The sequence below is a fragment of the Thunnus albacares genome, chromosome 6 (genome assembly GCF_914725855.1).
Source record: "Thunnus albacares chromosome 6, fThuAlb1.1, whole genome shotgun sequence".
Taxonomy (NCBI): Eukaryota; Metazoa; Chordata; class Actinopteri; order Scombriformes; family Scombridae; genus Thunnus; species Thunnus albacares.
In genome coordinates this window covers 3,085,020-3,228,219 of record NC_058111.1, presented here as the reverse complement: position 1 = coordinate 3,228,219, position 143,200 = coordinate 3,085,020, and the positions used below count along the sequence as shown (strand labels likewise).

General features: G+C 39.5%; 7 protein-coding genes, 1 long non-coding RNA gene and 1 pseudogene across 28 annotated transcripts; 4 read left to right on the top strand and 5 right to left on the bottom strand.

The window, feature by feature from the left end:
• Positions 1-6,729: 6,729 nt before the first annotated feature.
• rsf1a (remodeling and spacing factor 1a) lies at positions 6,730-38,887 on the bottom strand. Of its 7 annotated transcripts, none has more exons than XR_006403730.1 (19): positions 38,482-38,887; positions 35,129-35,220; positions 34,682-34,774; positions 34,361-34,566; positions 32,296-32,414; positions 30,784-30,891; positions 26,150-27,479; positions 25,794-26,010; positions 25,490-25,699; positions 23,149-23,253; positions 22,897-22,976; positions 22,730-22,778; positions 20,971-21,077; positions 19,235-19,299; positions 18,780-18,954; positions 17,428-17,657; positions 16,085-16,282; positions 10,168-14,135; positions 6,730-7,263 (listed from the first exon to the last, which is right to left on the bottom strand). XR_006403730.1 is itself a non-coding variant. In XM_044353340.1 (18 exons), exons 1-18 carry the CDS (start codon positions 38,633-38,635, stop codon positions 13,270-13,272), a joined length of 4,404 nt encoding a protein of 1,467 aa, XP_044209275.1. In that variant the 5' UTR covers positions 38,636-38,887; the 3' UTR covers positions 9,839-13,269. The 7 variants fall into 7 exon arrangements, 4 of the variants coding, with proteins under 4 accessions (XP_044209275.1, XP_044209276.1, XP_044209277.1 ...); XR_006403731.1 differs by having other exon boundaries at positions 12,699-14,135; XR_006403732.1 differs by lacking the exon at positions 6,730-7,263 and having other exon boundaries at positions 9,839-10,351; positions 12,699-14,135.
• A 3,244-nt stretch (positions 38,888-42,131) lies between these two features.
• Positions 42,132-57,489, top strand: LOC122983365 (pannexin-1-like). 3 transcript variants are annotated; one of them, XM_044353067.1, is made up of 8 exons: positions 42,132-42,470; positions 44,604-44,826; positions 46,089-46,204; positions 47,618-47,805; positions 50,139-50,429; positions 53,693-53,915; positions 54,021-54,288; positions 56,913-57,489. In XM_044353067.1, the coding sequence occupies exons 2-8, from the start codon at positions 44,646-44,648 to the stop codon at positions 56,999-57,001; spliced, it is 1,356 nt and encodes a 451-aa protein (XP_044209002.1). In that variant the 5' UTR covers positions 42,132-42,470; positions 44,604-44,645; the 3' UTR covers positions 57,002-57,489. The 3 variants fall into 3 exon arrangements, with proteins under 3 accessions (XP_044209002.1, XP_044209000.1, XP_044209001.1); XM_044353065.1 differs by having other exon boundaries at positions 42,133-42,470; positions 44,627-44,826; XM_044353066.1 differs by having other exon boundaries at positions 42,133-42,470; positions 44,607-44,826.
• Positions 57,490-64,389: 6,900 nt separating this feature from the next.
• On the top strand, positions 64,390-64,567 carry LOC122984773 (annotated as a pseudogene).
• A 7,101-nt stretch (positions 64,568-71,668) lies between these two features.
• Positions 71,669-80,695, top strand: LOC122983891 (transient receptor potential cation channel subfamily V member 1-like). The gene is made up of 15 exons (XM_044354069.1): positions 71,669-71,933; positions 72,348-72,502; positions 72,961-73,113; positions 73,443-73,580; positions 73,674-73,978; positions 74,215-74,391; positions 74,897-75,052; positions 76,404-76,499; positions 76,602-76,672; positions 76,778-76,943; positions 77,028-77,094; positions 77,185-77,501; positions 78,118-78,242; positions 78,758-78,867; positions 78,953-80,695. Exons 1-15 carry the CDS (start codon positions 71,794-71,796, stop codon positions 79,030-79,032), a joined length of 2,256 nt encoding a protein of 751 aa, XP_044210004.1. The 5' UTR covers positions 71,669-71,793; the 3' UTR covers positions 79,033-80,695.
• LOC122983892 (protein FAM222B-like) lies at positions 79,110-88,281 on the bottom strand. The gene is made up of 3 exons (XM_044354070.1): positions 88,151-88,281; positions 85,661-85,788; positions 79,110-85,182 (listed from the first exon to the last, which is right to left on the bottom strand). Exons 2-3 carry the CDS (start codon positions 85,740-85,742, stop codon positions 83,117-83,119), a joined length of 2,148 nt encoding a protein of 715 aa, XP_044210005.1. The 5' UTR covers positions 85,743-85,788; positions 88,151-88,281; the 3' UTR covers positions 79,110-83,116.
• Positions 88,282-92,786: 4,505 nt separating this feature from the next.
• On the top strand, positions 92,787-123,518 carry LOC122984435 (rhomboid-related protein 4-like). Of its 6 annotated transcripts, none has more exons than XM_044354895.1 (10): positions 112,364-112,596; positions 113,600-113,701; positions 114,370-114,459; positions 115,735-115,890; positions 117,361-117,670; positions 118,271-118,403; positions 120,466-120,554; positions 120,926-120,982; positions 122,666-122,821; positions 122,903-123,518. In XM_044354895.1, the coding sequence occupies exons 4-10, from the start codon at positions 115,747-115,749 to the stop codon at positions 123,037-123,039; spliced, it is 1,026 nt and encodes a 341-aa protein (XP_044210830.1). In that variant the 5' UTR covers positions 112,364-112,596; positions 113,600-113,701; positions 114,370-114,459; positions 115,735-115,746; the 3' UTR covers positions 123,040-123,518. The 6 variants fall into 6 exon arrangements, with proteins under 6 accessions (XP_044210827.1, XP_044210826.1, XP_044210830.1 ...); XM_044354893.1 differs by having other exon boundaries at positions 113,600-113,711; XM_044354892.1 differs by lacking the exons at positions 112,364-112,596; positions 114,370-114,459 and adding an exon at positions 92,787-92,827 and having other exon boundaries at positions 113,600-113,711.
• LOC122984434 (flotillin-2) lies at positions 92,792-111,748 on the bottom strand. 3 transcript variants are annotated; one of them, XM_044354888.1, is made up of 12 exons: positions 111,553-111,745; positions 106,845-106,926; positions 105,419-105,495; positions 105,192-105,282; positions 104,906-105,029; positions 104,327-104,445; positions 101,834-101,947; positions 101,618-101,737; positions 100,094-100,308; positions 98,133-98,316; positions 96,545-96,694; positions 92,792-95,314 (listed from the first exon to the last, which is right to left on the bottom strand). In XM_044354888.1, the coding sequence occupies exons 4-12, from the start codon at positions 105,264-105,266 to the stop codon at positions 95,276-95,278; spliced, it is 1,140 nt and encodes a 379-aa protein (XP_044210823.1). In that variant the 5' UTR covers positions 105,267-105,282; positions 105,419-105,495; positions 106,845-106,926; positions 111,553-111,745; the 3' UTR covers positions 92,792-95,275. The 3 variants fall into 3 exon arrangements, with proteins under 3 accessions (XP_044210823.1, XP_044210821.1, XP_044210822.1); XM_044354886.1 differs by lacking the exon at positions 105,419-105,495 and having other exon boundaries at positions 111,553-111,748; XM_044354887.1 differs by lacking the exons at positions 105,419-105,495; positions 111,553-111,745 and adding an exon at positions 109,464-109,719.
• A 4,153-nt stretch (positions 123,519-127,671) lies between the features above and the next one.
• On the bottom strand, positions 127,672-128,984 carry LOC122984456. Its single transcript, XR_006403900.1, has 2 exons — positions 128,815-128,984; positions 127,672-128,304 (listed from the first exon to the last, which is right to left on the bottom strand). It is a non-coding gene; the product is annotated as an uncharacterized LOC122984456 (long non-coding RNA).
• Positions 128,985-131,151: 2,167 nt separating this feature from the next.
• Positions 131,152-139,863, bottom strand: LOC122984455 (protein NLRC3-like). Of its 6 annotated transcripts, XM_044354914.1 has the most exons (8): positions 139,808-139,863; positions 138,013-138,108; positions 137,399-137,503; positions 136,785-136,889; positions 136,171-136,275; positions 134,905-135,083; positions 132,973-134,806; positions 131,152-131,356 (listed from the first exon to the last, which is right to left on the bottom strand). In XM_044354914.1, the coding sequence occupies exons 2-8, from the start codon at positions 138,075-138,077 to the stop codon at positions 131,167-131,169; spliced, it is 2,583 nt and encodes an 860-aa protein (XP_044210849.1). In that variant the 5' UTR covers positions 138,078-138,108; positions 139,808-139,863; the 3' UTR covers positions 131,152-131,166. The 6 variants fall into 6 exon arrangements, with proteins under 6 accessions (XP_044210849.1, XP_044210848.1, XP_044210851.1 ...); XM_044354913.1 differs by lacking the exon at positions 139,808-139,863 and having other exon boundaries at positions 138,013-138,511; XM_044354916.1 differs by lacking the exons at positions 136,171-136,275; positions 139,808-139,863 and having other exon boundaries at positions 138,013-138,511.
• Positions 139,864-143,200: the final 3,337 nt, after the last annotated feature.

The following is a 143,200-nucleotide window of genomic DNA, read 5'->3' as shown; positions in this document are numbered from 1 at the left end:
AATGAATCCACTGCAGCAGAGTTAGTTTTCACTTACTAATGTAAATGTACCATGAGTCATCACTGCTGTTGGTCACAGTTTGATTGTAGAGTGTGATATTAATGGAGGGTTTATCTTCTTACCCACACTGGAGACTGTAGTGTCTGTGATCATGGTAGGGGTTGTTGTTGGATCAATACACAGAGTGTTATTGGCTGAAAACACCCACTGTGATATGTTTGTCCCATCAGGTAAGGTGCAGTTGATGAATATGAAGCCTACGGACAAACAAACAGATCAACTGTGACTAATGTACAGTGTAATCATCAATTATCAAGTTTATTTCTAGTTAAGTTCTGTCTCACCACACGTAGATATCTTCTCTTCTTTCGAGACATTACTGACGTGATTCCTGACGGAGCAGACCAGTAGTCCTGAGACGTCTTGTTTCAGAGTGATGTTGTTGGTCTCGTTATTTCCAGAGACGAGCTGAGCGTCTGTCAGTGTGTGTCCATCCAGAGTCCAGCTGTACTGAGGACTGTCCCCTCCCTCAGAGGAGCAGGACACCCTCATCTCTCCCTGGGACAGACACTCAGAGTCCAGCAGGACAGAGGACACAGGAGCTGAGAGAAACAATGTGGCCATAAACATATTCAGTGTTTACAATGTAAATTCATATACAGAAGTATAGAATAAAATGCTTCAGTACATGTAATGCTATAGTTACAGTATGTGTCAGTGGCACATTGAGTATTTCATGTGAAATGTTTGTTTACAAATGTAGAAATAGTATTTGTATAGTAGTATGTGTATTTGTGTGTATTTACCTGGTTTCATTTTCCAAAATCATTTGTATTTTGAATTTTGAATCTATAATTCAAATTACGTAGCTGTTGGTTTATTGTGAATAATAGAAATGAAATTATAAGATTAATAATAGCAAAAGTAGTTATTTACCTTGAATAGACAACTGAAGAGTCCGCGGTTCTGATGCATGTCCATTTGAATCAAAGATTTCAAGGGTATATTCAGCACCATCAGTCCTGTTCACGTTATTTATCCTAAATGTTCCATTACTGGGAGTAAAGACAGATCTGTCCTTCATCAGATTAGACACAATATTATCCTTTCTCCCATCAAGTATTTTTAAGATTTTGTTTTTTTTCCATTGGTATCTAAATATTTCTGAGGCGTTGTCCATCAGCTGGAGCACCACAGTTCCTCCCAGAGCTCCATAACACTGAGTTCCATTCTGTCTGCCATCACAGTGGGTTTCAATTCCTGGAAATATAGAAAAATACAGTGAAGAAAATGTTATCACAGTTGAGGTCATTGCATTTCTACTAAATTAACAACTGTGACGATGTTTTATGCAGGTGCAAATATTCATGTTTTAAAACAGAAACAACTCTGTCTCTCTCAGAGCACAGTTAGCATTACATGTCAATGTGTCACTGTAGTACATTTAGGCATTTGGTTTAATCTAGCTTTACTAATTAACCTCACCTGGTCATTACAAAGTCATGCTGTGTTTTCCTCCACCCCTACACATCTTTATATCTGAAGTTTTCCAAAGATACCAAATCATATGTTGGAAGTTCAACTCACAGTAATTTCTATGGTGTTTCCAATAAAATAATGTTAGTATAAGAATCATAAGTGTATTTGTTTTTTTACGTCAGAAAAAAAACGTAAAGAACGGGAGAAAAATTAAATATCTGAAGAGAAGAAGTCCTTACATCCTTAAAGTATAATGTAATACATTCATCTGTAGTGGATACTAACCAATATTTTCTGTACATGCACACTGATGTGGAATTTAATCTCTGAATGTTCTTTTACTCTATGAAACAACTTTTTATTCATTTTGATCTTTTGAGCTGCATAACACGTCACTGAAGAACTACTCACTATACTTGATCCTACTTGATAAAAAGTCACAGTTGCACAACATGTTACTCACATAACAATAAATTCAATATTAAAATGTCAAATAGTGAAACCGCTCACCATGAGAGACGCCGAGCAGCATCACCAACAGTCCAACCACAGCTTCCATGTCTCCTCACTGTTCAGCCTCTGTTGACCCAGTCAGCAGCTTTCAGACAAACTTCTCTACTTTATTGAATAGAAAACATGAACATCCTACACTGAACAGCCTGAAATACAGTCCTGTATGTGATCGGCTTCAGAGGAGAACATGCGGAAACTTTGACCAAGCAGAGTGTTGTTTCTTATTTTTATAGACGGAGAGAGAAAAAGGAAGTGGTTCTAGGTGTCACTCATATGTGTGATGGACTCAGTGGTTTGACCTGTTATGTTTTCAATGTAAAACAGCTCACAGAACTGATATATTGTGTATAATTCTCATCTCTAAATCAATTATAACAAGTCAAATTTGAACCCACTGACAGGTCATTATTACAACAGCAAGTTGAGCTCATGAAAAATCAGCAAACTGTATTTTAAATTCAGGTGAAGACAATGAAGTCTCCAGTCAAGAAAAAGGCATAGTGCAAATATATGTAAAGTGCAAGACATATATTGTATCTGAATGATAGAGAATAATATTCAATTCAACTTAAAAGCTTCATAAGAAAATTAAGGATCCTCTCTCTCTCTCTCTCCTCTGATCTATTTTTGCTGGTCTTAGCAGAGTCTTATGAATACAGACCTATCCATAAATAATGGTGATGCCTCTGTAAACCAGCAGAGGGAAACCTCACACCCACTTATACTAATGATGAGACTGGAGGATTTATTCGGTTCTCAGCAGGCATTAAAGGTACAATCTGTAATAAAAATGTCAACAAAAGGGCAGCTCACCTACATTTCAAACACAAAACTTGTTATATTTTAAATTCTGATCAGACAGAAACAAACAAAAATATTAAAGCAGCTTTGGTCGGGACCTCGCACTCTGGCCCGTCAGGATCAGATCATTTTGCTTTTTAAAAATGAGGGATATTTCTTACAAGTTTGGTGTGCTTTTATTTTGAAAGTTTGATTGACAGGATGAGAATTTTCTGCAGGGTGAGACATGTCTGTCTTGCTCACACCTGCGTCATCAAAATTATGCAAGCTTTGGGTCCATTCACTTGAATTTCAATTAGTAAATTGAAAAGTCTTGATGAGTTTGTGTGTAAAATAAATTAATTTCCTCATTTTCATCAAGTCTATTTCTAGAAAAGGAAAGACTTTTAACCCACATGACCTGGTCAAAGTTTGATTGACATGTGTACTGTCAGGTGTGTAGAGACAATAAGTAACTGCAGCTGGACAGAAAAATACTCATATATTTGAATGGAGAGTGTGAGCGAACCCACACCTATTTGAACATTTACTGCTTCCACATAGTTTTAGATACAAACTTCTTTTGAACTTTAAATGAGTCACGAGACTTTGACCTACAAATCTTGAATTTACATGTGTTTTCTATCTTTTATTGTTTTTGAGATATTAGAGTGTGAGTTTTAAAGTCTTTTCTTGCTCCTCCTGTGATTTTATAATGAGTGTGTATTGCAGAATGTTTCACAGCACTGAGGGAGTGACATCACCAGGAGCAGTTGGAGAGGAGGATTTTAGAGTACGCTTCTTGTGAAATCTCCTCATAAATCCCATAACTTTGGCCAAACCTTACATTAAAAATTATATTTTTTAGTAGGAAATTTCATTTAGAATCCATTGATACAGGTTTGAAAGTGGTCAGACTTATAGTTTAGATGTCAGAAGCCTCTGTTTGACACAAAGTTCATGCTCATAGATTGCCTCCCCATTGGTTTACATTGTAAGGGTGATGTGGCACTGCAACTTTCAGGGCTTATCAAATCTAAACCGTTCGAGTTATTACAAAGTTTTAAAAAGTTTCAAACTTTTTTTCAGCATAGTGTCATAAGTCATGTATTATAAACTATTATAAGTTTGAAGCCGATACCATTAACGCCCTCAGAGGAGATGGCGTTTGTTCGGGGTTTTGGTTTGATCTCTCTACGACATTCCTACGGGCCGTGGCTGCCATTTTAGTTACCTCGGTGGCGCTATAGAGCTTATTTTGGCACTTTAGGGGTTAATTTTTACATTTTATCAAATTTTTCACCAGACCGGATGTGTGTGCCAAATTTGGTGAGTTTCTGAGCATGTTTAGAGGGTCAAATTTAGGGTTTAAGTGGCATAATAATAAAGAAAGAAAGAAACAAACAAACACACGAAAAACAATTGTTTTACAGTAGTCTCGCTCCCTAATAAATACAATTAAAACAGTTAATAAAAGTTAATGAATACATTTGTACATAAACTTTTAACAGTGCGCAACAAATAACAATAAATAAGAATCCAATAAATATAATTAGCATAATAAATACAATAAATACAGTAAATATAGTTAATAATATATAATAAATACATTTGTACATAAATTTTAACACTGCATAATAAATAACAATAAATAAGAATCCCATAGGTATAATCAGTATAATAAATACAATAAATGGTATAGTGAAGGATGTGCAGGAAATTAATAACTATATTACATTTTTATATTACATTTGCAAACAAATTATATTTCCCTGCTTGCACGTTGAATATGGCTGATGGACTTGCCTTAAACCTTTATTTCAACCTCTATCTTTCCTTTTTTTTAGCTCCTCATCAAATGGCTGCCATGCAGCGTCATCAATCTCCAGAACTTCTCCACTTTCAAGAAGTACTTCAAGGATGTCCCTGCTCGTGTCCATCTCTGTCACACCAATGATAAACACGAGTCTGTTGAGATAAAGTAAATGTACCTTGTCACTTAACCAGTGATGGAAGATGTATTCAGTAAGTAAAAGTTACCAACACAGCAATGTAAAAATACTCCATTACCAGTAAAAGTCCTGCATGAAAAAATCCTACTACAGTAAAAGTACATAAGTATTATGAGCTTGATGTAGTTAAAGTATTGCAGTAAAAGTACATAAGTATTATGAGCTTGATGTAGTTAAAGTATTGCAGTAAAAGTAGTGGTTTGGTTCCTCTGACTGATATATTATTATATATGACATCATTAGATTATTAACAGTGAAGCATCAGTGTTAGAGCAGCATGTTACTGTTGTAGCTGCTGGAGGTGGAGCTAGTTTACACTACTTTATATACAGTTAGCTAGTTTAGTCCACTGGTTCCCAACCTAGGGGTCGGGCCCCTCCAAAGGGTCAGCAGATAAATCTGAGGGGTGGTGAGATGATTAATGGGAGAGGAAAGAAGAAAAAACAAAGTTCTGATACACAAATCTGTTTTCAGTTTTTGGACTTTTTCTCTAATCTTTGATTTTTGCTGAAATATTGGATCATTTGAACATTTATTGAAATGAAAGCATGTGAGAAGTTTAGAGGGAAAAATCACTATTTGGTGGAGCTGTTAACAACTCATAGACATGTGAAATGTGACCCCGACTACACACTGCTTTTTGTAAGACGTCAAAAGCCAAAAAGAGACAGAAGCAGCTGAAACACCTGAACCCACAGAAGAACTGTGACAACTTCTCCGAGATGCAGGAACCACTGACCTGCTAAGTACCAGAAAAACTGTGTGCAGGTGAATTAGGTTTCATTTAGGTTTCTTCTGTTTACTAACCTTTGTATGAAGTTTAATGAATAAATAAAAATAAATAATAAATAAAAACTAGAACAACTGCCTGCTGAGATTTTGCTTCACTTAACGCGACAGAAACAGACTGAGAGTGTAAAAAACATGGTGCATCTCCTTGAGAGTGTCTGGGATTCAGTGTGGACTGATACATTTAATAAAATGGAAGCATATCTCTTCCTTGAGAAAATACTTTCTATGTGAATCAGCCACAGCCTCTCTCTTTCCAGCCCACCAGCACTGTCACATCCTTACAAGTCAAATTGTTACACTTTTTCTAAACGTAATAATATAAATCTGTAATTTTCCTTTGTATACTTCAAAATTGTAAAAAAACAAACAAAAAAAAAAAAAAACAAACAAAGAGAGGAAAGAACATTATGGCATCTACTGTATTCTAAGGTTGTGTTTAAAAATGAAAAAACGGGAACAATAATGTACCTCAATCTTAGCGTAGTTGGTGGTTTCCATAATCAGTGGTGCAGGAGCTTGTCGGTGAATCGGCTGCTGCATCAGTGTGAAATAATTTATCAGTTTATGTAAATGTAGCTCTGGTTGACAATTTATTGATTTATTTAGCAGTGAAACAGGAAACACCACTTCATTTAGTTAATTACATTTAATTTCAGTTGTTTTGTTAAATTTGTTATATTACATGTTATTGTGTTTGTTATAATTATACTGTATGTGTAATATTTTTTTTAAAAGAAATTGTCATTGTTTACTTCATTCCTTTATTTCTTCATGTATTTATTTATGTTTTTATTTGCTTAAATGTTTTTTTGTGTTTTGAGCACTTTACTACTTTTTAATACTTATGTACTGCAATACTTTAACTACATCAAGCTCATAATACTTATGTACTTTTACTGTGGTAGGATTTTTCATGCAGGACTTTTACTTGTAATGTAGTATTTTTACATTGCTTTACTTTGACTGAAGTAAAGATCTGAGTACTTCTTCCAGCCCTGTTTCATAACGGTTACATTAGATTTCATTTGTGACATGTTTTCATCACACCTGCAGGATAATCATCCTCCTCCTCCTCCTCCTCCTCTGCTCTCCATCAGGACTGGAATCAATTTTCAATCAAGCAGGAATAAAAAAAGAAGGCACAGACACAGTGTGTTTTTTGAGGAGATGCCTGGGATGTTGGTTTTAATAACTTAGAAAACATTTATGTTACAGCGATACTACAGTAACAGTACAACAGAGAAATGGAAGGAGCCTGTCTGAATCCAGATTAGTTGGGCTGAACATTTGAAAACCAGCAGGATCTGCTGCAGCGGCTGCTTTCAAACAGCCGACACAGACGCTCATCAGCTTCAGTGGAATGATTTTGGGCTGGTGGCATAAACACACATTAAACTCACTGTCCCAAATGCTGTCTGATGATTTTCCATCACGATAAGAGGGGGGGAAAAAAAGTCTTGGGTAAAAAACTGATTATAAAAAATTGAAGTGAAATCCTCCAAGATTGTTAAAACGCTGCCCTCGCAGTTCTGCATGAAGGGGATTTTCCACACACATGCTGCTTCACATCTACACACATCTCCACTGGAAATGCATTAGAAGGTAAAACAGGTGATGAAACACAGTCCAAAACAGCATTTTATCTCATCTGATTGGTGGCTTTTCACAACATCTGCAGGAAAAGTACCTGGAAAAAAAAAACAGGAAACTCCATCAAACCCCACATTTATCTGACTGCCAGAGAGCACCAGTACCAGACAGTACCAAAAACCAGTAATCACAATTATTGATTCAACCATTTCTTCTTATTTGGGTGCTTTTTTTTTTTTTTTTTTGGCAAACTGAGCGCTTCTTCAACACAAATCCTGAAACCAAAGAAAAAGTAGTGATTTTTCAAAAAAGCAGAAAAAAAATCATTTTCTGAGTTTGTTCGTCAATATAAACTCTAAGAGTTTGATTTCAAAATGGAATAAAAGCAGAAAAAAAATAAACTTTTATATTCTGTGAGAAGAGACAGAAACTAACATCAGTCTGACCCCTGAGAGACTTTATATTACAGCTCCCTTTATTTTAAACTCATTTCCTGCAGTAGTTTGCTGGTGCGTAACGCTTCATTTTCCATAGAGGTGCAATCTGGTACAAATAAGAAAAACACAAGTGTTATACTGTCATTATATTTTGGTTCATACGTAGTCGTTAATTTGCAAAAATTCTTAATAAATTAGACACTTGACGATTCTTTAACTGACATAAAACACTCAGTTTTCAGTGTAGTTTTGTGTGTTTTTAAGAAACAAGCTAATATGCAGATGACACACAAAACTACACATTGAAAACTCAACTATAAACCGACTTTTTTTCCCCCTGTTTTTTCTAATAATTTGTACCAAACTGCACCGTCCTCTCTGTAAAATGTTCTAAAAATGAACTACCTGCAAATTACTGCACAAATTTCCAGGAAATTAGTATAAAATTAAAGGTCCTGTGAAATTAAGTGTTACCACCACTTCTTAAAGGTTTTGAATTACTGCTTTTGTTCAGGAGTTTGTGGGTTTTTTTGACACATCTCAAGATCAAGAAGAAAACTGTTTTTGGAATATTAGATGGTCGCGTTGTGTTTTATGTATTTCTTGCACCTGGAACGCTTCAGTTTGGTTTCTGTTTGTAACTTGAGGGGGAAGGTCATTTAAAATATACTTTTTTATGTTTTTGGGAGACGTCAGCTGAGAGCATTTGTTGCTAGTTAAAATATACAGTATGTGTCCTCTTATGCTAAAATGATTTAAAAACAGAGATTCAAACACTTTCGTCTCTTTCTCGACACATCAAATGTGAATCCAAAGAAATTCTGGAAAAATCTCCTGAATCATCAGATCAGGATCGGAGCTGCAGACAGATCAAGAGTTTGGATATCATCGCTTTCAGCTTCAAAAGAAACTTTTTTTTTACTGACAGAAAGAAATAAAAGAAAAGAGCTGCAGGGGAATCAGAGCAAACATCTGTTGTTGTCAGATAGACGTATCCATGCTAACACCAGGGGCCCGTATCACAAAGCCGGATTAGCGGGTGATCCAGATATCTTTGGGGTTTCTGGTGTCACAAAGCCGGCTCACTTTTAACCAGGTAAGATCACCACGGTAACCTACGCTGCACGGCTACTTCTAACTTCAGACCGTCAGATCAGTCGTCATCCTACGGGATCCCGAAATGGACAAAAAAGGGGCTGCGATCACAAACGAAGAGACGTATTTATAGATCAGTAGAATCGATTTTGCTGTTTCCGTGTTCACAAACACTAAATACATAATGAATGATGGTTATAGCTGCATTTTAACTGTGAGTTTTCTTCTTAAAGTTTCTTCTGTTCCCTACAGCGTAGACAGCTTCAACGCTCTTATCCCGTCGATAACATGAGGCCGCTTCCTGATCAAAACTCTGGAAATAAAAAGTAAACCAACTGTTGTCGTTTACCAGAAAAGAAACACACTGTTAATTTAGCTCCCAGCTGATGAGCAGCTTTGTGATACCAGTGATGTTAACCCAAAGAGAACCGGACTGAACTGTCCCATCAACAGCTCTGTTTACCTGAACAGCAGGATAAAACTCATTTAAAGCCTAAACAGTGATCTGACTGTAACAAGTTAAAGGATCAATCTGGTGATTTTATATATTTTCCTTCTTGTCAGCAAATCTCATGTTTGGATCCAAAACCAACAATGAACCTATCTACTAACAAGTATTGTGTGTGTATCTACAGCCTGATATATCTTATTAAAAACACATCAGTGAGTCACATCGCTGCACTGGGTGACATGTTCCTTCATCATGAAGAGTTTTATCACGTTAGTTAGTTTAGAAACGGCTCCAAAGACTAATAACAGCATCATGTTTTCAGTCTTCAGAGAGTAGTTCTGTGTAATGCAGACGCTACTGAGCATGTGCGGGAATGCCGCTCCTACATTGTGCCTTGTAAATAACTTCAGTACAAAGTCAAGAGGTTGTGATATGTAGCACAACAAGCTAGTGAAGCTGTAAAAGGAGCTTTGATCCCGCACATGCTCAGTTGCGTCTGCATTACACAGAACTACTCTCCAGAGATTGAAAACATGATGCTGTTATTAGTCTTTGGAGCCGTTTCTAAACAAACTAACGTGATAAAACTCTTCATGATGAAGGAACATGTCACCCAGTGCAGCGGTGTGACTCACTGACGTGTTTTTAATAAGATATATCAGGCTCTGATACAAACACAATACTTGTTAGTAGATCAGTTCATTGTTGGTTTGGATCCAAACATGAGATTTGTTGACAAGAAGGAAAATATATAAAATCACCAGATTGATCCTTTACAGGAATTCTTCTATTCTGCTTTGGGCCGCACAGTAAACCTTAAAATACACTTTTTACCCGATAAAACCGTTTCAGACAAGCATAAATCCCGATGGACATTTAGAAGCTGAGATGACAAAGTTAGCGGTCACTTTGTTTGATCGGTGACACAATACAGAGCTCTGTTCCTGCTTAAAAACAGTTGGGGGGGGGGGGGGGTCCCCCTTCAGGGATATATATATATATACGAAATGTTAAAAACCTTTTTAAAGCTGTAGGACACAAGGCTGAAAGTGAGCAGTAACAGGGGGGTGACGTTGTACTCGTGAACGGGCTCCACGCTGGTCTTATTTCACACAAATCCAACGGCCGCAGAATCTCCAAACAAAACAAGCGAACCGCTGATCGATCCACACATCACTCACAGCAGCATCTCTCCTCCTCTCCTTCATATAGAAAATATAACACTATATTTTACAAGAGGACTAAGAACAGAACATCTATTATCTTACAAGGAACAGCGTACAGGCAAAGTATGTACAGCAAACATGTCCCCCGCCGACACAAGGCCAGTAACAAACCATCTGAAACCGAACACTTTGGCTGCCGGATCCAAAATGGTCCAGAGTGCCTCTTTCAGCTCTCAGCATCATCAAGGATGTGGATCATTCCTCTCTTACTTACTTAGATTTAATGTTTAGATTCATTTGTGTGGCTGGATAACAGCGATCATGAGATTGACATTATTTAACTGCCTGATTTTTGGTGACATTTGCAGCCTGAAGAATCTATTTTTTTTGCACATCTGCCAGGTGTTTAGTGAGTCTTCATGTAAATACATAAAAACCGGATCAATAATAAAGTGAACTGCAGGGTGTCTGTGCTTTGTTGCTCATTACAGGATGTTAAAAGTCACATGAATATATATTTACTTGTTTATTTTCATGATTGATTAATCTGCTGGTTTATTCTCTCCAATAATCTATTAATGATTTAATCTAAAAAAAAAAAAAATGTCAGAAAACGATGAAAAATTCCTGACATAATTTCCTAAAGTTTATGTCATCAGATTTCTTTTTGTCCAACCAACACATCGAAATCTAAAAAATATTCAATTTATTGTCACATTAGACAAAGAAAATCTGTAATCAAGTCATTTTTACCTTTAAAAGAACGACAGAAACGATGGATGATGATCAGAATAATTGTTTTCTACCTGCTGACTAATCTTTTCAGCTCTAATATTCACCATAAACATGGTAAATTATTGACTTTGCATGTTAATAACTTTACATCATCTGCTTATTTGGGTCATGATGATCATTTATGATAAACATGTTGCTTAAAGGGTCGATTGAAAACCAAACAGACAGTATTTGGTTTTATTTTTCCAGGTTTTGAGATTTCTGCCACCAACACAACACAGTAAATCTGTTATTTAGCTTGTGGTGCTAAAAACACTGAAACTGGCCTTTAAAACCTCAACAGACCTTAAAGTTTACAGGATAATATTTACTTCATTCTGCTCAAAACTGGCAACGCTGGGCCTCATGCAAGCACATATTCTCCTGAATCTCTCTTCTCTTCTTCTTCCTCTCTTAAAGTCTCAAACTCGTCATAAATCTGCGGTTTCGGCCTGATGAACGTCACCCGTTCATGAGGAGCTGAGCATTGCTGACGTCATCATCAGCATCATCGACGCCCCCTAAAACATCCGTCTAAGCCGACCTGATCCACTCCGTTTGTGGACGAGATTCATTCACAAAAAGACTCCCGTTTAGTCCAGCTTCATGCCCACTGCTACCACTATTATTATTATTAGTCATATTTCTATTGTTGTTATTGTTGTTGCTGTGCTTCTCTGTGTCTCTCTCTCAACCCAACAGATGTTGTCCACCTAGAGTCCTGGTTCTGCTCGAGGTTTTTTTCCGTTAAAGGTGAGTTTTTCTTGCCGCCGTCGCCGAGCGCTGCTAATGGAGGAATGTTGTGTCTCTGTAAATTTAAAGAGTTCGGTCTTGACCTGCTCTATGTGGAAAGTGCCCTGAGATAACTTCTGTTGTGATTATATTAACAAAACTGACATTTATCAGCGTCAGTCGTCGTATTAGAGGAGCTGAAACTATTAGAAAACAAGAATCCAAGTGACAGAAATAAAGAAGTAAGATGCTAAAAAAAAAACGTCTTTCTAAAGTAAAGCGCTCCGTGACTGATACGAGAGGCGTCATGTGACAATCAGAGAGATGTTAGCCTACAGTAGGTGATGTTACACTGTCAGAGAGCTGCAGCTGTTTACTACCACTGACAGAAACATCAGCACATCTGGCAGCCGTGATGATGATGAACAGAATATTCATTTAAGTTTGTTGTAGTTGCATATTTCATTCTAGTTGATTTCAGTATCATATTTAAACTTTAAATTCATGTGAAGAAAGTCAGACTGTCTGTTCGCGACTTGTTCATTGACGAATGCCACAAATCTTCTTCAAATCGCTCCTACGTGCCTCTTAAGAAGGAATCTGTTGAGAGCTTCTTGCATGAGGCCCAGTGTGTCATGTGGATTACTCAGAGTAACAAAAACATAGTTTCTGGAAAGACGTTGCTGTTGAATTTATTTTTTCAGTACAGCACAACAACAACAACAATGAAACAACCCTAAACTACACTTCCATTCACTTAATCGTGTTGGGAGGCAAAGATCTCTAAACCTGGACCAATAAAACCAGAAGTACCTGCATGCATGGCCAGATAAACCAGTAACAAGTTTTTTGTTGTGAGGATTAAAATCGGGTTCACCTGATCCAAAGTGTTCGGTTTGACACTGGCGCTCTCCTTGGTGGCGGGTTATTTAAGTGTTATGAGAATGACCAAGTGCTTTAGGATGAGGTACACTACAAACAGACTGCTGTGTCCAATCAGATCAGGCCCGAGCGGACCCCACCGGAAAGAAGACGTCCGTAACTCAGGGGAGTTTAGGGGGAAATGGTCACGATAACCTCCGGCTGTGTGAGCGCGTCCGCTGAAACGTGAAGTGCAGCCGGTCCTGGCGTGAGGAGGCTTTTGGTCCGGCTGGTTGGCTGATAGTTCTGCCAGGGGGGGGGGGGGTGGTGGTGGTGATGATGATGATGATGATGATGATGATGAGTGTAAATGGGTGAGTTTCTGTTGTGACGTACAGTATGTGATGGTGGAGAGAGAGAGCACTCGACCACGATACAACAGCGAGGAGGAAGAGAGCAAGACAAGAGAGTAAGAAGGTGGAGGGAGGGGAGATATCCAGCTTCAGAGGTGGTTTGTGGGTGAAAAGCCTGACAGTTAAAAGAAAAAACTGAAACAAAGAAGTGAGCATTATTCACACAAACAGCCATCATGACTGCGGACTGTTCTGGACAGAGTTTAGTGAGTCTTTCTGGCCCTCTTCCTCCTCCTCCTCCTCCTCCTCCTCCTCCTCTTCTTCCTCCTCCTCCTCTGGATGTAAGGGGCCGTTGTGCCTGTCCTGCCTGCCTGATCCTGCATTGTCCCTGGGCACAGCGGGACTTCCAGCCCCAGGCTTCGCCAGGCCTCTGGAGGTCCGATGTCCGTTTGACGGAGAAGGGCTACGGCCCCTCCCCTTGACCTGAGCGTCGCCGCCGTCTTTGTTGTCGGCCCCGGCAACGCGACAACTCCTCTCTACCACTGAAGACTTTTTGGTCGTCATCTTCTGCCCTCCCTCCTCCTCCTCCTCCTCTTCCTCCTCCTCCTCCTCCTCCTCGTCATCGTCGTCGTCTTCCTCATCGGAGTCGATGCGGTTGAGTCTTTTGCGGACTGGACGATCCTCTTCTGATGACGACTCCGATTCCTCGGACTCTTCTTCTTCGTCCTCCTCGTCCGTCGAAGGCCTCCGTTTCTTCAGCATCTGAGCCAGCCGTTTGCGGCGCTGCTCTGACAGTATCTCTCTCCTCTTCCCCCTGCCCATCTTCTCCAGGTCTTCCTCTTCTCTGTCTGTCCTCTTTAATCTCCTCCTCTTTTCTTTGTCCTCCTTCTCCAAGAGTTTCCTTTTAAGCCGCCTCCCTCTCTCTCTGTCGTCCTCCTCGTCGTCCTCGCCTTCGTATCGCCTCCGCTTCGCTCTCGTCCTGCTCCTGCGGAAGTCTTCCTCCTCCTCTCTTCTCCTCCTGTTTACTCTCCTTCTCCGGCCGTCTTCCTCTTCGTCTTCGTAATCGTCCTCCTCCTCCGAGTCTCTGGAAGACGGCGACACTGAAAGGAGAGAGAAAGAGGAAGGCATTATTGAGTCAAATCAAACCTTTGCTGGGTTAAACGTTGGCAGTGAAGGAGACGTGTTCTTCCCTCCATGAAGTAAAACTGCTGGAAGTCAGTAAAGCTGCTCAGATGTTTCCTTCATCACTGCAAGTATCGTCACTCAAAAAATGTGATTAAGGTGCATTTTTTGTCCGCAACTAATGCTGCTGCTAACAATTATTTTCATTATCAACTTTTATTTTCTCAATTAATCAGTTCGGTTGTTTCCTAAAGTCCAAGGTGACGTCTTCAAATGAGTTTGTTAAACCAACAGTATTCAATTTACGATCACATAAAACTCAAGCCCTGTTTACATCTGGTCTTAACATCCGTCTCCACATGCGTCCTGAGTGACCACTAGTGATCAGATCTCACTTCCCTGCTCTATATGCAGATAAACACGGACATCATTTCCCTTTTCAAAGACCAAATTCGTTCGTTATTAACCGACAGGAGGAGCGGACTCAACTTGTTTGATAACAGGATAAATATTCAGGATGTATATATAAATACTAATATAATAATAATATAAACAGAGAGAGATTCTGCATCTCTCCATTCAGAGAAGCTGTTTGCATTTACCCACAAGACACAGCAGCATAACTTCATTGATTATTTAAATCTCCGACACGCCGTCAGGATCTGATGTTAATAAATGTTCTGTGTTCTTCTACACATCCAGTAGATCAGCTGTTAGACACAAACAGTCCAGGTTCATACAGTGAAACTGTTTGGAGTAAAGCAGCATCGTCCTGATAAATCCTGAACTCATTTTGTTTAGCAGCAAAACTAAAAACTGTTGTTATCAACTTAACAGGACAGAGGAAACTATCCAGCAACGTTTAGCCTGAAATATTTTTTTAGACAGACAAGTGAAAAATTAATGTTTTAATTTCTATTCTAACTGTTGATTTGGAGCGGGAAACCGGTTAGAGGAACGAGAAAAACGGGAAAAAACAGGAGGAGGATTACGTTTTAAATTCACATGAAAAACTAAATAATTTATTTATCTTGTTATCAGACAAGTTGAGCAGTTTTGGACGGAGGATCCTGTGTCTAGTCTGCTGGAAGATAGAGGACGCCAGCTGAGTAGGCGTTCTTCAATGTGGTCCAGACCACTTCTGAATGTGGTCTGAGTGATCGGATCTCAATCTGTCCTTGATGCGTCTTGGGTGTGTTTACATTATATGTATTTAGAGCTGCTGTCCACTTGTGATCGGATGTTAATACCAGGTGTAAACAGGGTCTAAGAAAAGCAGCAAATCCTCACAAATGACAGACTGAAACTGAGGAATGTTTGATTGATGACTTATACGATTAATTGATTATTAAAACAGCTGCTTTTGATGATTTCTCTGTCGATCGACTAACTGATTAATGGTTGCAGCTCCAGTGAAAACACTTCCTGACCAAAGACATCAATATGAACACGAAGCAAAAGGAATCTGATAAATCACATCGTTACAGATCACATTTCCAATATCAGTCCAATTAATTAATCATTAGAGCCCTTCCCCTGATCAACTGACAGATTTATGTTTTCTTGCAGTACTGTGGAAACGTCTCTTTTCAGCCAATTCACATCATAATGTTTCAGATAAAAACATTTGTTATTAGTCTTTGGATCCGTTTCTAAACAAACTAACGTGACTAAACTCTTGATGAAGAAGGAACAAGTCACCCGATGCAGCGGTGTGACTCACTGACGTGTTTTTAATAAGATATATCAGGCTTTGATAAACACACAATACTTGTTAGTAGATCAGTTCATTGTTGGTTTGGATCCAAACATGAGATTTAGAAATATAGGAAAAATACAGAAAATAGCCAAACTGATCCTTTAAACGAGCAGCTTGTGGTTTGACCTTCGTTAACAGTGATTTGACAGGAAACGAGGCGTAACTGACCATCGCTGTAGTCACTGGAGAGATGCTCCTTGCGTGGTCTGCCGCGGGGTTTGACCTTGTCTCTTTTGGTCGAGGCTCGTGAGTTGTCTGACGAATCGGACGTCTCGCGGTAGTTGACCTGCTGGCGTTGGCCCCGCCTCAGGCCCCCCCTCTTTTTGTCAGTGTTGCTGTCGGTCATGTCGCTGAACTGATCCGAGTCTGCAGAGAAGAGGAGGAGGAGGACAGAGAGGAGAGAGAGAGAGAGACGGTGACCAAAGACAAAAAACACAAAGACGGACTGCATGTCTGAAGGGTTTCAGGATCTGTTTGTGGTGGAAAGAAAAGAAAAAGTGCAAAACATCTGATTCCAGCTCCACTAATGTGAGGATTTGTTCTTTTCTCAGTTTTATATCATTGTAAATTGACTATATTTGGGTTTTGGACAGTTAGTCGGACAAAACGAGCGATCTGAAGACATCATCTTGGGCTCTGGAGACTTCAAATGGACCTTTTTATAGACTAATGTAATAACCCCCCAAAAATAATCATCCACTTGATATCTAATCTTTTTTTTTTAAACTACAGCGTTTCCACTTTATAGCCGTTTTACAAGCCAATATTAATATTTCAGCCAGATATTCATCCTCCTGCTGCAGAGGAACATTTGAAAAATGATAAAAAGTAAAGCAGAGAAACATCCATAAGAACATTATATTTTAATATTCTTTTCATTGCTCAACATACTGTTTCCCAGAATTTGGTTATTTTGGGGCTTTTCCAGAATACATGACCAACATTTACAGATCCAGAGTTTAGTCTTCAGTCTGATGAAGAATCTGATTAATTCTTGCATGTCTGAGAATTAATGGTTTGGTGATACTGACTTCCTTTTATCATTTTCCCCTTTATATGTGCTGTTGAATGTCTACTGTTCATTAATAATCTGTGATAGAATGTCATCGTACTACCTTGATATACTGTATAATTATTACAATGACACCATGATTGATTATGATTCATATTAATGATTGATTATTGTAGTCGCTCTTCTGTGTTTCGGCTCCAGTTGGTCCGAAACGCCGCCGCCAGACTGTAAACTGATACAGGACGGAGGTCACACATCACACCAGCGTTGGCCGTGTTCACCATGTTTTTATTCATACTGGACAGGTTTAAATCCATTTTAACACCTTTATGTCTGAATTTTGTAGCTTTTTATCATTTTGTGTTTTCAACGTTGGAGCTGATTCTCTTGTATTGTTCTTTATCTTCTATCAGATTCAGAACAACAACAAAAAAGGAATTCACTCGTGCAAATTAACATGTTGGATTACTGACAATCCATGAAACCGCCGTGCACTCACCCATCTCTTCATCACTGTCGTCCTCCTCTTCCTCAGAGGAGCGTCTCCGCCGTCTTCTCAGCCGTTTTCTGCCCCGGCGTTGGGTCCTGCCTGGGGGGCGTTTCGGTACCCCTCTCGACGCCCGTCGGGGGCGGGCCCCGCTGTCCAAACTGCCCACGTCGCTGCCCACGTCTTCTTCTTCCTCCTCTTCATCATCTGGCCCTGACGCACCGAAATCCTCGTCCTCTGAGCTGGAAGAGGAAGACGAGGAGAATGAATGAGCCGGATGGAAGCAGATATATCTTATAGAGCTTTAACATTCAACTGGTTTGACTGGGTTCAGACTCTGGTGTGATGACAAACGGACCAATCAGAGGACTGTGAGACTTTAACTGCTCAGTTAAGCACTTAACTACTTAATTAAATCTGCTGATCAACGACCGTCATGAAGAGATCTGATGTGAGTGTATCTGCTATATCAAAGTGAAAACAGAGACACGAGTTAATAAAGGTGAGTTAAACGAGTGAAGCCCAGCGATCACAGTTACAAATGACATCATAGTACAAAACGCCTCTTTTCTGTCCTGTTTATCAACATTAACGATCAGCTGCTGTCTCTTCACACTATTTATTGTCATAATTAGGGAGGCACGATATTGGATTTTTTGCAGATATCCGATATGCCGATATTTCCAACTCATTGTAGCCAATTGCTGATGCCAATATATGCACATATTTTTTCCAGCTGGCTGAGGAGACTATTATGCATGCAAGCATAGATTGTACTAAGTATGATCAAGAAAGACAATATATGAAGGAAGAACTTAGGAAGACTGGAGTTCAGGAGCTCAGCATTAAAACTTTAATGAACCTGCTAAGTGGGAGCAGTAGAGTTTTCATTGAGTTTATTAGACAGATAGGATTAATGTGTAGGATTTAATCTCTGGTCCACACTGTGGAGCAGAAGGTGGCGGTAATGCACCTAATACGCTGGTTGCCAACCAACATTATAAGCCAAAAAGATTTTTTTCCCCAAACAGAGTGGTACATCCTGGCAGCCGAACTCAGCAGCTCCTCGTCAGACTGTGTCACCCTGACGGTCCCGGTGTTTCCTCCGCAGGTTCCACTCCACTCAGCTGCCCGTCAGACCTGCTGCTTCTTCCCACTTTAATCTGAATAACAAACTGGGGCTCGGTGCTCCGGTTGGATCCACGTGGAGAGCCGGGGCTAACGTTAGCTGAGAGGCTAGCGGAGCCTCTGCTAGATTACAGCTCTTGGGTCATTTGTAAAAAAACATTTTTTCCTTGAATGTAGTGAACTGCAGGTGTGAAAGAGACGACAGAGGATTCAGAAAGTCTCTGTATATTTGTCACCTGTTGCTGATCATGAACTCGTCTTCGCTCTCCGCCGCCGTGCTGTCGCTCTCCAGGTCGTTCAGTCTCCGCTTCTTCCTGTTTCTGGCGGAACGAGCCTGACCTCTGACCGGCCGCTGGCTCTCCTTCCCGTCCTCTGACAGGATGGAGGTGATGTCTTTGCCCCGCCCTGCTCCTACATCACAATAACACAAGTTACAACCGTCAGAGAGTCAACTCTTCTTCTGCTCGCGTTACGTTTAATGTTTTAATGTTGAGTTTGAGGCTCAACTGAGAGACATTTATCAACACAAATACTGAACTGCAAACCTGCTCTGATTATCTGGTGTCTAAAGACAGACATAAATACTATTTAAACAATACAAAACAGATCAAAAATAATAATTTTTTAACGCTGCAGATCGTTATAAAGTTCATCACAACAGCAGACAAACAGCTTCACATCCTCCACTCACCAGCACAGAGGTCCCCGATGTCTTCCTCTATAGCCTCATCAATGGCATCATCAAAGTCATCAAACCTGCAACACACACACACACACACACACACACACACACACACACACACACACAAAACACCAGTTAACAGTCTCTTTCTGGGAGTTTGTCATATTTTCGTTGTGAGAAATTTGCCTGCAGACGCTAGAAAAATCACACTTGAAATTCTGATGTTGTCGGCGCTGTGAGATATAGAGGTATTAACGGGTCCGCTCTGTTCAGAGGAACCGGTCTAATGGGGTCGGGGGGTCTCTGTCAGTAGGTCCGGTAACCACGGCTACGCAGTATCAGCCCTGATCATGTGGTACGTCACGATCACCGCGGGAGAAAACGGCGTGTTTGAGGTGAGAGAAGAACGTAAACTGAAGAGAAACACGTGAAGGACGAGTTAAAGGAAAAAGAGAACGAGCCGGTAAAACCAACACAAAACCGGTAAATCAGCTGATTGACGAGGGAACTGAAGCCGAACTATCATCACTCAGTCAGCTGCAGAAGGTTTTATTGTCAGTAAACATCTTTCCAAAAAGACTTTAACTGTCCAATTATCCAACTATGATTTGAATAATGAATATTTGAAGCTTGATGATCTTGTTTTAGTGACTAAACCTAAACTTAAAGTCACTACTGGCTGCTAATGGTATGATTGTTCCAACTATTGCACAGACTATTCAGTTTAATTGATAAATGTTTTCTTTATTGCCTTGAGACAGTGTCAAACTTTCTTTCTATTAACTTCCTTTATATAAAATAAAATGAGAAACCAAAATAGCCGCTATCCTGGTGCCTCTCACCATCAGCGCACCTGTAATGATTGTTATGACCTTTAAATAAATCAGTGCTCAGCCGGCGTCGACCATGTTCCCCGTGCTGTTTGGGAGGAGAACCACATCAATTCAAACACCTGGTTCCTACACTTGTTGTGAACTAACTGATAGTCCATCAGGGCTGTCTGAGGGTCTGTTCATGTCCTGATTGGGTCTATTACGCTCGACTCTACTCGGCTATAAAATTAACTCATGCACATCGGGTTCGGGCAGGTTTTCCACAAGGCTGTTTCAGATCAGGTCTAACATTTTGGACCCATGAAGACCTTCACGCTATTCCACTGATCCAGTCAGTGACAGCAACACAAAATATAGAAAAGTACAGCAAAGATACAGGGAAGAAAAGGCAGACTGGTGGCTGATATATACACATTAATTTACACGATAGAAGTTCTGATATGTTCCAAAAAAAAGAATTATCTTTACAAATGTTCAGTTGCGTTTCACTAAACTAACGTGACTCCTGGTTTCCCTCCCAGTGAGGATGTGATTATAGATCTATAGCTGCGTCTCACACAACAGACGGAGAAAAATAACACAAATAGACAATTTAAATCCTGAAAAAACCTGAAGGAACAAGAAGAACTGCTGTAAATGTTTAAATAAAATATTTAGTTTGTGAAAGCAGGAGACTCTGCAGCTTCATGTTGTTCCTGAAAGAGCCGAGACGTACTTGAACCAGAAAAGAAGAAGAAGAAGAAGAAAAGAAGCTTTTTGGCTAATGAAGAAAAAAATAAACAAAGTTAGATTCTACAGACATAATATTGTTATTTTATAAATAAACACATAGCTGCTGTTTCCATGAGTAGTTTAATTTCTCTAAATATTATTAATATCCCATTAAAGCTGTTTCTAACAGATCTCACCCACCTGTAGCTGATGTGCTTCCTGGTTCTGGTCGATCTCCTCCCAAGATTTTTACTCTTTTTGGAATCTTTCTTCTTCGCCGACTTCTCCTCTTCCTCCTCATCTCCCTCCTAAAAACAGTCCAGACAATTATCTTTAAATGTTTAACAACATAAATACAGACTGATATTTTCTTTACATCAAACAGTCAATTTGATTTAAGTCTGTTTCACTAGATGATGAACTTTATGTTGCGTTCCATCTGAAATATAAATTTCAGCCGTTGCAGTTTGATAATTACAAATGTGAGTGAAAACTCCTGAGTTTTGAGTACAAACCTCTTTAATAAAAGGTGAAATTAACAGTGAGGGAAAGAGACACATTCATCATCTGAACAGGTCACACACTGATAAATCTTATTCCTCCGTTGTTGTTCCAAAAAACTATTAAAAACACGTCAGTGACATCATGAAGACTTCATGTTTTCAGTCTCTGGCGTCACTGAGCATGTGCAGAACAGAGGAATAAGATATAATCAGGCTTCAAATACTAAATCAATACTTGTTAGTAGATCAGGGTCCGTTTCACAAAGCAGGTTTAGACCCTGAAATGAGGGAAACTCTGAGTTTTCTGTTTCAAAAAAGGGAGGTAACTCAAACCAGAGAAAGAGGGGTAACTCTAGCCTGATTCAGAGAGAGAGGGGTAACTTAAGCTCTCCGTCAGTTACCGTAGCAACAGACTCTATGAACCTAACCAGGTTTTTTCTCAATGAACCTCGAGTTTCTCTCCGTCTCCGCCTTCTTTCAGAGCCAAACACTCCTCATTCACTCAGTCAGCAGCCTCGTTCTGCCGTCTGTCATTTAGAAAAATCATTTAAAAAAAAAAAAGGCATGTCCTTTTGATAACGATCCCGTGGATGAAGGTGCAGCATTACTGCGCAGAGAATTAAATATTCGTCGGGAGACGGTTATCAGACCGCGCGTAGATGTTCTAGCATTTCCAGACAATTATCTTTCTGAGCTTAGGACCAGCTGCTCTGCTCCGTTAGAGGTGACGGTGCTGCTGGATGAGTAGAAATCTGTGTTAGTTTAGATAGGCTTCATTATTTAACAGAACATGATGTAGATGAGAAGACATTTATGTGTGTGAAACCAGCATTATGTTGGGTCAAACAGCCACTTCATATTTACTTTACAATGTAAAACAAGATCTGTTTTTATGTTTCATCCTAAACTGCTGTCAAGTGCACTTCTACCTCTGCAGGATTGCACCTAAATGAAATACATTAATAGGCGACCCCTGTAATATTATTGTGATTGCAAAGGACTACATTTAAGCTTACGCATTGACCCGAGCAGCAGTGATGTTCTCCCACATCGTCTCCCTCTCTCTTTTACAGCTGCAGTGGTGTCTCACTTCTTTCTGAAAACATGTTCAAACTCGCCGTATGAGCGCGTTAAGATTTCTAGTGCTAGCGGGGTGAAAAACGCAGCCATCCTCTTCCCCGTTGCCATGGTGACTCGTCGAATCGAAGGGCTCCATTGATGCTGGCTTTTTATAGTTGTGGTGCACGTGCTTAACTACTCCGAGTTGATTAAAGTGACTCAAATCAGCTGTTCTGGAACCGGTTTCCTATCTCAGAGTAGATCAGCTCAGAGTTTGTTGAACCTGCTTTGTGAAACGGACTCCAGTTCATTGTTGGTTCGGATCCAAACATGAGATTTGTTGACAATAAGAGAAGTTTAGCCGGAATGATCCTTTAAGCTCTTTGTTATTTACTCACAGGAATGATGTTCTCCACACTGATTCCCACGTACACCAGCCGCTCCCTCCTGAGCAGACGGGGAGAGACGAGGGTCAAAATTCACATCATTCTGAGTTAAAGAGTGTGTGTGTGTGTGTGTGTGTGTGTGTGTGTGTGTGTGTGTGTGTGTGTGCGTGTGTGTGTACCTCCTCTCTGCTCGCTCTTTCTTCTTCAGAGCGCTGTCCAGATTCTGCAGCTGCTCCTCCAGTTTCTCACACAGCAGCTTCTGAAGGGAGGAAAAAAACCAAAAGCACCACAAGTCAAACATTTCAAACTTTCAAAAAAGTTTTACCACCAAAACATAAAAAGGTTTATAGTTTGATAAAAAAAAAAAAAGAATCAAATGTGCTTTATGTGTCAGTCTTTTCCTCTCCGTCACACACACACATACAGCTTACATGTTGGCAGGGAGGACAGAACCACTCTCCATCTGGGATCAACATGAGCGGCGGCCGCAGACAGGCGGTGTGGTATCCACTGTCGCAAGAGTCACACAGCAGGATCTGAAGACACACAAACACAGTAAACAGCCATCATTTCACCGACAACCAAGCACTCAAATGGCTTCAATCTTTCATTTCACTTCTATCTTTGGTATAAATGTGGACCTGTGCACACACGTGGTTAATCAATTAACTAATTGACAGAGATGAGAGCTAGCGGAGCGTTAGCCGGAGAGGGAAGTACAGTCAGCTAGCCTCCCAGCTAGCCCCCCGGCTCTCCGTGTGGATCCAATCAGAGCACTGGTTTGTTATTCAGGTTAAAGTGGGAAGACGCACTGGGACCATCAGGGAGAATCAGTCTGCAGGCGATGGAGGAAGAGGCAACGAATCAGCAGAAACGTTCATTTTAAAGCCATCATGGGCCGATACCGATGACGTGCTGATATTATCGTGCTTCCCTAAAGGTTTGTGATTGCCAGTATGTGATGGGGAAAAACTAAGATGTAATGATGAAACAATTATTACTTATTGTCCTAATTTGTGTGACATCAGGACACATAAAGCAGCTTATCATTATCTTATCAACTCATTTTAGTGCAGAATCTGTTTGCCAAAGTGATACATGCGAAGAAAAGTCATGCAAAACCTTTTGAAAATGATCTTATCAAGTCCATAAACAAAAGCATGTGGACACCTGAAAATTACACCCATATGTGATTGTTGAACATTTAATTCCTAAACGGCTGATTCATCTGCTGCTGTAACTTCTCTTCTGGTTTCAGGTTTTTCCAGCAGATGTTGGACGCTGGCTGCGGGGGGATTTGCTCCCTTTAGTGAGGTCCAAACACTGATGTTGGGTGATAAGACCTGACTCACAGCTGGTGTTGGACTGGGGGGTTGAGGTCAGGGCAAGACAAGTTCTTCCACACCAAACTGAGAAAACCATTTCTTTCTGGAGCCGTGCATGCTGGTGTTGCTGTGTTGAAACCAGTGAAGGATCCTCCCCAAACTGTTGCCGGTAATGTGCTCAACAGTTATATTCTTTGCATGATTTATCTTCTGACTCTTTCTGCAGCCCCTCAGTTCAGCCTCTGTCTGAAACTCTGTCTGTCTTTTTAAGGCCCCGCCTCCTGATGAGCCCACTCGGTTCTGATTGGTCAGCTTCAGGAAGCTTCCCCTCAGGAGACGTCAGCAAACAGCAGTGGCAGGATTTCACTTTTTTTTCTAATTCCTTACTTGAAATGGAAACTTCTTAAATACATCCGAACATGTTGGAGCCCAAATCACAGTCATGCATGAACAATCTGATGTGATCACAAGGAGGAAGTACAGGTAACTATGCAAATGTAGCGTCCAGAGCAGGCTGAAGCCCTGGTTTTTGACTTACAGGCAGCATGTTTACATAAGTTCATCTCAAGTCTTGGAACTTTAACCATGTTTAACATCAGAGCAGGATATAAAAAACAGAAAATCACAAAAAGCAGAGTATGTCTCCTTTAAGATTTCTCTTCAGTGGAGCCCTGGCAGACACAGTTAGCGCAGCGATCATCAGCAGCACACCAGCACACCCCCAAGCAATCCATCACCTTCGTCAGAGCTGGGGAGAAGGCTCAACATCAGCCAAGTTCCTCCGGAGGGCTTCTCACCGCTGCACGGGACTGAAAGCTCCAAGTCGACCTGGGAGGGCAGCTCAAGTTCCCAGAATACATCTCAGCCATGACATGGTGTTAACATCAGAGTCAACGAAGCAAGTGGTTCTGGTAGAGCTTACTGTCCCCTGGGAAGACCGGATTGAGGACGCTAATGAGTGCAAGACGGCCAAATACGCTGAGCTGGTGTCGGAGTGCAGGAGCAAAGGCTGGAAAGCCCGCGGCGAACCAGTTGAGGTGGGGTGACGGGGTTTCGCTGGCCAGTCGTTACACCGAACCCTTAAACTCCTCGGAGTAAAAGGCCAGCTGTGCAAAAGAGCCATCAAGAACATCATAGAGGCCTCAAGATGGCTGTGGATCCGGAGGAGGGATCCTTGGAATAGTGGGCCACTTGGACACAAGTCGGGGGCTGATCACCCCTGACTGGGTCGCCCGGGCGAGGACGTCTAATGATCTAAGACCCGAAACACCCTGTGACCTCGGGTTCATCACTGATGATGTATCCAAGTAGCACCAAGAGGTGTACTCTAGAACTCTAAAGCGCCCAAATCATAACCAACAGCCCTCCCAAAAAAATATACAAAAGTATGTGGACACAGGTATCCAAATTTGTATGTTTATAATAAAGCAGTCACACAGTGTCTCACCAGTTCGGGGTGGTTGGGCAGGCCGCAGTGACTGCAGGCATCCTCATTGGGAATCTCCTCCGATTTACATGATTCTTCGGAGTCGCTCCCTCCTTCGCTCTCCTCCTCTCCTCGCTCCCTCCCTCTGTGCTCCACCTCCCCTCCCTCGTTCAGTTTGCGTCTCTTCGAACGAATGTTGGACCATCGGGGGCGTCGATGCCTCCGTTTACCCTGAAAACACGACAGAGAAATAAGCAAACACAGAGGAAATAGCAAAAAAATATCATGTGTTCATTCTCACAGGACATGTGTGGAAACATGTTACCCTTCGTTTCCTGAGTTGCCCGACAGGTTCTGCTTTTCTGTCTTTTTTTGTAGCTAAGCTCTGCTCCTCTTCGTCCTCTTCCTCTTCGTCCTCCTCCCCCTCTCCTTCTTCTTCTCCTCCCCTCGTCCTGGTGGGCAGCGCCTGCTTTCTTTGCGGTTTCTTTCTCTGGCTCTCGGCCACCTTCGAGCTCGGCCTGCAGGTTGGCAAAGCAGATGATCTTCAAGAAAAAAGGTATAGATGGCACTGAATTTATTATCCGTCCACTGGAAGCGGCTGTACCTGAGATATCACAAAGACAAACGCGCATAGTCTGATCTCTAATCCCCCCGGTTTCATGAATTTTATTACCCACATACCTGCAAATCCTCGCAGATCTCCTCAGCGACCTCCCTTCCTCCTGCACCTGCTCCCTCGCTTTCTCCTCCTCTTTCCCTCCTTTTCCCCTCAGCTTGTTCCTTCGATGGGGAGGGATCTTGATCTTCAACCTGATTCCTTCTTTCTGGAGCTCAGAGGAGGCTTCCTCCAGGGGACCCTGCCTCTCCTCTGACTCAAGCCCAGAGTCCTTCAGCCTAACCTGGGCTACCAGCCCACCGTTGATCCCCTCTCTATGGTGGTCCTCTTGATCCTGCTGGACTTCTTTTAGAGGTGGGACAGTGCTCGCTGGCTCTGCCTCCACCTTTCCTAAAGTGCTTTTATTCTTTTCATGCTCGTCCTTACTTCCTTCTTCTGCCGCAGGGCACCCGGACACGCCTCCTCTCCCCTCCTCCTTCCTGTCCTGGTCTTCATCCTTTCGTTGAGGACTGCTGAGCCCAGTTTTTGTCCCCTTGTCTGACTGCTCCGTGGTCATTTTTTTAACCTGGTCCTCTGTCGTCTGTCTCTTGGGTTCCTCTGCGGACTGAGTCAGTGAGGACACGGTAACGGACGCCGCTGCTGTCTCCCCTTCAACGGGTCCCTTCCTCACCAGCACCGACTGCCGGCTCACCTCCCGCTCTTCCTCCACAGCTCTGGAGCCGTGGTGCTCTAAACTTGGCCCGTTTTGCTCCTGTTGCTCAGCGTTGGGCATTCTGTGACGCTCGGACGGGCTGCGGATGACCCCTACGTGACCTACGACGCCGACTTGACCTATGACCCCTATGACTCCGTTCTGTCCCTCTTTGTGCGGCAGGAGGAGAGACGACCTCCCGTTGGTCAGCTCCTGCCTCAATGTAGTGACTGCTAGTTGCTGCTGCTGTTGTTGTGAGGATGTCGGGCCACCGGGCGGCGCTAACGAGTGAGGCAGCATCCCCTCTCTCCCCTGACTGTCTTTAGTCTGGATCACTGAAGGGTTACACACAATAATACTGCTGCTGTTACTGTTGTTAAGGTGGTTGCTGTGGTAGCTCTCAGCCAGCTTCAGCTCCCTCTTCTTCAGCGGTATCTTGGCCTGCTGGTTGCTCCTGACGACCGCCCGCTCTGCCTCCTCTTCCTTGTTAGTCTCCTGTTTTGGCACAGCAGCGCCCGGCGCCATGACGACAGACACAGCGTTTTTGGGGGCGTCGGCGTCCCTGGATTCTGATTTGATGACGGTGGTGATGGTGCTCACGCGGTTATCGAAGACAGGCGGCGGTCTGTGGTCCGTCTTCTCTTCTTTCACCTCAGCATCAGTGTTTTCCTGCTTGATAGTCTGTGGCTGCTCCTGTTTTACCGCTGTGAAACAAAAAAAAAGACAAAGATCACACTGCTGGAAACAGCAAACATGAAACAGACAGAGCTCTGGGAACAGTGTCAAAATGAGAATGTTGGGTTTAAAGGTCATTTTATATTCTTCTTGTATCTAGTGGTAGACCGGATACTCCCACCAGTTTCCCCATCCCTCTTTTTCAGTGACAGAAATAAAATGATTGATCTGTGTTTCAGAGACGAGGAAGTTAACTTCCCATCCATACAGGAAGCGAGGTTACATCACATCATCTTTGTTAACATCTGCTGCTTGTGATCAGCTTGTGTCGACAGACATTTGAGCAAATATCTGATTTATGAGACAACGTACGGCGTGAAGGACAAACGTCAGCTGATTATTAAATCATTTCTCCCACAAAAACAACATGGGGATCAGCTGCTTGCGTTACTGTTACAACAGTCATGTGACTGCTCACAGTGTGTTTATGACTATATGGTAGAACAGAAGCTGTCAAAACATGTCAGGTTAGTTACACTATTACACTGCACAGTCCAGTTTCTCATTGCATGAGCTTCTTATTGTGTAACAAGCTAATTAATCCAACATATTATATATAAAATGTCACATTACATAGTTGGGTGAAAAGATGTGTTTTAAGTTAAAAACAGACTTCTGGTTTAGGGATCATTTGTAAAGAATTAAAGTAATGTTAATAACTTATTAACCTGCATCATTGTAGTGCTACGTTAGCATCAGAGCTCCTGAAAGTTTTCACCATAGAAACAGCAACATACTTGTGAGCTAGTTAATGTTGAATGTAATTTGACTCCAAAGTCTTTTTAGGCTGCATTCACACTAAATCAGGCGGTGCGGCGGAAACGCCAGTCATCCTGGACTGCGGCCGGAAAGTTGAGCCAGAGTCAACTTTTGGAGAAACGCAACCCGACGTCACTGCAGCTGAAGGCTGCGGTGGCCAATCACAGCCAGCGGGAGATCAGACTGACAAGAGTTGTAGATTCATTTTAAAAAAGACCAGAGAGAAAAAGAGAGCGAGAGAGCAGCTGTGGTCGAGCGAGCTAGAGAGTGAATGAAGGGAGGGAGCCCTGGTAGCGAGAAAGCCGGTGAATCAGATCAATAAAACATTATTTTCTGATTGTTTCACAGCGGTTACATTCTAGAGCACAAATAAACACGCCCACGCCCCCCCCCCCCCACCCTCCGCCCCACACACACCTCCGCTCCACCCTGCAGCTGAACACTGAACCGCCTGATTTGGTGTGAATGCAGCCTAAATCTCATATGTGTGCTGGATGTGGTTGTGTCAGGTCACATGACCTTAGGGCTGGCCAATATATGGATATTATATCGATATCGTGATATGAAATTAGATACCGTGTTAGATTTTGGATATGTAATGTATCATAAGCGTCGTCTTTTACTGGTTTTAATGGCTGCATTACAGTAAAATGATTTTACCAGACTGCTCTTCTATAATTTATCCACTTAGTCATTATATCCACATTACTGTTGATTATTCATCAAAAATCTCATTGTGTAAATATTTGGTGAAACCACCATTAGTCATTGTTACAAAAATTATGATTACACTGTGTATGAGTGTTACTATTTTATCTAGATCATGATAACTTGTTCCTGTTTTTTTACTGCACCTCTACAACATCAGCAGACTCATCAGCTGAGGTTAAAGGAAGTTCAGTATGATATTTGTAAAGAGGAAGATGTAGAAATTAAAATGGGTTGGAGACAGAGTGAGACATGTCATCTGGGGGTCAGTTGGGCAGGAGAACTGAAAACAGACACGACGTTATCTATGAGTCTGTATTTTGATAGATTAAGAGAAGAACTGTGAAACCCTGTTATAAGCTCCACTGGGAGCCTTTTTCTTTGTGTGTTGCATTGTGAAACACTCCTTCTTGTACAAAAAAATTAATTCTGTTGAATTTTGATACTTCTGCTCCGGTCTCTATTGTTTAATGGTCAGTAAGGGTCAATTCTGTCGTATTTGGTTAAAAATATCATGATTTGATTTTGTCCATATTGCCCAGCCCTACATGACCTCCTCAAATATGCGGACATGTGTTCTCAACTTTGGGAAAAGTACGGCAGGCTGTGTGAACCAATCAGGACCGAGACTTTGGGGTTTGTATTTACTTTAGTCAGAAACAGCGATCGGACGTTAAGAGACAAACTCTGAAACGGTACAAACACCAAAGGTCATTCTGGCGTCCTGGTGGTTTAAGACGCTGCTACATCTGTAGCTTCAGTTTGGCTGAGGAACATGGTTGTATGTCATCACTCGTTTCTTGTTCGCTCTCTATTGTACACTTAACTCAACACTTTACACGCATCAGAGATGATAAGGTCTGTCCATCAGATTCAATCATCTATTCATGTTTTTTAATTTACAGACTTTAAACACACAGTATGTAATTTCAGCCGCTAGGGGTCTCAGTCAAAACAATAACAAAAGACAGAGTGTGATGACGGTGTGAAGTAGCAAGGGATCATATGAGTTGTTTTCTTCATTGTTAAATAACCAGCTTCACCAGGATAGGATTACTCCAGTGTTCATCAGTCGGGATGTTTTTACTCGCAGAGGTCTCCTCCTCTCCAGAACAAACGTACACACAGATTAAAAGCGTTAAAATACTAATTAAAGCTGTTTCACCTAAAAAAAAATCTAAATTTCTCAGACGATGTTCGGTGACCACCGGACTTCCTGGAGGGGCTGTTAGCCGAGCTGCTGCTAACGTTTGCCCAGTTTATTTCTCTGATAACTTAAGATCCAGACGTCCAATGACTAAAATCCTTCTCCCGGCCAAAAGATATAGTTAAAAACCACCTAAATTTATCATGAAAATGTGTCTTAAAACTGAATAAAAGTCCATTTATAACAGTTTGTGTGGAACAACCACAACGCCGATGTATTATCTTGTATGTGTGTAAGTTACTCTTTGGTAGACGCCATTGTAGCGGACAAACACAGCGCCGCCGTATGCATCTGGTGCGTGTTTACTCTTTGGTAGAGGAGGTATGACGCCATCGACAGGCGACCAAATGAAACGGTCCGTTACTTTGATTAAATTACAGATTTCTCTGAGTTTGAAAACTGTTGGAAACATTTGGGATAAGGTAAGTACACAACTCAACAACATATATAACACAGGTCTAGTTGTTTTTACACATTTTAATGTGGAATAATTACATATTATAGCTTTAAATTTACAGACTTAATTTAAAAATGTTGTTAGTCTCAGATTAAAGTTGCCTTTCTGATGAAACTAAACCTAAAAGTGTCATAAATCTCACCTTGTCTGAGGGGTTTCTCTTCCTTCACAGGGTCGACCTTCTTGCCATCAGTGTGTTCCTCGGAGGTCTTGGAGGGTTCAGGGTTGGTGTTTCCAGTGACCTCGTCCCCTAAATCACACACACACACACACACACACACACACACTGTTGTGGTGAAAATGTTTCTGGAATAAAGGTTCATCCCACAAATTAAATCCAGTCCTCATTAACAATCTTGGGCTGTTTTTTCACCCATTATTGACACGACAAGTCAGAAACTGTGGTGTGATATTGGACTTTTGAATTTTTCAACTTCAGTTTATTAGATTATTTTTAATTAATGTTTTAATGCTTTAAAAAAACAAAACAGTATTGCACCTCTTTTTGATCAGCTCCTTTCTTTCTCTGAGCACAGTTCAGTTCTGTGGTTTGATTAACTTTAGATTATTTATGTTATACATTAATATGTTGCTTTTACATGCATATAAGTAATCAGGTTATTCAGAGAAACCAGATTACATGCACTGTAGTAACCTGGTTACTGTAAATCTGCGTCGACATGCAGCACATCAGTAACCAGATTTCTCTCCGACCACCAACATTATTTTGGAACGTAGACTGTATAAAAATAATGGACGTAGCCATGGTGACGTCAACCGTTTGTTTATGGATTCCTGCTTTGAAGCCTCAAGTTTGGCATTTTGACCGTCACCATCTTGGATTTTTTGGAGACAGCAGTGACCATATATGGACGAGAGCTGCTAGCTTGGTTAGGGCGGTGCATTTACAGCCTATGGTGCTAATGCTAATGCTAATTTTCACTAGTGAAAAGCAGGCTTAAAACCATTAAAACAAAATATACTTACTGGAAAAAGAACTAAACATCTGACTCCTTAGAGGGTCTATTAGTTCAACCCAAACAAGACTTTTTTTAGGTGACCAGAATGTTGTAAGTGCAAATGTGTCTGAATTGAACTAATCAAACGTTCAGTGGTGGAAACTGATTTAGTTAGACTTCTACAGGCTGCTTTCAGTTTCAGCTTTAGTCAGACTTTGGATGCATTGGTGTAAAATACGAGGACACATCCTGCTATTGAGCGCTTCCTGTCTGCAGTCTGTTGTTCTGCACATGTAGATGTAAAAAGCTGATCAGAAACCTGGTTACCTGTAAACGTGGCAGAGTAATCTGTGTTCTCCAGGAGAAATCTACCTGAGAGAACCAGGTTTCTCTGATCCTCTACCCTGATTATGGAAGCCAGGTTTCTGGTTTACATGACAGTTAAGGAATCAGCTTTCTGGAGAAATTGATCACTTAAATGTAAACCTACTGATAGTTTGGTCACTTTTTGCCCTTTTGGAACTTATTCTGTCACTTCTGTTAACAGCTTTTAGTTGCATCTACAGACATAAAAATCTTTTTGGGTTTAAATATTTTCTCTCTTTTAAAATTTAATTTTAAATCATCACCGACATGTCCATCCATAATATAAACCCTACGCTTCAAAGTAATATCTACTCATTCACCCGACATACCTGCATCTCTCCCTGTGGGGCTGGCACTCCTGGATCCAGCCTGGTTCTGGTCCCGGTTCTGGTTTGGCTCAACCTGGGCTTTCAGCAGCTCCAGAGCCTCAGCCAGGTCGTTACGAGTCCTGAGGAGACAGTCGGGATCAAGATGAAACCAGCTCAACAACAACAACAACAGGAGGAGGAGGCAGAGGTGGGGGGGGGGGGGGGGGGGCGGGTTTGTGAACAGACTCAGTGAATTGATAAAACACTGAAGCCTTTTTATCCAGAGAGGAAAAACTATTCAGGAGAAGTGAGGAGACTTTCAGCTTCCTCCAAGCCAGATTATAAAAAGCTCATATTTTTTACTAGCAGAGAAAACAGTAACAAGAGACATGATTGCAGCCTGAGACACTGGTGCCGCTCTCTGATACACCAGTAGCGTTTTTCCATTGTTTTTTGGAGGGTAGTCACGCTGAGCCATGCTGGGAGCAGTGGAGTTGAACTGGCACGCTGCCAGTGTTTTTCCACTGCACAGTACAGCAAGGTAAAGGAAGCTGTTTACCTGTCGGAGGTGAGCTGTTTGCCTGTCGTCTACAGCTCTTCATCAAACTTTTTTCACTGGAAAGAAATAGATCCAAATATCTCCAGATCTTGTTGTATCGACCTGTTTTTAACAGTATTGTAGAAAAGCTCTGCTAATTCAGTTATTTTGTCATTTAAAAGCGTTTAAAGTCCCAGTGAAATGGAAGTTAAAGTGTCTTTAGCTTCTGTCCTGTGACGTATTTCCCAGTGAAAAAGAATATTTGATTTTACAAGAGGGATTTAAATCATTTATGTATTTATTGGGACCATGTAGAGTGTTAAATGTTACCATTTGATGTACCAGAGTTTAGCTTATAGCTCATTTTCATCTGCAGTCCCTTCAGCAGGTCACCATTAAAACATATAACAGCACAATTTTTTTTGTGTGTGTGTGTGTGTTTTATACTTTACACTTTGTATTTTATTGTGCTATTGACCCTCCATGAGTTGTGTCCTTCATAAAATTTGAATTGAATTGAATTGACACAGGACACATAATACAAAATACAAAGCTACACATAACAGCACATCACACACACCCACAATGTCAACTAGAAATTAATAATCTAAGCTTGTGAAATTAAAAGCAAGATTATGAGCGTTTATGAGATGAAATGTAGATTCAGAGGTTACAGAGCCGAGCAGCTTTCAGCAGATGTTTTAATGTGGTTGAACTGCAGCGCTTCGTATCATCAGGTAGGACGTTCCACTGAGTCGTGGCTTTCACAGAGAAAGCTGACTGTCTGGTCCAATCTATAGAGGATATTCTGGAGGATCTGATAGAACTTACAAAAATCCTTTTCATTGGATCGGGCTGTTAAAAAGTGGGCAGGACTTACAGAGTTGAGTCACCTGTTGTTAGATCCGGAGGACGAGGGAGTGAGTTAAATGAGTTAAATCTCAGCCACATTGTTTTGGAAATGAAAACACACATCTCTTCCTGTCTTTCTCTCCATTGTTGCTCTGTTAGATAACACGACCCACAAAACGGTGAAATGTGGTTTTATACACGACCGGTGTGGCTGCTACTCGTTAACTTTGTTAACGCCCGAGTGCAGGATGAGTCATCAGACATTTGAAACCGTTTTTTACAGGAAGAGAAAATACTCTGATACTGATTTTATTTGACAAATATTTGGCATATAACAAGAGATAAATGAATAATTAACTACAAGGACTTTTCATTTCATGGGGCTTTTAATATGAAGCACCAAAAGCAGGGAATGTTGGGTTTTCATCAGCAGTAACTAAACGCGGCTCGGATGCAGCTGAAAGCGATCAGCAAACAGTAAAATAAAGCAGATATCCGCGAGACAGGAACGCAGGAGAGAAACTAAACTTCAAACCACAAAACTTCAGTTAGAAGCTACAAAAGAACAGAGAGCTGAACACAGAGACTTTTAAAAACAGCTCCGGTCTCCAAGACAAACAGGCGTTTCATCACGAGTTGGCTAAACGGACCGATCCGGGCTAAAAGAATAACCCTACAGGTGACCAGGAGACCTACCTGACGATGCAGTTCCAGGTGGATCCGTCCAGATCGTCCTGCTCCTCGGTGTACAGCCTGATGTTCTGCTCCTGGTCCAGCTGCAGCCAGTACATCAGACCCTGCCGGTCCCGACCTACGGGCTGCAGACGCATCTTCTCTGGGTCCTCCTCGTTAATCGCCATCTTGAACTTCAGGTTGTCGTCGAACTGACACTCGCAGAGATACTGAAAGATAAACAAAATGATAACAAAGATAATAACAAAGAGATGCTTTGACTGCAGATGTTTCAGCCTTCTGGATGCATTAAAAACATGAAGTAAAAAGCAGGAAGTGTCGTACTTTGAGGATGCTTGACTTGCACTCCATGGACATCTCCTGGTAGCCCTTCTGCTCCAGCTCCCATGCCCAGGTGTTGTTCAACTCCTGGCAAACCTACAGGAAACAATGATTAAAGTTACTGCATGCCTATTTGCACACACATTCTTTCAACATTTCTTCATCTGTTGAACACATAAGGCCCTAAAGTTAGTGGGAAATCCTTAAGTCGTCACTCCTCTTAAAGCTCAAACAAACCTTTGTTATCATCCTAAATGACAAACAGGGGGCTGTAACTGCATCCCATCCCCAGTAACTAACACTTTGCCCAAACTGAACAGTTCATTTTAGCTGTCTGGTCTCTGTAGAAGCAGCGAGTGAGCTCTGCCTCCATAGAAAGCTGGATTTAATGATGGCTGAACCCCTTCAGGTGTGAACGTGAACACATACATACATACATAGAGCCCTCACCTTGGCCAGGTATTTTTCCCAGCGGTCAGTTGAAACAGACCTCCCCAGTTTTCTGAGCAGCTTCACATGGAGCTCCACCAGAGGTTTAGGAACTAGAAAACAAACACAGGATGGTTAGAAACACGACTGTTCATCTGCATCCACACCTGCTGCACATTTCAGAGGTATTTTCGGGGATTTCTACTGAGAACTAAACTCAACAAGGCATTGGCATTTGATATTAATCAACACTTGCAACACTTACAATGGAAGTAATGGAGGACAAAATGTATTTAAAAGTTTATCTGAAGCTAATATGAAGCTTCAGCGTCCAAACAAGTCAAATCAAGTAGATATCTTTCAACGTTACAGTCTTTTTAGTGCCAAAGTTCCTCTTGTGGACACACTGTTGATTTTGGCCTCCATCATTTCCACTGAAAGCACATTTGAAGGATCTTTTAATATCCAGTATGAACAGGAGGAATGATTACAGCGAGGAAAAACCTCTTCCACTGTTCATATGGACACCTGACTGCTGGTTTAAGAGACTTGAAGAACCATGACACCACAACTAGTTTGGGAGCCAGTTGTGGTCGAATATGCAACTTGTCTGCAGACACAATGAGAATTTCAGTGAAGTAGGAGACATCTTGTGTTCAGCATTTCAGCTTTTGAAAGGAAAATATTTGCATATTTATATATTGACATGGATGGAGTGGATATAATTTTAAGAAATTTGATCTTAGATAACTGAACTTCTTGTGAAGAGAAGGAATGTGGTAAACAAATGGATGACAGCAAAGTATTTTTAGATGTCTTAAAATATGTTGAAGAGGATCTTACATTATCAGGAAATTGTTTCCCTGATTTTTCCAGTAAAATGTTGCTCAACAGATAAGAAGTTCCTTCTTTTTTACAAATCTACAGTGTAAATATTTGTGTAAATGTAAACACAGTCATATAATAATAGCAGAAAGACTGTTTTCAACACAACAGCAGGGCTTCAGTGTGTGGTCTGATGTGCAGTGGTGGAATGTAACAAAAGGACATTTACTCAAGTACCTCATACTTCTACTCCACAACATTTATTAGAATGATTAGAGAACTTTGTTTTTTCTTCTTTCCTCTCCCATTATTCATCTCACGATCCCTCAGATTTATCTGCTGACCCTTTGGAGGGGCCCCACCCCTAGGTTGGCAACCACTGGACTAAACTAGCTAACTGTATATAAAGTAGTGTAAACTAGCTCCACCTCCAGCAGCTACAACAGTAACATGCTGCTCTAACACTGATGCTTCACTATTAGTAATGTACTTTATTAAACATATTTAATATATCAGTCACTGTGGCGGATTTTCCACAAAACAAGTACTTTTACTTTTAATACTTCTGTACTTTAACTTAAGTAGGATTTTAATTGCAGGACTTTTACTTGTATTGGAGTATTTTTACATTGTGATATTTCTAATTTTATTGAAGTAAAAGATTTGAATACTTCTTCCACCACTGCTGATGTGAGACATTTATGAAGTCCTTGAATTCACAAGGAATTCCAGTTTTCTCTGCTGGCATGTGTAAACTGATTTTTTTCTATGTTTTCACATTATCAACATCTCAAGTAGGAAAGAGCAGTTAATTATGGCTGACTCTGAAATGTCACATACACATTATAGCTGATGTACGGCTTAAATATTCTCTTTAATATCTAACTTTATTCTACTGTATGTGGTGTAGCTGGAAGCCGACGTAAGCAACAGACCTGAAGTTAGCTTCAGATTCTGGGTTAATGGAAAAGTTAGGGGGAGAGTAGAGGGAAACAAATAATGATATTCAATGGCTGATTCTGTTTTTCCACCACTAACACTTCTGAAAAAGGGTAATTTCACTATATTTTCTTCATCCAGACCATATTACACCAGGTATAGATCAATAACCTCTACATTTAAGACTTGTCAAATCTGTACTAGATTCACCAGGAGACTCATTTGATTATTATTAAGATTTAGTCTAGGTGTTGTGTTTTTTAACCTGGATGTGGGGGGAAAGCAGTGAATCGCCCTTTTTTTCTGTTTTCATAAGAAAAATAAAGGATTCACGAAACTGTGTTAAAACAGCGTTAAGACTTTTGCTACGATGCTTGACACTGTTTTCACAAGTGTAAGTGGTGCAAAAACGGAGAATCAGCCGCTAAATGTTATTATTTTTCCCCTTTCCTGCTCCCTTAACCATGAATCCCAAGCTAACTTCAGCGTCGTGGGACTAACGGTAATTGAAAACAATCGCTAACAAGCAAGAAGAAAGAAGGACGCTGCTAACACGACACCTACGAGTCTGAAACACGTCTCCCTGATAAATCGATAAGTGTTCAATAATATAACTGTAGGACTCCGTATTTTACTTTGACTAAAAGTTGATGGAATCCCAGATGCTAGCTTCACTAGCTAACCAGCAGCTAGTAGACCCCTACTGCGCATGTGCAGATTTGACAGCCACTCCAACGGCCAAAAATTAACATCCACTGTTTTCAGCGAACATCTCTCGCTTAGCTGTAACAGCTGCCTAAAATACAGGCGAAAGGAAAGAAAATGTCATTATCTTGAGCACACGGTGGATACATAAACACAGGGGCACGCTGGAGACACTCTAGTCCGGCTGCCTGTGAGGCAAGGCCGGTGAAAAATTACACCTGACAACCGTCCGGAGCTAACTGGTTGCCTGTGTGTGTGGTCACTCGGCAGTGCTGCATCATGGCTCCCTCACCAAGTTTAACTGATCAATACCAGCCGTGACAACATTATCGATGACCTGTCACTTGATTAACTGAAAAAACAAACCACAAGCTCGAGGCGCCGTGCCAAATTATGCAGCCCCCGTTTCCCGTAACTTTAGCACACACACACACACACATCCACACGGGGGTGAAGTGTGCGCTGTTTGGAGTTAGCTTCATGTTAGCAGCCTCTGTTTCTCTCTCACTGACTGTTTTCACACAAAACTTGGGCAAAACAAAATGGTTGTTCTTCAAAGAGAGACTGACTCTAATTTTCAGATTTTTTTTTTTTTTTTTTTTTGCCACAACCGGAAAACAACACATAAACTGACGGAGTAAACTCCTAATGTGATGCTGCTCAGCCGGGCCACACACACACACTCTTCATCATCCTCCTCCTCCTCCTCATCACGATGATGAAGAAGATGATGAAGATGGTGGTGGAGGTAGCAGTGCCCCCCTTCCCTTCTCCTCTGGTTTCGAGTGTCGCAGCTTTCCACCACTTCTTCTCCCCTGAAAAGCAGCGCTCCCCCCCCCCCTCCTTCTCCTCCTCCTCCTCCCTCTCTCTCTCTCCCTGCCCACCGCCCTCCCCGCTTCTCTCACCTGCCGTTTTGTCCCGCAGATACCTCTCCATCTGCGGGAAAGTCATCTCGGGTAGGTCCAGCGCCGCTCCGTACCGCTCCAGGAACGAGCAGACCACCGCGAAGCTCGGGCACAGCGCCGGGCCGGAGCTCCTCACCACCGCCGGAGCAGCCATCTTTCCAGGCGGAGAGAAACAGGAGGGGAGGGCCCGCCGCTGCGAGGATGCGACTGTGTGCGGGTGAAATGAATGGAGGCAGTGAAGCGGCCGCCGGCGTCAAGTTACAGCGAAGGAGAGCGACAACCTTCCGCTTACACATCTCAAAATAAATCCGCTGGGGAGTAAACATGAGCAGAAAATACACATGTGTGATCCTGGTGCTGTCCAGGATGAATTGCATTTAGTATTTTATTGCTCTTTGTACAGTGACTTGAGGAATTATTTGTTTGAGAAGATCCAACTGATTTGTTTTGGTAAATAATAATAATAATAATAATAATAATAATAATAATAATGATAATGCATGTGCTGCACTTTTCATTCATAGTGAAACTCAGAGGGCTACAGTATTAATAACATAGAACACACAACATCAAGTCAAGTCAAATTTTATCTGTATAGTCAAACATCACAAATCACAAATGTGTTTCAAGGGGCTTTACTGTGCTGTCTGTACTGAGATACAACATCCTCTGTCCTCAGACCCTCGATTCTAATAAGGAAAAACTCCCTAAAACAAAAAAAAACTTGAAAAAATGAAAGAAACCTCAGGAGGAGCAACAGAGGAGGGATCCCTCTCCCAGGTTGGACAGATAAGCAATAGATGTGTGTAGAGAATAGAACACAAATTACAGCATGGAACAGGATAACTAAATTATAATGGATTTATGATATATATATATATATATGAACACTGTGATGAAGAGGACGAGGAGCAGCTTCAAGGTGCCACCAGAACAGAATAAGACCTGAGCCACGCGACCTCCATCACCATGGAGACCTGGCAGGAGGACAGACTGCACATGCAAACAGAGGAGAAGAGACAAGAAAAGACATTATTCACACAGGAGAGAGAGAGAAGGATAAAGGTGTCATTCAGAGAGAGAGAGACATTGGTGAAGAGATGTCTGACGAGTTTGACTTTGAGAAGAACAACTTTATATTTCAGGACTAAGAAGATTAAAAAGATTTTTTTTTTTGAAAGAGTCTAGACTCTGTGCTGCCCTTAGACGGTGAGGAAGGCTGTTCCACCAGCGTGGTGCAGCAGAGCAGAAGGCTCGATCCCCCCGTGGTGCGGAGCTTAGTACTGGGTGGCCTGGAGGAGCGAGCTGCTGGCAGATCTGAGGGTGTGGGTGGAGTTGTCTGAAGCTGATATGTTGAGTTTTGGCTTTTTAATATGGAGATTTTTGTCTTGGCGACACTGCATCCATCATAACAGGACAGCTCTGCCATGTAAACTGAATGTTCTTAAATGTACATCATGATCTATCATGCGGCCGTCCTGGTTATTATTGTTCAGTGTCTTGTAAGCCCATACGGGCTGGGAGCCAGAAAGGTTCAGAACACTTAAATAGTAATTCAATCAATCAAAATCTCACAATATTGTTTTGTGTGATAAGCTGTAGAGCTGCATCAATTAGTCAATTAAGATAAAACTTTATAGTCTCACAAGTAAAAATCCTGCATGAAAAGAGTCTGTTGATGTTGTGGGAAAGGCAGTCACGAGTTGTTTTCACTCTTGGTTTTTATTAAATCAGCACTCATGTTGTTAATCCTTCAGAAAATCCTGCAGGGAGCCAGCAGGAGCAGCACTGAGGTGATGGAAGAACTATTTAGATCCTTTATTACAGTAAAACTACCAATACAGCAATGTTAATTGCTAACATTACAAGTAAAAGTCCTGCATGAAACATCCTGCAACAGTAAAAGTACATAAGTATTATGAGCTTGATGTAGTTAAAGTATTGCAGTAAAAGTAGTGGTTTGGTCCCTCTGACTGATATATTATTATATATGACATCATTAGATTATTAATAGTGAAGCATCAGTGTTAGAGCAGCATGTTACTGTTGTAGCTGCTGGAGGTGGAGCTAGTTTACACTACTTTATATACAGTTAGCTTGTGGCTAGATTACAAATTTGCATGTTACAGCAGTGCAGAAAACAGGCTAACCGATAAGAAATATAAACAACAACAAAATAAATGGAATTCAGCCAGTGGTCTCCAACCTTTTTGGCTTTTTACGTCTTGCAAAAAGCAGTGAAAAACCAGTAAAGGATCTGAATATTTCTTCCATCACTGTTGGTTGCAGCCTTGATAATCAAAGAGATGTTTATGTTTTGTTTGTGTGTCTATACACATTTTATTGAGAGATGAAACTCTTGACTTCCGGTCTCATAGCGGATGTTTGACAGCAGCTTGACGCAGCTGAGAGAAGTTGGGAGGACCAGAGCGAGAAATGCCCAGAATTCATCGCGATAGAATAACATCAACAGTTCAAAATGGTTTTGGTTTTCATTCCACAAATGTTCCCAGAATACACCGAGAAACGTCGTAACACAACTGCGCATCATTTTCCCTCAAAAACATAAGAGATGTGTGAACGACGGAACTGACGCTACAAACGCTTCATTAACTTAATATTTTATGATTTGTTGGCAAAGATTAATTGTCTGTTATCTGTACAGTTCGTATTTTAAATATTTGAAGTATAAATCAGTCTGCTGCCGCTGCCCGCTGCGCATGTTGTCACGCTGCTCAGGACGGGATGCTGCCTTCAGGGATTGTTGGAAATATCTCAATCACAGGAAGAATCCCCCTCTCGAGACTAACTTTTCAGACCAGCTGTATATCCATCATAAACAAATACAAACTACGGGTCACATCGCGATTTTGACTTCACTGATAAAAGCTCTAACACAGATAGAATTACTATTTTATGTTAACAGTTACATGAATCATGGGCACAAAGTTGTGGATTTTTGGGGTGTGTTTTATGAAGTAGCTATTTGTGGGGGAAGTACTGAGATCCGTTAGTAAATACGCCAATACAGCAGTTTCACTCACTACCTCCTAATGTTTTCTCTATGCATTATAACATATATAAGATTATATATAAGATACAAGTCGAGGAGGGATAATTTCAGGTCTCATTCTGAAAGTAACGCTCAGTTTCACACTGACTCAACCAGACGATTGTCTCTTATCTTCATCTTCACAAACATCATTACGTCACATGACACAGATACAGGAGTCCGAATTCATGGAACTATTGTTCTCGTTGGGTTAGAGCATCTTTAAAGTCCTTTGGAGCAGATTTTTAAAAGGCTTTAGTTTTGGTTTTGCAATCTTGTTTTTTTTAACTGTGGGACTTTCTTTTATATGTTTTTATATTATATAATATTCATTTGATGTTTTTGTTTGTGTGGATTTAACTTGTGCACATGAATAAACTCAAACTCAAAGAAATTTGCATCCAAAGAGAAAGAAAAATGACATAGTGTAAACAAACAAACAAATAAATGCATTTGAAAAATAAAAAACAAATGTAGAAATGTTCGAATAAAAAAATGAATAAATGTAGAAATACCCTAAAGTAAAAGTTGATGTATGGAAATGTGGAAATACAATTGAAAATGTATCTATTTTCCATCTATTCGTGTATTTAACCACTTATTTCTGAATTAATTCATTAATACTTATGTCTTTTTTTTCGTCCTCTATACAAAATTACAAACTCACGAGCTGTATTTGAAGGCAGCAGCGTCAGAGCTGGAAAATCCCAGCTGACGATATGCACGTGAAGGCATCTGTGTTTTAAGGAGGACGGAAGGAGTTTTGTGTCGAACAGGAAGAAGCTTCAATCCGAAAGTTGAGTTTACTGTTTCATCTGTTGATCGTCTGGCTCCGCATTGATCTCCAGTCTGGGAAAACACCTGAAACTCACCTTTGATGCAAACAACGTCGTTTCACCGCAGTCATGTCAGCTGAGTAGAGAAAATATAACTAACGGTGAGTTCAGGCTCATTATCCCGGTTCACAATGAATGAAGATCACAACTAACGGCGGCTTCTGTCACACATAGATGCTGAATTCTGGATGAAAGCTAATTTAAAAGTTACTTGGAAAAGGTGATTGGAAAACTTAACAAGACCTCATAAAACTGGACAAACATGCAGCTCTGCTGAACAAAGGAGTTTTTGAAACTGTGTGAAAGACAGTCACGAGTTGTTTTCAGTCTTGGTTTTAATGAAATTAGCGTGCATGTTTTCAAACCTGCAGAAAATCCTGCAGAGAGCCAGCAGGAGCAGCACTGAGGAGCTGGAAGAACTATTTAGATCCTTTATTACAGTAAAAGTACCAACACAGCAATGTACAAATACTACATTACAAGTAAAAGTCCTGCATGAAACATCCTACTGCAGTAAAAGTACATAAGTATTATGAGCTTGATGTAGTTAAAGTATTGCAGTAAAAGTACATAAGTATTATGAGCTTGATGTAGTTAAAGTATTGCAGTAAAAGTAGTGGTTTGGTCCCTCTGACTGATATATTATTATATATGACATCATTAGATTATTAATAGTGAAGCATCAGTGTTAGAGCAGCATGTTACTGTTGTAGCTGCTGGAGGTGGAGCTAGTTTACACTACTTTATATACAGTTAGCTAGTTTAGTCCAGTGGTTCCCAACCTATGGGGTTGAGGCCCCTCCAAAGGGTCAGCAGATAAATCTGAGGGGTCGTGAGATGATTAATGGGAGAGGAAAGAAGCTTTTAAGTGTAATGTAAGTCAGTACATTTACTCAAGTACTGTACTTAAGTACAGTTTAGAGGTACTTGTACTTTACTTGAGTATTTCCATGTGATGCTACTTTCTACATTTCAGAGGGAAATATTGTACTTTCTACTCCACTACATTTATTTGACAGCTTTAGTTACTTTTCAGATAAAGATTTGACACAATGGATAATATAACAAGCTTTTAAAATACAACACATTGTTAAAGATGAAACCAGTGGTTTCCAACCTTTTTGTCTTTTGACGTCTTACAAAAAGCAGTGTGTAGTCGGGGTCACATTTCACATGTCTATGAGTTGTTAACAGCTCCACCAAATAGTGATTTTTCCCTCTAAACTTCTCACATGCTTTCATTTCAATAAATGTTCAAATGATCCAATATTTCAGCAAAAATCAAAGATTAGAGGAAAAAGTCCAAAAACTGAAAACAGATTTGTGTATCAGAACTTTGTTTTTTCTTCTTTCCTCTCCCATTAATCATCTCACCACCCCTCGGATTTATCTGCTGACCCTTTGGAGGGGCCCCGACCCCTAGGTTGGGAACCACTGGACTAAACCAGTACTTTGAATTGTAAATAATGGACAATCAACTCCAGGAAATCAAGGCCAGTTGTCAGAGTGTACGGAGGCAGCAAATTTGGATAAACAGCTTTTTCTGTGAGAGCAGCAAATCTTTTTGAAAACTCTTTTAAAATCTTAAAATACCTTTAAAATCTACTCAGATATGTGTTCATAAATAATCTTTTTTATTGTATGACTCTAACTGGTTTGTAGTGTTTTATTGGCTGATTGTATTGTTTGTTTAACGTCGTTTGGACAAAGAGTTGAGAAACATTTCTCCCTCTTATTTAGATTGTGTCTTTGCCTTGTGTCAATTTTAACTAAGCTAACCTCGGCACGTTTACATTGACATTGTTAAAATGTCAAAGTTGATTAATGTGTTCTGTCCCTTTTTATAAAGAAACAAATAAACAAATCAAAAGGTGAGAAGTTGCAACACCTGAACAGGAAGGACAGTCTGTACTTTAGCAGATTTAGTTGAATATCAAGCAAAAGAAATATAAAGAAGGAATAAAATAGCAGCATCAAAGGTCACGAGGATCATGTTGTGACAATATACATGTGACGCTCTGTGATAATTCATAATAGAAATGGTGAATAAGGAAGTGGTGTAAATGGTGAACAAACGCAGGACAAACAAAACAAATAACTTTATCTGTCTGCTGAACTTTACCTTTGTCTTTAGTAACCAACCAGATGCACAGAGACGGTGTGGAGGAACATGTGAATATTGTACCCAGAGGATGAAACATGATGACAAAAGTGCGTCCTGATGTTTGTGTCAGCAGGTGTTATTTATGCGCTGCAGGTAACAGCAGAGCGGCGAGATGGCCATCGCCCACGTGGCCACGGAGTACGTGTTCAGCGATTTCCTGCTGAAGGAGCCGAACCAGGCTCGATACCGCAGCGTCCGGACCGAGCTGGCTGTGGACAAGATGGTGACCTGCGTGGCGGTGGGCCTCCCCCTCCTCCTCATCTCTCTGGCCTTCGCCCAGGAGGTTTCAGTCGGTGAGTGGAGATAACGGGAGCCGCAGCTGGTGACAAGGTCGAAATGATTGTTTCAACACTGTAGTTAAGGTCCAGACGAGAGCGGCGATCCCAGAAAGAAGGCGGAAGAAGAACAGCTGGATGTTCTGTTGAAAGCCTGACTTTTGATTCAGGTTTATTTTCAGCTCATAGTTGTAGTCAGGATAGCTGCACACATTCCTAATTAAACCTGTTGTTAATTTAAAGGATAACAACGTCTGAAAACAACAGTCAGGATCTCAAACGAACATTGAAACATGTTTTTCTTGCTGTTATCGTTCTTACTGACCATTAGAAGATCCAAAATGCATTTAAAAGTCTCTGTGAAGCTTATATTCAGCTTCAGCAGTCTGAGTTAGTCACATCAAGTGGATATCTGACACATTTACAGTCTTTTTAGCATCAGATTCCCTCTTTGTGTTTCCTCAGACAGTGTTTCCCTGTTGAGCTGCAGGTGGAAGTATAGTAACAAAAAGAGGGACTTTGACACTAAAAAGACTGTAACGTTGAAAGATATCTAAACTCAGCACAAAAAGTAAGGAAATATGTGTTTGGTAGAGTATTTCTTTGTTGTAACAATGCTTCTTGGCAATAAATCTTAAACTGTTGGAAAGCCTGTTTATTTCCCAAATCAGAGAAGATTTGGCAAATTTTTCATGGGCGTAACCCGCATACTCAGTTCTGCTGCTCATCCCACAAATACACGTTCCTTACAAATGTGGCACCATTTAAAAAGGAAATAAACAGGCTTTCCAACAGTATAAGATTTATTGCCAAGAAGCATTGTTACAACAAAGAAATAATCTATCAAACACTAAATTCCTTACTTTTGTGCTGAGTTTACTTGATTTGACTCATTTGGACGCTGAAGCTTCATATTAGCTTCAGATAAACTTTTGAATATATTTTTGCACAGAAGGAGGACTGTGGATTTTGTTCCACATCACTTCCATTGTAAGGTCATTATGAAGGGATCTTCTAATGGTCAGTATGAACAGGAGGAATGATTACAGCAAGAAAAAACAGCTTTAATGTTCATTTGGGCTCCTGACTGTTGTTTTAAATTGTGAACTCGTCCTTTAATGATCTTTGCAGAGATAAAACTTGTTAGTCATTGCAGCACTTTCTGATCACTGTAGTATTTAATGTTAGTGATCAGAAAGTAACGTTCTCTCTTCAGTGAATCCTCTCTGTCATCACTCTCTTTTATAACATCCTGTTTTCTGTCTCTACGTGTCTCTCAGGTACTCAGATCAGCTGTTTCGCTCCCACTAATTTCTCCTGGAGGCAGGCGGCGTATGTTGACTCCTACTGCTGGGCAGCTGTACACACACAACCTCTACCTATGTGGCTGCACAAGGTATACACACACACACACACACGTTGAAGCTATTTAAATGTGTAATTGTCAGTCATCAGCCTGGTGATTAAAAGTTGCAACACACCTTGTATCGGAGCAGCAGTAAGGCATGTTTGGATCAGTCTGCTGCTGGTGCAGGCAGTAATCTACTGAGTCACGACATGTGTTAATAATAATACGGGTATAAATGAAAGTGAGGATCCAAGATCTTACAACAAATTTACAACAATGTGCTCAACAAGTTTGACCAGAAGTTGAAGATACTGGGAACTAATCTTAGGAAGTAAACTTGGGACTTAAAAGTCCCTGTTTGTGTTTCCACCACATCTGAGTTCCATCCAGTTAAGATGTATAAACAGGTTTGATTTTCCAACACCAGTATGTTTTATCTTCCAGATCCTTCAGTGTTGACTTATAACTCTCACAGTTTCATTGCTTCTGTTTCAGGAGGAAACGCCAACATGCTTAACAGCGTTTTTACTCGCCTCCGTCCTGACTCAGAGAACCAACATCTGTAGTATATAGTGAAAGATCAGCTCATTATGGTTTTGATTTCTACACATGTAGACAGATGAGGAGGAACCAGATCAAGCTTTGACATCTGTAGATAGATTTTACTTTATATGTATTGAATCAAGCAAATTACTGATTCAAAAATGCAAACATACATGTTCTGTTTTTGTTTATCAGACACACACACACAAGAGCTACACTGCTTCATCTATGTGCAGTTACGCCGCCGCCGCCCTGCACCGTTAGCAGACGTTTCCCACGATATGACAGTTGAGTCGGGAAAGAACAACAGAGGAGAGATTCCTCAGACAGGAAACAGATGTTGTTTGACTGCAGACACTCAGCTTTCAGATTCATCATGCGTCAGCTCGACATCGATAATAATAATATCTTTATTCATATAGCGACTTTACACAGTGCTTCACATAGAATCACATAAAAACACACAGCAATAAAAGTGCTAAACAAACAAACAAACATAAAAAACTTTGTCTCATGATAACCAGACAATCAGAGATCTCAACAGTCTCTTAAAAAAGGCCTGAAAATAAATAAAAACCTATAAAACAGAATAAAACTAGCATCAAATAAAATCAGGGAAGGTTTTGTATTAAAACTATGTGATGAGCTTAGAATAAAAAGAAGCTGCTGAGTCAGAAATATAAAATGATAAAAAGGCTAATTCAGGCTTCTTTAGTTGATCAAAGCATGTTTGAGGGAAACTAACAACCTCCCTGCAGATATAAACTGTGTTCATACTGTAGGTCGTCACCTAAAGCCAGAACAGGAAATCTGGTGCTTTTGTGGTCATTTCATTGTATTTGCATCACGTATTTATCAACCGCTGTATGAGTAGAAATGTTATTGCCACTAACAGAACTCGTCATATCTCTTGTGCAGTTCTTCCCCTACATCCTGTTGCTGGTGGCGGTGCTGATGTACACGCCGACGTTGTTCTGGAGGTTTTCCGCGGCGCCGCTGCTGCAGTCTGACCTCAGTTTCATCATGGAGGAGCTGGACAGGTGTTACAACCGTGCCGTCACTCTGGCCAAACGCATGGCCACCGCGGGACTGCTTCCTCCAGACGGGTACGGCTTTTTACTTTCACTTCCTGTCTCTTTACAATTTGTTGTTCACTGGAAACATTTGGGTTTAAGATCAAAAGATGAGACAAGAGTTGAGAATGTCAGCTTTTTATTTCCTGGTATTTACATTTAGATGTGTTAAACAACTCAGGATATATCACCGTTTGTATTACACCACAGCATTTTTAGGTGAGTAAAGGAAATAACATTTAATATCTGGTGGCATAACCCTTGCTTGCAGACATCACCAAACTGTTGCATTCTTCATTTGTGATGCTATTCCAGGCTTTTACCGCAGCTTCTTTCAGTTCTTGTTTGTTTCGGGGGGGGGGGGGGGTTCTACCTTCAGTCTCCTCTTCAGGAGGTGAAATGCATGCTCTATTGGGTTACGGTCAGGTGATTGACTCGTGTGCTTTGGGTCATTGTCCTGCTGCATGATAAAAATTCCTCCTGATTAGTTTGGATGCATTTCTCTGTACAACGGCAGACAAAATGTTTCTGAATTCATTCTGCTGCTACCATCATCAGTTACATCATCAATAAATATGAATGAGTCTGGTCCAGAAGCCATGACATTACCTCCACCGTGCTTCACAGATGAGCTTGTATGCTTTCGGATCATAAGCGGTTCCTTTCTTTCTCCATCACTTTGGTAGAGATTAATCTTGGTCTCATCAGTCCGTAAGATTATGTCCCAGAACTTTTTGCGGCTCGTCTTTGTACTTTGCAAGTTTCAATCCGGCCTTCTGATTCTGATTCTGTGGTTTGCATCTCGTGGTACGGCCTCTATAGCCTCTATGGCCTCTATGGATCGTGATACCTTCACCCCTGCACCGTGGAGGTCGTCGGTGATGTGACTTACTGATGTTTTTGGGGTTTTTCTGTTTTTGAACAATCAACCTTAAAGGAAACACCTGTCAGTCACATGTTCCAATAGTTTTGCTCACTTGAAAAAAATGGGTGGGTTCAAACAAAGGGTGGTATGTCCTGAGGAAATAAAAAGCTGACATTCTGAACTCTTGTCTCATCTTTTGATCTTAAACCCAAATGTCTTCAGTGAACAACAAAAACAAGGGAATTTGCCTCGCTGTTCCAATACTGTCGGAGGGGATTGTAAATGTCTTTCATCCTGAGTCATAAAGTAGTTTAGACGGCAGCGATCAAAGACGCAATCAAACACTGAATCTTCAGTCGTGAAAATCATTAATTTTAAGTGATGTTGACTTTCTGCCCCTAATAGCAACACTGCTTACCACAACACTTTGATTTATGACTTGTGTCACATGTAAATCTCACTGCTGCATTTTAGCATTTAAAACTACAGTTAAGGTAACTACGGTTACAGTTGAAGACAAGGTGATAAAGTTGTTAATGATTTATTAAGACGGGAACTTCTGAAGAGGATTAAATATTTACTTGCATGTTTTGAAAGAGACGTAAACCTGCTAAACACTTATTAGACTAATGCTAAAAGCTGCCACTAACGATCATTTTCATCATCAAATAATCTGCTGATTATTTTCAGAGCGGTGAAGTCTTCAACAGTCCAAAACCTAAAGATTTTAAATTTACTCTCATATATGACAAAGAAAAGCAGCAAATCCTCATAGATAGATGATATGTTGCCTTTTTTTTTAATTGAAAAATGACAGAATCAATCAGAATTATCAAAAATAATTGCTTATAAACGAGTTATATTATCTACTCGCACATGTAACGGGGGACTATATTAGCCTCACAGTTTATATGGCTGATAATAGCGACAGCCTACAGTCTCTGCGTTGTGTTGTGATGATGATGATGATGATGATGATGATGATGGTGGACTCAAACGAAGACACCCAGACAGCTTCGATGTCGATTCAATGATGTCTGTTTATTGCTTACAAGCCCGGTCTCAGTAAAACCATTTAACATAAATAAAATCATAATCAAAGGAAACTTACAATACTAATAAATGATTTCTGTGACAAAGCTTAATAACCGTTAAATAACAAATTACAGAACCAACAGTCGAACCTTGACCAGGATCAAAAACTCACTATATTAAAGATTATTGATACAGATGAATCAGTTCACATAGATAATCACTCTGAATGTCAATATAATTATAATTAGTAATAAAGTCTATCTCAGGTCAGCTATACATTATTATTTACAGTGCAACACAAATATGTACACCTTACAACTATTAAATAAAGGTAAAATTACTGACAAAATTATATTCTATATTAAAAGATTTTGCTATTAGACATAGTGACCATATGTTACACACAGGAAGAACCAACACATTACTTCTTCTTCTGCTGAATAATGTTTGCCGTTCGTTCTCTCAGCTCTCCTGGCAGCGACCCTACCGAGGGATGTTTCAACTACCCGCTCGTGGAGAAGTTTCTGATGACCAAGCGTTGCTCGCGGGTGCTGCTGTTTTACTACCTGCTGTGTCGCGGTCTGACTCTCATCACCTTGCTGTGCGCCTGCATCTACCTGGGATACTACCTCCGCCTGGCCTCTGTAACCGACGAGTTCGGCTGTACGCTGCGTGTCGGCCTGCTGGCCTCTGACCCCAGCATCCCTGACAAGGTGCAGTGTAAGCTCATCGCCGTGGGAGTCTTCTCTCTGCTCAGGTATTTGTCTGTTTGGTTAAGAGAGATAAGATAACGTTATTGTCACTGTACAAGTACAATTAAATGTCATTTGGAGTAAGCCTATAGATGCCTAATTAAGAATAAAAACTAAAAAATATAGACATTATACATTATGAGATACAAAAAATATAAGCTAGTAGTGCATCAGTTTGCATAGAACAGATTATATTTAAGGGAGGTGCTGAAATAAATAAAGGAACAGTCACAGTGGTCGATAAATAATTCCATTATTGCGTTTTAGGAGAAATAAGATGAATTAAAGCTGCAAGCAGCGTTGGTCAGGACCTCGCACTCTGGCCCGTCAGGATCAGATAATTTTGCTTTTTAAAAATGAGGGATATTTCTTACAAGTATAGTGTGTTTTTATTTTGAAAGTTTGATTGACATGTGTACTGTCAGGTGTGTAGAGACAATAAGTAACTGCAGCTGGACACAGAAAAATACTCATATATTTGAATGGAGAGTGTGAGCGAACCCAAATCTTTTTGAACATTTACTGCTTCCACATAGTTTTAGATACAGACTTCATTTGAACTTTAAATGAGTCACGAGACTTTGACCTACAAATCTTGAATTTACATGTTTTTTCTATCTTTTACTGTTTTTGAGATATTAGAGTGTCAGTTTTAAAGTCTTTTCTTGCTCCTCCTGTGATTTTATAATGAGTGTGTATTGTGGAATGTTTTACAGCACTGAGGGAGTGACATCACCAGGAGCAGTTGGAGAGGAGGATTTTAGAGAACGCTTTTTATGAAATGTCCTCATAAATCCCATTACTTTGGCCAAATCTTACATAAAATCATATTTTAGTAGGAAATTCCGTGGCAAATCCATTGATACAGATTTGAAAGTGGTCAGACTTATAGTTTAGACGTCAGAAGCCTCAGTTTGACACAAAGTTCATGCCTCCCCATTGTTTTACATTGTAAGGGTGATGTGGCACTGCAACTTTCAGGACTTCAGGGTTAATTTTTACATTTTATCACCAGACTTGATGTGCGTGCCAAATTTGGTGAGTTTTTAAGCATGTTTAAGGGATCAAATTTAGGTCTGAAGTGGCGTAATAATAAAGAAACAAACAAACAAACACACGAAAAACAATAGGGTCTTCACCCTTAGGCAAGGACTACTGTTTTACAGTCGTACATGAAGAGGGAGAATAGGAGGGGGCTCAGCACACAGCCCTGTGGTGCTCCAGTGTTCAGTGTTACGGGAGGTTAGAAATGCTTGTGCACTGTTTGTTTGTAGTCTGCCGGTAAGAAAGTCCAGAACCCAATTGCACAGTTGGGTGTTTAGGCCAAAACTGTGACTGACATACCTGTCCAGCTGCTCCAGGTGAGGCCAGTGAGACTGTGTCCTCAGGTGACCTGTTTGCCCTGTAAGCAAACAGCTGGTGGTCCAAGGAGGAGGGGATGTTGTTTTTTATGTGTGAAGTTTCTAGTTAGAATCTTAGTTTTTTGGTACGCTCATCAGACGATGCAGATTAGATGGGGAAATTCTGTATCTGCTCCATATTCCATGTGAATAATGGGAGTTCGACAAGGCAGTATTGTCTCCTTTCCTTTTTTAACATCTATATGGATGATCTGTCACTGCAGTTGAAAAGATGTGGAACAGGATGTATAGTTGACATTAACCTCCTCATGTATGCAGATGATTTGGTGATTTACCGTCCATGTTGTTGAGGGTATGTTCACAGTATGGTATAGATTTTGACATCAAATATAATGCAACTAAGAGTAATATTATGATAGTCAGAAGTAGAGAAGACAGAAAATTAGTATTTCCTGATTTCTTCCTGTCTGGCATTGCCCTTAATGAATGTAATGACGTTAAATATTTGGGCCATTATATAACCAATGATTTATCAGATGACAGGGACATTTACAGGCATGTTGGCTTTTAAATTTTAGTATGTGTTCAGTGACTGTGAAGATCTCTCTTTTTAAAACCTTTTTATACCTCACTATATACGGCCCACTTGTGGTGTTGCTACAGAAAAGGCAGCATGCAGAGACTCACAGTGGCTTATAATGACAGTATGAAGCTGCTGCTTAAAGCTTCAAGATGAGTCCCGTCAGGTTCTTATCTAGACTGTGGAACCATTTGCATTTTAGCCTAAATGCAAATGCCTGATTATTGTAGAATGCCTCTTGTTATTTTTGTAGTTGTGTTTTTTTTTAGATTGTTTATTAATTTATTCTTTTTGTTTGTTTGGTTTTGTTTTATACTTTACACTTTGTATTTTATTGTGCTATGGACACTCCATGAGTTGTGTCCTTAATTAATCCTTAAAAAAAAAATTGAAGTTGCTTGAAACACTTCATAATTATGGGGGTCAGGGCCACTGGGAAATAGTCATTCAGGGACCTGATCACTGTCTGCTCTGGCTCAGGGATGATTGTAGCAGACTTGATGGGACAGTGGTCTGTTCCAGAGAGACGTTAAACAGGCTGCTGAGCACATGATGGAGCCTCCTGCAGTGTCAGCTGAGTGATGGGTTGGTTGTCGTCTCTGTCGTACCGTGTGAAGAAGTGGTTCAGGTCATCAGTGAGAGATGAGTTTACCTTTTGTAGGAGAGCTCTGGGCCGCTGCGTCTTTGCACCACCATATGTGTTTACTTAATAGACTTTATAGCCTGAGCTTTGTTTTATGAGGGGGTCACATGAAAAGCATCAGATATGGGTTGGCAGGGTGTGTCCACCAACAACTACAGAGTGGACACAATAACATGTAGTAATAATAATAATAATAATAATAATAACACTTTTCTACTGTATTGTAGTCCAAAATATTAGCTCTGCAATCAAATTTGCCTCTGTGAAGCTAATTTTGTGTTAAGACTGTCAGAAAGTGTTGATTTGAGTAGAGCTGCAAAGATTATTATTAATTAAGGCCAGAGGGCCAAAATGTCATCAAATAAAGGAGAAATGCATGCGGAGCCAGAGTGTGTGACTCTTTTTTCCCGCTTGCGATGACGTCTGTTACCACCACACCAAACGCCACGATTGGTCCAAATCACAAGCGTCTGTTGATTTGGACATTTCATGTGGAAAAGTTGCAGTAATTTACCAAAATTGCAAGTTCTTGCAAACATTACAGAGGTCTCTTGAGGTAATTTGCGTTAATTATTGCAATTGCAAGATTGCAGTTTCCTGGAGAGACTGAATAAACCAGTTATACTGTAACAGGAAATGCTTCTTTTCTCCTTGTCAAACTGTAGTCGGTTTGTTTGTTTCCAGCCTCGTCAACTTGGTGCTGTTCGTTGCACTGATCCCGGCGGTGATCTACGCCAGCCTCCGTCCCCTCTTCTGCTATGGATACGCCCGCTTCCTGGAAACCTACCAATCACTGCCCACCGTGAGTGTCCTGCCCTCCCCCGACGGCCACTGGGACGATCTCTCTCTGTATCTGCTCTTCCTGGAGGAGAACATCAGCGAACTCAAGTCCTACAAATACATCAAGGTGTTTTAAGCAGCACATATCTCTGATCAGACAAACCAAAACAGTAACAACACAATAACAATGTAAACATGAATATATGTTTTTTATTATGTTTTCCGACTGCAGGTGCTGGAGTTGCTGAAGAGAAGAGGTGAATGCTCTGGAGAAAACTTTGACGCCTTGGGTCTGTTGCAGACTCTGTGTCTGGTGAAGATGGACAGTGTGGATGGGGTCAAACCTGGAGGCGTTGCAGGGAAACGGGATCAAGTTAAAACTAATGCAGCCGACTCTTCCGGCAGCCCAGCAGCAGCCAACGCTGGAGCAGCTGCAAACTGCTGCAACAGTCCGAGCTCGGCCACTGATAACTGCAGCAGGATGGAAACTGAGATGAAAGGTCAGGACGGAGAAGTAGTTTTCATTTATCGCATTTTACGAAGGGTTAAACATTCCTCGTGTTTAGCAAAGTTCTGTCTGATATTATGTTTGATATGAAAACTGCACAGCTGTAGAATTATACAATAAAAAAGCAATTTAAGTTTCTCATAGAATGAGGTGAGATGTTGGTTTATTTATCATGTAATTCAAACTATTATCGTACATGTTTTTGCTTTGGAATAAAACTAATTTCCTATGATTTTTGCTTATATTATAATATTAATTTTATCAGTACAGCCCAGCTATAACCCACCTTTCATCAGAAATAGTGCAGAGTTTTTACTGTCCTATTTAAAGGGGGACATATCATCTGTTTTGTGGGGGTTTTTTTCCCAAATGTTCCAAAACTTGAGGGGAACGTATGTAAAAATGCTGCCTGCAAGTCAAAACTCAAGGCTCCAACCATAGACTGTATATAAAGATGGACGTCATGACAGCTCCCCAAAAGTGAAGCCAAAACATCTCAATCGCCCCCTGGTGGCGGGCTGCAGCATAGGTCATAAGTCCCACCCCCTCCATGTTGGTTTCTGGTTTCAAAGATGGTTTCTGTCATTTCAGGTAGTTTTTATCCTGCTGATGTTTGTCCAAGTACTCATTTTTCTGATAAGTTTGTTTTTAATTAGTTATTTGATTATATATAGAAAGGGGGTCTGACGTCATGATTGACAACTGTGACAACCGCTCTCAAACCTATCAGGCTGAGGGGGCGTGTTCAGCGGGCCGTTATCCTGCCGCCTGACTCTACTGCGCAGACTCTGGCTCCAAATGAGGTCACAAAAGCAAGATGGCTGCTCCTGGAAAGGAGATATTTTGGCTTCACTTTTGCATAGCGGTAGGAAGTGGAGACACGTCGTCCATATTTATATACAGTCTGTGGCTTCAAACTGCTATGAACACTTCATTTGCCTACTCCTCATGATGATGTCAGATGTGGTTGATGTCAGATGATGTGGTTGCTAGGTGGTTGCTAAGGTGTTTCCAGGTGTTGTCCACTCTCGAATTTCAGATCAGATTCATCCAACATGTACGGATGGATTTGAGAAGTTGACATTTGGAGTAAAGAAGGAGAAATAGAAGTGAAATCCTGCTACTATAGTTTGTTTACGTAGCCTCCGGAGGCGGAGGAAGCTTCCTGAAGCTGACCAATCAGAACAGAGTGGGCTCATCAGGAGGCGGGGCCTTAAAGAGACAGGACGGCCTGTTTCAGACAGAGGCTGAACTGAGGGTCTGCATAAAGGACCAGTAGAAGATAAATAAGGAGTTTTTAACTGTAAATCATGCAAAGATATTCCAGTAGAGCCCCAGAATATAAATATAGAGCTGGAAATGGGCAGAATATGTTCCCTTTAAGTTTAAAAGTAAAGTTAGGCCTTGTTGTCAGCAAAAGAGCAAGAGAAAAAAGAGAAATAAAATGTCACTTTCTTTCACCTCGTTTCAAGGAACTGTGGGACGAAGGATGAGAACTTACAGGAAACAGAGAGTCAGAGGTGGAGAAACAGGTGTAGGCCAACAAAACTACAGAGGTGACAATTACCTCTACCCATCAAACCTGTTTCCTGAGCGTGCAGAAGAATGTTTGGCAGCACATCGTATAATTTAAAAATTCAGTTTTACGACAGTGGCTGTGTCTGAAATCACTCTCTTGTTCACTCATTAGTGAAAGTGAAACTGAGATTTCAGACACTCATTAATCATCATTTCATTTTGCGTCATTGCTGTCGGCTGTAGAGACGCACAACAGTCGTCTTTACATCTACAAAATGCGACTCATTGCATTGTGGGATTGTTAGCGGACAGTTGCGTACATGACAACAAGCTGTGTATCGTAGATACATTTACCATCAGAATTCAGACCCTCAAATAAAATAGTGGACAGTAAATATGGTAAATATAGAAATATGTTTCTGGTCCAGTGAATCTCATTATTAGAGTCACAATATTAGGAAGCATCTGATTTGTCTGTTATTAAAGCAACAGTTTTGGGAAATATGTTTACTTGATTTCTTGGTGAGAGTTAGATAAGAAGATTGAGATAAAAACAACAATTCTCCACTTTATTTAGAGTTTTTGTACGGATTAAACAGACGAGATAGTAAGCTTTAGAGGTGCTGGTAGGTGGATTTTGTTAGGTCTCTTTTTTGTTTTTGTTAATAGTCTGGCCGCAGAGTTTTGAATAAGCTGTAGTCTTTCAATTGACCGTTTGGGAAGACCCGTAAAAAGCACATCGCAATAGTCTAATCTACTTGAAATAAAAGCATGCTATGCTAAGCTAACCAGCCTCTGACTCCAGCTTCAGACTTGAGAGAGGTTCCGATCTTCTCATCAAGATTCAAGAAACTTTATTATCTGTCACATACTGACAGAAATTCCTCTTTGACACAGTTCAATCAAAGACAAAGGTAGACAAACGAAACAGCAACAGTAAAACAGTGAAAACATCACAGTAAAATAAGTTAAGAATGATAACACAAGTACTATTAAAAGACAAGTTTAGGTATGAGTATATCTGTTTAAAACTTGTCTTAATCACCACGTACACAATAATAATTCCCACAACATGCAAAATGATTTATTTATTTTCAGAGCTGGCTCCCTTGCTGCCGGGAAACAGCGATGTGACGGGCAGAAACAAAAACAGCGAGTGCGGGACTATCCGGCAGCGAGCGATGTGATTGGTTGCCGGCACTGCGATGGAGACGGAGGACTCCACCTCACCAGACCTGGACGAAGGAGGTCTCATCTCACGGCGCATAAAGACACGCCACGACCCTTTCCTGTCCTGACGGAGTTCATCTTACAGACATCGTGGGAGCTCAGATGTTTTGCTGCCGGTTGAGACTTTTGTTTGTTTTTTCTGACACATCGCTGACTGGAAAGAGGAGGAAGTGAGCGTCAGGTGATGTAAGACTAGACACTGGAAGTACTGGGAGATTAAAACTCATGCTGGAACCAAAACAAAGGACATTTTAAAAGGTTTAAACGCTGCATTTACCAGAATGTTTTGCTCTGTGAATTATGGGGTGTGATGACGTCAGACTGACTGTACATATAGATGTTTATTCAGCCGCCAGTGATGTGATAAGTAATTTGTTTGTTTTTTGACTCATAACCTACAATCACTGAGCATTTTATTAGGAACATCAACGTAATCTGATGCAATCCAATACAACAGCTCTGCCATGAATTCTACTTTTACAATTTCCAGTTTTTATTGACATTGTCAGAAAGATGATAATTCTACTTTATGATTATAATTGAGGTGCTGGTGTGGTGGAATGCATTATATTATATATATATATATAATATATATTTCTACCCACTATGACGTCAATAATAAACATAAAGTAAATAAAGTAGAATTATCACATTTCTTACAATGTCAACAAAATGTTAAAACGTGTATATTTAAAATTAGAATTCATGGCAGAGCTGTTGTATTAGATTGAACAGGTGTTCCTAATAAAGTGCTCAGTGAGTGTGTGTATTTAATTATAATAGACAGAGAGTGTCTACTTGTTTCTTGTCACACTCTGTCGCTGCAATAGTAGTAGAAGAAGAAGAGCTCGTCACCTGAACTGGTGGGATATTTCATGTGGTTCTTTGACAAAACAGTCGCTGTAGTTTCAAATCTGAAAAAGGTACGTTAAAAGAAAAAACACTCTCATTAGTTCGACCCTGAAACTGACATGTGACTGTTTCAACTTTACGTTCAAGTTCAAGTATGAAATTGTCAAAAAAATGCAGAGACAGAGTCGTGGTTTTCATCAAAAAAACAAGTTGTGATGTATTTATTTGCACTGACATTGTCAGAGAATGTGTGTTTTTTTTCTTCTATGAGCCTGTTAATCACATTTCAGTGTTGATTGAATAGAGCTGCAACACTAAATTGATTATTAAAACGTTAGAATTACAACTATTTTCATAATCTAATAACAGTTTGTCATTTTTCACACGTAAAAGCTGAAATATTCTCCGGTTTCAGCTTCTCAAATGTGAGGATTTGCTGCTTTTCTTTGTTATATGTGACAGTAAATTTAAAAATCTTCAGGTTTTGGACTTTTTAGTCAGACGAAACTTGTAAACTGGAGCCGATTTATTGATGATGTAAATAATAAGTGGTTGCAGCTGTAGTTGACAGTGTCATGGTTGTAAAAGAGGATTACCACTCAACAAAGAATTCTTCATTGTTTTGCTGTTTTTATGTGACGAGGAAGCTTAAAACGAGCCTGTGCTCTTAGACGTCACAGCACAAGTTTAGTTGTTTAACTTTCTGGCTCGTTTCACATGTTTTTCAGTTTCTGATTTTTTTTTTTTTTTTTCAACAAAAATCGTATGCTGTGCTCATCAAATGCATTATTTCTCCAAAGTATAGGTCATTTTTTTAAAGGAAACTGCATATTACAGGTAATAATAACTTTAAATAATGTCCAGTTTTTGGGGGGGTTACATACATTTATTCCAATGTTTGGATGTCTAAACTTGCCGTGATTGTTCGGGAATCTCAGGGATAAAAACATCTCACTACTTCATAGTCAGTGTTTACTTAATAATATCCTGTATTCTGTACATTTTCCACTGTCTGCATGTTTAAGTGCAGCTTTTTTAAAAATATTGTCATGAAATTACTGCAGTATGATCTCATCCTTACATAACTGTACATTGTGGGAGCTTTTTTTTTTTTTGCAATGTTTTTCCATGATACCTTGATACTATCGGGGTCCCATTTCTGTGCAATGGGACACTTTATAAATGTAAAGACTTGGAAAGAAACTGATGCTCCTTGTGTTGTGATTTTAGGAAACTTGATGTGACGTTTTGGCTTCTTATGTTTATATTAAATTTCTGTGTTCAAGTGACATTTTGATATAAACTGCAGTTGGAGATATGAAGATGGCTGTTAATTATTACACTGAAGGCTTGTTTGCAGTCTTAAAAATAAATATATACATCAGTGCTGGAAAGTAACTAAGTACATTTACTCAAGTACTGTACTTAAGTCCAGTTTTGAGGTATTTGTACTTAACTTGAGTATTTCCATGTGATGCTACTTTATTCTTCCACTCCACTACATTTCAGAGGGAAATATTGTACTTTCTACTCCACTACATTTATTTGACAGCTTTAGTTACTTTTCAGATGAAGATTTGACACAATGGATAATATAACAAGCTTTTAAAATACAACACATTGTTAAAGATGAAACCAGTGGTTTCCAACCTTTTTGGCTTTTGACGTCTTACAAAAAGCAGTGTGTAGTCGGGGTCACATTTCACATGTCTATGAGTTGTTAACAGCTCCACCAAATAGTGATTTTTCCCTCTAAACTTCTCACATGCTTTCATTTCAATAAATGTTCAAATGATCCAATATTTCAGCAAAAATCAAAGATTAGAGAAAAAGTCCAAAAACTGAAAACAGATTTGTGTATCAGAACTTTGTTTTTTCTTCTTTCCTCTCCCATTAATCATCTCACCACCCCTCAGATTTATCTGCTGACCCTTTGGAGGGGCCCGACCCCTAGGTTGGGAACCACTGGACTAAACTAGCTAACTGTATATAAAGTAGTGTAAACTAGCTCCACCTCCAGCAGCTACAACAGTAACATGCTGCTCTAACACTGATGCTTCACTATTAATAATCTAATGATGTCATATATAATAATATATCAGTCAGAGGAACCAAACCACTACTTTTACTGCAATACTTTAACTACATCAAGCTCATAATACTTATGTACTTTTACTGCAATACTTTAACTACATCAAGCTCATAATACTTATGTACTTTATAGTAGGATTTTTCATGCAGGACTTTTACTTTTAATGGAGTATTTTTTACATTGTTGTATTGCTACTTTTACTGCAGTAAAGGATCTGAATACTTCTTCCACCACTGCTATCAGTGAGAAAAAATATGCAAAACAGAAAATTAAACACACATGTATTGAGTGTTTCTAGCTTCTTTCTGACATCTGATTTCAAAACTGTAGTTCAGCGAAGTTGAACTAACAGGTTCAAACAAAGATATGTTTGGGATCCACTGAGAATAAATCAGTGTTCTCTTAATTTTCTCACAGCACATTACTTGTTCTATTCATTTAATAGCAGCATACATGTCACCACTTTGCAGTCTCTTGCTCTAAAAACAAGGGATATAGACACTGTAGAACAGTCAGACCATGAAAACAAAGAGTGTATGAAGAGTAATACCTGAAGAATGTGCTGAAATAATTGCTTAACTGAACACTGAACATATGTATAACTAGTAACCAGTTCATGTAACAGAGTTTCTTTATAGGATTTTCTTCCCTTTTAGAAAAATATTAACTTAATTTAACAAAAGTGTAAAACAAAGTTCAACACAAGGATGCAGTTCTTGTTAAAAGGGGCGTAATGTGAATGATACAGCAGTCCAATAAAAGTGTGTCAATAAAGGTCGTCCTACAAGGATGCAATTCCTGTAACAAGGACACAATGATAATATGAATGATACAGCAGTCAAATATGCATCAATAAAAGTTGTCCCGCCTTGTTTGCAGTTTGTGTTTGTTGGACACGTCTGTTCACATCATCCGCCCTGTTCTATTGTCAGCTTTGTAATAGCTGCGGATCTGTCAGATACAATATCTTCCATCTGTCTTTAATGGAGTCTCAGCCCCACTTCTGTGTGTCAAACTTGCATATTTAATCCATTTCGTCACCCCGCAGTCTGTCCGTTCGAGTGAACCATTGATGACTGTTTGGCTTTAACCAGACAGATTAATGTCACGGAGAGCAGAAGGTCTTTCTTGTCCACATGTTTCATATTAAACTGTATCACTGATTCATAATCAACTCAACAAAGACAAATAAATCAGTGTGTTTCGACACAGAAACAGCAAAATGACATTCCCACAGAGCGTGATATATTGTTTCTTCAGTAAAACTTGTAGTTCTTGGACAGTTCTTATTCCACGTCAACTTGTGATTATACATAATGGACCAAACCAGGATATTAAGATAAGCCAATTGAAATGTTTTAGTCTGTTCCAGCCCTTTGAACTGAACTGTTGTCCGAGTCATCTGTGTTCTGTGAACTATGTTTCACATAACTTCTCTATTAGCTTCTGATACAAAACCCCATGTTTATTGACATTATCTTTGTTTTGACGCTCCAAATTCTTCTTAGACTGTTTAATAATGTGCTGAAAATACTTTGGGAATAATTATTGTCTGACTATAACTATTGTCCCATGAAGTTATAAACAAACTGTTTCCAAGGTCTGTCATATGATATGTTCATAGGTGATATGAAGGCCAACGTTGGAGCCAATAATGACCACAGTGACAGAGTTATAGGAGCCATGGTTGCAGTGTATCTGACTCACTGATTGGTGACACTGTGATTCAATTTGCAGAACATGACAGACCTGCGACCAATCAGAAGATCTTCAATTAGGAGCAATTAATGCACCTTGTTACTGGGTGACATTTAAAGACCAACAGCAGCTTTCAGTGAGTTGATTTATCCTGTTTTACTGTGAAAACACCTCTAATGTCACGAAAACCAAACTTTGTGGTGATCTATTAATTGATAGCTCGGTGTCGGTGTCCCGCTGCCTCCTGGGGGATGATTCAAAACCTTTAAAACTTCTCCTCCTTTCATCCTGCAAACGTTTGCAAAGGAAAAGATTTGATAAACACAGTTTTCATGTCGGCCTGCTGACCCGAAGATGATCCTGCTGTGAGACTTAAATCCTTTGGTTTGTTTGAAGAAGGCTTGACTCACAGCACACAAGCTGTCGTTCATACAGTTTATTTCATTCAGGGGAAGTTAACCCTTCGGAGTTCAGTGCAGTTTGTGCAGCAACTCGTCACTTTGAGATTTATTGACAGAAACCTATTGATTAAAGATACAATCAATAAAATAGGACTTTTTTTAGAGGAATGTTAAGGAGAGCTATAGTAATTCTGTAATATGATATCCTACTATAGGCTTACTATTAATAATAAGTCTGTATTAATGCTTAGAGTATTATTAGTATTACTGGTTTAGGGACTAAACTACCTGACAGGTGTTGAGTTACTGTAAACTGGATAGTTAACTGACTGTATGTACAGTGAACACTTCATAGAGAAAAGCCTGTCTGATGTTCTGTGTCCTTTAGTTTGCAAATCCCTGTGTTTAAATGAGGATATATTGAAAGTGTTTCTTACTGTAATATAGTAAACTGTAGGGTGCAGTTCGCTGTATTGTCCACTAGAGGGAGCTGGAGCTCCGTTAGTTAATATATCATTAAAAACATTATTTTCTCCTTCAGAGATGATAATAATGTGACTTGCAGTTTATTTTCCCTTTTATAATTCATGTGAGATTGTGTTTATTTAAAATATAAGCATAAAATAAATTCCATCTGTCTTTCTGGCAATAATATGATTGATCTGTCATTCCTATTAGACTGGACTGTGGACGTGACCCAGCAGAGACTCAAACTGTCAGTTTTTTTGTTGTTTTTTTAAAAAACTAAATTTTCTCTATTAAGTTGAAACTGACAGAAGTATATGGTATTCATCATTCTTTATTTAACATTGAATATAACTGAAACTTTGCTTTTGATTTACAACTTAATATATTATTTAATACAATAAAACAAATGAAAATGGCCAGAAATATTGGTCCCATTAACTTAATACCTTGTAGCACAGCCTTTAGAGGTAATAACTGCAGTCAAGCTCTTTCTGTAACTCTGAATAAGGTTTCTACTCTTCTGGGCTGGTAGTTTGGTCTCTTCAAACTGCTCCAGTTCTCTCAGGTTTGATGAGCACTGTCTCTCAACTGCAAGTTTCAGCTCTTTCCACAGATGCTCAATGGGATTCAGATCAGGACTCATAGCAGGACACTTCAGAATGGTCCAATGTTTTCTTCTCATCCAGAGCCACTTTTTACATTTGATGATTTTACTGCAAAATAAAAGTGTATTTGTTTCAGATAATATTTACTATATATACCTCAGGTTGTTGTGTACCCATGAAAATTAAAACAAGTTATCTCATTATTATGGTTTTAGAACAATGACCAAAGAGCTTGATGTTCCTGTGACCACTGTTGCCAATATTATTAACAAGTTTAAGGCCCATGGAGCTGCAGCCAACATCTCTGGACGTGGTTGCAAGAGGAAAACTGGCCATTGAACAGAGGGATTGTTTGAATGGTTGAGGAAGAACCAAGTAAAACTTCAATACAGATCCAAGCTGACCTTCAAGTTCAAGGTACAATAGTTTCAAGTTGCACTATCCGTCGCTGTCTGAACAAAAATGGGCTCCATGGTAGAAGACCCAGGAGAACCCCACTTCTAAGAGGGAGACATAAAAAAGCCAGACTGGACTGGACTTTGCCAAAATGCATGTTGACTAGCCACAGTCCTTCTGGGAGAATGTGGTTTGGACAGATGAAACTAAACTAGAGCCTTTTGGTAAATCACACCAACCTTATGTTTACAGAGGAAACAATGAAGCCTTCAAAGAAAAGAACACCAAGCTATTGTGAAACAAGGAGGAGGATCAGTGATGTTTTGGATTTGCTTCGCTGCCTCAGGCACTGGGTGCCAAGCATGGTCAACATAAAGGGTACAAGACCATCTCGTCTCGTGACCTTTACGTTGACCATGCTTGGCTATTATCTTTTTTCTAATGTCTTCAGACTCTTTAGTTGTCCTTCTGTTTTCCCCGTTTAATGTGATGCACACAGTGGCACAAAACAGCAGAGTGAGTGTTTATAAGATTGAAAACACTTGCGATACTAATTAAAACACAATAACCTGCTTAAAGTATCACTACAAATCAATGATTTCTTCTAAATGGCACCAATAATTTTGTCCAGACATATTTTAGAACGTCTTTGTAGAATAAACATGAATTCAGTTATTTTTACAACTTTTTTTTGTTCCACTGCAAACCAAACATAGACATGCATTGATAATAAAATATCTTTTTTTAATTTCAACACTGTTCAGGGCGAATGGTGCATTATTTTAATAAAATGTAAGGGTATCAATAATGTTAGCCACATCTGTATCTACAGCATCACTTCTCTGCCTTTTAGCTAAGATCAAATGTAGTATCTGTTCTTGTCAGTGTAATATCTGATACGTTCCCTCTCCAGGAACCATATATTAAATAGATTTGTGGAGCAGGGGCTTGCTCCATCCACCCCTCATATAGACCAGGTATCACAGTACCTCCAGGAGCGGTGCACCGTCCTCTGTCTGCTAGATATAAAACATCTGAACCTGGTAGATAAAGTTATACAATAAGTGTGTTTCCTACATTCAGTTTCAAGTTAAGGAGTTATTTCAACTTATTATTCAGGTATTAGTACACTCCACTGATAACTTAAACTCTTAAGTTTAAATTCATGTGCAATTAACACTTTGAATTTTTACTTAGTAATTTCTACATATTGATCGTTGGAAGGAAAACACCTGATAACTGCTCTAATGTTTATATTATAGAGCTACAGCAGTGTCTGGCCGTCACAGAATGAGACACAAATAGACAATTTAAATTTGTTAATTACTGAAAGAACAGAACCGACTGTCAAGGGAGTAGCAGGGGACGGACCCAAATGCAGAGGCCGGAATGCAGATTTGACAAAAACCTCCTTTAATCTTGCAATGGTCAAGAACAGGACAAAGCAAACAGAACTGGCAGACAAGACAAAACAAATGATCCAACAAAGACTGAACAAAAAAACAGGACTTAAGTAGTAACTGAACTAACGAGAAGATGAGGTGCAGGTGGGGAGATGGGTGGAGAACTCAGGAGAAGAGAGTGAACAGACAGGGAGCCGATTGGCTGGGGAAACACTGGGAGTAGGGCAGGGCTGATGAGGGTGATGCAGGGCAGGTGAGGGGAGGAGCACACGAACACAGGAGGAGGAAACACAGGGAAATCAGGAAACCAAAAAACACAGTACTCTAAGCTACCGAAAACCCAAAAGAACACAAAAAGTCCAAAAACCAAACAAAGTCCAGGCAGGATGTGACACCAACATGAAGGAGCATTGAAAACAGTTTAAATATAATATTACTTATTTAGTTTGTGATAGTCTGACGTCCTCTCAAGCTCAGGATGATTTTATAGGAGATGCAGCTGTGTGACGTCATATTTTCCTGAAGGGGCTGAAATGTAAAGAGAAGCCTTTTGACTTCTGAAGAGAAATAATAAAGTTATAAGACTGTTATTCATCATTCAGTCATTTTTATTTTATAAATAAATATGAGAAGCTGCTGTTGGTGACGTCATTCCTGTTCCACAGGTGGTTTTCCTGATCTGCTGTATTACAACAATAACCTGACTTTACTGTGCCATCTGATCAGCTGACCAATCAGTCAAAGGGATGTTGCCGTCCAGTAAAAAACCTCCGCAGAGGATAAACCTGTGGTTCCTCACTCTGAGCTCCTTCAGGAGCCTCCTCACCAAGTCCACAGGACCAGCGCCGGGCTTTGGAGCCAGTTTGACATAGATGTGGATGTGGAGAAGTACAGTGAACGCAGCACATTTTCCTTTTACAATCTGCTTGTCTCACTCAGCAGTTACTTGTTACTACTGTTTATTTAATATTCACATACAACCTCCTGCTCTAAAAATAAGGGTTATAGACACTGTAGAAAGGTTAGACCATGAAAACAAATATCATCTGTTACTTAATAATTTCTACATAGTGATAGCTGACTTCTTTATGAGTTAGTGATGTAAACAAAACAAAAGAGCCATCATCCAGGTAACATTTTAGAGTGTTTCGTGTCACATTATGCATCATATGTTGGACTTTAACAGCTGGACGAAGAGGGATATTTTAATACAGGAGAGACAGATGAAAGTTAATGTTATTCATATAAAGGTTCTCCCCATATCAGAACCATAGGAACCAACCTGAAAATCAGAGAAGTTGAACTTTCAGAAATGTGGGTATTGTATCAGAAATTACGTATAAGAGCTAAGTTAAAATGTCTGGAGAATAGACTCCTGTAGAATATTATCACATTGTGACCCGGAAAAGTCAAGGACGACGCAGGACACCAAAAAGTAGATTGTTTGGCTTTTTACTAACATATTGTATGGATCACAGACAGAGCAAGAATCACATGCCATCACATCCTGTAAATAGACTTCCTGTCAGGACTTCCTGCCTGTCAGGTAACCCATACCTGGAGCCTAGAGCTCCCTCTAGATAACACCAGAAGTCTCAGGATACTATATCCCTCCCTTCTCAGGCCTGCAGACAACACTCACTGCAAGAGAAAATAAGACAACTTAATCAACATTGTACATAAGATACATTTTACTTAAAGTTGAACTCACTTCAATTTAACTCTTGAATTGTAACTTACATTTTGGGTTAAAATGCAAGACACCTAAATTTGTATCTAACTACTTAGAATAATTTTTAGCAACTAAATTTAATCAACAGTGGTATTCTCTGCAGAGCTGATAAATATTCTTTTTCTTTTCACTGTTTAATTAAGGCCCATAATAATCAGGAGGGCGCCTCTCTCTAATAGAGCGCCTTAAGAGTGGTGTTAACTGTTCCTGCAATACATGTGGGGACTCACTCCCCAGCATAGGTGGGTCACTCTCAGAGTCTTCCACATGGGTTGGAGAGTCAGGGGCTCGGACCACAGGGGACTGCACTTGTTCTGGCATCACAGGAGATGGGATGCTCACAGCCTGAGGTGTACTGGGATCTATATCAGGAACACCACTTAGCTCTCGCTTCCTGATTTTGTCAATATGTCTCCTCACGACCTGTCCATTTCTGATGAGGACTGTACATTACAGGGGACCTGTGCAGCTCTCAATCGTTCCAGGAATCCATTTGGGACCATATCCATAATTTTTTTTGTAAATACTGGATTCCCAGGTGAGAAACCTCTGAGCTTGGTGTGTGTGTCATGATTAACTTTTTGTTTCCACTGTTTCTTTTCCAACTTAGACTTCATGTCTGGGAGTAACAGATCAAAGACAGACCTGGGCCTCCGTGACATCAGCATTTCAGCCGGGGACAAGCCTGTAGCACCAGGAGTCTCAGGATACTACAATTTTAATTGGCTTGTTTTGCATAATAAACTCCTGGTCTGGTCCATGTTGTACCATCATAAATTAATTGATTACATTTTGTTCAACTACATGTTTTTTCTGAAGAAACAATTTGTCATTTTTTTGTGAGAATGCTATTTTGTGGTTTCTGTTTAGAAAGCACTTTTACCGTGACCCCTCCCCCCCTCCACTCTCTCTCCCTCCTCCACTCCCCTGTTTTGTTTGCCCTCTTTGCTGATGCTCTGTTTTCTGTCTGCAGGGGCTGCACCTGAAGGCAGCATATATATCAGTAATATGGGACACACCTGGGCTCAGTGTTCCTCATGCGTAAGCCCCAAAAGCAGCCAGTCCAGTGAGATCATCAACAAGCAGGTACCTATTTTGCATGACTTTAGGTCACAACAGAAGTATTTAAGGGATATTCAGAAATATTTAATAGAGCTGAAATTGTAATAACTTGACAGTAGAGCAGCAATGAATTAGATTTTTCTGTTTTTTCATCCTCAGTGATCGTAACAGTTGTATTTTTAATCATCAAATGAAATCAAACATTGAATATATAGCTTGTGCAGTTGTCCTAAAGTCAGTATAACATTATTACTTCAATTAAGAAATGTGTTTTTCATATATTTTTTTAAACCACTCAAAAAACACTCTGTAGATTTGACTAATCCGTTTGACTACAAATCATGTTGAGTGCAGCTAAAATTTAATTTATTTAAGTTATTCCCTAACAGCTTCCAGTAATGAATAAATTATGAAGTAATGGATCGTGCAGCTCTTTTGTTGAATTGAGTTGAATGCTGCACAGTGTAGCCACACCTTTAACAGATGTATACAGTAAGCACCTTCCCTCATACAAGTTGTGTACAGATGCCACAATGTTTTTATAATCACATGTCCACAACACAACTGCACTATTGAAAATCCGATTTACTCTTAGTTGTATCAAATAGATGGTTGAAGCCTTCCTGATCGAGTCTCATCAGTAACCAAATGTTTTTCTCTGTGTGTCTTTAACTGCGCTCAAATTAACTTTAAACATCAACATCTGCTCTTTCTGAGCAGTAGAAGAAAGCACAATAATTAACACATTGTATACTCAAGCCTAAACAAAATCCAACCTAAAAATTTAACATAAATGCTTTGAATAATAAATTGTGTCTGATTTGTTTTTTCCACAAGTTCAATTACCTAGTTAAAAATTACAAAGTACATCCACACCTTCCCTCTCATTGAAAAATCCAAGATGTTTCCGCATCACACGCTGTATATTGAACCACAATTGGCTCCAGATTAGTTGTGATGTCACATATCTTGCTTGACTTAAAGTATTTCACATTAGACTCTCTAACTTAAATAGATGTGAGAAGCTTATTTATAAAAGCCAACGATCTTGTTGTCATCTCGCTATTTCTCAGTAGTGGTAAATAAAGAATATCAAGTTGTAAATTAGTTGCCAAGTGATATTTTTTTATTATTGGTTCCCAAATCATTAACTTAATTGATATGACTGTAATCAGAATCAGTTATTAAAATTACTAAATTAACCTTTCAGTGATACATTTCATACATTCAGATGATACTGAGATACACTATTTGAATCAAAACCTACATATAAGTGTTGTTTAATGTCATCATCACTTTTAAAAGTGAGAACATGTGATTAAACAAGTAATATAGTACTTCATTAAATTATGGCCATTAAATTAAATGTAATGGCCATTAGGACAAATTAGGACAAATTCGTTCCATGATAAATACCATTTCACTATGTTAAGGAATAAAGTAATAAGGGAACTAAGGAGAGCTAAGGGAGATTTTTTCATGACTATAATTGGTGAGGCTAGGGGTAACACCAAAATAATTTGGAATCAGTTAAAAAAGCTTACAGGACAACATCATGAAGCAGGAAAACCAATTGAACCTGGATGGAAACCTCACAAAGGACACAGCTGAAGTAGCAGTGGCTCTTAATCACTGCTTTGTTGATTCTGTGGCTTCTCTGCCGAGCATATTAATGTGTATCTAACTAACACAATGGAGCCAGCCTTTGGCATCGGGAATGTCCCTGAATCAGAGGTTATGAGAATTATCAGATGTCTCAAACCATCAAGAGCAAATGATGTATTTGTAATGGACACAACAATGCTTAAAGATCTCAGCTCACTACTAGCTAATCCCATCGCCAAAATCACTAACCTCTCAATATCCCAGGGAAAGTTTCCAGGTACCTGGAAGTTAAATCTGGGGATCTCCATTCTACCTGCCCATCAGCATCCCATCTATGATGTCTAAGGTTGCAGAGAAATGGGTGGCTGAGCAAATCATACACCACCTGAATAACAGCTCTTTTCTCCTACACCCCATGTGTCTTCAGAGCCAATCACTCAACTGAGACAGTCAATTGTTTCTTCTTAGAAAAAATCAAATGACTGTTGGATAAAGGTGGTGCTGTCGGTGCTGTGTGTCTTGATCTCAGGAAAGCATTTGATACTGTGAATCCCACAGTTCTTCTATCTAAGTTGTCTACCTTTAATTTTTCTGTTGATGCCCTTAAATGTGTAGAATCATATCTCTTCAACCAATCTCAATCTGTTTGAATACGCAACCATAAATCAGATGCCTTTCGCTTGTCCACTGGTGTCCCACAAGGATCCATACTAGGCCCGCTCTTATTTCATTTATATATTAATAACGTGTGTCCTGAGGTTGTATGCTGACGATGCCATATTGTATGTACATGGTAGCATGAAGACACAAATTGCTGCCAAACTCACAAACTCCATGGTTAATGTTACAACATCGCTCAATCAGTGTTGTGTTTGCAACCAAATGTGTCTAAAACTGTCGGCATGTTCTTCACCAAGACTAATGACTTTCTGTGGAACCAGATGTTTTTGAGAAACGTTAAGGGGGTAAAAAGAACTTAATACTTTGAAATTCTGATTTACTCCCAACCTCAACTAAACAGATCAAATTAAATCTAGCCAATTTCCGATTCATAAGACACTACATGTCCACTGAAGCAGCCAAGAAGCAGCCAAGAAGCAGCTAAATGATTTTTTCTCACATGACTCACTGTTTTGATGAGCTGGTCACAGGAGAACCACACTACATTGAAACAGTCTTTGTATGATAAATAATTAGGAAATATAACCTTCTAAGCTGGGAAAACCTGATTAAGCATGTAAATGTATGTTTTATCTACAAAATAATACATGTTATGAACCCCCACAACCCCCTACTCGGAGGTTTTGTTATAGCATAAGAACAAACTCGTATCGGATCACAAGAGGAGTCACAAGAAGGAACTGTATTATTCCACAAGAGCCTTTAGTCAGTCTGCCTTTTCTGTTAGAGCCCCACAAGAGTGAACTCAACACATATATTAGTCATTTAGTTCTCATTTAAAACAGTTACTCATTGGACGTCGAATCTGTCAGCACTAAAAACCACTTCCTTTCTGCTGCTGCCTCCTTGTTAATGTCAGTCTATGAACTTTTCTCATGTTTCTCAAACTACTGTATTTGCATGTGTTGTCCGTTGTGGTTTGTGTTTCTTATGTAGCTCTAAGTTGTTGTTTCATATATACTGTAGGAGTTGCCTGCTTCATGTTTGATATGCTTCTGTACTCCGTGCTTGATTCAAATTATATTTGTTTAATGCTGCTTAATGTTGTCCTGTTGCATGCTTCGTGTACTGTTTTTGTAGGCTACTGCCTTCTTGCTTCAACCAATATTTGTTTAATGCTGCTTGATATCCTATTGTTTGCTTCATCTGCTTCTTTGGCTACTGCCTGCTTGCTTCAATATTGTCACGTCATTTTAGCTGTATTTACATCGACATTTTCTAATGTAACATGTCAATTTTATCAATGTTTTATCATGAGGTGCTGCCTGTACCATATTTCAGCAATTGTGTTTTATCTTTACCTTTTTTTTGTTTAGTTCTTGTACTTTTAGGGAGCCTATTGTAACATTTGACCAGGGACAACAGATGAAAACCAGCCTTTTGGCTAATTCTGGCATATTTACAGCAATGTTTATTAATATTCACTGTCCCTGCCAAATAAATACATTGTATTTATATAATCAGACAGTAAAATAACCTAATCTTGTGTATTTTTGGGTTAGGGTTAGGGTTCTGATTGTATGTTCTTCAGTTGGAAACCTGCTGCTAGGCAAACAACAAGCTTACTCTTGCTCTCTGTGGAGAGGGAGGAGCATAACCAAGGTAACAAACACCGTTTCTGCTTCAGTGCTGCCTTTAACCTTTGCAATACTACACCTGCGCAGCTGTAGCTCATCATAGCTGATGAGCTTCTAGAGGAAGTAAACAGTTTGTTGTCATACACGATCAAGACTCTGTTATTAACAACAAAGAAGATGGAAGCTGGACAGCCGTCGGACACAGTGGATGCAAACACAGGCCATGAAGAAGAGGGAAATGGTCTGGATTGGCTCCTTAAAAAAGACAGCTCAGAGATAACTCCTGCACCTATGGACACCAATGATTCATTATCTAGGTAACTGGTTATATGGGGGAAGAACTGGTGTTTGATTTAGTCCTCACATGTTATGTATGTGGCTTTTAATCATTAAATGACTTATTGCTGGAGATGTCAGCATAGAAATCAGTGGTGTGCCTCTGCTTCTAAGAGGAATTTGCATTATAGCCTTCAGGGATTGCTAAGTGTCAGGTAACATGTTGGTGGATTTCAGGTAAACAAGTGTCAGCTTGCTGAAAGCTGTTTGTTCACAGGTTAGTCTGTTTTCCCAAAAGACTCATATACAAATATTATGTTAACAAAGTCTTCTTTGCATATGATATTTATATAGTTTACTGGTCATCTGACACAAAGTGTTGAAATACTGTTGCAGTGAATTATTACATAACTACATAATCCATTTCATGACTTGTATAATTTTCTACCTTTCAGAAAATACAGCACCAGCGTTGGCAGCATTTACAGTAAAGCATTCACCAGGGAAAGAATATTTGAAGCAGCATCTCATGGAAACACAACTCAACTCAATAGCCTGCTTGACTACCTGCGGGTTAATGATAAGCAACTTACAAGCCCAGAATTCACAGGCAAGTAGGAACCAGTTTTATTTGTCTTATCTTACTTGTGACTGACAAGATCAAGCTGATAGGACCATGTTAGTTTGAAACAGTAGAGCCACATGTCCTCAGAAAATAGTTTCTTTTAATGAAATGCATTTTGGTCAAACAAAACAAGACTGTTTCCTGGTTGCTGTTTGCTAAGAAAAGGTGTAACTGGGGGCAAGTAGAAGAGAAAATGTCTAAATCAATAGATAAAGCAAAGTAAAAAATAGTGAATCTGAAGAAGTAAATCATGTTATTTGGTCCATAACATTCTTAAATACAATTTATATAATAATTGGTGTGAGATTTGAAGCTTTCCATAGTAAATGTTTGGGTTATTGTAGTAAATATTCATTAAGTTAATAGGAATTATTTGAAACACCATTTAATGATGTAAGAAATGTGATTTGAAAGAAAAATTTGTAATGTATCATAACTTTCAGATGAAATAAATGGGAAAACGGCACTCCTGAAAGCTTTGCTGAACCTCAAAGACGGCAAAAATGACACCATTGAAGTTTTCCTCGACATAGCAGAGAAAACTGGAGATTTAGAAAATTTAATCAACGCATCTTACAAAGATCCGATCTACCACGGTAGGTAAAATTAACTTGTCATGTGTATATATGTGCGTCTGAAGCCGGGGGTCTAAGGCGGTGTTTTTCAATCCTGGTCCTGGTGCCCCTCGGCCCTCCATGTTTTAGATGTTTCCCTCTTCCAACACACCTGATTTAAATGATCAGCTCATCATCAAGCTCTGCAGAAGCCTGATAACGACCAATTTATTTGAATCAGGTGTGTTGGAGCAGGGAAACATCTAAAACATGGATGGAAAAACACTGGTCTAAGGAAAGAGGATGTCAAATACTGTACAGATCATGAAGCCCTAACAGCCTGTTTCCTGTACCAACAAAATACATCACAGGTCAGACAGCCTTGCACGTCGCCATTGAGAGAAGGAGCTTTGGTCACGTGAAACTGCTGGTCCAGAAAGGAGCAGATGTGCAGGCCAAAGCCAACGGGAAGTTCTTCCAGCGTAAAGCAGGACTGGGGTTTTATTTTGGTGGGTTGAAAATAACCAGGAGCTACATTTTCTATCCCGGTTGTTTATGATCAAATCGTATCATTAAAACTCGCCGTCATGTGTTTTCAACAGGAGAGCTTCCTCTGTCGTTGGCTGCCTGCACCAACCAGCCAGATATTGTGTCTTTCCTCATGGAGAACCCTTACAGAAATGCCGACTTGACTGACAAAGACTCCCAAGGAAACACAGTCTTGCACACTTTGGTGGTCATAGCAGACAACACCACAGAAAACACAGATATGATTGTGAAGACGTATGATGACATACTAATCCACCACAACAAACTCGAGAAAAAAAGAAAAGTTCAGTTGGAAGCTATTGAAAATAATGACGGGTTTACTCCTCTGAAGTTAGCAGCCAAGCTAGGCAAGATTGGGGTAGGTGTACTTTTCTTTTTAAGGTCTTTGTGTTGATGTTCAGATACAGATTGACAGTAACAGCCCTATTAAGCATGAATGCACTGCCCTGCAACATTAACATAACATAAAATTTATGACAGTGTCCACCCATGTAGATTAACTCTACCTGCTCATGGAAATATGTGTGCAAGGCATATGATGTCATAAAATATCATAAAAGATGATTATGTCATTTCTGATCTCTCATCGGCCAGCTGTTCAGGCACATTTTGCATCGGGAATTCACGGATGAGGAGACGAGGCCGCTGTCCAGAAAGCTCACAGAGTGGTTCTACGGACCCGTTCACTCCTCGCTGTATGACACGAGCTCCATCGACACCAACGAAGACAACTCTGTGTTGGAGATAATCGTCTTTGGGAGTGAAATTCCGGTTAGCGATATCTATTTTATCTTATTTTGAACTGTTTAGTACGTGAAGGGAATCTTTAAACAGTGACAGGAGGGGTCATAGTTAACATAATCAAGTGCAATACGCAAAATCATAATACATCAAAATGGAATTATGCACTATATGTATGGTATTTGACACAATAATAACAAAAAGAGTCAGTGATTGCATTGCACTGAATCCCAGATCCTACTTCCTCCTATCAGACGATATGTCACAAGATTATGTCACAGTCAATGATAATGGAGGAGTTATGTGAAGCACAGAGTTAATGTGGCGTGAATGGGACGCTAAACATACAGTATAAACTGGCATAGTGGCATCACAAAAGCAAATAAAAACCTTTCAATAAACTGGCAGCAGTTTACATAGACTCTTAGGTGTGTTTCAGCAAACAAGCCTTCATCATTGTCACGAGCACAGTTACAACGGAGGAATGTGAAGTGTTTTTTTAATGTGGAATTTGACATGTGACCCTTTGCTTCAGAATCGCCCTGAGATGCTCCAGATCGAGCCTCTTCGCAGTCTTCTCAAGGATAAGTGGGACAAATTCGCCTCTAAATTATTCTTGATGAATTTCTTGGTTTACCTGACGTACCTGATCATCTTCACCACCGTGGCCTTCTACAGAAAGGAAGGCAAGGTAAGACACTGAACAAACCATCCCAATTTATAACAGTACAAACTCTGTCTTAACAACTTAAAAGGGAAACTGATGTATTTTTCAACCTGGACCCTATTTTCCCATCTTTCTTTCTAAGTGACTGATGGGGACGACAATTTCTGAAACTGGTCCAGTATTGAGCTGGACAGCCGGCAGCTGTGAAACAGGCTGTAATTTAACCCTCTGGGGCAATAGCGCTCATCAGTGTACGTCCACTAAAAGTGTTTTTGCCACCGACAGGCTCACATTGTTATTATCAGTGTCTGACACATTATGGAAAGAATCAAACAGAGAAATAAAACCTTTTTCTTTACCTTTTGCTTGATCCAGCCTGTTGTGTCTAAACAAGTCTAACTCAAGGAGAAGTCTCGTTCTGAAATCAGCTAAATATTCAGCCATGACTCTGAAAATCTTTTAGATAACACTAAGCTACATGTTCTGTACTCCAACACAACAAACTCCTCCCAGCACTCCCCTCTCCAGCTCTGTCTTGGCTGAATATTTAGTTGATTTCGACAACAACTCAACTGTCACGAGATTTACCACCACCACCACAACAGGGCCCTGAGTCACTAGCTAGACTCTTCTCCTCTGTAGTTCCCCGGTGGTGGAACGAGTTACCAAACTCTGTTCAATCTGCAGAGTCCCTCTCAATCTTTAAGAAAAGACTAAAGACCAAGCTCTCTCACGAACACCTCTGCACTTGATGAACTGTAGGGACAGAAAAAAACAAAAAAACAAAACATACTTCTATGCACTCTGTGTACTCTAATCATTGCCTTGTTGTGCTGCCTGTTGGCATTTATGTCCTATTGGGCCCAAACTTAAGCTTTATGGCACTTACTGGTGTTGTTGTCTCCTGACTAGATCCCTGCTTGTGTTGCATCAGTCTCATATGTACCTCGCTTTGGATAAAAGCATCTGCTAAATGAAAGAAGTAAATGAAATGTGATGTAAATGATTTCAGAGCGAGACTTTATCAGACACAATATAAAACAGACCGGATCAAGCGAAATGTAAAGAAAATTGTTTCCATGATAATAATTCCATGTTGTCAGACATTTATAATAACAATCTGAGCCTGTCAGTCGCAAAAACACTTTTAGTGGACGTACGTTGATGGGCGCTATTGCCCCAGAGACTTATGTCACAGACCGTTTCACAGCTGCCAGCTGAAACTCTCTCACTCAATACTGGACCAGTTTCAAAAATTGTTATCCCTATCAGTCACTTAGAGACAAAAAGATGGATAAATAGCATCCAGGTTAAAAAATACCAAAGTTTCCCTTTAATCAGCTTAAACAAATACTGTTGATCTATTGACCTCCAGCCACCGTTTCCCATTGAAAATGTCCCACTCGACTACCTGCGTTGCATCGGTGAGCTCATCAGTGTCCTCGGAGCGGTGTGGTTTTTCTATAAAGCGGTGAGAAAAGTGGAATCGGGTCCATTAATTCACACACAAAAAGATCTAAATTAATTTCAGACAAATTTCACATTTCCACACGTCTGACTTCTAAATCCTCAGATAACTATTTTCAAAAGGAACCCGCCGACCTTCAAGGCTCTGTACATCGACGGATACTGTGACATTCTTTTGTAAGTGTATCAAAAAAATGAAATAATTTTACGCCCAGATGTTTCGTGAAGGATACCTTTTTAATATTATCTTTCTTAACGCTCGCGCTTTGTTTGCTTTTACAGTTTCCTGCAAGCAATTCTTCTTCTGATCTGCATTGTTTTGTACTGTTGTGGACTGAGAGAATACGTCGGACTTCTTGTGCTCTCGCTGGCTCTCGCTTGGATCAACGTTCTTTACTACTCGAGAGGCTCTAAACAAATGGGGATGTACAATGTCATGATGCAAAGAGTAAGATTTAAGTTACTTTTAGTTACTTTCAGTCTCACTATAATAGGGGTTGCCTGGTTACATTAAGTCTTTTTCTCATTTTAGATGATCCTGGGTGACATCTTGCACTTTTTGTGCTTCTATAGCGTCTTCCTCTTTGGATTCTCTGCTGGTAAGACAAAAAGGTTAAGCATATACAGAATAAAGGCTTAAGATGTTCTGCAGGATTAAGACTTCTGACTTAAATCTTCTTCTTTTTCAGCTGTCGTCACCCTTATCGATGATAAGGTGGCCAATGGCACACGGGCACATGGAAGGACATATAGTGTTGAGACATTTAAATGCAAAAGGCCAACTTACAACGATATCCGTTTTACAACACTGGAGTTGTTCAAGTTCACTATTGGAATGGGAGATCTGGAGTTTACTGACCATGTCCAGTACAAAGAAGTTTTCTACATCCTTCTCATCTCGTACATAGTTCTTACTTACATCCTGTTGCTCAACATGCTCATAGCTCTGATGGGCAACACGGTCGAAAGAATCTCCAAAGAAAGTGAAAACATCTGGAATCTGCAGGTAGGAAGCTGTTATAGTCTGTTCACTTGCTTTCAGAACCCAAAACCTAAAGTTCACAAGATTAGACTGAGCCCACAAATCCAGGATGGAGTAGATCCAACACAGGAAACAGTTCATGTTTAATATGATGAATGATTTCTTTTAGAATAATAACATTAAGATGTTTTCAACTTGGCTTCATTTCAAACAGAAATATTGTACTTGATATAATTACTGAATACTTTATCGGTTAAGATTTTACATGCAGTTAATATATGATGCAGTGTTGTTGATTACACTGTGCAGCAGTAATGCATTGATCATAACCCAATAATGCAATAAAATATTAACCCTCCTGTTGTCCTCGGGTCAAATTTGACCCGTTTTCAAATGTTTTTATATCAGAAAATATATCAGATTTCTTTCATCTAATTGCCTGAAAATCACATTGATGGTTCCATACCAAAAGTAATGATCACTACTTTCATAGAATTTTGGGTGTTTTATTAAAATTTATAGCGCCTGTGCACTTTTGTCCTCCCCGAGTCAAAATTGACCCGGGAGGACAAAAGTTACATGGTCGACGGGAAAGACAACAGGAGGGTTAAACCATTCGCAATGTGTCACACATGCTCAGAGGGCTCAGACCATCCTGGACCTGGAGAGGACTCTGCCGAAGAGTCTGATGAGTAAACTGTACCCTGCAGCGTCCAAGACGGTGTGTCTCAGAAACGAGCCGGATGAGTGCAGAACGTTTTTCAGGTAAACCATCATTGTTTAATTTGTTTAATTAGTTGCGGTGTAACTGTGGGTCCTGTTGACACCCAGCAATCACAAGCACAATACTGGTTCTTTAATTTGGGTGAAATGACCCTTAACAAAGAAACGTTTTCTCACCGCTAACGGTGTGTAACCATGCAGGTGGGTTTTGGTTTTTACAGTATGAGATGTGGTGCTTTGTGTACTGCCTGGTTGAGATAATCCACAGATAATTCACTGTGAGTTATTTCACATGAGGACCATTTATCTGGTAGAAAGTTGCTCCAGTGAAACAGTAAGTGGAATATCCAGGGTGGAGATGTTCTGGAAAAAACACACTGCAGTATTTAAATAAATAAAGCAACCCTGTATTGTTGAAGAGAATATGATGAATACCATTAGAGGTAATTGGAGAAAATGTGTTTTTGTATTTGGGTGAACTGACCCTTTAGTCCTTTAACATAATATCAGATTATGAGGATATAGTCATGTCAAGCATGAGTCTTCTTCAACTTCAGGGTGGGGGAAACCAACTGGAAACAATGGCGGTCGGACGTCGGCGTAACTCGGGAGGAAGATCCTGGGAATCGCATGATGATGATGTCACAGTCCCACGACCAGATTGACGGTAGGCCGGCAGACCGTACGTACGTACGACTCATCGTTGCTAAGATGTCACTAATAATATTAATTTACATTTATTCTACTTTCAGGGAACATGTGGAGCTTAAATCCGCTATTTAAGAGGATTCGTGGAAGAAGACGCCAACCGCAGCAGTCCGGCGCTCCTTAACTTCACCAGAACATCACATGGACATTTATTGAGAGCACCAGTAACCTCTCCCTCTAAACATGTCAAGGGTTGTTTTGACTTTTGATACAAATTTTTTTATATTCTACTTTCCATTTCTTAAAGGTACTGTATATACAGGATGTTTACCATAAACTGGGGATGATTTCAGCAATTAATCAAACTGTCTGTAAACAAGTCACACCTGTAGATTGTCTTCTTATCTGAATGATCACACATTACACACTTAAAATCATCTGGTACGTCTGTATGTACATCATAAAAGACCAGTCACACACCAAAAGCTTTGTGTTTGCAAACTTTATTTTGGTTAGGGGGGGAATGTTTGTGCAAGACATTTTATTCCTGAAGGTTAGGCAAAACTGGAATATCACATTTTTCACAAAGTAGAGAAAGTAAGGCCCCCTCCACCACCGTTCATGATAGATCTTCGATAATCAAAGACAATCATATTTATTAAGAGTAAAAATAAATCTAGAGAGAGCTGGTACATACCTGTGCCCCAATAAATATTGCCATCTGAGTCAACTAACATGAGCTACAATGTGCTTAAGTAGTTAAGATTTCTTACAGTGCATATTGACATGTACTGTTGGGTGAAAAGACGTAGGATCTCTACATGATGATATTGTGAAATGGAACCACAAAAAACATACAAAGATCTGAATTTTGCCTGGAGAAAAAACAATTGGGGTGTACTGTGCAGTACAGGAACCACTCCTCGCTCTAGATTATTTTATGCTCTGTTCACATCTTTACACTTTTACTTCACAAGATTTTTCTTTTAACAGTCCAAATGAGGGCAGCAGCTCTCCTTTATGTCACCAGGTTGTTGCTTATTACTGTTATAAACATTAAGTTCCCAAATACAAGCTTGCCAAGGCTTTTGGCTGGGGGTGGTTACAGAGAGGGACGCTTGGTCACTTTGGTCAGTGAGTCAGCAGCAAACAGTTCACACATCCCGACAGTGTCTAGGAATCGTGGCACACTTCAGGACTTCAGTCCATGACACAGTATCAGTAGTTACACTAAGTAGCTTGGTCCCCCATCAGAGATTAACTTCGTGCACCTTTTTGTCTGCGTGCACAGTCCGTGTGCAAGTACCCAAGCTTAACATACACACACGCAAGCATCCATTCACACATTTTTTCTCCATACTACGCCCAGTGGAGGCACTTCATATGAAACTGTAGAACCTGAACCTATGTCAGGCTGTAACGAGGCAGTTCAAAAGAATTTAACAGGACAGGTCTGTGAGATTGTTTAGTGTTTTCTCTCAGTGACTGTTGATTTTTTATAGTTAAAGAAACCCAAACAGGCCTGGGAGTTGTCAGTCTTTAGGCCACAGTGTGTCAGACTCCTGGAAATCACTCTTAGCCACTTAGAATACCAGTCAGTTATTATATATTTAGAATATAGAATAATTCCCAAATATGGCCGGCGATACAGACAAACAGCCAAATTTACCAGCGTTTTAAGTGGTGGCAAATTTAGCCCTGTGCCTATCCCATAAATTTGAACTTATTTCCACTGATACAGCCCATACATCATTACTATTCATACACACGCACACACCAATCATACTAGTGTGTGTTAAGATTAAATTCAATAGCAGCTTCAAGGGGCAGGCACATCAAAAATGAGAGCCAGGAAAAAAAAAATAAAATAAACTGCCATCAAGTATGAAGACCAAAATCCAAAAAAAGCTACGGCTTGCATCTCGGCTGTCTTTCTCTGAAGATGATATCATCATCATCATCATCATCATCATCATGCCGTTCTTTCTCCCTTTTGACCTGTACTGTGTTCTGAGAATGATTCAGAGAGAGGAAAAAAAAAAAAAAAAATGCTCGGCGTTGTGAAAGACATCGGATTTAAAGCGATGGATGCAAACCTCTTTTATTTTCGACGCTGAGTGAAGACGAATCAGTTCACACCGTTTGTGTCAATATGTGTCACCTATGGCACCTAATGTGAAAAAACACCTATGGCTTCAGGATGCAGTGGTCCAAAAAAAATAAATTAAGAAACTATAAATCAGAATATTTATTAATAACAACTAAAAACACAGTCCAAATACTTTAAAAATAACTGCTACAGCCCTGTTCTACATACCTACTAACTCTGCTAAATACTATTCATATTTTACTCATAAAATCATCTTAAATCCTTGATAGATAGGCAACATTTGAGACAGTAGGATGGTGATTTATCAACAGGTAGGAGAAGCGTTATTACCTTAATATTTCCATTTAAGGCAATATCATCCATTCCCACTGCCTATACATACGATCACAATGATCTGACAGTTTTAACAGATTTCCAATGGAACCAAAGCTCAGGGGGAACTTTTTTTTTGTTTTTGTTTTTTCTTCTTCTCTTTCTCACAATGAAGCCATACTTAAGTTTGGATCCTGGCAAAGAAAGGTCAGTTATGGTAAGTATTAAGTAGAGGATAACTACTGTGACATTTAAGGCTTATTCCAGAAGGCTTGAGGATAGCGGAGCAATAATATGCCCAGACAACATCAACCCGAAAAAAAAAAAAAAGGACTTAAGAGGAGGAGGAGGAGGAGGAGGAGGAGATGGGGGGTTCAGAGCTTCATGCTAGACACATCTAGCAAAAAACATAACCTGCGTTAAAATGTTCTTACTTTTTCCTTATAGGTAGCAGAAATACAACACAGGGTAAGGCCAGTGATTAGTAGATGAACAGCCCACCACAAGCCACACAGATTATGTCGACACCACATCAGTTCACTTTTGCGTTACAGTAGTAAAGTGGTGAGGAAATGCATTAGAGGGGAAATTCAGCGTTTTCCCAGCTTGCATTATCTGAAGTACTTGCATGCTTGCAAGTGATCAATTTGCTTTTTCACATACATACATTATTTTAATAAACAATGGGATGCCATTCTGTTTCACATTAGCTATAGACAAATAGGGGCTAACTGAGTCCTCTGCTCCTTTGCCAAATGTTAAGCGTAACATTTAAAAAAAAAAAAGTAAATTTCTACAGTTTAGGTAGGACCATCTACAGAATTACGACAAAAAAAATATGTAATAAAAAGAAAGACTACTTCTTCAAAAAGCAATTCTTGAAATATTACACACGAGAGAGGGCACTTTAGACTTTTCCAAACTTAAGAGAAACTACTCGCAACTTAAGAACATGAATCTCAGAAATGGAGAATGTTACTGTTTTTTGTTTTTTTGTTTTTTGCTAGTGCTGGCTTTGTCTTGTATTTACAGTAACTAAAAAATTCTGCTCAACAGTGATGATAGGTAGCCATTCTTTGCACACTGATCACCTCATGGAACAAAAATGCAATAACTACCCGGACCACCCGCTCACGGGGTTTTTGCAGTTCAGAAGCCATGTTGTATTCCTGATAGATGAGACGCGCCTTTCGTTTAGGCCCGTTAACGAGTTTTACACCTCAACTATGGGGGGGGGGGGGAGGGAGGGAGCTCCTGGGACCAAAAAAAAAAAAACAAACAAAAAAAAAACCTTATCAACAGTCTTGTTAATTGCATATACATGTAACCTTCTCATTTCAAAATGAATCACAAACCTGTTAAAAGGATAAATAATTGCAAATATAAACATTACACAAGGACATCCTTAAATCTTGCCTTTGGGCAGTTGTAAGGCCACAAATGCTGAAAAAAAGTTGTTCCATGTCAACCTGGGAATAGCACTGTGACAATCTTATGGCAAGAATATTCTCAGCTGCAACTGAATATTTTTAGAACACTGTATATACATGAACAAAGAGCAGCACATCCATGCCAGTGATGAAAAAAAGAGGAATTTCTACTCAACAGTGGAACAACAATCTCAAAAACCCTTCATCTGCAACAAAAGGTACGACATGGCTTAAGACCTGAGGAATACTTTGAAACATCACAACCTGGTGGGTCTACAAATCAAGCTCTGAAGCAATAAAATGTAATTGATCACTTGCAAGATCTTAAAGAATAAACCATTAGAAGCTGAAAGTAGCTGTTGAGGAAAAAAAAAAAAAAAACTCAAAAAACACACCAAGTGGGATAAGCTCACGCTTTATCGGTAGCCTGGGTGATGAGTGTGGACACCTCCGCTATTACTGGGCTCCTGAACTTGGCCCATGGCTGACCTGTGCATCTTCTCCATCACATCCATGTTCTGCTCCTGAAAGCTGGGCATCTGGAAGTCACCTCCTAGGAAATCCACATTCTGCAACAACTTCGACTGGCCGGTAAGACCCTCTTTCCCCGGTCTGTACTTTGCCCCTGGGATGCGGTCTGTGGAGGCAGCAGCCTGCCCTCCCTGGAAGGCCACTGGGATGTCCTGAGGGCCAGATCCATTGTTACCTGCTGTGGATGGGATGCTGCCCCACGGTGGCTGCATGTAGTGGCCATTAATGTAAGGCATAGAACCTACTGGGCAGTTAACAGGGGATGATGGTCGTGGCTTTTCTGCTGGGTGTTTTAGAGGGAAGGACTGTGCAGTGTTGGGTAGCTTGTGGGAATAGTTGAGGTTTCGAGAGGGGAAAGCACACTCAGTCGGAGGCTCCATCCTTGGGTTCTTGCAGGGATGGGCCCCCTCGGGTGGCTGCTGCATGTGAGCCAGTTGATGTTGGGCCCAGGAGCGCTGCTGCTGCTGCAGCTGCTGTATCTGTTGTAAATGCTGCTGCTGCTGTAACTGATGCTGCTGCTGCTGTTGTTGTTTCTGCTGATGTAAATGGTGCTGAAGCTGCTGCTGCTGCTGCTGCTGTTGTTGCTGCTGCTGCTGCTGCTGCTGCTGCTGCTGCAGTTGTACCTTCTCTTGGTCTGTATGAAAGGCAGGCATACTGTTAGTAGCAGCTATATTGGGCTGTGTATGGAGAGCAGCACTGGGAGTCTGAGCTGTAGCTTTGTCCGGGGGTCCCACAATAAGGCAGCTGGGCACAGCGCCCAGAGCCAGGTGGTGAGATGATACTCTTGAGCTGGCGTTGATCAGCAGGTTGCGGCTTATGGGGCTGGGGTTTGCGATCTGGCCCTCACAGACTGAGGTGGAGCCCATGCCAGCCCGTGCCTGGCACAACTGGTTGATTTGGTGCACGATGCTGCTCAGGTCGCCAGGCCGGTTCTGATGCAGGCTGGCTGCCATGGACAGTGGGATGGTGGAGGTAGATACAGTTACATTTGGTGGGGCATCTGCGTCAGGGAGCTTCCGGGGCCCGTATGCCCCCGGCGGGGGCTGCTGGAGGCTGTTAGGCATGGTCGGAGGTCCTGCACCCACAGCCTGGGGAGGGGGCTGTGAGCCAACTAGACCCTGGGCATGCTGCAGGCTCGGAAGCTGAGCTCCATCAGACATGTGGCGCAGATCCTGAGTCACACCTTGTTGTGTAAGTAAAGCTTGCGGAGGAGCCGTCTGATGCTTTAATGTCTGCAGGTGAGAAAGATGCTGCTGTGGTATGACTGATGGACAAGACTGGCTCTGCTGTTGCTGTAGTGCCTGGGTGTGAGGCAGACTCTGCTGCCTCTGTATGCCTTGTGGGTGAGCCAATCTTTGCTGCTGTGAAGTCTGAACCTGGGACAAACTCTGCTGCCGCTGCAGAGCTTGTGAATGAGCCATGTTCCTTTGCTGTAAAGCCTGTGGGTTCGGCAAAGTTTGAGGCTGCTGTAAAGTCATTGGATGAGTCATGCTTTGCTGCTGTTGCTGTAGCGCCTGCGGGTGAACCATGCCTTGCTTCTGGGCAGCCTGGGCCACAGGCTGCGACGGGCCCTGTAGGTGAGGAGCAGGCTGAGGAAGGTTTAAAGTGCTTTGAGTGGCGTATGGTCCACTGTGAGGGTTCATGACGGCCTTATGAAGCTGTCGGGCGCGGCTGCCGTCTGATTCTTTGATGACGCCTTTAGCAGGCGCACGGAGGACAGCCAGCAGGCCGCCACTGGCGCTGACCTGAGAGGGGTAGGGACTGTGGCGCTGGCTGGACGACGATGTGTCAAGCCCGTTTACTGTGCGGCGAATGTGCTTCCTTTGAGGTACTTTGACACTGTTGGGGAAGATCTGGATGGTCAGAGGGTTGTTGGCAACTTTCTTAGCATAGGCATCCAACTCTGCTGGGGTTGGATAGCTGACAGATCTCATCTTCTGTGTAGTTTCCCCTGCAATGTGTAAAAAGTTAGACGACCAGAAACGGCTAGCAAAGCACACTGACCAACACTATATACTGAAATGCATCACTATGACAATAAGCAATGTGTGAATAAAATGTGCTGCTGCTTCATCGTAGCTTTATCTGCTACTGCAGCTAGCACAGCGCTTTATGGATAACAAAAACATGCTTTGCCTCTTAAGAGTGTTTTGCATCAAATGCTTAATTATGTGTTTAACTGTTCAACTCCTACATTAAAGCCAGGATCATGTACACTGTTCAACTAGAATTGAAGCTATCTTGCAGGTAGAGTTTATTTGTTCATCACAATTTAAGCTTTTAGGGGTCAGTGATGACATAATCTTGCACAATCTTTGTCATGTAAAGGATGTAAAAGTAATATCAGGTCCATAACGCTGACCAATGATGAAGTTACTACTTTCAAAAGAGGAAATAAAAACCACAACACGGTGAAAGAAAGCACATACATTTCTGAAGTCCAGTGTTCATCTGCGTGCGGGAGAGAAGTCGGATGGTAGGGTCACCTGATGCTGGCAGACAGGCCAGCATGTCACTATTCCACTAATGCAGCATGGGACACCTTCTCCTCACCATACTGGGGGAGAAACAGAGCAGGCGCAAGTCAGCCACTGATAGACACTTACGTTGGTGTGAAATGACTTTGCTATCTCCTATTTTCACATCCAGTACAATGTGACCTTTTGCAAATGGCAGCTTGTAATAAACTGAGATCATGGCTCTGTAAAAGCTCACTGCGTACACCCTGCAGCTCGCAAAAAAAAAAAAGCCAAGATGGAGATGTGAAAAAGCCTTTTTTCCTCGCCTTGAACAAAACAGCACATAGAACACAGCATGAAGGCAGACTGCAGCCAAACGGCTATCTTCTTAAAACTCACATGAGGCTGAGCCAAAAGCACACAGTTAAAAAAAAAAAAAAAAGAAGCACAATTTCCTCTGCTGAACATGGTTTAGTAGGTCATGTTATGAAAAAGTTAGACCCAAAACGAAGCGCTGGTCCCTGAATCCAAATACATTTTTATTGTAGATTAAATTGAAAAGCTGGAGATCTTATTCAAGGTTTATTTAATACTCGATCTTACCGATACGCTGGTTTGTAAAGATTGCACCACAATGACGAGTCAGTTTTTAGTATTTCAACAAACATCAACACATTGCTGATAAATCTTCAAAATGATGTGTAAGTAACTAAAAACAACCTCATATCTCTGGTCAGATTGACTACGCTGCATTATTTTTTTTTAAGGCCAAAAACAAAAAAAAAGCAGGTTCACATTTTTTTCAGGTCTGTCCTTAAACCGTACTCACATTCCCAAATGCACATTAAAAACAGTTTTAGATCGCTGTAATCCTTCCTCCAGTTCACAGTGGCCATTATAAAATCCTTCCTAATGTGCTTACAATGAAAGAGATGGGGAACCAAATCCCCAGTAGGGCTGCGACTAGCAATAATTTGTCATTAACAAGTAAATCTGACAATTATTTTCACTAATTACATAATTAATAAATAGTGTTATGCGTCTGTTAGAGTCTCTTTAAGCTCAAGGTGACATCTTCAAGTGAAATACAAAAGATAAAAAGATATTTAATTTACCATCACAAAAGGAAAAAAAAGAAGAAGCAAATCATCACAATAAAGAAGATGAAATGAGGGAATATTTAGTATTTTTTGCTTGAAAAATGAAAATCCATTAACAGGAAACATTTTGTGACAAATGGCTCATCAGGTAATTGATAAATTGATGTCTTTGGGTATTTACTGTACATGTTTACAGCTCAAATATATTGCAATAACACAAAAGAGGTGGTGTTTACAAGGAGAACATAAGAAACAGACATCCATGTCTTCATTACCAATACCCAGTGCCACTCCTAGGCCTGCACCAATCCCCATTTCCCAGATCGGAATTGATACTGATCTCATTAAGTGGACTGGGTATCTGCCATGATGTGACAGATTTACATGAAATACAGTTTCTTCATCAAATGTCAGTAAGATTCATTCAGTCATGCAGGGCTGCAGAGCCACTGTAATCCCTGGCCTCGTGTTACCTTACATGAAATGTTTTTCATGACTTACTGAGGTTAAGTACACTCTGGTCAGACAACTACAAATATAAAAAAAGGCGTCATCCTATGATTTAGTCACACAATTTTTTGCAGATTCATCATCAACTTGCAGACAGTTCAATGATTCATCACTAGTTCATCACCACTGTTGAAATACTGGAAGATGACTCGTTAATAGTGGTGCAGTCTTCCAAATCTCTTAACCACTGTTGGGTTTGTTGGTGATATGACTTACATTACAATGAATTTAGATATGAGACCAGTGCTTTGGGTGTTGATGTGGCTCTGCCTTTTCATCCTCTGCACTCCACAGGAGGACGCAGTGGAGTGAGTGTTGTCAGGAACAGGAAAGGAAAAATGGATCCTCATTAATGCAGACTGAATAATGTGACCTTTTCTACAGACATAGGTCACACTTACCGTGTAAAGCTACGGCATCGTCCCCAGCTAGTTTAAACCTTTGCAAGGCGTTTGAACGTGTCGAATGACGTATTTAATACAACCATCATCGTGGGCTACGTGAAGTTTGAGGCAGCCCGTCTGCAGCTAGTAACGTTAGCCATCTGTGTAGCTACCCAGCCGGCTGTAGTTTCAAACAGCTAGCTGACGTTAGCACCGATATAATAATGTTGCTGGACTATTTCAGCTGACAAACACAAACTGAGCTGACTGCAGGGCCTCGATACTTCCCCTATATCGAAATTAAAACTGAAAATTACAACGTTCAATAGGAAACCACGAGTCGAGCACCACAATAAATAAGGAGCTTCTTTGTGCTTATTGTGACCAGGCCAGCTGTTAGGCAAACTTTAGCTTTTCATTGACAAAAACCCGCCGAGGCGACCTGTATTAAAGAGGAAAATACTTACTCCTCGCGAATCTATGAGTAGGGTAACTTCATTTTGTGGAGATATACCGTTGATATTGTTTTTAATGATGAAGAGACCATCCCCAGTGTGTTGCTTCTCCGGGCGACGGCAGCAACATTTGTCGAGCATGCGCAAAGAGAAAGGACCCCTGTTCTGCATTTAGACATCACCGGCAAACGCCTGACCAATAATCCATAATCCCCCCAGATGAGACGTTTATTACTTCAACTCCAGGGCGGTGGCCTGGGTACAGTGGTGGGAAGTAACCTAGTACATTTACTCAAGTACTGTACTTAAGTACAATTTAGACATTTCAGAGGGAAATATTGTACTTTCTACTCCACTACATTTATTTGACAGCTTTAGTTACTTTCAGATGAAGATTTGACACAATGGATAATATAACAAGCTTTTAAAATACAACACATTGTTAAAGATGAAACCAGTGGTTTCCAACCTTTTTTGGCTTTTGACGTCTTACAAAAAGCAGTGTGTAGTCGGGGTCACATTTCACATGTCTATGAGTTGTTAACAGCTCCACCAAATAGTGATTTTTCCCTCTAAACTTCTCACATGCTTTCATTTCAATAAATGTTCAATTGATCCAATATTTCAGCAAAAATCAAAGATTAGAGAAAAAGTCCAAAAACTGAAAACAGATTTGTGTATCAGAACTTTGTTTTTTCTTCTTTCCTCTCCCATTAATCATCTCACCACCCCTCAGATTTATCTGCTGACCCTTTGGAGGGGCCCGACCCCTAGGTTGGGAACCACTGGACTAAACTAGCTAACTGTATATAAAGTAGTGTAAACTAGCTCCACCTCCAGCAGCTACAACAGTAACATGCTGCTCTAACACTGATGCTTCACTATTAATAATCTAATGATGTCATATATAATAATATATCAGTCAGAGGGACCAAACCACTACTTTTACTGCAATACTTTAACTACATCAAGCTCATAATACTTATGTACTTTTACTGCAATACTTTAACTACATCAAGCTCATAATACTTATGTACTTTAACTGTAGTAGGATTTTTCATTCAGGACTTTTACTTGTAATGGAGTATTTTTACATTGTTGTATTGGTACTTTTTCTGCAGTAAAGGATCTGAATACTTCTTCCACCACTGCCTGGGTATCAAAAGTAAACGTGTTATATCATTTAATCATTATTAATCATTATTGATGCATTAAAGGACAGGCTCACAATTTTTCCAGTGTGTGTTAAACCAGCAGTCAGGTGTCCATGGTAACAGTGAAAGAGGTTTTCCTCGCTGTAATCATTCCTCCTGTTCATACTGGATATTAAAAGATCCTTCAAATGTGCTTTCAATGGAAGTGATGGAGGCCAAAAATCCACAGTGTGTCCACACAGTCATTTAAAAGTCTGTGTGAAGCTTCTATTCAGCTTCAGCAGTCTGAGTTAGTCATATTAAGTGGATATCTGACACATTTACAGTCTTTTTAGCAGCAAATTCCCTCTTTGTGTTTCCTCGGACAGTGTTTCCCTGTTGAGCTGCAGGTGGAAGTATAGTAACAAAGAGAGGAACTTTGACACTAAAAAGACTAACGTTGAAAGATATCTACTTGATTTGACTCATTTGGACGCTGAAGCTTCATATTAGCTTCAGATAAACTTTTAAATACATTTTGCACAGAAGGAGGACTGTGGATTTTGTCCTCCATCACATCCATTGTAAGGTCATTATGAAGGGATCTTCTAACGGTCAGTGTGAACAGGAGGAATGATTACAGCAAGAAAAACAGGTTTCAATGTTCATTTGGGCTCCTGACTGTTGTTTTAAGACACAATTGAAAAATTCTGAATCCGTCCTTTAATATGGAGGTGGAGCTAATTTTAGGTGTTTTTCGATGATTTAATCTATAGTAGATCAGATATTATAAACTGATCTCAGCCTGTGTTTTTCCGTTTAAAATTATAACCTCAAACCTTGCAAGTAATTACACTTGTGAAATAAATGTAGTAGAGTTTAAGCAAAAACTAATAGCTGAGTAAATATACTGAGTAATGTACACCAGAAAAACAAAAAACTGAAAAGTGAATGCTGTTTATTTACATGCATTTATCTAAACCCTGCAAAAAACACATTGTAATCAAATTAATCTCCCTGCCTTCCATCAGTGTAAAAAAATGATAAAATGGCTTAAATAAAATAAATAAAGCTTGCAAAGTGATTATAATTGAAATAAAGCTTTAGACTAAATATATTGTTCTGTCTCGGGAACACCGTTGCTTTGATTAATGCTCTATTGTAGCATCTTTTTATTGAACTAATAAATAATAAAAATGTAATGAACCTGTTCATCAAAATGTGATGAAGAGGAGCTGGCTTCAGCTTCTTCAGTCCAGCAGCTGGATAGTTAAGAGAACAGTGTTTACGGAGGTTTTAGTGAGCAAATTAAAGTGACGCTGTAAAAGTGTCAAGTGTCTGTTTATTCTGATAAAGCACTGAAATGAAGAACAGAATATTTATTTAAAGAATACTTGTTTTAATTTGTCATTAAACCCCATGCCTTTAATTAGTTTTATTTTGTTTTAATTATTGTTATTTTAGTTTTGTTTTTGGACACATGTCATGCATTTTTTGGATCAATTAAAGGTCACCACGCAGGGTTTCATTATGATTATGCTGTTTCAGGAAATAGATGGCTAAATTGTACTTCCATACACTTTACAACTTACACACACACACACACACACACAAGGCTTCTATATACACAATGCAGTAAATCATTTGAGAAGTTTCTGATACCTGGTTAAAACTCCTTTAATAGAAAATTCTAATCATGACATAAACAAAACAAGAACCGCGGTGCTGTTACACACTAATTTATATCTTAAATACTTTATCATCACTAGTTTGTAATCGTACATCATTCTACCTTAAAGCATTTTTACCTTTTGAACCAAGATTAAATAGGCTGAGTGAGTGAAATGAGTAAAGTTTTGTCTGTAAAATAATTTTAAAAAAAAAGGATAATTAATAGGAAATGCAAAAAATCAATAAATAAATTATGGCATTTTGATTTATTAGAATGACAATGAACTAAGAGTGAACTGATTATTCTGAGTACAGATGGACGGCATGCAGCAACAAGAGCATACAGGAAGTCATGGCCATGTGAGACACAGTGAACAGTGTGTTGGATTATAACAAAAACCGTTTTACAAAAAAAAACATATTAAAAAAGACAATTTTATACAACGGACACATGTGAAGTTCAAAATATTTGCTTGCTAAAAAAACAAATCAGTATGATCACAGTATTATCAAGTCACTACGTATCAGCAAAGAATGATAAAAAGCATGACAACAATAACAGTCGTCTGTAACTTGAACTGGATTAAGACAGGTGGGACGTTCGTACATATGAAGCAGCACAGAGACAGCTGTTGTATTTTTGGTTGAAATTTGGTCGGAGACGTTGCCATGGAAACAGACGTCTCACAACAAGATCAAACTAAAAATACTTGCTGCAGATGTGCTGCAGTAACGGATTAAAATATAAAATAAATATAAATAATTTCTACCTTCATTAAATCACCTGCTGTCACCAGACTGGTCGGTTATAACTCGATATTCTGCTTTTCATGAAGGAGACGTCGGGTTAGCGGCTCATCAAAGGATCTTTTCCAACTTTCTTTTCAGCAAAAGTAGCATCTCATGTTTTATCCTTGACATTAATTACTAAACTATGTGATTGTGTACAAGGTGAGATATTATTGCTGAAATATTGTCATATAAACGGTTTCACCAAATCAGTTTCTTTTTATTTCTTAATTATCATTATTATAGTAACTAACTGATGAAAAAAACTACTCCATCTGTCTTGTTTTCATGTGGTGACGCTCTGAACCGTCCGGACGTTTCCTCAAGAAAAGCTTCCTGTTTGTTGAGCTGTTTTTATGCTTAACTGTGATTGGCTCAGCTGTTTCAGAGCTATGAGAGCAGCGATGTGATTTGCTGACAGAGTATTTAATAATCATCGTACCTGCTGATCTATATTCACCTTCAAAATTAAAATAATATTTAAATAGTATAATAAGACGTCTCCTCCTTCACGGTGAAGTCCATTCTCAGTGTTTGAGTGCCAGTGTTGTAGTCAAGTCACTAAGTCTCGAGTCCAAGTCACCAAAGACGAGTCCGAGTCATAAGGTTCAGTCTGAGTCAAGTGGCAACCTCTGAGGCTGTAAAATGAAGCCAATGCGGAAGTGCCAAAAACTGCAGTTCCTTGAATGGCCACTTGAGGCTCCAAAAGCGAGTCAATCCCCATAGACCCCCATGTTAAAATGCCCAACTTTACAGCAGAAATAAACATGTTTACAGCCTGGTACAAAAAATGGTTTTGGTCTCTGTAGCTAATTTCCTCTTTCATGACAACTGTACGGGGGGTGAATTTTTTTTATAACTCACCCGTTTAAATTTTATTAAGCCGTAAAGTTCTGCATAATGAAGGACATGGCTGCTTTGAGTGACAGGTCCGCCAGCCGCTAGATGGCTTGTTTCAGCCATTCGGCCCGCCTCTTTGCCCATTTTTGATTGGCTGGGAGTTAGGAAGCGTCACGCACTGCCAAGATGGCGACGGCCGGAGCGGCTCACTTTGAGCTTCAAAACCGCTCTTCAGAAACCAACGGGTGACGTCACGGTAACTACGTCCATATTTTTATACAGTCTATGGTCTGAGTCGAGTTCCAAGATGGTTGAAGACACAGCTGCCATATTGATATTAATGGTGCATCAATTTTCTTTTTTCAATTTTTTAAAAGTCTGACGTACCGATTCCGATTTTTGGCGATTCTGGTTTTCTTTTTAAGAGTTTTTGGGGGGTTTTTTGGACTTAAAAGGTATTACAAATTGCAAACTTTGTGTCTTCTTCACTCACGCTAAAGAACTTCCGTACCAACGACATGTGTGACTGTCTGTGCATGATGTGAACCATAGTGCAGCTATGTGCAGAAAATTTGACGGCAAAAAAAAATCGGATATAGTCCGAGTCCGATTGCAGTCAACGCTCAAGTCCGAGTCGAGTCACGACAACACTGTTGTGTACTGGAGGCTTCAAGTTTCCACATCACACTTGAATATTGAATATTGGACCAGGATGAGCTCAGAGAAACTTTCCTCCTTCAGCAGATAAATGTGATAAAACTGCCGTCCAGTATCAAACATACATCATTCTGCACAGAGAAGCTCAAACATTCAACTGTAAGAACAAGAAAAAAAACTTAACATATTTTTGAATGGAGGGGGACTTTAGACCCCAAAACCACAAACTGTGATCATTTACAAACTAATATCACTGACAAAACAGACTTTTTGATAAGTTAAAGAACTAAAAACATCTATATTTGATTTCACAGTTATTAAAACAAATCAATGCAGACATGCAAACATTGAACAGAGAAGAGGTTTGGTTTGTTGACTGATGAATGATGGCTTTGCATTTACAGATGTCTGTAGTATTAAATTAAATCTATTCCTTCCTGCTCTTCAATTCTATTTGGCGTCACTGTTTGGCCTTTAAATGTTCAGAATCTATTCACATTAAGCTTTTTCCACAATATAAACATATTTCACACAACTCCAAGCCTGTCGTTTTTACAATTTGCCCAAAAAAAAAAAATTTTTCATCTTTTTTTTAACACCAACCTAAAGTCAGAACTACAAACGTTTTATATGAAGACCCACACTATTAATTAAATGACCACACTACAAGCTAACTATATCACAAGAATTTGCTTCTTGTATTCCTGCCAGCACATAAATAATCATATCTATCATGCCTGATACCAACAGTTTATGAAGAATAAAACTTTGTACACAGGAACAAACAAAACCTGCAGAAAACTCTGCAGATCGGAAACAATTTAAAAAGGTGGAGATCCGTACAGAGAAAGAGAGAAAGGGGGCTTCTTTTAAGATTGTGAGCACCTGTGTTGCATTGTAAAAAAATAAATCACTGACACATAAAATAACCTGAATAACATCTGATAGTTAAAAATTACAACATGTACAATACACAAAAAAACTCTACAATTAACGAGAAAAGATTCAGATTATCTCGGGAATGCAGATGTCAATAAATAAAGAGAAAGAAAGAAAGAAAGAAAGAAAGAAAGAAAGAGGTATATAAATAAACAAGAAGGCCTGCAGCCAGTAAACAGCAGGGCCTTGATGTATAATTACTAAAGAAAAAAGGTGTTAACATCATAATATAAATGTAACCTGGATGAGAGTCAGCAGGTAGGTCCGCTGTCAGCTGACTCTTGAATGACAAATGATACAAACGGGCCGATATATACGATTTAAATACAAAAAATAAATAATTAAAAACACAATCAGTGTTTCCCCCGTAATAGTACAGGCCTGGAGGGCCGCCGGGCCGACGAGAACCCCTACCAGGCCAAAAATAACGCCAACAAATATCCATTCATTCGGAAAATCAATGATCAATAACCTCTGTGTTGTTGCCGTGGAAACTCTTGATGTGATGCGAGTGACACTGCTATCAGAGTACCTTTAAATGACAGCAGAGAGAGAGAGTGTGTACGGGATGCAGGTTAGCTAACGTCAGCACTGCGCCGCTTAAAAAGAGAAAAAGCTTTAATAACGCAGGTGACGGACAAACAAATATATCAACGTTTTTGAGAAGCTTATTTAGTCATCCTCTCCTTGTAACCACTTTGTTTTAAGTCTTGATAAACCAAGGAAACAAAAATTTGAATGCAAATCTAAATTGCAGACCGCCTGCTGCGCGACTACGCCAGCCAATGTGTCTCGTCCCTTTAGGCGTTTTTTTTGGTTTCGTACCACCAGGCCTGAAAAACTATTCTAGGGGGAAACACTGACAAACGAGGGAAAAACAACACAAAATGTTCCCATGTTAAAACTAAATTTAAAAAAAAGAAAACAAACGAGCAGCAGTGCATGCAGATATTCTGGTCCTGTATAAAGTAAGGCACCAGAGGTTTCCAAAATTCACTTGGTAGACAGTGTGTTACGTATAAAACAACAAAAAACTCTTCAAGTGTATTAAAGGCAGTCTATGAGAGTGCATACAACAGATACTGGAGTCATGTGGAGTCGTCGCTTTTCAGGCTTCAGTACTGGTCATCTTCTGCAGCAATGGCATCTGTCGAAAAAGGGACAAATTATTCAACCTGAGACTCCAACGCTCTGAAACAAACCACCAACTAAGCTGGAGTGTTTTCATGACCTACACGACCTCACCCTAACCCAACCGGCTGGTTTGAACTACGTCTGGAGTCACAGTGGAGACAAAAACTTAAAAACTCACCATCCTAGACCTGGCTGATGAAACGATAGCGATACGTACCAGCGACAAGTTTCACTCGATAGTTTCACTTCAATGCAAACCGCCATGAAAGCACTAGGACTGTAGTCTGCTGGTCGACTGGTTGATTAGTTGGTCGATATGCTCTCGTCCGACTAAATTCTCATTGGTCGAATAATCTCCGTGTTATTTTCATAAGGAGAAAAGTGCTACATCAACAGCTTTCCAGGATTAATCCATTATTTCCTGCGGCGGGAGGGACAGACTAACAAATTACCTGTGAAAACAACGGCGGTGTATTCAAAACACCCCCGTTGTTTTCACAACTTTGAACTCGCCCAACCTGATGGAGACTGCTGGGTCTAACTGTACTCAACGTTTACTGATTCTGTGTTTCTCCTGTAATAATATCAACGAACCCCCGCCAGGCCAAAAGATATTTTTTTAATGCCAAAAATAACGTAACATATCGATAGCGTAACTAGCGCAGTGCTTAGTATGTTTGCGTAGCGAGCGGGAAAGAGCAGCAGAGAAGTGACGGTGGATGCGAGCGGAGCAGAGGAAAAGGTTAGTAGTAAGTTGTCAGTCTGGCAGTAAATGTACAGCACAGACTACAGTGTGTCACTTAATAAATGCTAAAAAGTCACGTCTGTTGTTTCCCCAAATGCTGGAAAGTGAAGGAGGTTAGCTCCAAAGTTAGCAACAATAGGTTAGCCTAACCTGTAGATGCTAAACGGAGAAACGTGAGTTCACTGTGGACTCGCGACTCATCGATTAGTTGAAGATTATGTACGATTTCAGTCGACCAAGATTTTCTTCAGTTGACTACAGCCCTAGAAAGCACATAACGAACACGCAAAGTTTGGCTGCATGAACAAACCTGAAGCATGCTCCGTCCCCGGCTCATAGCCAGTATGAGCCAGGATATGATATGATTGGCTGTTTAGCCAATTGGGTTGGGAACCACTGATATAATCAGATGTGATCAATAACCCAATCACATGCATTTAATAGCTTAGCAGTCCTACATTAACACTGTTACAAATCTGTACATTAAAGCATGTTTACCTTTGACAAATCCACTCCAGTGAGAGCGTTGACAGACACAGGAAGTTCAGCCAGAAGGCGGTTGACCTCGCCCGTCACGCGGCTGCCCTCCCCGCTGAGGATGACGATCTCATTGGTCTTAGCTAACGGCGCCGCCACCTTGGAAGCAATCTGCAAAAGATAACGGTTAAGTGTTACTTTGAGCAGGATGTATAAAATCTCCTATAAAAAAACAGTTATCACTGATCATGTGAAACGTTACACAACTTGTGAATCATTAAGATGAAGCAGATGTGACCACGGTTTCATAAAAATACTTGTGACCATCTTGTGACCATCTTGTGTTTAGGAATTTGAGGTTGAGAGCTAAATATGGCAACCATTTCAAATATAGCTACATTATGTGTGAAATGCAGCCATGCTAGTATCTTAAAGCTGCTTGTGTGGTGGGATGCTGAGGGATTATATCTCAATGGTTTGTTTAAGTATAAATCCAGAGGTGCTGCTAGACATATTTAACCTTCTGACACAGCTGAGTTAGCTGCTTCCAGTCTTTATGCTAAGCTATGCTAAGCTATGCTAACTGTGTCCAGCAGTAGCTTCATATCTTCTCGACTAACTCTTGGCAAGAATGAGAATAAACCTTCTCAGTATATTGAGTATTGATGCACTGAGGCAGCACAGTGTTTCTACATCTATAATTACTGGTTAGTAAATGTTTAAATTCCTTTTTTTTTATATTTTAGAACAAGATTTATACATATGATATTGTTCATTCCTACAACATTTATATGTTTTTAGTGTGAAATATTAATAGTAAAGAAAAAAAAGGAAGGACATTAACTCTTCTAACTCTTCAGGGCTGAAACCATCAATATTGTTTAATTGTGATCCACATATTCACATATTTAATCCAGTTATGCCGCCATTTCAAATGTTCCTGTTCTTTCCATTTCCAATATACTGTACTTTCCAGTTCCTTGTTATCTGTTTCATTGCTGCAATTCTAAGTATCCTGTATAGATATCTGTTTTCTATTTCTAATGTAAGTTCAGGTGGTGATATACCTAAAATAATATATTTTGGTTCAGGTGCCTGTTTAATTTGGAGAATTTTCATGATAGATGTTATGATACGTTGCAAGAGTGTTTTTAGTAATGCAGCCATCCACCTTCTCCAACAGTCTGTTTTAATGGATATTGTGAATTTTGATTGTACTTTTGCTGCAATAAAAAAATCTTGTGTATATTTTCCATGAGTCCTCCCTCAAATATCTAGAATTTGTTGTTTTATGTATTGCTGGTATTGTATTCTTGGTGTCCATATTATAGTTTTTTGATCATAAATCTTGTTAAAGGATGCTGCTCTTGGTTTCCTTCTCGTTTGTGAAAATGGTTGATATAGTTTCTAAGTTGTAAACGTTTCAATTCATGTACTGACTGAACGTAACCTTGAACTGATTAATGCTTGTTGTAAAAAGCATAATGAATGAACAGGCCAGTGAACTCTGAATAAAAGTTGAGCAAAACTAGAGAAAAGCTGGATGTGCATTATGAAATATTTCATCTATTGGGGCGTTTTTATACTGCAGGACAAATATATGCGTTACCTTCGGGAGGGCCTCGAGGACCAGGGCGGTCTTGGCTGCATCTCCGTACTGCTGGTAGGCTTCAGCCTTCAGCCTCATCTTCTCGGCCTCCGCCTTGCCCACGGCTTCGATGGAGCAAGCCTCCGCCTCACCGATCTTCTTGATCTTCTCGGCCTCAGCCTGAGCTATCAGCACCGTCTTTAGCCTGATGAGGGGAAAGCACACGTGTTAAATGATATATAATTCATCCATATGACATATTTATAACATATCTCACTATAAACCATATGATTTTAAGCTCTAAATGAGTTTTAATCATACAATATCTCCATGTTATGTTTAACAAATGTGTAATGTACTTTCTGATGGCATTACTTAATACATCAAACAATAAACTGTGGCACTGTGACGACGCTGCTGTTGTTAGTAAGGATGCAGGCTGGAGAGATGTAATCGTCCACCATGCTAGCACGTCCTTTAGCAAGACAATAAATCTCTGCCAGATGAGCAGTGATAGAGCTGCTCTGTAGCAACTCCTGACCTCTGACCTCCTTATAAAACAGTGCTGATAAAAATAGAGAATAATCACAAAAGTGGGAGGTGAATGACAGCGATTTACTGCTCTGAAGCTTGTAACACACACAAGTTCTTCTTCACTCCAGAGGATCTTGTGGGTAAGGGTGCGTCGGATCATAAACTGTGACCGTGAAAGGACCAATAAAGTGAGTACAAGTGATCGACAGTATTCTTTCACAGTTTATGATCTGAATTTTTTTTTAAACTGCAGGAACTGACTTTCACATCTCACTCTGCAGCTGTCAAGGAGCTGGGTGAGTGGAGCAGGTGGACCCAGATGCAGAGATGGTAGATATATATGCAGATATATTTTATGAAAAAGCAAAAAAATTCACAAGAACAAACCAGAACGCAGGAGACACAGGTGCACTAACCAGGAACATCGAACAAAAGCAGGACAACTCAACACTATAAATACACAGGGAGTGATTGCAAATGAAACACAGGTGAGACACATGAAATAATCAAAACACAGGAAGTAAAGTGACCAGACACAAGGAGGAAATATTTTCAAAATAAAACAGGAACTAAAGTAAACAAACACAAAAAACACAGGAGGAACACACAGAAAACCAAAACCAGGAAACAAATGCAACACAAATGAAAAGAATCCCTCAAAAAGTCAAACTAAAAACAGAATAAGTCCCGGTAGGACGTGACACCAGCTCATGATAGGTAATATTTACTAAATCTGCCCCAAATGACCTTTAAGGTTGCGACTTATCAATACAGCAGGGTATTTACAAAGACTACTAAATGCTTTTGATGACTTTAAATAAAGTCCTGCTGAATAAGACCTGATACTGTTGTTATTCTGACAGCAACGATAGAAACCAAGAGAAAGTGTGATCTGCTGCTGAACTTGATATTTTCAGCTCGACAAAAAGATCAGAGAATGAATCAGTTATGAAAACTCAACGCGGGAGATTTTCAGTAAAGTTATTTGATAAAATTAATTGGTGGATAAGCGATGATAAATCAGGTGCAGCGGCTACTTGTAATACATTTTGCAAACACATTTACCGATGAAAACCTTGACTGTTCAGCGCCTGAAAAGAGCCACAAATCCTTAAGAAATATCTACCGATATGTTTTGGAACTGAAACTCCCAGTCAGCTGGTATTTCAACACCCAGTTTCTCTTTCCACATTTAACTCACATTCTTTACTGCTCATAAACGGAGGCCGTAAACTCACAATGCATGTTAGCGCTGTGCAAACAACACGGCGGTAATATCACTACTGACGTCACAGATCTCCTTTTCTGTCAACGACAGGCTGAGGACAGAGGAGAGTCTGGACACTTGTGTTATCAGCGACCTTACAGTTTCTACTGGTTGATGATATTAGTTGAAAAGGTTCATAAAAATGACTGAATGTCCCTTTAGCTCATCGGTTCTTACTCACTTTTGTCCCTCAGCCAGCTGCTCCATTTTGTAGGCCTCTGCCTCAGCGGGCCTCTTCACAGTGGCAATGAGCTCCTTTTCTGTCCGGCTGATCTCCTTCTCCTCTATGGTGATCTCCTTCTTCCTCTGCACCACTTGGATCTCGATCTCCTCCAGGCGGATCTTCTGCAGCTCCTTGGCCGCCTGCAGCTCGTACGCCAGCTGGGCCTCTGCTTTCTGAAAACATCAGCACATAGACTCACATTTGACCCCCTAAACATGCTCAAAAACACACCAAGTTTGGCACGCACATCAGGTCTGGTGAAATATTTGATAAAATGTAAAAATTAACCCCTAAAGTGCCAAAATGTGCTCGAGAGCGCCACCTATGTAACTAAAATGGCCGCCACAGCCCGTAGGAATGTCGTAGAGAGATCAAACCAAAACTCAATTATTCGTCTCATCAAGACCTACAAATCATATGCTGACACCCCTGACCTAAATCCAACAGGAAGTCCGCAATTAGCCTTTCAAAATAAGACTTTGCCCCAATTTTGGCCCCCGAACAAACACTATCTCCTCCGAGGGCGTTAATGGTGTCGGCTTCAAACTTTAATACATGACTTATGACACTGTGCTGAAAAAAAGTTGTTAAAAACTTTGTAATAACTCGAACGGTTTGGATTTAATAAGTCCTGAAAGTTGCAGTGCCACATCACAGCTTACAATGTAAACCAATGGGGAGGCATGAACTTTGTGTCAAACAGAGGCTTCTGACATCTAAACTATAAGTCTGACCACTTTCAAACCTGTATCAATGGATTCGCCACGAAATTTCCCACTAAAATATGAGTTTTAATGTAAGATTTGGCCAAACTCATGGGATTTATGAGGAGATTTCACCAGAAGCGTTCTCTAAAATCCTCCTCTCCAACTGCTCCTGGTGATGTCACTCCCTCAGTGCTGTGAAACATTCCGCAATACACACTCATTATAAAATCACAGGAGGAGCAAGAAAAGACTTTAAAACTCACACTCTAATATCTCAAAAACAATAAAAGATAGAAAAAACATGTAAATTCAAGATTTGTAGGTCAAAGTCTCGTGACTCATTTAAAGTTCAAATGAAGTTTGTATCTAAAACTATGTGGAAGCAGTAAATGTTCAAAAAGGTGTGGGTTCGCTCACACTCTCCATTCAAATATATGAGTATTTTTCTGTGTCCAGCTGCAGTTACTTATTGTCTCTACACACCTGACAGTACACATTTCAATCAAACTTTCAAAATAAAAACACACCACACTTATAAGAAATATCCCTCATTTTTAAAAAGCAAAATGATCTGATCCCGACGGGCCAGAGTGCGAGGTCCCGACCAACACTGCTTGCAGCTTTAATTTTATAAATGTTTCCCCAGCGTTCACATATTAGATATGTTTTGTGTCTGGACAATGTTTGGTTGCACATCACGAGTTTGTAATGACTTTAAGTTAGCAGCCAAACATATCTACATCTCACTGATCAAACTGAAACCTCAGGTGCACACCTTAGTGTTGACTTCCTGATTGAAAGAAGCTTTCTGCAGCTCCAGTTCTCGTTTGGAGTCGGCCATCTTGGTGTCAGCCTGGAATTTGACGTCCATCATCTCCTTCTTACATTCTGCTTCCTAGGAGACGACAAAGGAGCAAAACAGTGTTCAGTTGGTTGCTGCGCACAACAGAATCCACACCTCAGAGCCTCCCGCCTGTTAGAGCCTTCTTACCCGTATCCCAGCATCCCTCTCTGCCTCAGCCACACCGATGTCAGCATCCCTCTGGACAGCTGCAGTCTGGGTCTTCCCGAGGGAGCTCAGGTAATCCAGTTTATCGTAGACGTCCTGTGAGAACAGACAAACAGGTCAACTATAAGCTACAGAGCTCATCTTCCTGTAAAATCACAGGAAACTGATGTGCAACTGACAAGAGTTTTGTTTTTTTTAAATATAGAAATACATTTATGGTGTTTGTCAACATAAAGTGAGGCTGTAACAGATCAGTACCTGAGACTAAATTTGTTCCATTTGCCAAAATCCTCTCAATAGTATTTGGTCAAAATACAAACAATTCTCATAAAAAGGCAAGACTGAAGAGAATTTAAGTGATCATTTCCATGAGCACTGCAAATAGCCACCACAGAGAGAAGATGTTAATCTGTTTTTAAATGTATTCTTAATTGTTTTTTATTACTAAAAAAGGAAGAAGAAAAGTCTTTGGGGAAATATCAGAAATGCTCCTTTTTATCTCACCCAGGTGATATCAGAGTGTCGGTGTCACACCGTAGAGAATGAGAGACTAAGTAAGTAGGATACTGAAGAGTAAGAACCACACCAGCATCTAACAGGGGCAGAGTTACGTTTGCAGGTATGTTTACATGCTGTTTAATGTGCTGCAGCTGAGCAGCTAATTAGCTGACGTTAGCGGAGCAGTTTTCCCCGGTGAATGTTTGTTCGGTGTGGCTCGTTCAACAAGCTAATCTGCAGGACAAGACGTGTGTTCATGTCTGTAAGTGAGATAAGAAGGAGACTTTAGCAGGAAAGTTAACGAGGGTTGTTGTTCAGAGTCTGTGGTTTTTGTGTTGTGTAGCCGGATGCAATCAGGCTCAGTGTGACCGTCTGCTCGGATGTTACTGCCTCACTGGCTGTATTCAAATACGGTTTCCATCAAACTAACACAAAGCTATGGGGTGCCATCATGAAAGCAAAAAATATAAAAATATAAAATTCTCCCTTTTGGTTTCTGATGTTTTCACCAAGGAGAATTCACCACAAGTGATTAACAGAGCAGATATGTTTGCTGTAGCAGACAAATAAGTGCAGTTTAATTTCACATCACACCTTGTATCTGTCTGTGGAAACAGCTTATTGATTCCCGTCCCTGCACTTTAGAGTTGCTGGCACAAGATAAGGCCTCTTTAACTGGAAGTGTTGACAGCGCTGTCTGATTAGTAGCAAATAATAATTACACCAACAACAGACAAACTGTTACAAGTGTTTTGATGATTTGAATCTGACTGGAAAACATGAAAAAAAAAAACATTAAGACAACCCAGAAACGCCACGATGCCGTAATGATCCAACTGGTTCTAACGCATCACAGAAACCATCTCGACCTGGACTAATTGATGTGATGGAAATGGACTGTGGGTTTGCAGCAAAGCATTATGGTCAGCCGCTGTGTCTGCACAGCACTTCAATTAGAACTAATGAACAACAGGAACATGATATGAGAGTCTCCAGCCGGTCAGACACACGAAACCCAGCAGAGATTTCTTCTCTAATACACAACAGCCTGAACTATGTTACATTATATATATATATATATATATATATATGGTATATATAGTTATATTAAAACACAAAACTATGTGCCCCAGTAGCCTTCAGCTTAACACACATACCACATAACATCTATGGTTCAAGTCCAGCCATGGATCTGTGTTTCCTGCACTTTGAACTATCAAATAACCAAAAATAAACCTTAAAAATAATAATAATACAAAACTACATACATAAAAACTAGAAGTTGGCTGTTGACTGATGTTTGACCACTACAGTACTGCTTAATGTTTAAATACACACTGTATTTTTATTACAACATTAGAGACATACAAAGACCTGAACTTCTCATCAGTTCCAGTAGGGATAAATTGATAAATTTTCCCTCCAGAGGTGGAAAGCTGAAATTTCCTATAGTCCCAACTGAAGTGCTGAAGATTTTAGGCAAGTGATAATTATGTGAAGCGGTAGAATTATGAATAATAAATGACACCTGTCTGCAGCTCCTGCGTTTCTAAACCACACAGGTAAAGAACACAACTTGAAGGCTCTTTGCGGCCTGAATGCCACATACTCGACTTTTAAAATGTCCACAGAAATTGCTTAAACCACTCGTATAGCTTAATCCAATTCTATTCTCTCCATTCGTATAATCATTTTAGTCCAAACAGTCTTATCTTAACCAAATTATGGCTAAATACACTGTTTCCATCTCTGTTTTCACACATGCTCAACAAGCACGTGTGCTGGTTTCTTCTTGGATCGAGGCTGCAGGTCACTTTCAGTACATGATGTTTTTCTCTTTGTACTGGAGAGAATTTTCTTATTTTGACGTTTATTTCCTCAAGGAAATACATCAACATTTTCTTTGGGTACTCTTACTAGCCACTGTCAGAGCAGCAGGTTTTGTTGCCGTAGCTTCTCACAGCAACTTAAACTCACCTTAATGGTAAAGCTGAGAATCTCGATGCCCATCCTGCCCACATCTGGAGCTGCGACCTCCCTTACCAGTTTAGCAAACTGGTCCCTGTCCTGATAGATCTGCTCTACAGTCAAGGTACCTGCAGAAGAGAGACTTTTATGTCAGACCGAGCGCAGCGAACCCGCAATCCTTTAACTGGAGCGACAAATGTCAAAGAGAGTCATTATGTTTAATGTGAAAACAATATGCTTCCATGACTGAAATGCAGTGGAGGCAAAACAGTAAAGAAATCAAACTGAAATAAAAATATGTCACAAACCAGTCTAGAGCCGAAACGATTAGTCATTCATTTGATTTTTCTGTCGTTTGTTGATCGACAATCTTAAGTAATTTTCAAGAAAAAAATGTCAAAGATTTCCAAGTTTCAGCTCCTCCAATGATTTTATATCATTGTAAACTGATGGTCGGACAAAACAAGGAATCTTAGAGGCCAAATGAAGCCAAAACAAGTACTTTATTTACACTGTCAGAAAACCACAAGCAATTCAGGTGTGTAAATCTGAACAAACACAGCGTTAAAATGATATTAATGTCCGTACCTAGAATGGAGCGCAGATGTCCCTCCAAGGTCTGAAGAACCACAGCTTTGATTTCCATCACTGATTTCCCCAGAAACTGCTCACAAGCTATTGCCAGCAAGTCGTGCTCCGTCATGACTTTGACCTGAAGAAGACACAGTGACGGACCAAACTCTAAACATCATAGCAATAATGTGACACAAGCAATCAACCACAATAAACCAGAGTCTGAACTTGGCAAGATTTTTTCAAAACGTGGCAAATTCCAAGCCGAGGCCACAGAGAAGACATTAAGATGTGGTTTTACCTGAGCCACACCTGTGACAGTGATGGCAACCCCCTCTGCTGTCTCCACATCCTCACATCTGGGCTGCAGAGTCATGATCTCCAGGGTTATCCTACAGCGAGACGAAAGCACATTTACAAGGCGGTGAAGAGAGAGATATATATATGGAGTAAAGGAGCAAGCTGTGGGTGAAAGCAAGGTGCTGCACTTGTTTGAGAGAGAAGTTCAATCCCTGCCTGCTTCCTCACCTCCACACACCTGGCCAATCACTGTGTGAAGTGGGTTTGCTTCTTAGATTGTGTAGATAGGTGATGCCTTTCCAATTCTGACATCAGAAAAAAAAAATCTATGGTTCAAGATCCTTAAATACAAATATTTTCTGGTTTCTTTACTCTTCAATGACAGTAAACTGAATATCTTTGGGTTGTGGACTGTTGGTTGGGACAAAACAACATTTGAGGACGTCACCTTGGGAAACAAGTGACATTTTTCACCATTTACTGACATTTTATGGCCCAAACAACTAATCCATTAGTCAAGAAAATGATTGACAGATTAATCGATAATGAAAATAATCGTTGATGAATAATCGGCACGTGTTAAAGTTCAGTCAGACTGAACTGGAAATAAATGGGGGGCTTTAAAGCAGAGTCCACACACACAGCTGTCTGCTGTTAACCTTCCATTTTGCTGGCAATTAAGTATTAACACATAAATCAAATTACTGGACATTACAACCGTGCGTTACAGTGCTGTGGAATTTGAAAACGCTGTGATAAAGTGTTTGATCTGCTTTGTTCTTACACCCTCTTTTGTTGCAGCATTTCCCACAAACACAAGCAGAAATCAACCAGCTGACGACAACTACCGCCATGTGTATCTATGTGTGTGTTAAGGTTATTCCCTGGTTGCCACAGTAGGTGGCAGCATATTGGACAGCAGCATATGGAGACGCATATGTAGAAGAAGAGGCAATTACTCTTCAGGTGTGCTGCTTACCGGGAGAAGCACACAGTTTTTTGACCGCCGTTTAGAGGCTAATCTTTAAGCCTTTTTTAAAAATTTGTTATTGGTGTAAGTGTGTGTATAGCAAAGGCTGTACTGGTAAACGGTAATAAATACATCTTAAGCACAAATCCACAGATGTTTGATTTACTACATGGAGCCGCCGCATGACGACGTGTCAATTACATATCTCGGTAACAGCCCCTCACTGTGGCTTAGGTTTTTTTTTTTGTTTTGTCGAAATCAAGTCACTACATACCGCTAAAACTTTACCTGAGAAATGCACTTTGTGTTGTGATGCTACATTAAGAGGACAGTGCATATTTATCAAACACACTACACAGCATGTGTCTATAGTAGGCAGAGAAGGAAAAAGACAATTGAAACTGCATCAGAAACATCTTTACAACACTGAGTGTGTCACTAGGCAGAATCTGGTAGAACAGCTTTCATCCTCTTGCTTACTTGCTGACTGTCTCTTTAAAAACCTTGGTCATTTTATCCGAATGAGTGTGAAACAAAGGGCTTTTAATGGTATAATCCACTTAGTTGTGATGAGTAGCACTTGCTGGCACAAAAGCATTTCGAGGAGCTAGTGAAAGGTCAACTCCATTTCATGATAACATAAATGGACTTTGCTGCTTATACAACACTCACACTTATACTCACCTTTTGGTGTCTGAAATGAGCCACCAAGCCCAGGCCCAGCCTCCCACGACGTAGGTCTTATCATCAGAGCCACAACAAGCACCTGAGGGAACAAAACGCTTCCAATAAGACAAGACTTCATAATGTCATAATGATGCATTCCCAGAGAAAAACCTACATAATCCAATAACATATCAAACTGTAAGGCGGCAAACCAAAACTTAGAAATGATGAATGTAAACTTCGACCTCATTTGAACAGTCTTCTGCTTTATTCAACATGTATTTAATTTGTTTCAAAGCCCAGTTTTTGTCCAAACCATTGGAAAAAAACTGAGAACTGGGTTGGGTGGTTCACATCCTGCGGATCATTTAATTAAAACATACTTATGAGTATTATATTCAATTTCTGCCAAGACTGTTCCGCTAGACGCAACTTAATTCGACACACTGCACCTTTAAATAAATAAATGTGCTGTCCCTTGTTGGTTGAGGCTGAATTACCAACCAGGCAAAGTGTGCAACCGTCTACAGACCCCCAGGGATCCCAGAGGCCCAGGTTTACTCCATATCATTTGGGTTTACATCATTTCTTTATTGCAAATTTGTTAGAAATTTGCACCACTGTTTTTTCGTCTAACCAACAATCAAAAACCCAAAGATGTTGAGTTTATTATCATGGAAAAACAGGGGGAAATGAGCAAATATTGACATTTGAGCAGCTGTGAGTTTTTGGCATTTTTGAGTTAAAGAATTATTTAAATTAATTTCTGTACTGCCATGCATAACGGGGGTCAATAGGATCCCCAACAAAAACCTTTTTCCCCAGGGGGTAGGAGGTTAAACCAACCATGACAGTAGTTTATTGTAAATGTCTTACATCAAATTCTTCTCTTTTCTTTATCAGAACTGAGAGTCTAAACATAGAAGGTGTCTTACAGGTGTCGTACAGATTTTAAAACCTTTTGAGGTAAACTTTGTCATTACTGATTTGGGGCTATATAAATAAAAATTACATGACTTGCAAAGAGACAATATTTCCTAACTGCACCAAAGAAGTCATAAATTTAGTACCTTACCACATATAGCCTATTTGACTCTATTTCCTGGGGTCTATAAAGCAAGGACTCTCTGTCAGTCTGTATGTATGTATGTCCTTCACATATCTCAAGAACCATTTATCTGATCTACTTCACATTTGCTGGCTGTATTGCTGGGGACCCAAGGACGTGCTGCTAAATAAACAAGCGATCAGCGAGCCGCTCAGCTCTGCAGCAGCAGCGGGGCGGGGCTCCAAGGCTCTGTGATTGCATGTCATGAGCACAGACGGAGATCAGAGCTGTACAGCAAGTCAGAGAAAAGTATTTTCAAATGGCATGCTTGGACACCTTCAATATGAATAAACTTTGAATAAACAAGCGAACAGCGAGCTGCACGGCTCTGTGTCTGAGTGTGGAGTTTCTCTGCGTCTCTCTGAATCTGGAAATGAATTTGGACCAGTGTGAGTGGATACTTTGTACTCAGGATAAAGTTTGATGATTTGGAAATTGCATAGGGCCTAACTGGAAATGGCTAAATGACATGTGTAATAGTCAAATCACCAAAAAAACTACTGAAAATGATGAATGTGAGTGTTCGTTAAACCCTCAAGTCCCTGCATGAAATGTTTTCCCCCAAAAAATATTTATGCTTCTGATTTTTTTGTACTCCATGATATTAAAACCATAAGCATGAGCACAGCCGGCAATCAGAGCTGTACAGCGAGACAGAGAAAAGTTTTTTCTCATGGCGTGCTCTAAAAAAGAGAAAAGTAGACAGCGAAAACACAGCTTTTAATCACTCCTCATATATGTCTCATATGTCATATAGGCACATATACCCATTCAAATGACCCAAACTGAAGCCACAGAGAAGATATGATCTAAGAGCCCAATATGATCAATCCACATTATTTTCAAAAGCTCTCTGTTATGTATTTTATTTGTTATGCATTATTATTGTGATTAAGTGCAGCCCTCATTATACCTGAAATGAGAAAAGATTCACTATGACAGCACTTAACATCTGTTTGTAACAGAATGGTAGTTTCTTTAATGTTGGTATATATATACTGATTCACACCTCACATCACCAGTGTTAATTTCTCTATGAAGCAGCAATCGGCCCGTTCTGAACGGAAACCGCATTAGTTATAACAAAGAGTTGATGGGAGGATGAGACAACCCGCCCCCTTTAAAGATCACTGTCCTGGGCCTGAACACAGCTGTCCTATTACAGTTATTATTACAGTAGCTATTCACACAAGCTGTTCGGGGTTTTGTTTTTAATTACAACTGACGTTAAAACCGCAGCTGCGCGTCTTTACTGATTTATAAGCAGCTCAGCAGAGCATCCACATAAACACCAGATACCGTATTTACCAGTTAAAACGCAGTCTATCTGTGATTACATACACTTATTAACAGTAAATAAAAGCTTTAACGTCTCACCGTCTAAAAACCAGTGAGAAAGATAAACCTCAGATATATACAGTGTGTTAGTCTGTTTGCCAGTTAGCGCCTGACAGCAGCTAGCAGCAGCTACCGTTAGCTCCTATAATGACAGCTAGCTGGCTCCGTTAGCCGGTAGTCGGTTCACCTACCGGACACCACCAACGCTTCGTTCGGCCCCACAGTTAAACAGTTCCCCATGTTGACTCGAGATGGAGAGAAACCAGCAAACAACGGGATCCTTTACGGAGTTTGGATGATGTGAATTAAGGATGTTCACGTCCTGCACGACGTCACCAACAACACACATACAGCCCCACCTGACGTCTTCTTCTTCTTTGGTTTTATTACTTGTATGAGCTGTAACTCCCCCTAGTTCAGAGTTGGATTTTTTGTTTGTTTTTTTACTCTTCTTCTGCAACCCCTCAAATGAATATTTTTTTATATTTTGTATAGGATGATTTTGTGGAAGAAATTGTGACTGTTTTATAACAGTTTCCGTTACTTCCTGTTGATACATTTAATGTATTGCAGTTCAACACTGCGGCCACTAGAGAGAAGTGATTCTTAAAATTCTCAGGTCAACCTCCACCAACAACAGTTTATGTTCTTAAGCACCTGAGCATTCACCTAAAATAAAGGAGGAAATCGTTATAATAATTAATTAGCAAGTAATTTTGAAATCATGAATGGAGTGTTCAAGCTCGAATGGATTCAGTCCTTTGTTATTTATTGTGTCAATTTATTGTGGTTCTCTATTCCTCCCCAATATTCTATAATTAGGATGTGTTGAAATTCTTAAACTGTGACTTTAAGTTATCTAGAAACATTCGCTCTACTTTTTTTTTCATTTAATTTTCATAAATATTTTATTATCTGCAACAAAGATTCTACTGTGTGAATCAACATTTGTTATTCAATTCAATTCAAAGGGCTTTATTGGCAAGAAGGTTTAAAGAACAAGGTTGCCAAAGCATCAAAATACAATTTGTCCTAATATTTGGACAGTACACGATAACAGTAATATGAACATTATAATATGTGTGTGTGTGTGTGTGTGTGTGTGTGTGTGTGTGTGTGTGTGTGTGTGTGTGTGTGTGTGTGTGTGGGTGGGTGTGCCCTGTCTTCTTCTCCTAAGAGTATTTTTAATTTTGAGAGGTCATTAAACTCTTTGAAATCTGAAATTACAGAGCTGAACTTGTTAAAGGAAATGTTATTTCATTGAATATTTTACATTCTAGTTTTGTTTTTGTTTTGTTTTCAATTTGAATGCCGAATGAATCTGGCTCCAACAAAGATATAAGATTAATAAAATAAAGGACAAAAGATTTGTTTACATGTTACATGTTGCCCTCCAGTGGTCACAGTGAAGAACTGCAACATATTTAATTTGTCATGCAAGCGTCCATGCGGACATAACATACTTCAGTTTCCAGTGAATTATTTTAAAATAAAAGGACGGAACAGAAGCAATTAAAAGTTAATTAGAAATCATGAATAAGTAATTATAATTGCTTGCTAGAGTGTAACAGTTAGAAACGTCAACACCCGATTCTGAAGTGGGAATAATAAAGACATTTATAGTCATTATCTGTGTTAATGTACAAACAAGCATTGAACTAATATTATTAACATGGACAATGTATACTCAGCAAATTAAAAATGAATATCATACTTATGATTATATCTTAAGTCTCTATTTTTAGTTATTCTATTTTTTTTATATTTGATTAAGTCTATTTAGTTATTGTATATAATTTATTCTTTAATGGTATTTGTTTCTTTTACCTCCCTCATTGTTTTTGCATTTTGATTCATGTCAGGCAGCTGCTTTAATCTTCCTTTGGGATTAATAAGTATCTGCTTACCTACAAAAAGCCTGTAACCTTTCTACTTAGAAAGGCTTTTTCATCTGAATTCTTATTACTATTTTCTTTACGCTGTGTGTTCTATGTTATTAATACTGTAGCACTTTGAGTTTCAATATGAATGAAAAGTGCAAAGTACAAGTTAAATGTCTTATTATTATTATTATTATTATTATTATTATTATTATTAGATAATCATGATTTTTTACTGCCCTTCAGCAGTCACAGTCAGGAACTGCAATATATTAAATTAATAAAACTCATGTCAAACAAGAAATTATGTTAAAATAACATAACTTCCAGTGGACACTTTCAAAATACAGCAATCAAACCGCAGCAATCAAAAACTGAAATGACTGAGTGGTGAACTAACTGTCATCCATGAGAAACTGACGAGGGGCCGCGTCAACGTTTAAGGCAAATGTCAAATGATGAAAGCAGCTACATATCATGTTAAAGTTACGGTTAATGGTCTGTAGAGTCTCACTGGAAGGCAGGATCAGTGCTGGTGCCCTCCAGCAGCCACAGGGAGGAACTGCAACACATTAAATCAGTCAAACCTTCGCTAATATGGATAGCATATTTTCATTTCTGGTGAATCCTTTCAAAATACAGGGGCAAAACTGAAGACATCACAAGCGGCAACCTCTGGGGCTGTAAAATGAAGCCAATGCGGAAGTGCCAAAAACTGCAGTTCCTTGAATGGCCACTTTAGGCTCCAAAAGCGAGTCAATCCCCATAGACCCCCATGTTAAAATACCAACTTTACAGCAGAAATAAACATGTTTACAGCCTGGTACAAAAAATGGTTTTGGTCTCTGTAGCTAATCTCCTCTTTCATGACAACTGTACGGGGGGTGAATTTCTTTATAACTCACCCATTTAAATTTTATTAAGCCGTAAAGTTATGCATAATGAAGGACATGGCTGCTTTGAGTGACAGGTCCGCCAGCCGCTAGGTGGCTTGTTTCAGCCATTCGGCCCCGCCTCTTTGCCCATTTTTGATTGGCTGGGAGTTAGGCAGCGTCACACACTACCAAGATGGCGACGGCTGGAGCGGCTCACTCTGAGCTTCAAAACCACTCCTCAGAAACCAACGGGTGACGTCACGGTAACTACGTCCATATTTTTATACAGTCTATGAGACATCAGCAATAAATTAAATTTTATAATGGCACGATTACTTTAAGTGTTTCGGCGGGCCGAATGGCTGAAATGCGCGGTGTCCACTACAGCGGACAGATATTTGGAAGCCGTTTTGAACCATTTACGTTGTAGCACCATGTCCCAACTACCAGCTGTTGAACCCCCAAAGTGTTGTCTACAATTCCATCTGAATATCACTTTTGACTGTCTGTGATTTTGAGATATTGAGTCATAAATTCAAAATGGCGGAAAAATGGAGAGAAAGAAATAGGTAAACAACTAAATAAGATGTTAGAAATACTTTTTATCAAGTTTTTAATAATATTTTTTGTACATTTTTTCTGTGACTGAAAATACATCTGTCCACTCCAATGGACGTCATGCAACAAAGGGTACATTCTGTCTGTTGGGCCTACGACATGTTATGTCAAATATCCTCTTTATTGTTGTTGTTATGTAATGTTCCTATGTGTATTCATACCATTTGCTCTTAGTAATAAAATAATATATATATAAACATGTATATATTTTGCCTATATTGATTTCCATGAATCACCTTTTACTCTGTTGATGCATGGTGTCCACTACACATGTCAAAATACAATACATTAATATATATATATATATATATATATATATATATATATATATATATATATAGGAATGATTTTTCACTTGTTTAAGAGTAAAAATAAACAATAAAAAAATATTACTCTGATTTAATAATTCATACATGAAATGGTTAAATAAAATCTAAAAGTTATTATGCAGAAAAATTGCAAATTTTGGGGAGGTATTATAAATAGTATATCATATTATTTATGCTTAACATGAAGCAGGTATGTTGCAGCTGGTCTGGTGTTCATTCCCTTCATATATATATATATATATATATATATATATATATATATATATATGTGTGTGTGTGTGTGTGTGTGTGTATAAGTATGTATAAGTATATGTGTGTGTGTGTATATATATGTATATATATATATACACACACACACACACACACACACACACACACACACACACACACATATATATATATATATATATATATATATATATATATATATATATATATATATATATATATATATATATATATACATATACATATACTTATACATACAAAAAACAGTTTGCAGCATTGTAGACTAGGAAAGCATTCTGCTGATGGACAGTCCTAACTGGTCCACAGCCTTTGAGGAGTTAAACCCATGTTCACTTTCTGTTGACATGGTTTCGGTTTCATTTCTGGCTCCACACAGAGACGGGCTGACAACAACATGAGGCTGGGATGAAGTTCTGCCGACACCACGAGCTCATGTCAGACAAAAAAATAACGCAGCTTCAATAGTCTACACTCAGATGTAAGTGGATGTAAGTATGCAAAATGTATTCAGATCCTTACGATTCAGATTTATTTTGAGAATCTGTCGACCTGCTGTTGAAGGCTGTTAGTTGCTAAAGCTTTTTTTGTGTCAGGATAGCTGCTCTGTAATTATCAACAGAGAGAATGAGGAAAGAGAAATTATTTTATTTCCTTGTTGAAGCCTCTATATGTGCATTAAGTTGTTCTTGCTATGCAGGGACTTTCCCTCCCTTATTCACAAACAAAATTAAACCTTTTATTTGCCGCTGGTCTCTTGAGTTTTGACCACTCTGCCAATATTTGGACTCATGTATGAATCCAACACTTAAAAGCTTAAGTTGTTTACTCTGATTAAAAGCAGAGGCAAACAAAGGAGGTAGAACCCCGGCAAGCCTTCAAAGGAAATCCTCTCATTGCATCCTGAGCCACCCAACCCCCAATATAACATGTCTAGCCTTTATGCAGAATAGATACAGAAGCTTATCAGTTTTAACAATGTCATATTATAATATAATATTATTTTATATTGGGCTATATCATACCAATATGAAGTTAAATGACATTCATGGTCATTCTCAATCAACAAACAATGAATACAGTTAAATACATTAATATGTTAAATGTATTTCTTTCATTTTCTTCAATTAAAATGATCTTATATTTTAGGATACACAATGAAAAACAAACAAAAAAAGGTTGCAGGCATTTTAATGGGACATGTGAGCTGCTGCTGATGGAGAGGAAAACAACCTGCAGGTCTGACTCCACTAACAGGACGTTTCTTGTCTTGTTTTCATGTTTACCAGTGATGAGAGAGCCACATAACACACATATGATATGAATCTGGGAACACGTAACACCACAGTGAATGCACACAGACAGTGAATTGTTTTTGTATTAAGGAGAACGAGTGTGTTTCCTCCCTAAACTTTATTCAAAAATCTGCACCTGTGAAATGTGTGTATTCTGTGTCATTTCATTGTCCTATTCTGATTGGTTTATATGTAGGTTTGTCGTAGCAACATTCACAATGTGAGAATTTAGTCTTAAAACTCCAAATGGATTTACAACCAAAGATAAAAATGTTTCAATTTTAATAAGGAAAATAAAGAAAATGCATACATGTGAACATATGTACAGAAGCCGAGAACAGCCGTGCTTCCAATTATTGAGTTAATTATTTCATTATCTTGAGATAACGAGATAATCAACCCGTCAACCAATCAAATCACAAGAAAATAAATAGTTGTTTCCTCTTATTACTTGTAATGTTTATCAGAGATCAGCAGTGCCATGCCAGCATAGATGGGCTCTTGACAACTGTAGCAACTGATAAAAGCAACTTTATTAATAACATCTGTGTCACAACCAAATGGCAGGTTGATTAACTCCAGATCATAATATGATGAGATTCATGTAGGAGTGAGTATCAGACAATAGCTTTCAAGCATTTTCATTTTATTAGAATTAATGAGAGAAAGGAAAGTAGGGTGGAGAGAGAAAAAGAACCAACTTATGAGAGATTTGTCCTTAAGAGCCATCTGACGGCTTCTTGTGCTTGGTCTAAATAGTTGAGTTATCCATGTGAGGGAGATGTGAAGAGAAGAAGACAGGAACGAACAAATGAGAATGAGCTCCACCTGTGATAAATCTCGTGATAAATTATCTTGTTACCTGGAGAAATCGGCCATTTGTTTTCTCAAGATAATGAGATAAATTAACTCGGGATCTTGAGATAACAGCATTAAAAAAATAATTGCAAGCATGGCTGTTATCAGCTTCCGTACATATGTACCTAGTCTCAAGTATCTTAGGTGTATAAGTTTACAGTCGTATACATTTACATATATACAAACATACACAGAAATGATTATTTCCCCCACATTACTCCCCACTCTCATCCACCCTGAATCAGGAAAGAGAAATATCTAATATGTATTTATATATATACATATATAACATTTAAATCAAAAAGAGAAAAAGAAAAAAGTAACTGATATGTTGTTGTTGTTCTTACACGTGTCTCCTCAGGCTGTTTTCAGTATGCAGAGGGGTTTCCAGGTGGGTCTGCTGCTCCTGCTGGTCCAGTTGTTCCAGGAGGGTGTGGGGAACATCCCTGCAGTCACCCTGGCTGTCCTGGGCTTCAATGTGTATCTTTACATGTTCCCTGCTGCTCCACCAATAAAGGTAATGCATCAGTGCAACATTTGGAGTATCCCCACTGCTTCAGTTGTACCGAGTACGAAAGTATTTAAGAAAAAGTACAGATGTATCCGATTTTACTGTAATTTTATTCATTATTTTATATTAACTAATGAGAGGTCTGTCTGTTTTTATGTTGTTTGTCTGAAACTTTATGTTCTTGCCTGTTTAGGCCAGAACACTCTTGCAAAAGAGATTTTTAATCTCATTGAGGTTTCCCTGATTACTGTGGAAATTTAAGGATGAATTCACAGAGAGCATGTTGTCTTTCAGAGTTTTATTGCAATAACCAGTTCACATTTGCAAATGTGGATCCCCCAGTCTGCTAGGCTGAAGAGAAGTTCAGTATGTACACATTCAGCCACATGCGTCACAATCATCCCATATTTGTCACCCTAACAGTTATTTTAAATCAATTCACCATATCTCTATGGAGTTTCTTTCGGTCTCTGCTGTGCATAAAGAGTTGAAGGCTGAATCCTTATCTGTCTTTCCTCCTTAGACTTTCCCTCTCTGCCGCTGTCCAATGAGCAGTAAAGTTATAGGGACCGAGTCCCACAGCTCACCTTTGATGTTACCTGTTGGGAACATTTTCATACAGGAAGCAGAGAAGAAATAGTTTTACAATGTCCTTTTGACTATAAGGCAGTATAACATAATCTTAAGACTAAATAACATAAGAATACACGTTTCCATTTCACTGATAAATAAAGGTAAGATAAAAAATAAATGAAATCAGTGAAATGCACTTTAAAAAGTTTAAGTATTTGTTAAGAAAATGTTCAAATTCTCTGATTCTAGCTTCTTGAATGTGAATATTTTGATTTATTTAGTCCTCAATGATAATAAATGAAATATCTCTGGATTGTGGACATTACGAGACATTTGACGTCACCTTGGACTTTAGGAAACAGTTATCGACATTTTTCACCATTTTATGACATTTTCAGGGTGCAAAATTAACTTTTTGGTCTACCGGCCAAATGGCTAGTGAATGTCCAGTCATTAGATCACCATTGTTTTGGAATTGTTTGATAAGTGAAATAAATCTACCAGCTATTTGCATATTTTAACAGCATTTTGCTGGTGGTTGGTGCTAATTTTGTGCCCTGCATTTTATGGACCAAAGAACTAATTGATTAATCAAGAAAACAATCGTTAGTTGCAGCCAGTTTATTATTTTTGATGCATTGACATGTAAGCAGCATTTCTCGTTTTAACTACTGTATATAATGTCAGATAGTTTCTTCTATAACAATGCATCACTCATCATCAACTAGTTAAATCAAACTCATCATATGTTTTTGTGTAAAATCCAAATTTGAAAGGTAACTAGTAACTATTGCTGTCAGGCTAAAGAAGTGGAGGCTTTTAATAAAAGACTGTCTATCACTGAATATAGTAAAATATGTTATTGCTGTAATAACTACTCCTTTCTATCCATCCAATCCTCAGGCCTGTGTGAGCCTCCAGCAGGTGTACAAGTATAAAGAGTGGCGCCGCCTCTTCCTGTCCCCCCTGCACCATGTCGATGATTGGCACCTCTACTTCAACATGGTTTCCTTCATCTGGAAAGGTATCAGACTGGAGCGTCGGATGGGTGGAGGCTGGTTCCTCTACTTGTTGTCAGTCTTCTCTCTGCTCTACGGATTTGTCTATCTGCTGCTGCAGGCACTGCTGACAAAAGTCATCGAGGACTCTGACCCGTTAGCGAGTCTCATAGATGTGTCGTCTCTCAGCGTTGAGTGTGCTGTCGGCTTCTCAGGTACAAACTACCAGCAGCATCATCGTTTTAAGAAACTAAGTTACAAATGTTTCACAGATAAGAGAGATTGAAAAAAATTATCTATGCAATTTCCATCTATTCCTTCTCCTATAGCATAAATTAAGCATTAAATAAATCTGATATGATAAGCCAGTTGGCAGAAAGCTAAAACACTGAAAATCCACTGGTTTCATCTCCTAAAATGTAAATATTTGCTGGATTTCATTCTCTCTTGTGACACTAAAATGGGAAAAATGGGATCTTTTTGGGTTTTGGACTGATGGTCAAACAAAACAAGACCTTTAAGTATGTCAGCTGTGCTCTGGTAAGATTAATCAATTAATGAAGAACATCTTTGGCAGACTAATAAATCATAAAAATAATTGTTAAATGATAAAGTTAGAAACAGAAAGGATTTGACATGAAAATTCAAATTTTATCTATTGTGAAATAAAAATTTCTCATTTCATTTTTACTTTTCCCTCTGATTTCATATCAACTGTGAATATCTCCATGAATAATTTGTCCTGTTTTTTTCTAAGCATCTTCATTAAATCCCTCCCTGAGTTTTGATGTTCATCACTACCGCTGTGTTTCCAGGTGTCCTGTTTGCTCTAAAGGTGGTCAATAACCATTACAACCCAGGTGGAGTGACCTACATGATGAATACTCGTGTGTCTAATCGCTTCGCCAGCTGGGTGGAACTAGTGCTGATCTATCTAATTGCTCCTGGGTGAGATACTGTACAGAATATATCAGTCAGAATCACACATTATGGTAACAGATCTTACTTATATTCACAAACTCTCTTGGCTCCTTGTCACAATCAATTGGTTATAATAATACTGGAGTTTACTTTATCTATATAGCACTTACAAAATCAGTGATTACACAAGGAGAGAAGCAAAAGTCATAAACACATACGATGTGAGAATAGTAAAGCACAACAATTAAGATCAATTCATGGATACAAACAAACATGTCATGTATTACATACGTATATACATATACCAAGTTGCATACAGTACACACATGTAAACAAACTACCCAAATTAAAGGATGAGGCTGGTGATTTTCTATTTCTTTCTAATTCCTAATTCTTTTTTCTTCTTGTCAACAAATCTCATGTTTGGATCCAAACCAACAATGAACTGATCTACTAACAAGTATTGTGTGTGTATCAAAGCCTGATATATCTTATTCCTCTGTTATTGTCCAGAAAACTATTAAAAACACGTCAGTGAGTCACACCGCTGCACTGAGTGACATGTTCCTTCATTATGAAGGGTTTGGACATGTTAGTTTGTTTAGAAACGGCTCCAAAGACTAAGAACAGCATCATGTTTTGAGTGTCTAGAGAGTAGTTCTGTGTAGGGCAGACGCCACTGAGCATGTGCGGGAATGTAGTTCTGTTTACAGCTTCTCCATGGATGTATAAAGAGAACTGGATACAGGAAGAGCGCCAGGCTTTGAAGCCAATTTGACATAGTGGCCAAATTGTGTAATTACAACGTCACGTGATGCACACTGGCCCAAAAAGAATTTTTCCCATAGACTTACATTGTGAAAGAGACGTCTGTAAATCAGCGGATACATTTTTCTGAGTGTCACAACCCCCACGAAATGACTTGTCACACTATCAGAATTAAATCCGTTCGGTCCGATCACATTTCAAAAGCCTAGAAGAGCCACATGATTGAATTGTTTTATCCCCATTCAAGTTAGCCGGAGGGCTAAACCAGAAGTAGCTGACTCAGCCAGCAAAAGTCACTAGTGCGCATGCTCTATGGGCCGCACAATGCGGAAGATCTTGGTACTTTCATACCAGGAAGCATGGATGTATAATAAGAGCTGGATAGGGCGCCGCTGCTCAGCCTTGCAGCCAATTTTTCCCAGTGGTCACTCGCGGTATTGCAGCAAAAAATCCCCCTGCAGCCCAAAAAGGATTCTCCCTATAGACCACCATTGTAAAAGAGACGCCTGTAAAACTGTTGACAGGACGCCTCGAACTGCAAACAACGTCAGTTATGACTCTTTATATTATGAACTTTTGATCCATGGAGGTTTTATGTTTGTAAAACTTTCCTTGAGCCAAGAAAAGCGATTTAAAAATCTGTGACGTCATCACAATGTAAAGTCTATGGGCTGAGCGGGAGCTCGCGGGCGGGGCCAGCGGAGGAAACACTACTGCGCATATTCAGTGGGCCGCACAACGTGGAAGCAAACCAGGAAACTTTTTTTGGCGTATGCACCAGGCGAGCAATTCCTATAGGACTGAATAGGCGCCATTTTTAGTCCGGTATCCAGCTCTTATAATACATCCATGCCAGGAAGTCGATTTTTTATTGCTTCATGCACCACTGAGCAACTTTCATAGGAATGAACGGGGCCTCGCCTGCGACACTGTATCCAGTTCTCCTTACACATCCATGAGCTTCGCTAGCTTGTTGTGCTACATATCACAACCTCTGGACTTTGTACTACACTGTAAATTTCTCAAAGAGCTTCAGTGCACAGTCAGCAGGTTGTGATATGTATGACACAAGCTAGTAGTTTTGAGTTGGTGGTAATGGACACTAATGAGAATTTTAAACACAAGTGAGAACAGTGGTGAGACACAAATATCCCAGAAAACAAACAAACAAACAATATAGGTAATATAGGTCTTTAGACAAATATCCTGTCTCATCTTTGTGAAGTTTTGAAATTTTGCAGTATTTTCCCAAAATCACAGTTACATACTGAACATACTGTAGTGCATTTTTCATACTGTGGTCTGTGTGGTTCTTCTTCAGGACCTCTTTGGTTGGACACCTGGCAGGTATCCTGGTGGGTCTGCTCTACACTGTGGGTCCACTGAAGACCATCATGAAGACATGTGCAGGTCTGTGTGTGTGTGTGTGTGTGTGTGTGTGTGTGTGTGTGTATGTGTGTTTGTGTGCTTTCTTAAAAAGACAGTTTATATAGATCTTTGTGTTGACTGAGTTCCTTAATTCAATAACCTGTTAAAATCTGTGTATAATTTAAAATATGTGGAGACAGAAGTTTTATTTGCAAATACGATCAGCACATACCTATTATCACTACCCATCAATTAGTTGTAACACATAAATTATATTTGCTAACTGACATAACATGTGTCTGTATGTGTGTGTGTGTTTATAAATGATAGGACATATGTGACACTGAGGAGAAATCAATCTGTCCTTGAATATTCACTGAAATTCTGTGTTTTTTTTTATAAATTCCCTTCAGAATTTGTTTCTTCAGATGGAAATAATCCACGTCCAAGTTCATACTACAGCTCCTCAGGTACAGAGTATTTACCAAAACACATTTATATGTACTGTATATATAATAGCTGATCAATTGTGCAACAATCCAGCACTTAGTACGTTGTATGATAACTGAATTTGTTCAGTTATTCAGTAACTTATATTCACTGTAGATACTAACATGCAAAGCTGTTTACCACAGTGCATTTTTTGATGTTACCTCTGAGGGCACCAAGGTCAGAAATGTTCAATACTTAAACCCAGGAGGCTTTAATGACAGAAGAAGAATGGAAAAGAGAGGATTTATGACATGTTTAGAAAGCAGGGTTACACTCTAGTAAAGTAAAAGTATTTCTATTGAAATCCCATTTGAAGCTCAGCATTCCTGTCACTTCTAATGCTTGTTGCTCTGGGATCATATTTACACGGGACATTATCTTACCACTCAGAGTCCTAAATGGCACTAAAAGTTCCAGCTAAGAGTTTCCCCTTCAGACCAGTTCACCAAGCTGCTGAGAGCAAGTTTTAGTAAGAGAGAAGCTAAAAGAAGGCCCTCTTCAATTAACTTAATCAGTGGGTACATGTCAATTCCAGTTCTTAAGTTAGGACTGACACTTGCCTTATATTTAGGACGTTTTAGGTTTTCAGCCTTTGGATGTTTCGTGAATATGGCCCCTGAACATTAGATACATGTGCCAGCATGTAAAGAGGAACTTACTGTATCACCAGTAAATTAACTGGTTACCCTGTTGCAGTGATGTAAAGTCCACTCAGGTACTGGTCAGTACTTCCTGACATCACTGATGGATGTGTTTACATTTCAGCTCGCTGTTGAGTTACTGTTTAAAGGAACATGCAGCAGTGCAACCTTTTCATTGAACAGAAAAGACCTGCCAGGTTTTATTTAAAACTCTTAATTATTTGTTTAAATTCAAAATAAGCAAGACAGACTGTTTGAAGCTGTTTGTCTTGTGCTCCAGCAGGGGGCCTTCTGACCCTGACCCGTTCATGTGGTTCTGACCCATCAGGAGCTGAGCTGAAACTATAATCATGACTTCAAAGCACCAAAGAGAGGCAGCAAATCAAATGGGCAGAACATCAATCAGGGACATCAGTTCCTAACCTTTTTTGAATCGTAACGCCCTTTTAACAGCGTTATTGGAGCTCTATATATTAAGTTGTGACCACGTCAACTATGTGATTCATCCTTCACAGATTGTTTCGTTTAGATAATAATGAAAGGATAAAAGAGGTCAAATTATCCAGTAATTCACAAGAAAAAAAAACATAGATTAAAAGAAAGTCTGAAAAAGTAAATGAGAAAAATTAAGTTGATGTAACCCCTGATGTAAGACATATTTTAAGATCAGTCTGCTGGGTTGTTTTTGGATTAATTGAAATTAATCACATGCTAGTTCTCACTCATTCAGACATATTCTGAAAAGTGACAGCCTTAGAAAGGAATGAGAAGCACACAAAGACATCCGTTATTGCTTACTGTTGGGTTAATGTGTATTTTATTTACTTTACTGTTCAAATGTTGGCCCTAAACTGTGGAATAGTTTTCTCATTATTATCATAATTATGTGTGTGTCTTTATTTAATTGTAATTCTCATCTCTCTGTAAAGCACTTTGGTCGACATGTGTTGTTTTTAAATGTGCTCTATAAATAATCTGACTTGATTTATATTGTCTTCATGTGTGAAAATGTCGTTGTAGGTTACAGTGGCACAACAGGAGCAGACTCGGCAGATCCACAGCCTGCAGAGGATTATACAACCGATTCTACATCTGATTACACAGAATCTTATATCGCAGGACTGACAGAGGAAGAACAAATAGAGCTGGCGATCAGAAACAGCCTGAATGACAGAGGTAAGAGAGCGGCTGTTACTGCGGATTAAAGCGCTGAATGTTGACAACACTTACATTTAGTTAATAATGTTTTATTTTTAGGACGAACCAGGCAGAGAGAAGACTCTTCTGGTTTCCACCCCACTGAGGGGGAAGGAAGTGCTGAGGAGGTCAGGAGGAAGAGATTGAGGAGGTTTGAAAAAGAAAGTTCCAACCAGAGGAGGAGAAGAAGATTGTAATGACAGAATGGGAAGAAATGTTCACAGTATCTCATATCATCAGTCTCTAACTTTCAGTACATGCCAGGAGGGATTTTGTCATCAAGTGTTAGTGGTTTACTGAACTCTGTTGTGGAAACTCCTTTCCATCACTCTGTCTCGTCTACATGGTGATGATGTCATGTTTTTCATAACAGCCTGTGTTGAGAAGGATTTCTCACTGAATGGTTGGTGAATACTATGTGTTCTTGAAAGAAGCCCATAATCCTTGATTTTTAGGAAGTCACATGAAGTTTACTACTACTACTACAAATGACCCCATGAAATCTATTTGTCAAATGTGCATGAGAATGAGAGAAAATACACAAAACAACAAAGTTAAAGGACATTGCTGGGGATTTTCATGGCTGGGGACAAATCTCGTGTTTGGATCCAAACCAACAATGAACTGATCTACTTACAAGTATTGTGTGTGTATCCAAAGCCAGATATATCTTATTCCTCTGTGCCGTAGACCTCCATTGTTGTCCAAAAACTATTAAAAACACATCAGTGAGTCACACCGCTGCACTGGGTGACATGTTCCTTCATTATGAAGAGTTTGGTCATATTAGTTTGTTTCAAAAACTGATCCGAAGACTAATAACAGCGACTACGTCTTCAGTCTCTGGAGAGTAGTTCTGTGTAAGGTAGACCAACCCCATCTAACATAATGCTGGCTGAATTATGTTTCCTCTCAACATAATGAGAAAATATTGATTACTATTTGGCAAATTGCGAAAATATTGATACTGAACATATGAGTGAAATGTTTAGACAACGTACCTGGTTGTTTTTTTTCCCACCAAAATCTTTGATCCTGCAGTACAACATCCGCTAGTAGAAACTACAGCATTAAACTTTTTACGGTTATGGTTAAACTATGGTAGCACTTGGTAAAGGTCAGGGAAAGATTGTGGTCTTGGTTTAATACAGAAAAAAAGTCTGCAGTGACTTGAAGCACGACATGTTTAGTAACATTTAAAGGTGCAGTATGTAGAATTTAGTGGCATCTAGTGGAACAGAGTTGGCACAAATGGAATATAGTATTCACAAGTATGTTTTAATAAGTGTATAATCACCTGAAAATAAGAGTTGTTGTGTTTTCATTACCTTAGAATGAGCCCTTTATATCTATATAAAGATCATGTTGCACCGCCATGTTTCTACTGTAGCCCAGAACAGACAAACCAAACACCAGAGGGCTTTTCGCATTGTAAATTTGTCAAATAACTCCAGTAAGTTAGTCTTGGGAGCCATTTCTCAGCAAATTAATGTGTCCAAACTCTTCTGTGACAAAAGAACTTGTCACTCAGTGCAGCGGTGTGTCTCGTTGACATATTTTTAATAGTTTTTGGACAACAATGGAGGTCTATGGCACAGAGGAATGAGATCAGGCTTTTGATACAAATACAATACTTGTAATTTGTGTTCAGACAGAATGCAAAGTGAATTTCACCTCATTTGCGAAAGTTTGATTGATGGACCATCCATTTGTGTTTATTTGCCCCAAACAGCCACAGTACCAACTGTACACCAAATTAGTTGTAAGCTAGCTAGTTACGCACACCAAACAATTTTTGTGTGTTTGTGTTCAGTTCAGCTTCTGACTGAACTCAGAACTCACCAGAAACTCCTGTTCTTGTTTTTATTTCCTTCCAGTCTATCTCCTTTTCCGCTTTCCTCTCTGAACATTTATAAAGCACATTCATAAAGCTGTGGGCCACGCGCAAATTTTTCACTCAACCTGAAACATTTTCTACTTGCGTGGACATGTTAATTCCCAGAGGAATTCGCATCCACTCACATATTTGCATTGACTTTGTATGCAATTGTGCCGTATCTAAAATTCACGCTTTGCTTTCTGTCTGAACACACAGTGAGTAGATCAGTTAAAGTGCAGCCCCACTGCACATGAACTGACTGGCAACAAAATCCGCACTGCCAGCTTGGTCTGACACGGACCAACCTGGCAGTGTAATAGGAGGGCGGGACAAATTCAAAAATTCAAACAGTGCTCACACCAAGACAGCCAATCAAGCTGCAGCACCAGTGACTTTCTGAATAGCTATATGTGCTGGCTGTGTGACTGGCAGAGCAGGGCCAGTTTATATGAACTGGTCGTGTACTGTGGTACTGCACTGCTAATTGTTAGTTTGGCTCTGCACATGAAATTTATTGACAAAAAGGAATATATAGAAAATTGTCAGCCTTATACTTTAAGACAATCTACATAGATATGAATTTTTCATTTTATGTTACTATTATTAATCTCTGAGTTTTTAAGACCTCATGAGCTGAATAAAGTGTCTGACTTTTACTCTGGAGATGCTGTCTGCTTCCTGTCTCCAACTGTGAATGTTGCTATCAACCCAAACCACGTTAATCAAGTCATGTACATTTTAGAAGACACTGACAAACAGTGCCATTCTGCCGATGGGGGTGCCACATCAGAAAACTCTCCAGTGGGCCATTTTGGAAGACAATGCCATTATTTGAGAATGTAAACCGATTTGTTCTGGTTTTTTGTATTTTTGTACAGTAAAGATTTACCGTTCTGCTGGTTGTCATTCATTTCTCCAGTATGTTTGTGGGTATCATGGGAAGCACACTAAGCTTGTTTTGTTCTTTTTCATTCTCTGGACAAGAAATTAATATGAAAAAGCAGAATCTTACATGCATCACAGTTTTGTTGCAGGTAAAATTCTGTGCAAAATCACAAATAATACAAATATTTGCCGTACTGTAAACTTTTCAGTACATCAGCAGATGCCATCTCATGTCAATATCAATTTATGCCTATCTGTAAATGTTTTACTGCATTAATGATCATCCTGCCAAAGTCAAAGTGATAAACATAATATTACAATATATCTTAAGTGATAATATCCCACAAGGTGAAAGTTCCACATCTGTCATGGGGGATACCTGGCAGAGATGGCCAACTCTGAATTTTTATCTGAATTCTCAGAGTTTTTATCTGAACTTAGTCCTTAGTACAGATAAAGTAATTATAGTTGGTGACTTTAATATTCATGTGGACGTTGATAATGATAGCCTTAGCACTGCGTTTGTCTCATTATTAGACTCAACTGGCTTTTCTCAGTGTAAATAAATCCACTCATTGTCTTCACCACACCCTCGACCTTTTCTGACATACGGCATCGAAAATGAACATTTAATATTTTTTCCACAAAATCCTATTTTATCAGACCATCACTTATTAACTTTTGAATTCCTATGACTGAAAAACTCCCCTCCATGTAGGGGAGTTTTTTACTTGCCGCTGTTGCCAAGTGCTGCTCATGGGGGAATGTTGGGTCTCTGTGAAAAGTGCCCTGAGATAACTTCTGTTGTAACTATTCATTATTTGACTATGTTAAGTTTTGGGCACACACTGCAAACTAACACTACTAACTCCTCTCCCCATGTTTTTCATTTGTTTATCTGTCCTTGTTGTGCATGTTAAGTCTGTATGGATTGCTGTTTTCTTGTATTGTGTATTGTGTGGTGGCACATTTCATTGATGGTATACTGCACTTGATTTCAGCAATAAAGTACTTAAGCACTAATTTATAGGTCACATATAGTGTCCCATCGGCACACTTCCAATTAATCAATTCCAGTTGCTAAGCTAGCATAAGCTAGTCTTTTACTCAGTTCACCAAACAGGCAAACATGTTTTGTCTACAGAAAAACATACAATTTAACATATATGAGAATAAATTTTCCAATAATAAATGATGGATGAAGACAGACATAAGATTAAAATTTAAGATGTACAGCATATAAAACAAAAATAGTAGATCAGTGGATAAAATAGAGTTTTAAGAAGTGATTTAAAAGTAGGCCCTCTACTTCTTGCCTAGCTGGAAGCCTCTCTCCTCCTCCATTTCCCTCTGTGTGTGTGTGTGCGCGCGTGTGTGTTTGATTGCAGGAGTGGAGTCAGGTGTGTGGAGTCAGTTCACCAGCTGCCAGCCATCATCATCCTGCTCTGCTTCAAATACCTGGTCCCAACCTCCACACTGCCAGATTGTAGACTCAGTTACCTTGTCAGCCATATTCCAGCTCCTTGAATAGCTTTACCTGTTGAAGCTCTTTGTTAATTCTTGTTTCCATCTCATTCCTGGCCTGACTCCTGCCTTTGACTCCCTCCTGATCTACCCAGAGCCTTCTCAGGTTCACTTCCATTCCCCCAAGCCCTGTGGACTCATCCTGCCCTACTTCACTCTGCCCATTCCCGTGCTCTGCCCTGCTCAGCCCCCTGCACCTGCCTCCCCCTGGCCACTAAGACTCTGCTGCTCCTTTTTTACCTCAACATCAAGTAGTAATAAAACCAATCAGATTCCTATTCCTTGGCTCTGTCTCTATGCTCTCCACCCTGGGGTTCTCTGTACTAGCCCACAACAAACATGATGCCTTTTAGGACTAAATAGTCTTGGGACCTAGTGTAGTGTGACAATGATGCGTAGTTAAAGACGTACAAAAGCTAGATACCTATACCTTTTTTAATATTTACAAAATATTAAAAAGGTAATCTGGAGCCATGAAGAGACTTTTAAAGTAATCAAAATCTTTCAAATGAGTCCTAAATCAAACACGTAACCAGTGAAGTCATCTTCATAACCATAGAGGTTACATTTATTTCTCAGGCTTTCTTTACAGTGTGTAAATATCCTCTTAAAATGAACTTTGGCATCATAGTTTTGTTACATAACCTTGTTAAGTTACCTGCCTATACACATAATATACCAAATTACCACTGTTTAATATTTCCAGCTGAAACTGAGAAAACTACAACACATCATCATTATTTCTGCTTTGCTGCTCTGACTGTGGTAAAAGAGCAACATCTCACTCTCTCCCAGGAGTAATCCTTCACCTGCTGAAAGTCAGAGTAAATTCTCTTCTGCTACATTAATTTGTTTTAGTCCTCGGTTAACTCTCAATGTGATTCTGAGACGCTTAATAAATATGGGCCCAGGGTCAGAGTCTGACTCATAACACCCGTTTTTTAAAATCTTTACTGCATCAAACAGCTCATGTATAACATATTTGTAAAGTGCTGACTTCAACAAAATCCAGAGATAACTGTTCAGTTTGTAGTCTGTTAAGAGACTTAAGTGAAGATGACAAAAATCCAGATCCAGACTCCGGTCCAGATGAATCATCAGGATACAGCTCATCTTCTCTCAACACACACTCCTGGATGTTCACTCACACTCTTACAGAGATCATCAACCCCATCTGATAAGTGAAGAAGAAACAACAGAGGTCATAAATCAGTGTTTAGTGAGACACTTCATCAGCTGTCAGTCAGTGATGCCGCACATCCAGTATAAAGAGCAGCAGGGATTTCAGTCCTGTTCAGACCAGAAGTGGAACAGCTGTGCAGCATAGCCAGCTTCCTTTCAGCTCTCATGTTAATGTGTTGGTTTGAACACACTGAGCTCAAAACAACACATTAACATCCTGCAGATGTGAAGACAACTGTTGTTGTCTTCACATCAACTCAAACACACGATCACTACAAGCTTCTGGCTGATCTGATCAGCTGACTGTTCTCTCTCTCTCTCACTGTCTTCCTGTCCAATCCTGAAGCCTGTCACCATTCTCCTCTCACAGCTTCACTGAGGACGGCAGCCACTGAGAAAGTTAGAGTTTCACCAAGAAATACTAGATCTTTGCTTTGATACTAGCTGTATTTAATACAATATTGCTGAAACCAGCACAGACTGACTCCAACTCTCTACTGACCTCAGAGTCTCCAGTCTATAGTGTTGACTCTTCTTAAGACCAGACAGCTGAATCACGTCTAATTCCCGCAGGTTGTTTCCTCTCAGATCCAGCTTTCTCAGATGGGAGGGGTTGGACTGCAGAGCTGAGGCCAGAGAAGCACAGCTGATCTTTGACAACCTGCAGCCCCACAATCTGAATAAAGAATAAATTAACTTTAGAAGACAGTTCTTGCTTGAAGTCATTCAATATTTCATAATCTGTTCATAGTTGAAGAATGTTTAGAAACTGTCAAATATTTTTTTTTAAAACAGAGTGTAAGAGGTTCAGAGTGAATTATCCACTGTAAGACTTTTCTTGTTATATGAAGGTTTTAAATTAGGTTCAGTTGTTAAACATGAAGATCAACAATAGTAAAAGACAGTCAGTGAACTGACATCAGAGTCTCCAGTTTACAGTGTGGACTCTCCAGAAAATCACACAGCAGCTTCACTCCTGAATCCTGCAGCTTGTTGTCACTCAGATTCAGCTCTCTCAGATGGGAGGGGTTGGACTTCAGAGCTGAGGCCAGAGCAGCACAGCTGAACAAACTGCAGCGACTTAATCTGAGTAAAGAATGAATGATGCAATTTATAATCCTATCAGAAGTGTTCAGGTTTCAAATGTGTAGTTCAGCATTAATATGTCCTCATCATTGAGGTTTTCTCTAAAATGACTACAATGACTTTGTCAATGTCTTATTGACAGTGAATCATCATGTCAGCCTTCTACAGACATCATCCAAATGTCACCACAACATTCAGACATATATTCATGTCAACAATGAGTCATAAAAAAAAAATTTAAACACCTGCATTGATCTCTCTGTTCCCCCCTTCTCTCTCTGTGTGTGTGTATGTGTGTGTGTGTGTGTGTGTGTGTGTGTGTGTGTGTGTGTGTGTGTGTGTGTGTGTTTTCTGAAGGATCAATATCAATGATCTGACATTATTGATTAACACACAATAAAGAACATAATAAAGAAATATTTCTCCTTCAGGAAGTAAACTTGATCAATTTAAAACAAATATTAGTTGAGAGGATCTTCTGTGTACAGATGTGACTCTTTACCAAAAATTATAAACATTTATTTACTTTAACAACTAACAGTGGACATTTTCTAAAGTTTCTTCAAGAATCAGCCATCTTTTATAACTACAGACTAAATTTTGTACAGTGAAAAAAATGAAAATATGGAGGAAAAAATTAACTTCATGGATATAAGTTATGTATGTACATAAATTAGGTTCAGTTGTTAAACATTAAGATCAACAATAGTAACAGACAGTTACTGTTACTATTGTTGTCAGCGAACTGACCCCAGAGTCTTCAGTCTACAGTGTGGACTCTTCAGAAAATCACCCAGCAGCTCCATTCCTGAATCCTGCAGCTTGTTTCCGCTCAGGTACAGCTCTCTCAGATGGAAGGGGTTGGACTTCAAAGCTGAGGCCAGAGAAGCACAGCTGATCTCCGACAAACTGCAGTCACTCAATCTGAATAAAGATTAGATGATGCAGATAAAAATCCATTTATAATCCAATCAGATGTGTTCAGGTTTTCAATGTGTAGTTCAACATTACTATGTCCTCATCAATTACCTTTTCCCTAAAATGAGTACAATGACTTTGTCATTGTGTTATTGTGGATCATCATAATGTCAGCCTTCTACAGACATCATCCAAATGTCACCACAACATTCAAACACATTCTTGTCAACACTGAGTCATAAAATATTGCTGAACTCAGTCAAGTTTGTAATTAGAGGATCAATATGAAATCAGACATGTTGAACTAAAAACTTGTTCATTATTTATTACATGACCTCCTTCTTCCTGTATTTGGTAATTTAGTAGGTATGCATAATTAAAACATGTTATTGGTGACAGTAATCATTCCCTCTGTCTATACTGACTGTGTAGTGGTCTCTCTCTAATACATCAACACTACAGGAAATTAGTTTATAAATTCAGCTGAAGCTAATATGAGGCTTTAACAGTCTGGTAGACACCTAATTGATTTGTTTGACTCATTGTTACAGACTATTTAGAATAAAATTCTCTCTTTAATTTACGATCCCTCCACTGCAGTTCAGCAAGAAAACGCTGAAGAAACACAAAGACACTTACTTGATATGTGTAACTCAGACTGCTGAAGCCTCATATTAGTTTAAACTTTGGAAGCCAATTTTACATAGAACAAGACTGTGGATATTGAATTCTTGAAAGAATTTAAATTCTACAGATTGGTGCTCAGGCAAATCCCAAAAATTTATGAACCAAACATTTGAAACTTCAGTGAACGATTTTAATTGAATATATAGAAAAATAACTACTAAAGTTACAGCCACTGAACTGACCTCAGGGTCTCCAGTCTACAGTTTGGACTCTCCAGTGCAGCAGACAGTTTCACTCCTGAATCCTGCAGTTTGTTTTTACTGAGATTCAGCACTCTCAGGTGGGAGGGGTTGGACTTCAGAGCTGAGGCCACAACTTCACAGTGAGTCTCTGAGAGTCCACAGTCAGAAAGTCTGTCATGACACATATATTACAATATATGTGATCATGAAAGAAGACACTTTATGTTTACTTCATGCATTTGATGACGAAACAGTTTGACATTTCCTATTTTGATCAACATTTGCTCTTCGTATCATTCTTTTTTTAAATTAGTTTTATTTTTTCCTGAGCATCACTCCTTTAATGGAATGCAGTTAAAGTTAGCATGAGGCATCTTGATTAGAAAACCGTTTTTACTGTCCACTATTTTTAATTTGACACCAGGATATTTGTATTCAGTTCAACTCAGTCAACAGTTAAAGTTGAAAAGATCATCTCTCTTTGCTACCTGCTGCTGTCAGGTTCACATCCATAAGCGGGAAAATTTAGTGATTGTTGACAAACACAAATTAAACAAATGGCTTGATAGTATTAGACCAGTACATAATTACATATTAATGTTATTAAATACTTAGATGTGCATGACGGATGACTGCATGATGTTTAGTTGTCAACATTCCTTTTCTGAGAATCTGAAAAACTGATTCAGCACACAAACACGATTAACAAACCAATAAGGTTAAATTTTTTTCAACATGATGTCATCAGAAATATGTTATCATGGCATCAGCATTAAAATATAACATTGACATTTAATGTGTATAAGATCTCTCTAAACAGTCTGAATTCTACCATTCTGCTTTTATATATTCATCAGACCTCAGATTTCCTGCTACTACTCTTCTCTACACCAACAAGAGAGAAAACACCTAAGAGTTTCTTTCTGTGACCAACAGAATATAAGAGACTTAAAAACAAGATTATGTAACAAGACTTCCCTCTTTAAAATAAAAAGTTGAATTCATGAGAAATAAAAGGCACCATTGCTCAGTTCAACACACTCAGGGGGTTTGTCTCGTATGACCAGTAGTTTATGGAGACTGATGTTGGTTAATGTTAGCAAATTTTAGATATTGTTGTACAACTGACATTACTGTATCAGTTTGCTGATATGCTGATCCCCCATGCTCACTATGAAATGGCTCAGAAACCATCAAGAAAAAAATGATGATGAAAGCAATTCTCTCTGACTTCAGAAATCGCCTTTGGAAAGTGACACAGAACTTATTTTAAACTCTTAATCATAGTGGTAAAAAACAGTGTCTGTTATATACTATTTGCAGAACCTTCATATGTAGTAATCTTGTAGTAAACTTTACTACATTCAGTGATAACTGTAAAATACTGATATATGTTGTGATGAAATGCTGCTGTAATAAAACCTCAACCACAACTTCTAAAGTCCTTGATTTGTTTTACCAGGTTTGAATGACGCCTCCGTCACTCAAAGGGAGATAAATAGAATAAAAAACTGTAAAATCCAATAATTAGTAGAAACAAATAGAATAACTGTGTTCATTAACTTGACAGCTATAAACACAACCAACTGAAAAATCAACATTATTCGCACTCACAACATTTGAAACAGCTCAAGAACATCTGTGACTAAATATAACTGACATTTTATTTTGTCTTTAAACAAATAGAGCACTATTTTAACAGTAATGAGTATTTTATATTATTTATATTTGAAGATCTAAACTACTATTCTGCACTGATTTATAATGCTAATCACATCTAGACTTACTGAGCCTCTCTGCAGTTCCTCACAGCTGGGATCAGTCTTTGTCGTCCCTCCTTTGATGTGTTGTACTTCTTCAGGCTTAACTCATCCAGAACATCCTCTGACATCTGCAGCATGTAGGCCAGAGCTGAGCAGTGGATCACGGAGAGTTTCTTCTCTGATCTGTTTTCTGACTTCAGGAACTTTTGGATCTCCTGATGTACTGAGCGGTCATTCATCTCCATCAGACAGTGGAAGATGTTGATGCTTCTGTCAGGAGAGACATTAGTGTTCATCTCCTTCAGGTTGTTGATGGCTCTCTGCATGATTTCTGGACTGTTCTCTGTCTGACCTAGCAGGCCTCCTAAGAGACTCTGGTTGGACTCCAGAGAGAGGCCATGAAGGAAGCGAACAAACAGGTCCAGGTGGCCATTTTCACTTTTGAGAGATTTTTCCATGGCTTTCCTCAGGAAGACGTCCTTGTTTCTGAAATAAGCAGAAATGTTCTTTGGGAAACCCTTTGGTTTTGATTCCCTGTGTCTGTAGTCTTTTCCCAGGAAGCCCTTCAGTACCTCTGTGTTATTGCTGGTGTAACAGTGGTACATGTAGACTGCAGCCAAAAACTCCTGAATGCTCAGATGAACAAAGCAGTAGACTTTTTTCTGGAAGAACACAATCTCTCTTTTGAAGATCTCTGTACAAACTCCTGATGACACTGAAGCCTCTGTGACATCAAGACCACACTGCTCCAGGTCTTCTTGGTAGAACATGATGTTTCCTTTCTCCAGCTGTTCAAATGCCAGCCTCCCCAGCTTCAGAAGAACTTCCCTGTCAGCCTCCGTCAGTTCCTGTGGCCTTGTCTGATGTCCCTCATCATATTTTTGCTTCTTCCTCTTGGTCTGAACCAGCAGGAAGTGTGAGTACATGTCAGTCAGGGTCTTGGGAAGCTCTCCTCTCTTGTCTGTAGTCAACATGTGCTCCAGAACTGTAGCAATGACCCAGCAGAAGACTGGGATGTGACACATCATGTGGAGGCTCCTGGATGTCTTGATGTGTGAGATGATTCTGCTGGACAGTTCTTCATCATCAAATCTCTTCCTGAAGTACTGCTCCTTTTGGGTGTCAGTGAAGCCTCGTACTTCTGTTACCCTGTCAACACATGTAGGAGGGATCTGATTTGCTGCTGCTGGTCGGGAAGTTATCCAGACGAGAGCCGAGGGAAGCATATTCCCCTTGATGAGGTTTATCAACAACACGTTGACTGATGACTTCTGTGTGACATCAGACACTACGTCATTGCTCTTGAAATCCAGTGAAAGTCTGCTTTCATCCAGGCCGTCAAAGATGAACAAAACTTTACAGTCATTGAGCTTCTCCGCTGTGACCTTCTGTAATGTTGGATGGAAAACATGAATCATCTTGAGGAGACTGTACTGCTCATCTTTGATCAAGTTCAGCTCCCTGAATGAAAGCAGAATCACCAGACTGACATCTTGGTTTTTCAAGCCGTCTGCCCAGTTCAGAGTGAACTTGCGCACTGAGAAGGTTTTTCCAACACCAGCGACGCCATTCGTCAGAACAACTCTGATGTGTTTGTGTTGGTCAGGTAAGACTTTAAAGATGTTGTGACACTTGATTGGAGTTTCATGGAGGGTCTCCATCTTGGAAGCTGTTTCAAGCTGTCTCACCTCATGTTGGGTATTAACCCCTTCACTTTGTCCCTCTGTGATGTAGAGCTCAGTGTAGATCCTTTTGAGGAGGGTTTCACTTCCTGCTTCATCAGTCCCTTCATTCACAGATTCACATCTCCTCCTCAGACTGATCTTATGTTCATGTAAAACCTCCTGCAGACCACTTTCTGCCGAAAGAGAAGAAAAAAAAGTATAATTAAAAAGAAATATGTCTCACTCCTTTCTTCAGAGATGATGACATCAGCAGATATATCTTCAGTCTTACTTTGTACAGTGCTGGTCTGACTGTTTGTCTGTAGTCCAGGTGTTGTTCTGGATCTTTCTGCACACTGTCTGCAGAACCGGTCCCCACAGCTGGTAGAGACTGGATCTTTCAGGATGTCCTGACACAAAGAACAGTGGGACAGCTGCTCCTCCACAGAAACACCCCTCCTCTTTCTCTCTCTGTGGACATGAACACATTCTTTATGACACATGACATTAGTGGTGGCCAACCGACAGCTCACAAGTTGCATGCAGCTTTTTCCCTACATAAACAGTCAAGACTCTAAGTATTTGACAGTTACATATTTTTTGTTCCTTCAATACATTCAATTTGAAATAAAATAATATATACTACAATTGCAAGGGTTCAAGAGTGATTAGACAGACACAACAACGCACCAGCCAAGGCAGAAGAGTGCAAGCTAGTAAACATGGATGTAAACAATGTAGGATTTAGAATACTAGGTTCAAAAATTAGCTTTGCAATTGTTTCATGAGGAGGGAAATGGATTCAACACAATTGTTAGATCACAAGGATACATTAAATGTGTTTTGGTAAGTAAGTCAATGTAAACCTGACTTTTGTTTGTTAACAAGAAAACTCCACAGGGCTCCTTCAAGCTACTATGAGCCATTAAAAGTTAAAAATAAGCAAGAGGCAACTGAGCAAAACAGAAAAGTCCACTTGTGAAAAATAACAGACTGCTGCTCTTTTGTCTTGTGTTGTGGTGCTGAGCAGAGAGCTCTAGTTAATATTTTTGTAATACATCTTTTCATTTTTGTTCCTCTGTCACACTGTTTCTGATATAATCTCTAGAACAGTTTTACAGATTTTGCTTCTCTCATTTTGCAATACAGAATGTGTCTTAACATGTTCCTGTGTCTTTGAACGGGAACACTTTAAGACACATTCTGTATTGCATGAGACCAAACACTCAATTTTCTTCAATTTTACCTGCGCAGAACCCTGGCGCAGTACTTCAGTAAATAAGGACAGACACAATTTAATTTGTTACTAAATCCTTAGTAAACCCAGGTCACCTAATACTACTTTAGATTTTTTTGACTGGAAAATCAAATACCAGTACCAGCCCTGTCTCTGTCTCTGGTTAACATATACATGAATATCTGTTCTAGATTACAGCTGAAGGGAAGTTAGTTCATTATTTCTCTCCACTGTGTTTCCTCCATATCTACACTCCAACCTTAATGAAACCGTCTCACTGAATCATCCTCAGGTCAGTTTACAGTAGAAACAGTCTCTTACTTTGTGTCTGAGGGCCCCGGTTCATTACTGAGATCTGGAGGAAAATCTTTGGACTGGTCACTCTTCAAAGACACACAGCTGGATACTGGAGACTGTGCTCTCTGTCTGTGGAAAAGACAATTGTTTTACATATATCATTAGTTCTTGTAAAGAGAAGACGTAACATGAAACATGGCACAAGGACATGAGTTAATAATGACAACAAATACTTATGTTCATATCTTCTGTGTGTTCTATCTACAGCTGAAAACAGATGTGAGAGCAAAGGGACTTGAACTTCTACATGTGTAAACTCTGTGAATGAATATGACACACATCCTGAACATTTATCTGCTGTAAAATCACAATTTATTTGTAGAGTCTGATGCCTGCATGTAGTTTTACTCTATCATTTACAGACATTTTCATGAGCTGCACAGCTTTACTAAACAAATCAGGTGCCACTTTATATTTAGATGGATAAACCTGCTACATAAGATCTTCAGACACTCACTAATAACGGATGGAGATGGTTGTAGCAGAGTGTGGGTTATCAGTCAGTGGTGTTTGTTTTTAAATAACATTTCAACACTGAATCATCGTCAGGTAAGTTTACAGTAGAAACAGTCTCTTACTTTGTGTCTGAGGGTCTAGGTTCATTACTGAGATCTGGAGGAAGTTTTCTGGACCAGTCACTCTTCAAAGACAAACAGCTGGATACTGGAGACTCTGCTCTCTGTCTGTGGAAAAGACAATTGTTTTACATATATCATTAGTTCTTGTGAAGAGCAGACGTAACATGAAACATGGCACAAGGACACGCGTTAATAATGACAACAAATACTTATGTTCATATCTTCTGTGTGTTCTATCTACAGCTGAAAACAGATGTGAGAGCAAAGGGACTTGAACTTCTACATGTGTAAACTCTGTGAATGAATATGACACACATCCTGAACATTTATCTGCTGTAAAATCACAATTTATTTGTAGAGTCTGATGCCTGCATGTAGTTTTACTCTATCATTTACAGACATTTTCATGAGCTGCACAGCTTTACTAAACAAATCAGGTGCCACTTTATATTTAGATGGATAAACCTGCTACATAAGATCTTCAGACACTCACTAATAACGGATGGAGATGGTTGTAGCAGAGTGTGGGTTATCAGTCAGTGGTGTTTGTTTTTAAATGACATTTCAACACTGAATCATCGTCAGGTAAGTTTACAGTAGAAACAGTCTCTTACTTTGTGTCTGAGGGTCTAGGTTCATTACTGAAATTTGGAGGAAGTTTTTTGGACTGGTCACTCTTCAAAGACACACAGCTGGATACTGGAGACTCTGCTCTCTGTCTGTGGAAAAGACAATTGTTTTACATATATCATTAGTTCTTGTAAAGAGAAGACGTAACATGAAACATGGCACAAGGACATGAGTTAATAATGACAACAAATACTTATGTTCATATCTTCTGTGTGTTCTATCTACAGCTGAAAACAGATGTGAGAGCAAAGGGACTTGAACTTCTACATGTGTAAACTCTGTGAATGAATATGACACACATCCTGAACATTTATCTGCTGTAAAATCACAATTTATTTGTAGAGTCTGATGCCTGCATGTAGTTTTACTGTATCATTTACAGACATTTTCATGAGCTGCACAGCTTTACTAAACAAATCAGGTGCCACTTTATATTTAGATGGATAAACCTGCTGTATAAGATCTTCAGACACTCACTAATAACGGATGGAGATGGTTGTAGCAGAGTGTGGGTTATCAGTCAGTGGTGTTTGTTTTTAAATGACATTTCAACACTGAATCATCGTCAGGTAAGTTCACAGTAGAAACAGTCTCTTACTTGGTGTCTGAGGGTTCAGGTTCAGGAGACTCTGCTCTGTCCTCCTCTTTCTCCAAATCATCCATCTTCTGGAGTCTGAGAGGTAAACCAGTAACACTGGAGACACACACACATACACAGTAATAAACCCAGTCTTACCTCTAAACTTAGTAGCGTCTTATAGTTTACATTACTTTAATTAAAACCATGTGTGTTTTCCAGCCGCCACAATGATAAACTCCGACTCTGGTTTAAATCCAACAAACAGACTTTAGATCAGGGCCCTCAAACTCAAATTACGTAGGGGCCGCTGGAGGTAGAGTCTGGGTGAGGCTGGGAAGCATCAGGTATTCCACAAAAAAAGCTTAGCAGGCGCAGGCTAGGATAGCAGGCGCCGTGCTTTTGATTTTTGAACGTCGTCATAAAATTAGTGAAACAAATGGCATCATAAATAAATATCTTCATAATGCTTATTGTGCAAGGCATTTACTATGGAGTAAAATGTTTTGAGGAATAAATCTCTTTTCGCAAATGATTCAGTACATTACATTCACCCAAAAGATTTTTCGAATAATTTGTCCGTGAATGTCCCATCATTGCAGAGCAAAGGTGGAGAACATGAAGCCGGGACAGTGGGACACCATTATCCCATGGTTTGCAGCCATGGGGGCGTTATTTATTGGCTTTTATTTTCTATAATAACTCCATGGATGCAGCGGGCGCAGCGAAGCTAGCGGCGTTGTCAAATCAAATATGACGTGTGGCACAGCAGCATCAGCTGTGCGGTGTTTTGTTACACTCTGTATTTATGATCTTTGTCGTATAAACATAAACGTGTTCATGAAAACGTATATATTAACTTTTAATTCTCTTCACAACGTGGCATTCTGTGACAGAAATATGCACATACATTATTATCTGCCAGACTTATAAAGACGCAGATACACCTGGTTCTGTTTTTTTTTAATGTCACACACTGTAGAATCACATGCACGAGTCTCATTTGCTATCACAGTGAGCCAAAATGGATGTAAAGGTCTTTAAACCTCCGTTTGTACGTCAACAGTTGTGTCCGTTCCGCTCATCAGACCTCAGTGAGAATTACGCACAGGCTCTCGAACAGCTGATCATTACGCACGGCTGCTGTGGATATTTGAAACGACTTTACCCCTAAGCCATCACATTTTTCTGCAAACTGTCACCACTGTAAAGTGTCAGTCATCATTATTAAACATCAGAAGAATGATAAATGATTTATTGATAGAGCGTGTTGAAACGGACTTTACAAAGTGCTTCAAAACAAAATGAAATGATCGGTAACAGAGAGATGATGCTGAAATAAACGGAATGATGCTTTAATAAGGTTTAATAATTCACCTTTGAATTTTACTGAAAGCTGTGTAGCAAAAATAACGACACAATCTAGCGTGAGGTGTGCACATTCTTCCTGTGTAGATAGCATAGTTGTTGTGAAGCAGCATTCCACGCACAACACAGTAAAGTGCCATTCACATAAAACTAACATTAAACTTTCGCGAGATTGAGACCCATGCTTTAAATAAACGCCTGTCTAGCACTTGTCTAGTGTCTAGTGACTTCTCTCTATTTTGACCACACCGGTGTGTTATGTTACATCGCTGTGAGGAAGCAAAAACCCCGGAAAAGAATAAAAGGAAACAACATTTGAAGATATCAACATTGTGATTTCATACTTTTCTAACACAGTTTGATCAATTTAACTATTACGCCAAAAAGCAATCAGCAATTATCAATAATAACAGTAATCATTATTGGCAGCCCTAATATTAACACTCACCCTGCATCGGACTGTTGTCCTTCTTCTGCTCGTTAAAATGGAGTCTGACTGTTTACTTACACTTTCAGATTTACTGGAAGTCACGCGTGTGTGTGTGTGTGTGTGTGTGTGTGTGCGTGCGTGCTTCTTAAAAAGACAATTTATATAGATGTTTGTGTTGACTGAGTTTCTTTATCCAATAATAAATATCCAATAATCTGTGTATAATTTAAAAATGTGTGGAGACAAAGGTTTTATTTGCAAATGCTATCAGCACATAGCTATTTTCACTACCCATCAATTTGTTGTAACACATAAAGTTTATTATAAGTAAGTATAACTTATTATAGTATATATAAGAAATCAGTCTGTCCATAAATATTAATTGATTTTTTTTTTTTATAAATGCCTTTCTTCAGATGGAAAGAAATCTTTGATTTTTAGGAAGTCACATGAAAACCTGAAGTTTACTGTCTATTCGACTTCACTTTTAGTCACCACGAATGACACCATGACATCTATTTGTTCGATGTGCATGAGAGTGAGAGAAATTACACAAAACAACAAAGTTAAAGGACATGGCTGCTGATTTACTGTATTTTTCTTATTGTCAACAAATCTCAAGTATTGTGTCAGATGTGCTGTGCTAAGCGTATTGTCTCATTTCTGGTTGCCAGCTATGTTACTGATAGTGTTTTTGCTTCTCTCAACTCAGTCAATTTTGCTCAGTCTCGGACCCCGAGAGGCTGAGATTGGGCCTTGTTTGCTGTTTGTCTGACACGCTATCAAAAAAGATTCACTGAGATCAAAAAATAAGTTTAATAACTTTTATCAATGAAAAAGATCAACTTATTATGACGTGCATAAAATGTACTCAGAATAATCAGCGATCAGGTGTAAAACAGCGGTCAGCAAAAAATACGGCGACCCACTCACCGTCTCTCTCTTTCTTACCAGCCGCCATACAGGTGAACAAGTGCTCATATGAACTATAGAATATCACTGTCCATATCCATGTGACCTGATTATCAATCGCCGTGATCGTGCAATAATAAATACACCAAAATAACCCAAAATATAAACCACACAAAATTACTACTTAACAATTCATTCCAAATTCACAATTGAACCATTCATGGCTCCTACAATTATGATTTCCTTCACACACCCTTAACATTTTATCAGTTTGGCTTTTGTTATACACCACTGTCCTCTAGTGGATGCTGTAGTAATTACAGGAATAATACTCTCCGATACCAAACCCAGTAAAATATTTTATTAGTCTGTAATACTCAATCATCAGTATTCATGTTTCACACAAAGGCAGATGGTAGCAGCAAAAAGAGCAATTAATTATTTATTTTTTCATTTGTCGGTTTATTTAACAGGGACAGTGCACATTAGTAAATGTTGTAAATGAGTTTGTCAACAGGCAAATTTTATCTGTAGGTGCCTGAACAGACGTGTGTGTATGTGTTACTTCATCCATTTAACAACAGCTGTTAGTAATTAAGGTTTAAGGTTTTTATTGCCATGTACACAAACTAGCAGTCAACTGTACAATAAAACTTTTAAGATGAGACACCAGCAGGTACGTCTCAGGTGCAAGTGTTAAAGGTGTTGCACCACCTGCACTTTCACAGAAACATGATCCCTTGGGGGTGGGTTAGGGGGAATATGTTTGTGGATTTCCTTTTGTTCTTCTTCTTTAAGATGTATGAGGGCCTCTATGTGAAGTACCATTTGGAGGACAAGTCCCATCTCATCTGTAACTGCGACGCTTTGAGGACAAGCCTCGGTCCAGAGAGAAAGTCCTGTGCCAGACTGGGAGGAAGCATGTGTGTACCAGCTGCAGCGTACAACCAGGGAGCACATCACGGTGCACTGCTGTGTGAGTGCAGCCGAGGAAAGCATTCCACCTTTCATCATTTACCCCGGCTGCCTTAAGCAACACCTATAGACTGGATCAACCCAGTCGCCAGAAGAAAACGTTGGCATTGAACGTTTCTGCAAACCACAGAAACATTGAATCTATTGTCTATTGATTGTGAAATTGCCATTACACATGCTGATGAAGGGCGTCTTGCCCGAAACATCTGTGTGGCAATTAAAAAAATCAGTTTGGAATTATCTACTATTCTTTCTTTTTCACCATAGAAAAATCAACATCAGTGTTTTGTGTATTATTTCAGGAGTGCTGAGTGTCTGCAAGCAATTTTCATGACAGTGATTACATAGATTGTTACTGACTCAAGGAGGTAAACAACACTTCTAAACAAGAAAACCCTTCTCAATGTTGTTTTTATCATCTGATCACTGTCCATTGATTCTTTACTCACAGCTTTATTTATTCACACAGTCTGATTGAGACACAGCTTGTAGAAATAAAGATGAACAGAAAATATTTACATGAATGTATCGAAATCTGCTTGTCTCGTGGTCATGAACTTTTACTGATCACATTCCTGACCCCCGGAGGATGAACCCTTTGTATTTTAAACCCCTCACGGACACTTTCATAATGAAAACTGCAGACTGTCAGAAATGCTGTCACAGCTTGAAAGGGACAGTTCACCCAAAACTGTGATTTTCAGGAACAATATTTCCAAAGCACTTCCCCAAGATCAATTTACAGAAGTTTATAAAGGCAGTTTATACCAGCATGAACTGGTTTGAAAATACTACAGGTGCAAAGTAACTAGTACTAGTAACTAGTAATAAGTTCAGCTTCACTAAGCTGCTAAAAACGATGTAGACTAGATGTTTTAATATTGAGGAAGTTTTGTTTTTTTTTAATTTTATTTTTATTAGGGAAGTCATTCACAGTCCAGGTTTGTAAGACATTTGAGTACATAAATATCATTTACATAAATACATATTAATATAGAAATAACTAGACAAAACAAACAAAAAACAAAAACAATTTACTGCATTAACCTTGTTAGAATAAAACTTGTCTTCCTTCTGTTACTATCCCTTTCATTTTACTTTAAGTAACTAACTATGAACATTTGTACAAACAATGTCACACATACTCATAAATCCATGGAGATCCTCTCCTTATATCACAGTAGTAGTCCATTGGAGATGGCAATTTCCATTAAATAAAGTCAGGTCTGTCTACTTGATCCATTTTAACCACATTCCCCTAAATATTTCCATTTGCATTTTTATAGAAAATGTTATTCTTTCCATTATGTAAATTTCATAAATAATTTTTAACCAGTCTTCTAATGATGGAGCATCTGGTTGCAACCACTTCCGAGTCAAGGCTTTTTTCCCTCCAATAAGTAATATTCTCATTAGGTAATTATCTGCCTTTGTCTGGATATTCTGTATGACAGTACCCATATACATTGTCAGAGCATCAAATGGAAAAATGATTTTATGTATCGTATTTGTTAATCATCTTTT

What these genes read in the sequence shown, in the direction of transcription:
- rsf1a (XM_044353340.1), bottom strand. Translation starts at nt 38,635, where the DNA reads ATGGCTGCTCCGGCGGTGGTGAGGAGCTCCGGCCCGGCGCTGTGCCCG. An exon ending in AGGAAGCACATCAGCTACAG is followed by an intron (nt 19,300 to 20,970) that starts GTGGGTGAGATC and finishes TGTGTGTTGCAG; the next exon opens with GTTTGATGACTTTGATGATG. An exon ending in CTCCAGTGACTACAGCGATG is followed by an intron (nt 14,136 to 16,084) that starts GTCAGTTACGCC and finishes CTCTCCTTTCAG; the next exon opens with TGTCGCCGTCTTCCAGAGAC.
- LOC122983365 (XM_044353067.1), top strand. Translation starts at nt 44,646, where the DNA reads ATGGCCATCGCCCACGTGGCCACGGAGTACGTGTTCAGCGATTTCCTG. An exon ending in CGCCCAGGAGGTTTCAGTCG is followed by an intron (nt 44,827 to 46,088) that starts GTGAGTGGAGAT and finishes CGTGTCTCTCAG; the next exon opens with GTACTCAGATCAGCTGTTTC. An exon ending in TACCTATGTGGCTGCACAAG is followed by an intron (nt 46,205 to 47,617) that starts GTATACACACAC and finishes TCTCTTGTGCAG; the next exon opens with TTCTTCCCCTACATCCTGTT.
- LOC122983891 (XM_044354069.1), top strand. Translation starts at nt 71,794, where the DNA reads ATGGAAGCTGGACAGCCGTCGGACACAGTGGATGCAAACACAGGCCAT. An exon ending in AGGACTGGGGTTTTATTTTG is followed by an intron (nt 73,581 to 73,673) that starts GTGGGTTGAAAA and finishes TGTTTTCAACAG; the next exon opens with GAGAGCTTCCTCTGTCGTTG. An exon ending in GGATACTGTGACATTCTTTT is followed by an intron (nt 76,673 to 76,777) that starts GTAAGTGTATCA and finishes TTGCTTTTACAG; the next exon opens with TTTCCTGCAAGCAATTCTTC.
- LOC122983892 (XM_044354070.1), bottom strand. Translation starts at nt 85,742, where the DNA reads ATGCTGGCCTGTCTGCCAGCATCAGGTGACCCTACCATCCGACTTCTC. An exon ending in GAACACTGGACTTCAGAAAT is followed by an intron (nt 85,183 to 85,660) that starts GTATGTGCTTTC and finishes TACACATTGCAG; the next exon opens with GGGAAACTACACAGAAGATG.
- LOC122984434 (XM_044354886.1), bottom strand. Translation starts at nt 111,631, where the DNA reads ATGATATGTAGCTGCTTTCATCATTTGACATTTGCCTTAAACGTTGAC. An exon ending in CTCATTTCAGACACCAAAAG is followed by an intron (nt 105,283 to 106,844) that starts GTGAGTATAAGT and finishes GTCTCGCTGTAG; the next exon opens with GATAACCCTGGAGATCATGA. An exon ending in CAGCTGGCTGAGGGACAAAA is followed by an intron (nt 98,317 to 100,093) that starts GTGAGTAAGAAC and finishes TCCCCTCATCAG; the next exon opens with GCTAAAGACGGTGCTGATAG.
- LOC122984435 (XM_044354892.1), top strand. Translation starts at nt 115,747, where the DNA reads ATGCAGAGGGGTTTCCAGGTGGGTCTGCTGCTCCTGCTGGTCCAGTTG. An exon ending in CATCATGAAGACATGTGCAG is followed by an intron (nt 120,555 to 120,925) that starts GTCTGTGTGTGT and finishes AATTCCCTTCAG; the next exon opens with AATTTGTTTCTTCAGATGGA. An exon ending in TTCATACTACAGCTCCTCAG is followed by an intron (nt 120,983 to 122,665) that starts GTACAGAGTATT and finishes ATGTCGTTGTAG; the next exon opens with GTTACAGTGGCACAACAGGA.
- LOC122984455 (XM_044354914.1), bottom strand. Translation starts at nt 138,077, where the DNA reads ATGGATGATTTGGAGAAAGAGGAGGACAGAGCAGAGTCTCCTGAACCT. An exon ending in CCTAGACCCTCAGACACAAA is followed by an intron (nt 136,890 to 137,398) that starts GTAAGAGACTGT and finishes TCTTTTCCACAG; the next exon opens with ACAGAGAGCAGAGTCTCCAG. An exon ending in CCGGGGCCCTCAGACACAAA is followed by an intron (nt 135,084 to 136,170) that starts GTAAGAGACTGT and finishes TCATGTCCACAG; the next exon opens with AGAGAGAAAGAGGAGGGGTG.